The following is a 144,179-nucleotide window of genomic DNA, read 5'->3' on the forward strand; positions in this document are numbered from 1 at the left end:
TCAGCACAGCTCATAAACCCGTCACCTCCTTGCTGATGACTTCCCGGAGCCATACAGAGTTAGTCACTTCTGTGTTCTCACAGCCTTTTGCTCTTTCCTTTGGCAGTGATCATCTTTCATGCTTTTGGGGGCCTAGACTGTCTTATGTGCTATGGGGTGTGCTATGTTTGGCAAGTTTTTAGCCACATGAATTCCATCTCCCTGAAGTAAAACCCAGAAAACTTAGATTTCCCTTGCAGCTAGGAAGCTGTTAAACGACCCAGGCTCCCCCAATCAGATGTGCCTTCATAAAGCTCTTTTTTTAGAAGGGAGCAGTACGTGTGTAAGTGGGATGAGGTGGGGGGCTGATCGTTGGTCAAGAGTAATTAGAACAGGCCTTTGATTCTTGGGGTGACAGTAGCAGCACTGCCTATGTGTAGCCCCTAGTGCTGAGAGGTGAGATGGTATTGCTAGACCAGCTCTCTGGGGTGGTTGGGCATGTTTGGGTTTCAGAGTCTGGCTCTCTGGCTCTGTGGGATATTCTATGAACCATCTAAACGCTGTGGTAAATTAATTTATTGCTCAAACAAGCCTAAGTAGATTTGTTTTTGCAGTGACTGAAAACTAGCAAAACACCTTGGTTTGAACACTTATTGAGTTTTATTGGACAAGTCGTGAATTATTTAATCAAGCTGTATTGTATTTGGGTGCCTGTTTCCCTCATTAGAGTCATCACAAGTGATGTATGTTATGCTTCTATGCATAGCTCTGATTTCTTGTATAACTCATCTAAAAATATATATTGAGAGCCTACTCTGTGCCATGAGTTGTGCTAGTCATTGAGGATATAATAGTGAAAAAGACACATGTGATCTTTGCAGTGACAAAGTGTGCAGTCTAAAAGATCTATGCCTGAAACATTCTAGGCATTCAATTTAGTATATCAGTTTATTTGATTAATTATTTCAATTAATGAACATTTATGTCCTGAAAATATAAAAATAAATGAGAAATGTCCTTAAGTTTCTCTTGGGCTAATATGGGACACAGATATGTAAATAAGTAACATCCATGCAATGTGAACAGTGTGATAACTGAAATATGTCCCAGATTCACTGGTGGCTCAAAGAGGGGGTGGCATGAGGAATTCGGCTTGGAGGAGTCAAAATCAAAGAATGAGTTTCTGAACTTGTAAATATTTGAGTAGATATGCATAAAGCTTCCTCTTTTTTCCTCTTACCTTTCCCCCCTTTGCTTCTCTTCTCCTTTCCTCCTCTTCCCTTCTCTTCCCCATTCCTTGTTATTCCACTTGCCCTTTAAGGGTCAACTCAAGGGCCATTTTTATAATAAATCTTTACCAACTGTTCCTCTTCTTCCTTCCCAAACTCCCAGGCTGGGATAGTCATGTTTCCAAACTCCCATAATGCTCTGCACATTCCTCTACTAATTCTCTTCCCTTCTGATGTATATCATCAACGTATCTGTCAGTCAAGCCCAACCCCTACCAAGTCAGGGCTGGGCACATAATCAGCATACAATAAATTCAAAAAATATTTCTTGAGGAAAATATAAGTTAAAGTTGCAATAAAAAAATAAAATTGCAATGAGATACCACTACATACATCCTCATCAGAATGGCCAAAATAAAAAGGATCGATAATATCAAGTGTTGGTGAAGATGTAGAAAAATTGGAGATTTTAAACATAGCTGACACAAACATTTTGCGAAATTACTTGGCAAAATTTACTAAAGCTGAACATACGCATATTACCCAGAGATTGAAGTCTTGGGTATATATCTAAAAGAAATAAATTATTTCTAAGAAAGTTCATATCAGCTTGATTCATAATAGTCCCAAACTGGAAGCAACCTAAATACCCAACCACAGATTGGATAAATTAATTGTGGTATATTCATATCACAGAATAGTGCACAATATTTTTTATTCAAAACAAAAACTGCTACATGCAACAAGATGGATGATTCTTATAGACTAATACTGAACAAAAGAAACTGGACACAAGAAAAGTTCTTACTGTGATTCCACTTATATGAACTTCCAGAAGAGGCAAATTTAATCTCTGGTGATAAAGGTCAGAATAATGGCTATCTTTAACGGAAGGGAGGGTAAGGCACTAGAAGGGGACAGAAGAGAGACTTCTGAAGTTTGGGAAATACTCTATATTTTTATAATGGTATATTTAAAAGCCACACACGGAAGGATTTTCTGGGACTATGTTAACTGCCCTTCATTAAAACCATTTTACACCCCCAAACGCATAAATGTTTAAATATGTAAACATTTGAGTTATATACCTATGATCTGTGCTTTTGATTTACTGTATGTGGGTTATACCTGATAACAATATAAATATTTTAAAATTAAATAAAACCAAAAGTTCCTCGAATGAATGAGTGAATGAATAAGTGAGTTGGGTCTTTAAAGAGAAAAGAAGGTGTTACAGTGTAAGAGGGACTTGTACTGCATTTAATTTTTAAGCAGCAGTGGTTGGCTCTTGCGCTCTTTATACTCTAGTAATGCCCCAAATAATTGCTCATGTACTTCCTTTGCTTAAATATTAGTTGCCTTTGCTATTTAATCACAATTTTGAGGTTAAGGCAAGAAAGTCATTAACAGTAAAGCAGATAATGAGAACCTCGTGGGACTGGCATTTAACTCACGGTGAGGGATCTATTAAGCCCTTTGGGAACTGGGGAATATGCCTGATTCCCTTCTGTTTTTTATCCTTATGCACTTAATGAGATGCAAATACACATTAATTATTTAGACTCCTGAAGGGAGAAGAACGGAGTTGGCACGCGTGTTTACAAAAAGGAACGGAAGCCACCCAGCGAATTACATTGCCCAAGCCACCCAAAGCCCAGAGTGGAATAATCCTAATTGCCGGGTGGCCCCGCCATGGGATGAGCCTCTCCCATCCTTCTTCAGGCGGGGCTCCTGGGTAAGTCACTCATCCTGCCAGCCTGACACAGGCCAACAAGTGGCCAACAACTCCTCAGGCAACGGATGGCACCTTCACCTGCGGCGCTGTGGAAATCCGCCCCAGCTCTGGCTCCCAGCCCAGTGTCAAGAGACGCAGTTCCGAGGGCGTCCAGAAGGTGTCGCTGCCCCGCGGCCGCCGCACGTCCCGGGGCCAGGGACCGGGGGCGTGTCGGCTCTACATGTGGCTCCCCGCGCGCGCGCCTCACCTGGGCTCGCACCAGGTGCCGCCCTAGCCGCGTGGAGGCGCTGCGCGGCGGCCAGGCACTCACCTGCGCCCGGAGGGCTCGGGCTGCTGTGCTGCTCGCGCTCCGCTCTGTCCTCGTCCTCTAACCCTCTGCCGTCCCCCGCACCGGCGACGAGGGGGCGGGGTCCGACGGCGCGCTGGGAAAGGCGGGCGAGCTGGCGCCCAGGTATGTTCTTCCACAAGGGCCGGGCGGCGGAGGAGGAGGCGGACAAGAAGATGCCACTGTCGCCGCCACCTCAGGGCGACCACGCGGAGTCCAGTCCGTCCAGGACCCCCAAGAAGCACACCCCTTTCCATATCTGGCGCTCCAAGAAGAAGCAGCAGCCTCTGCCGTCGGACTGTGGGGTGTTCGTTCCACACCCACCCCCGGAGCCCCTCTCCGAGGCCAGGTAAGCTCCCCGCCCGAGCCCTCGAGTCTCACCTCCTCTCTCTTCATCTCCTCCCAGTTCTGCTGACCCTGAGTCCTCTCCACCGTCCGCCGCGCTCGACCTCACTCGGAGGAGGGGAAGGGCCCAGGGTCCGTTTCTCCAGCAAGGAGTGTTAACAGGGTCCAGAGGGCACAGACGTGGTCTCTGAGCGTTCCTCGTGGCCATAGGTTCCTTGTGGCGTCTGGCTCAGGCCAGGCACCAGCGAGAGGAACGTGTGCCCACCCGTGTGGCTTTTACTTTGACTGGCAGACTTTATGCAAGAGTTCTATCTACACTAACCTGCTAAGGAGAGCAGGAGGGTAGTGAAGGATTATTGCCATAATGAATGATAGGGGCTCTACCTTGGAAATTATACAATAATTTTGACAATGGTGCCTTTATTGTGAAGATCTCCACCCTTACAGATCTCCATTGACCTCACAGGATCCGAAAGGAGGAGGAAGTGGCAGGGATGGTTACCCCCATTTTATGGGTGGAGAACCTGAAACCAAAAGGTGAATGGCTTGTCCCCATTGGAATCAGTGTGAGAACTAGGCAGTACTAGGCAGCCCCTAGTTATGCAAAATGTCATTGCCATTGTGCTTTTTATAATTTTTATCAAAACTTCGTATTATTCAATTATATTATCCAAATAAACACATACATTGAACAACAATCAATTTGAAGCACCAATATATTTATGTGGTTTGGAGGTATAAAATATTTTTAATGAAGGGCAATTGGCAATATCCAGTAAATCCTGCCACGTGTATTTTTTAAATACACCCTTATGAACTACGAGGGCCAGAATGAAATAGTGCAAAATTCACATTTTAGATATATTTTCCTTTTATTTCTAGAAGAGTCTTAATTCTGCAGTATATTCTCATTCACTTAGTAAAAATTTTTTGGGCACCTTCACTAGGTGCTGGGATATAAAAAACAAGCGTGGTCCCTGTAATCAAAGAATTCTTAGTTTCTTGTGGAGACCACCAAGAGTGGGATGAATCCTATGATAGATGTTAGCACAGAGGAGGGAATCCAGGGAGGCTTCCTGGAGGACGAAGGCTGAAGTAGCTTAGTCAGAAAAGGGGAGGAGCAATGTCTTCCAGATTGAGATTGCACTATGAGCTGCACCAACACTGGGAAGAGCAGGGCACTTCCTGAGAAGCACAAGTGGTTCAGGATGATCGGAGTATGTTTGAGGGGATGGGAGAGAGTGCTACGAAAGAAGGCATTTTATTTTTTTCTCATATTTTTATCATCCATGGTAATCATTTGTTGTAATAGGACATACTTTTATCTATTCAAAGACTTACTGTGATTAACCACCAATTGAAATTTCTTTTTTAAAAAGATGTATCCATTTATTTTAGAGAGAGAGAGAGGGAGAGAGAGAGCATGAGCAGGGGAAGGGGGAGAGGGAGAGGGAGAGAAACAGAGTCCCCACTTAGTGCAGAAGCTGCCCTCACGGGGCTCCATTCCCACCACCCCGAGATCATGACCTGAGCGAAAATCTAGTCCAATGCTTAACTGACTGAGCCACCCAGGTGTCCCCAGTTGAAATTCCTTTTAAGAAATGTTACTTAATAATGATGTACTCATCATTGAAGTATTTTTCCTATTACCTCCGTAAATATTTTAAACACTTCCTTGACGTTTTTTTATCCGACATACCCCCATCATTTCCTGTCTATCAAATTGTAATCATAGATGGTTATAGACAATGTATGCAAATCCAAGTACATTTTAGACTAAAATTTAATATAGGAGTTATACTTCTCAAGTGTCTTGTATTGTTGTTCAGTCTTGAAGCACTCTATTCTTTCCTTCAGAACTGTGATGAACTTTGTACCAACAAATGTTCTGAAAACTGAACATACTGGTCTGTCTTTGGGATGTTTTCCTAGTTAGATCATCTTCCTAAATATTTTGTTTACTTCTGAGAGAGTGTACCTGTTTCTGTTCTAAAGAGAGTGGCTAAAACACACTTACGTTTCTGGTCCATCTTGAGCAGTGTGGCTCTCTGGGGCTGTCTGACTGTGTCCATTCACTTCTGTCCAGGACCCGAGGTGGTGGAAGGAGGCACAGTGTGCAGCACTCCCTGTGGCCTTTGTCTCTGGGTGAGGAGCAGACAGTCAGGTGGCCGCATGTTTCTGCTGGGCATATACCATTAGTATTATGGGCTTTTGGAGCAAAAAAAAAAAAGTTTCCATCCTGGCTATGGAACCTTGGGCACATTACTTCACCTTTCTGAGTCTCCGTTTCTTCATTTCAAAAATGGGGGAAACAGCAATACTGGCTCTGTAGACCTGTTGCGAGTATCCAATGATAGTTTATGCTTTAAATGTAAAATTTTTATCTGACTTTTGGGCACAAAATAGAGACTCAAATGTAAAATCATCATTGTTATCATCATCGTCATTGTAAATGCAAAGATATAATGGAAGAAATAGAAAGAAATAGGGTTGGGTGGGAGAAAAAGTGCTTCTCTTCCTAGAAGAGCTTACCACTCCAATGATGGTTTAAAGTTTATTGAGGTCAGATTTCTGTATTCTGCAAATATTTGCAGTTTTTAGTGTAGATATTCTAAAAATCAATGATGGTCATTTTCTTTCTTTATGTAAACTAATTTGAACACTGGCTGCCTCTCTTCCTAAAATTCACCCTTACGGTTTTTTTTTTTTAGCTTGGTCTTGGTAAATGTGTTACTATGTTGTTTTTCATAGAAATAGAGCTGTTGCCCACCCCGGCAGCCAGTCTCCTGTCTAGTCCATTATTCTTTTGCCATCAGGGGGCCCAGGGGAGAGGACACGGTTTGGGCATTGGGAGCTGTGGCCTGACTTTCCTTCGTAGCCCTTAGTGGCGCTCATTTATGACGTTTTGAATTATACTCCATTTTTAAACAGTTTTTCAAATGAGGAGGGATTCTCTACCTGGATTTAAATCCCTGTTCATCTCCTTACTGTGACAGCCATGTCATCCTGGGCAAGTTATTAACCTTTTCATGCCTCAGTTTTCTCATCTGTAGAAGGGGCATAATAAGAGTGGTTATAAAAATAAACAAGTTAATGCACATTGAGTGCTCAGAACAGTGACTGGTACATTGTCAGCGCTAGTAAGTGGGAGGTTTCCCTTTTTTCTCACTAGTATCTTGCCTACACCTCCTTTTTAGTAGTAATTTTATGTGCTTATTTTCTGCTATACGATGGAGATGGTGCTTCCTTTTATATATTCCCTTATATAGCTCTTAGCGAAAGGTCAGTGCAGTGAAGTGAAAATGATTACCCTCAAACTAAACTGAACCTGGAACCTAGAAAGCAGCATTAGTGTTCTCTGCCAGAGAGCCAAACTCAAGTGGTGGGGAGCCTTGTAATCCTCGGGAAATCTGCAGACCTCATTTCCGATGGAGGAAAAATGCAGCCAGTGCCGGAGGGCAGAGCATCCTCGCTGGATGGGCAGAGACCTACCGTCAGGTCAGGGTTTGCAGGCTCAAGTCTCTGCCCTGCACACAGTCCCGTTGTTCTGTACTGCAGTGGACCTTTCCCTTCTCAGGAGGGCAAACAACTTACTCCCTGTTTATAGCACTAGAATGTTGTGACGATACACTACTGTTTTATTCCTTCAGAAAAAGAACATTTAAACTGTTACTTGAAAGCGTTCTGGATCTGTAGAGTGTTAGTCTTTATGATTTAAAATTGGTTCTAGTTTTCAGTTTTTTGTGGCAGGTTTAGTGTTTCGGACTCTAAACAGGTTGAATTATTTTCTAACATAAAGGACGTAGCTAGATAAGTTTGGTTTTATCTAACGTTACATCTAAACCGGTTAACGCTGGGTTATTTTTCTCATTTAGCTTATGCCAAAGGCAAGAGTTTGAAATTTTAAGTTTCACCACTGATCACCCAGGAATGTAAACTCAAGCCCTGCCATTTACTAGCTGTGAGCTCCTTGGGAAGTTACTTCAGTTTAAGGATCTGAGCACCCCTAAGCATTGTTTTTTGAGACTTATAAATATGTATTTGAAATGACTAACACCGTGCCTGGAAGAGAACAGATGCCCAATAAATAGGAGCTCTGACGTCAGGCTGCACTGAAAAAGTCACAGGCAGTGGCGTTGCACACACTCCGTTTCAAATCTGCCTCTGCCGTTTGGATCCACGTTTCCTGAGTCTTCGGCTTCCTCACCTGTAGAATGGAGATGCCGGCACTTCCCTCACAAAGCTCTAAGAGGGTTGATAGCGCACACCTAAAACACCTGTGGCAGAGCCGCGCCCAAAGCAGGTGCTGGGTAGATGAGAGGGGAGGGAAGCAGGAGTGACGGGGGCCATGAGAGCTGTGGTTCTTGTCTTCCTAGCGGCAGTGGCAGCTTTAATAGCTGTGCTTTTCCATGGTAAGTGCAGTCAAGCACCTTCAGGAGCCCAGAAGTTGGAAGCAGGTCTGTCAAGCCCTGAAATACCTTTGAGTATCTGGATGTGCCTGTTCGTCTATAAAAGGGTGGCCCTTTATGCATGCGGTGACTTAAAAGTCTTAATACGTGGGACTGAGGAAGTGGAAGGTAAACTTTGTACTTGAAGTTAGAGGAGTTTCTCCTGCAGTGATTTTGGAGTCTGAGGTCAGTGTAAATTCTTTGCTGCTTCTCTCTGTCATTGTATCACACTATTCACCCCCTCTTCCTACGCTTTTGGTGAGGACCCTCTGAGTCCATATACAAGTATGTACATGCACTCGCAGGCCTTTAGGACTCCTGGGTTGGGTTCACTTCTTTTTTCTTCTTCTTTTAAAAAAAGATTTATTTATTTACTTGAGAAAGAGAGAGAGAGTGCGTGCGCAGGACCTCAGGGGGAAGGGGCAGAGGGAGAGGGAGAGAGAGTCCCTAGCAGACTCTGCACAGAGCCCACCGCAGGGCTCAATTTCATAACCCTGAGATCACAACCTGAGCCAAAACCAAGAGTTGACTCTCAACGGACTGCACCATCCAGGTGCCCCTTCTTTTTTCTTCTTTAGCTTTTAACTATAAATCTTCTTTGTAAGGATGAGACAGTAAATCACTGCTTTACTATTCGCCCATGACTAAAGCAATGCAGCAAACATATTAGATATTGAAATTCACTTTCTCACTCCCAAAATTCATTCAAAATGCCCATCTTACTATGAATATGAAAAACAACTGTCTTGAAGTTTGAGTTCACCTAATGGGTCAGTTGTGTTTCAGGACTGTCCGTACAGAAAAAAAGTGACTTATTTGTTTTTAAAAAATTGTTTCTGGTATGACCATTTGAATCTTGAATTGTGTATTCTTGTTTACCTTGAAAATTTTATCAATTTTTTTCCATTTTTATCAATCAATAATTGCTTAATCTACGTTTCATGTTGTACTTACTGTACTGACGACTTTAGAGATCTTGTTCATGAAAAGCAATGCAATCTGACCTATGGAATCGTTTTTCTAGGATTAATGATAGATTATTCTATGGCACGAATTCCTTTCTGGATCTTCTTATTGAAATGTTTATCAGTCCCATTTTAGAGAAGTTTCTTACGATCAACAAACGCAGAGCACTTGTTCTGTGCTAGGCCCTGGGAAATAGAGCAATGATATCAGAGATGATCCCTGCTCCTAAGGAACTTGCACACTAGTGGAGTATGGAGCACACAGCTGAAAATGAGGAAAGTAGCATATGATGCCTGACATGCAGAAATAGAAGATGAATCAAATGTATGGAGGTCAGAAGAAGGATTATCTTGAACAAGCAGAAGTTTTTTTCTCTGATGAAGAAGTGTTACTCATATTGAATAATTAATGAGAAATTTTGTTCTCTGATAAGAAGATCATCAAAGGCTCCAAAACTTGTTGAGGTTATAATCATCTTAAACTATATCCAGTGCTCATGGAAACCTTTATCTTCGCAGTAACATTTAAGTCACAGAGAATCATGTATTTGGGATTATGCCTAAATAATTTTCTGCAGTTCCTTAAAATGTCTAGAGCCTGAGACCATATTATTTCAGCTCTTCTGTCATATTTTGACATCTAGGAAGAAAGATTGGGCTTTATATGTGGCATACTCATTTGAAAACCTTGACTGAAATTATAAGTAAATATGATGTTGACATTCTAAAATTATAGGCTGGAAATAAGTGGTTCTTAACATTCTTTAAACAGATTTACAAATCCAAAGAGCTAACTTGATGTCACTCAATCTTTGTCAAAAGATTCAGGAGTTTCTTTCACGGAGAGTCCAGCATTGCCTAGCTTCTCAAAGCAGGGTGTTCTTCCTTAAAAACAACTTATCTTTATTTTCATACCAAATTGCTGGGCACATCCCACAGGTCTCTGTCCATACATTCACTTCAGAAAAATGAATTCTCAGCTTTCACCCAAGATAGAAGTGAAATGTGAATTCACTCCCTTGTCCCAAAGCAAGTTTTCAAGATAAAGTATGTATGAATGTCTGACACTTGTGAGGTTTGGTAAGAAAAGCAAGTCAGTTGAGTTTCATTAGCTCATTTGTAGCTCCCTTAAAATACAGCAGCATCAGGCTCACTCAAACGCCTCATCAAAATCCCTCGAAGGATTCAGATTTATGAGAAGTCTTCATTCTAGAGAATGAGCCCTTGCTTAGTGCTATCTTTACAGCACTGAACGTCTCCCGGATGGGCCTGTTCAATGGCAGTGAAGCAATGACAGAGACGCTTCATCACAAGGGAGCACTTTGACAAAGTACCAGGAGACCCCAAGGACATACAAGTGACTCAGAGAATCCGAAGTCCATTGTGGTGTCCCCAGCTTCTCTCATCAACAAGTTATAGAAGATGAGTGCAGGCTGAACCTGTAGCTAACTGAGAAAAATGAAACACAGAATTAACAAATGCCTTTTGTTTTTTACCTTCCCATGATGGCAGTTAAACAAGTAAAAGTAAGTCGCTGTTAAGCTTGGCAAAATATCCTGTGGCGAAGAAAGTTGGCTATTGTCCTTATTTATTATTGTTATGTGCCATTTCAAGCCAGCAATCCTAACTGAGTCCCATTTATTAGAAATTAGGGTTATGGCATCCTGAAGTTAATATCAACAGCTTGTGTAAAGATTTGGCCAATAGGTACATAGAGACACTGCATGTAATACACCTTCTAATTTTTTTCAAATCAGTAAATAAGGAGTGGTTCTTTGGGTTCTCTAGTTGGATAGTTCTTCACCTTGTGGTTGGGGTCAAGAGACAAAATAACATATGTTTAATAAGATAAGAAATGAGTGGAAGCATTTGGTTTATAGTAACAACTTCAGACTGTGTCTGTGAAAACGTTATCTTCCATTAAGATCTGAAGGAAAGATGCAGTTTAGTTAATATACATGGTATGTATCAGACACTGTTCTAAGCACTTTACACATATTAACTCACTGCAATTAATTCATAACATCCCGTGGAGGTAGGTACTATTATTATCTCCATTTTGAGAAAAAATGAGGCACACTGGGGTATGGTAATTTAGCCAATGTCACAGAGCTCATAAGGTCTGGGGCTGCGATTCTCTACCTTGTGGTCTTGAGTCCTGCGGTTAATCACTGCAAATTGAAATCCCTGTGGTTAATGCTGCCTTCTTTATATTCCCACAATGAGTATATTTAGGTCTTCAGTTTCACAATGAGAAATTATAACATATATAGGAAAGCAAGTTAATTTTTGGCACTAGACAATTTTTGTGTTAAGTAGTGGAGAGAAAAATATGTAAATTCATAGAAATATAAGTATGTTAAAATTTTAGAAGAAAAAACTATTTTAAAGAGAAATTCTAAAGTGTGTGTAATGCAAAAGTAATGTGTCTAGATCCTGTGTTTGGGGCTTCTGCCCAACCTTTGTCAGGAAACAACCAAGATGGGGGCCTAGTTTGTATACCCTCCTTCCTCTCCCAAAGTCTTGGCATGGGCAGTAAAATGGAGGACAGGTGGGCCTCAAGCTTTGCAGTTGCTGCCCAGGCTCAGTGGGGATATCAGAATTCCTCAAGCAGAGCTGCTAGGAGCAGTTCTAACTTTAGGTCTCCAGAAGTCTTGCTGCTTGAATCATTTGGTTTTACTTCCTGATTTATCATTGAGGAGTCCCTGCCATTGCATACACGTTTTACCTTAAGTTGGCTTTACACTTCAAGGATTATAAACCATTGCTGATATTTTATACCACTTGAGGCTCATAATGGCTCAGTGCAGTAAGCCCATGCCCTCATTTTACAGGTGAGGAGACTGAAGTTCAAAGAGTGCAGTGCAGATGAAGGAAGTGGGACTAAAACAGGTTTTTTGATTTCAGGGCAGCTGTTCTTTTTGGTTCTCTTGGCCTGTAGACTGTGCCTCCCTGCTCCTGGCCTAGACCCACCTTTGCAGGAGCCCAGCTGATTAATCTAACTTCTTGGTGACTATTCTCCTGGAAATCTTCCCCCTGTTTCATAAGCCAACAACTATGAAATTGATCACAAGATTGAGCTCCCAGCTATTTCGCCGCTGTATACACTGTAGTCTGGTTACTGACATATTGAATACTTCCAGAGTTTCTGCTATAATTAGTATTTTACCTACTACCAAAAAAAAACCCAAAAATAAAACAAAACACCCCATTAAAAATAACTGAATTCGCGTTTTCAAAAACATTTTAAATTTAATTTTATTTAAATTCAATTAATTAACATATAGTGTATTATTAGTTTCAGAGGTCAAAAAGTTGTTAAACTTGCACAGCCATATTTTATAACAACAAAATGTCAATTTGAAATTATAGGGTCTACCCATATCGTACTCATGCAAGAACTCCCTTTACAGTGCTTGAAGTAATGCTGCTGCTATGACATGTAATGTACTTTACTTATAATGTCATTTAAATGTTTTGGTAATACTGATGGATTCATAAATATACTATGAAAGCACAGCTTGATTATTTTTGCATCTGCTGTTTGGGAAAAGATATGACAGTCTACGGCCATACCACCCCGAACACGCCTGATCTCGTCTGAGAAAGATATGACAGTCAAAGCAAACTATTGACATTCGTGTGGAATTACAGTGCCTCCTTTATCATGAGTGCCATGTGCAAACCTAAGAACTGGCCTGGCGCTTTTCAAGCCTGTGCAGTGGAGGCTCCCCCAGGCATTGCCAGTCATTCTTGGCTCTACTGCCTTGAAAATGTTGGCTTGCTCCTCCGCTGTGTGGCTCCCACGAACTAAGAGGTTGTTATTGTCTGCAAAACAAGACAATGTAGTTGTTTCGAAGGTGGGATTACAAAACTATTCTCTTTTAGTATTAACTACCCAAAACCATTTTGTCTGAAAGAGAGTCAATTCTTGATCAGGAGTCCTTCATTGGAACATAGCTTGGATTGAGACTAGAGCATTTGTATTCCTGTACGTGTCAGTAAACATGTTTAAACAAGCTAGTCTAAAACTAGATTTTGGATTTTTTTCAAGATAAAGGTAAAGTATGACTGAATGTCTGGCATTTGTTCAATTTTTGACTTTTACCAATTTGCATTTTGTGATTGTCCTAATTTCACCGTATGAGAAGTTTCAAGTACTTTGACCAGGAAATCTTCATAGCTGATACATTGTTGGCAGTTAATTGTACCCTTCCTTGTTATTTCACTTTTATTAAAAGTTAAAAGCTTTTTTTATACCCATAAGGGGACAACCAGCCCCAGATCTAGGTGATAACTGCTGAAGATACATTGAGGCTTTGGGTCCTTCATCATCATGTGGTTTCTTCCTACAGAGAAGCCCCTCAGGAATTTATGTGTCAACCTCCCTGCTCATGACAGGTTTCCTGGTTGCTTTTCTCTGTGTGAAATCAGACAATGCTTATAAACCCACAAATTTACAAAGCTTGATGTTAAAGAGGAGTACCAATTTTTACCTTAATGTCACTCAGTAAATGATCAACAAACAGCAAAAATGACAGCCAGTTGGGTTTGGGCATTTTTTTTTTCAGAGGCAAGGAGGGGGGCATGTTTTCTGAGGAAAGTGGGTGTGGCATGAGGGAATCGGCAGGGAGAATTCTGTCCAGCCTCCTAATTCCCCACCTCTCCTGTCAGTTGAGTAAACACAAGAAAACTTTTGTCAAGAATAAATAGGACAAAGACACTAATGAACTGAGTACCTATTATGTGACAGTTGCTTTCATATTCAGTGCATCTCATTTAATTTTCATAATAGCTCTGCTAGGTAGGTAATTTTACTCCTATGTTTATAACTGAGAAAACCGAGTCTGATAGTGTTAGTAAATAATAGAACAGTATTTGAACCCAGGTCTTTCCAACTCCAAAACTAGTAATATTTTCACCAAACCATGAAAAAACTAAAGGTTACCAAATGAGTAGTTGATAGAGGGTGTGTGTGTGTGTGTGTGTGTGTGTGTGTGTGTGTGTTAGGTAGTTAGCTAAAGAATGGAAGTATCCAATACAAATGTAGTTATCCACTTGCTCTCAGAGCTATCATCCTTTCAAAAACCAGGAAAGAGGGGCACCTGGGTGGCTCAGTTGGTTAAAGGTCTGACTCTTGATTTCAGCTCAGGTCATGATCTGACAGTTGTGAGATGGAGCCCTGCATCACATGCCGCTGAGCATTGAGTCTGCTTGGGATTCTCTCTCTTCCTCTCCCTCTGTCCCTCCCCTACCCCACTCTCTCTCTCTCCTGTGCATACACACACTCTCTCTCTCTCAAAACAAAAACAAAAAAATAGGTAAAAAGCATTCTCCTTGAAATGCTTGTCCCATTGTAGAGAAGGGGAATATCCAAGAATGAAGAATTCATATATGTTGGGAAATCAGTGGGGGCACCCTTGTTTTTCCTGGGAACTCTTGACTTGAGATGATTCTGCCAAGAATCAGTGACTCAGTCCCTGAAGTGTTAACTAAACTTGTTGCTCCTGATTTCCAATCTACTCTACAAGCCAGAGTTTTACTACCTGTTGCTGGCATGATTCACAGAGTATGTGAAGAAATCTAAGGTGAAATGTTGAGGATTTTTTCACTCGTCATAGAAGTTGATCAGAGCCCTAAAAGAGGGAAGAAATTGCTCGTTACCCAAACTCCAAATTCATAGGAAATACTGTTGGCTTGAAAGATATAGATCTAGAGAGTTTGAAGTAAAAGAATTTAAATACCCTTTGTCTTTATAGAACATAGCAAGTGTGTCGTTAGTGCCCATTTCTCTGAACACTGAATATTATTTTAACTTTTATGTATTTGAGGGATCTTAAAAATTGTATTTAAGAAATCTCATTAATTTCTATGAGTATTATTAAATGCACAGAACTAACTCACAGTTGGTCATAAAAGAGAGTAAATTTCTTTCCCCATTATGCTAGACTAAAAACATACTCTGGCATAAATTAAGATAGTCATGAGTACTGTCCAATTTCTAGAGTACGACTGAAAACTTACTACTTTATCTTAAGCCACAGTTCTGCTTATTGTAGGCTGTCTCTAATTGTAAAAACAATTATTCAGTGATAATGGCAATTGAAGCATCAGGTTTGCTTCTTTCATTTGTGACTCAAGTAACTTAGCAGATGTCCCCTCTCTCAAAAGCAGTCTTGATGTATGTCTTTAGCGACTGTGTTTTTCACACTCAGGAAGGTAAGTAAATGTGAGTGTGAAAACGCACCAGTGTAATTCATTTATTAAACAAACACTGTGGACACCTGCTGTGTGGGAGGCCGTGTGGTGTGGGCTGGCAAACCAGTTCAGGCTCTCTTCTTGGGAACTGAGTCTCACTTTCCTGGCTTTTAGAGAAGCTGCAATATTGACCATTAAAATAATAAAAAGTTTCCATACTTACTGTTATAATAAGAAAGAAGAGAAAATATTCAAAGAGGTACAAAGAAGAGGCTGAGAGATACAGGAGGTTCCACCTCACAGGGGTTGGAGAATTTATAATCCTTCACAGTTCTCAACACCATCACTGACACACTGGCTAGGGTATATAAAATCTCTAAATTGATGGTTGTATTTATATTTGTACACATACACATTCCAACACTAAAGTACTTTATTTATGCAGAAGGCCCCCAATTCACAATGAACGGTTCACTTATGATTTTCCGACTTATCATTTTTCAATTTTACAATGGTGTGAAAGTGATGTGCTTTCAGTAGGAACCGTATTTCAGATTTTGAATTTGGATCTTTTCTGGGCTAGCAGTATGCGGTGTGATAGCGGCATCTCTCATGATGCTGTATCCCCAGTCAGCACATGCCCACAACCCGCACACATACAACCGTTCCAGACCCGTACAGCCGTTCTGTTCTTCACCTTCAGTACAGTATTCCATAAATCACACAACACATTCAACACTTGATTACAAAATGGGCTTTCTATCGTAAGATGAAAAAAAAAAATGTCCCGCCCAGTTCTATAGAAGTGCTCAGACCAGTGAACATTCCGAGGCACTGTTCTTTTATAATTGAGATTCCCATTTTATTGATTGTTGTAGTAGTCCACAGTTGCCTTAGCTTTTTGACGGCTATACCATGTAGTTATAATAATCCATAATCTCACCATCTGTGAATAACATTATTAACATTCTGTTCTTTTTCTGTGCATATTTTCATAAGAATTAGCCCTAAAGATGATATCGCAAAGGCAACAATTTAGATGCCTTTTGTCTCCTGCTTTAGTTTTCACTTAGCATTATCATTAACATTTTCTTACCTCATTAAAGTATGTGTAAAATGCCCCTCTTAATGGACATTTAGGTTCTTCCTAATTTTTCACTGTTATAAATATTACTTCAGTGAACAGCCCTGTGGGCAGCCTCAACCTCTGCATATTCTCTGCCTGCCCCTCCAGATCCACTCTTCACCCTCCTCTGTGCTCCTTAGAACTATATTTAGAAACTGCATGGACCAAGCTCTCTTGCCATCTTGTTTCTAGTTTGGTTCAGGCAATAGGAGGCTTTAGAGGAGAGGATAGGAGCAGGAGTTTATGTGGGAGTGTGGTGGAGGTTTCCTTCTGCCATTGAAGGCTACAGCCTCTGATGGGTGGACCTCTTCTACAGCTCAGATTTTGCCAGTTCCAGCCCTTCGTCCCTCCCTCACCTCTACATTCACGGGTGGTAAGCTGCCTGGACTGCTCCACTACTCCTACTGATATCCCCTTGCCTGCCCACAGTTTGTAAACTGTCAGTTCTTTAAAAACTTCTCAATCATCTCTTTGGCATGTGCCATCCATTCCCTGCTGGGATGCTGACTGACTGACATCATCTAAATCTAAGTGGCATGCTCTTTGTATTTTATTTCGTGTTTGAGTTCTTATGCTGTAGGAGTTTACAGTAAAAGAACATTCAGAATTGGGTAGGGGAGTTAAGTTAGGTCAGGTCTGAGCTGGGATTAGTGAATAATGGCCATAGATTGAGTTGAAGTGCTCTCATAGAGATATACACAAATTGCCGTAGGGAACAGAGAGAAGGGAGCAATAAACTCACCGTGCAGCTGCACTGGACACCTGTACTTTCAAGATAAGGAGGATACCTTAGCTGCCAAACGTTTCCAGTTTGGTTTCATTTGGATATTATTGGTTCAATTGTTTCATTGCTCTTGTCATTGTGGCTAACCCCTTGTCCTGTTCTTGGCAGTTGCATATTCATATGTACAGTCTTCTATATCCCCTTATGTATATCCCTCCATTTACACGTTTGCTGAGAACCTCTTCCTTAGAGAAAGCACAATCAGGATTTTGTGAGCTGGATGGATACTACCATGTTTTGGGCATTCCTCCATACGTGAGTGATAACTTTCTCTTAGTCCTTAAATGAAAAATAAAAAGCACATAGCAAACAGTTAACTTCATTCACTTCTGCTTCAGTTCTAGATATCAAAGTCTATAATTTTCCAGAATAAATAAATGCCAAAGCAGTCAAAGCAACTAGGGGTTGTTAACACTTCACAGGTCATTTAAATCGAATGATAATGTTTTCTATGTTTACTGGATCATCACTGACAGGATCTCTGACTGGTAGAGTATCGAGGCTTATCCAAGGACTCAATGGATTGCTCAAAAGGCCTAGCCCATGTTTTGTTTTTAAATACATTTCATCTATCTTAGGAAATGTTTTTGTTGATCTGATATTCAGATTATATTTCATGCTCTTAAAAATGTGAATTAGTATGAGTATATTCTACTGCAGGTATAAAATGAGGATAATTCACTTAAAATTCAACATATAAAATTCTCGCCATTTACCAATTACCAGTGATAGCAGAAAAGAAAAAACAAAAACAAAAACCTATTGGTAATAGAAATGAAAGAGCTTGGGTTTTAATTCTGGATTTCTCAGTTACAAATTAGGTGACTGTGGGCAAATCATCAAGCTTTTTGTGTCTCAGGGTACTGATCAACAAAATGGGAATGATACCAACCTGCCTGGCCCCCCACCAAGCTGTTGAGAGGCTCCTTTGAAACAGTGTGAAAGAGCAGTGAGAATGTGAGTCCATAGGTAGTGTGAACTCCATCACCCCTTGACTCATCTCTGGCTCTCACTGATTCTTTTCTGAAAGCCTAGTACATACTTTTCTCTCTTCTGGTGGTCTTTTCAGAAGTGAGTAGCTACATGACAATATTTGCTTTTCCCCATCTTTTCTCCACCTTAATCTCCTCTCTGTGCATTCCTCCTTATCTCCTGAGTTCTGGTCTGAAGCTGGTCTGGGGCCCCCTCATCCATGTCCCTGCACAAAGCAATGGGTTGAAAGAGGGGAACTCTGTGGGTCTTGTTGCTGCTGCTCTGCATCACCCCCTCTTTCTTGGTCTTCTCCCCCACCTGCCTGAATCCTCTGTGATGTTAAATGCCTGTGGGAATTGTTTAGCTGGATAGACACGCCCATATTTCCTCCCAGCCCCTGCCACCAGGTTCCCTTCCTCTTACAGATGTAACTTCTTTCCCAGAAGAAGCTCATGTGGGCTTCCCAGAGAATTCAGGGAAGAGTTAGGTTTGATTGTCTCCATTTTGCAGATAAAGCAATTGAGGCATTAAGTTGTTTAATGAGAGGACGATATCCGAGGATTCCCAAATTTTAGCCAATACTCTTTCCATTATAATGCCACAATACAGAATAGATAGAAATAAAAAATGTTTTGTAGCTTTCCTGGTTTATTGCAATGTCCTTTCTTCTTCTTCCCTTTTTAAACTTTAACACAGGTAATGTTAATGACATAAAATGACATTGAAGTAGAAGAAGAAATTGAGAAAATTTTTTTGATTAGTAGAGTAAGATACTGATACATTCTAGTTAAAGACCACACTGCTGTGAAGATTAAAATTTGAATGTAACATTTCTAAAAAATTCTATATGTAGAAAATAGTGGATTTTTGCTAGTGACAAATGGCCAGCTATTGAATTCTCAAATTTGACTCTTACCTACTTTATGCTTTCTTGAAAGACAATTGTCTCTAGGGCATTTCAGTGTTTGGAGTTCGATAACCAAAGACACTGTCCTGACTTGTACGACTTTGGTGGAGCAAAACCCCAGCATTTGTTACCCCACCAGACACTTTTCCCATCAGAGCTACTCATGCTCAGGTCCTAACATGCACGTACCTTTCAGTTCTATTTCTGAGGTGGAAATTTGAGTAGCATTGAGCACAACGTATTTAGGACATTTAAATATTGAATAATTTAAAAATATCTCTAGAGTAATTTCCTTTCGGAATGTGTGATTTGAAAAGGTCTCTGATTAAATTCTCAAGAGATTCTGGTGCCCCAAGCCAAGGCTTGGGCATGGGGCAGGAAACCAGAGTAGCTGCAATCTAAGCTCTGTGAGGCATCAAAGCTTGATGATGGATCAGAGGGCTGAGGGAGTAGCCACCTGTCTCGGTGGTTTATTAGCACAGAGAGAAGAGTGTGAGCAGGTGACATAGCTGCTTCTATCGTGGCCCCATAAACTTTGGGATTTTTGTACCAACAATGTAGATGACTTCAGAAAAGAATGTTGATAATAATCATTTGGGAAAAGAACTAAACCAGAAATCTGAAGACTTAAATCTCTACTTATTAGCTGTGTTAACTCAGTAAAATCACTCGATCTCCCTGGGGCTTAAATTCCTCATTTACAGTAGGAGGGGCGAATTTGGACTTTGATCATAAGATCTGTTCTTATTGAATTCCTCCGAATCACAAATTGAGTTTATAAATTTTCTAGCAAAGTCAGTCAAGATGTAAGTACAATAAACAGTAATGTCTAATGCATATGGAAACTGTATTTGTTCTAATGCGCAGTAGTGCTTTCCGCCCTTTTCAATGGGAATGTCTATTGGTGAAAAGTAGAAAGCCATCAAAGTCATGAGGTAAGTTGGCAAAGTTAGAGTTTTTAAACCCCCCTGAGTGAAATCTTGTACCACTTGGACAATTGCAAAAGAGAAAAGAAGAAAACTGTAAGAGTCATTTAGTTTAGACATGTAACATGAAGGCAAAGACATATAAATGCTATTTTGAGGAATCTCTTAAGATATATACATCTGTGTCTTTATGTTTGATCATCATTTTACTAATTCAGCATAGGGTCCTAAAATTTAAACTGAGATATGTGCAGACACTCCTATTTTACTGTCTAGAAGGCCTTACTAATGAGGAAAATTTAGGGGGAAAAAAGATGTAGAGAAAGCTGTCTGCCTCCTATGTAGTCATAATGTAGCTTTGATTTAATAAAATAGTATAGTGGTTTCTTTACAGGTTTGAAGCATAGTGTCTTCAGCCCTGAGCTTGTGGCCAAAATATCTAAATTCTGCTCCCGGTTCAGCCATTTTCAGATTGTGTTATCTTAGGTGAATCATTTCACCTCTTTGGAACTCAGTTCCCCTCAAATATGAAAAATGAACCAATGGAAGGGTGAAATGATATTTACAAATCTCTTTCCGGATTTTACATTCTATTTGACTAGAGATCCTAACTTGCTACTGGGGAGGTTGAAGGACATTAACAAATGTTATAGCCAATGGTTACACACCAGCCAATCCTAAATGTTAAAAATCACATCCAGTGTGGGGTGCCGGGCTGCCTCAGTCAATAGAACATGCAACTCTTGATCTCAGGAATGTGAGTTCAAGCCCCATGTTGCGGGTAAAGTTTACTTTAACAAAAAAAGCACATCCAGTGAAAGATTGTTTTGGGAGATGACACCGCATGAGACGGTGTCTTAGGTGGGTTGTCCCGGAAGCAGACTCTATGACAAGGATTCAAGTACAGATGGAATTCAGGAACTACTTATAGGGAGTGAGGAAGGGAGCAGGGAAGGAAAGCCAGCTGGTAAATGGGCTAATTATCATGCCCCTTAAAGGGAGATTAGTCCCCATGGGAAATTCTGAACATCACTGTAGGAGTCAGAGCTATGCCATCCCTTGGGGAGAGGAATAGGGGTAGTATTAGAACTCTTAGTTCTGTCAGTCATGGGTTGGGGGCTGCTCCTGTAGGCCACTGTTTCCCTGGCATTTTCTGCCTCAATGATGTGGGTTCCTGCTGGCCAGAAAGCCCCGATATGGTTGGAAGTTCAGCAGTCCCAGCCTACAGTGTCCTGAGCGGGGGTGGGCACTGTAGGGCTTGTATAATCTGCCTACAGCAGCACAACCGGGGCAGTGCATCCAACTACCGCACCGTGGTGCGCCGACTAAATGTACATATGCATTCATTTTTGGAAGGCAACACCACTAAGGGCCCCTGAAGCAGTGCCCCAGGAAGCAAGGAGCCGTCCTCAGCTGCAGCAACTTGCTGTCTATATCTAAACACAGTGGCATATAGCAGCCAGGGAGGGGCGGGCTCCAGAGTGCCTATTGGCCTTAGCTCTGGGAAGCAGGCCATGGACATTGCAAAAAGGCATGTTGAGAGTCCACGTGCAGTCCGTGTAGTCAAAACTGCAGGCTTAATTGCCGGCCGCATCTAGGGCATAGCACTTTAAAGGGAGTAGCATCTGTGAGGACTTAGTGTTTGTGATGCAAAAGGTGACACTCTCAGAGGCGTATGATTGCATTTTGTAGAAACTCTTATTTTTATAGAGAAAACAAATTCTCTGATGTGTTATAAAAACATGTGAGCAGATGCAGAATTTTCTACCGGTGTCTCTGTAGAATTAGACCAGCTGTCAGCAACATCCTTGATGGATTTTGAAATGTCTGAGATTTGAAATAGAATGTTTGGTGTGAGCACTGAAGTTTTGTTCCTTCGGGATCAACTAAGGTTTTGTGCAGACGCTATTGTTTCTAGGTGAAGTTGGCTTCTAAAAGTCAATCTTTCCAGGTATTGCTATTTATAGAGTGGAAAATATGTATTAGAAATATAACGATAGTTCTGTTAGATATATAACTTTATGTTTAATATTTATAACAATTTCGACTTTATTTTTAATATTTATGCCACAATTAAAAGCTTAGTGTTCAGAAATGTTGTCGTACTGCTGGTATGCAGAAGCTAGCAGAAGAGTTTTGATAATCTGTACACTCGTGATGATTATTAAAAGGCATTATTAACAATAATATGACCTGGTGAATCATTGTTCTTGAGTTGGCCATATTGCAAAAGACAATTATAGTTAAGGCACCATGACTATATTGCTATTAAGTAATCCACTTACTACAAAATTATGGATATCCAGGAAGGCCAGAGGGAAATCCTGCAATCATTTTCTTTTGTCTCCATGTCCATGAAAGGCAGATGGACTCTTTTTGGGGAAAGGAAGTTGAAAATTCAATTTGACCTCATCATGGAACAAAAATTTTATGGACCTTTAAAAGAAGAGGTCTAGTGTTTCTCAAAATGTATTGCTTAGATATCCAAATCAAAATCACCTGGAGAAAAAAACAGATTCCTGTCCCCACTTCCAGAAATAGAAATTCGGTAGGTTTTGAGTAGGGCCTAGGAGTCTGCATATTAACCAACCTCATTAAAATCATTAATTGAGAACTATAGGCCAAGTCCAGTGGGGATTAGGATTCAGAAATCTCAAGAGGGTTTTCCCAAAGGCATCCAGCTGCCTGGCGGCTGAGCTGGGGTGAATCTCAGATCTCTTGAGTTTAAAGTTCATTTCTTTACGTTATGTTTATAATTTTTGTAAATATTTGAACTCATATCCCAAACGTATCCTTTGCATAAGTAATGATAAGTAATCATTTACTGCAGAACCAAATACAGCAGATGTGTGAAGTCTTGAAGCTTTTATTTACGTAACTATGTAAATGAAATTTGTGCAGATTAGAATAGTAAGAATAGGTTTGGAAGGCTGAGCATCATGTCCTAAAAGAGCACATGCAACACAACAGATGAAAAGTCCTGGTATGAAAGGACTTCTAACAAGTCTCTGATATAAATGTACCTTACAGTTTGTCACACGTATTTTTCCTCTGATCACTTCTTCATTTCCACATCTATTGCTCATATTGGCAAGTTCGCCACAGACAGCTTCCTCCTGCAGTTCTTAATATTCAGACACCTACGTGCTCCAACCAGTGCAGCCACTGCTTAGAGCCAGGTAGTTTGCTGACTGTCTGAGCTGGTGAGTTTGCGTGATTAGTACTGGGGACCAGTAAAGTCATAATTGTGGTTCTCCTTTCTGCTTGCGGCTGGTGAGCTTTGCACAAAGAAAAAAAAAAAGGCACTTCCTTGTTCATCAACAACACGTCTAACAAGGCAGGTGTTCCTGAGGACGTGGTGCTGGCCATGCAGGAGCCAGGCGAGAGCCAGTGGGCAGCTCAGCTCAGCACACACCTCAGCTCTAGGAGGAGGGTGGTTAGCGTCCCCTTTGTCTAAGAAGGGAAACAGCAGTTTAAACTCTGACCTGAAACAAGTCTGCAGAGACTCCTCTGTGACCCGCTGGCCCTTCAGGAGCTGCCACAGGGCACTGGGACCCTCCTTAGAGAAGACAGTGAGAACAGGGTTGATTTTGACTGCGATTAAAGTAAAAATAGAATTTGGAAACAGTAATTCTATTTTTGTCTCCTCTCTTCCCTTTCCTTCTGATTCTTGTAACTATATCTTAATCCAGCAAGACTTCAGGAGGCTTACCAGGGAACATAAAATATGCCAGAGTAGTGCGATACGGAAATATAGTAAAGCACCAAGAAAAAACAAAGTTGGAACCCGAGAAATGAGATATAAGGCTAAACCTGCCAATCATAATGATCTATCCATTAGTATGACTGCATCTCAAATCTAGCACTAACTTTTCTAATGCTCTCAGTAAAATAAGAAATGGTCTAAGTTACTCAGTTCGGTCTTTAAGATAATCAGAGACCCATCAGGAGGGTTACAACGTTTCTTTGTTCTCAGATCAGAATTTTCTCTGGGGCACCTTTATAAAGAGAACTCTATGATATAAGGAACAATGTTTGATAATTTCTTAAAACAAACTAAACAACAAATTTCTTAGGGGTGTTTTTTATAGCTCCTAATATTGACCTGGGATATAATTTAGTTAAGGCTATTCTGCAGGGGGCCAATACGATGCAATCTAGAAATTGAATGCTAGTTAATAAAATGGCAATATGAAGTTGTAGGGATTTAAAGAACTTGTTAACTGTCAAAATTTCCACAGTGAGATTATCACTGGAATTGCAAAATGCTTTGAACTGTAAATGGAAAAAAATGTCTTGATGTAAATACCAGGGAAAAGCGAGGAAGGAAAAAAGGCCGAGGAAGGCAAACTCATAACCTGCTCCTCAAGGGCAAGAGAGATGGAAGAGGTTCCCCTTCCTTCATGGGGCCTGGACATGAGCTGACTGCACCATCCCCTATCCCAGCAGCTGCCCCCTACAGGCGCCCTCCCTCCTCTCCTGCCTGGCACTCATTACTAGCAACCCCTTTTACTCTGAAAAGATCCTTGTTTGGATGATATGTTCTAAGGTCCCCCCACCATAAACCTGACTGTTCACTATGAATGCTTTTCCCAAGTTTAAACTCAACCTCTTGCTGCCATGTTGATAGAGTGGTAAATTACATGCACATCTTGCCTGTGTATATTGAAAAACTTCCCTAGAAGTCTGAAAATCACTTTGTGGATATTCTTGCTATCTCCATCTTTGCACCTCCAAATGTTTCTGGGTCCCAAACTATCTTGGGGCTAATGCAAGAGCATTGTGAGTTCCTGCCCTGCACTTAAATGTGAAGAAGGGAGGGGAGACTGAGGCCTTTTTCCACCTGCCCTTTCCATCCAGTCCAGCCCAGGACCTAAGTATTCTTCATGAATTTTTGGCGCTTGTTTAATTGAATTACTTCACTCCAGGTCTGTTATTACCAACTCAGGAGCAACGGATTTTATGGTTTAAAACTGTGTTGAATATGTAATTTATATGTATTAAAAAGTTTCATTTTAAGCAGTAGCGTCTTTAAAAGGGAGAATATACTTCAGTTCTATAGTAGAATAGTCATTTCTGGTGTCAACCATCAGTGTGTGGAGAAAAGTACCATCTGATATATGGCCTTGTGAATTATGCTTTTCACTTTATAGTTCAGACTGGCAAGTTTATTTCTCAGGTAATTTCTTTTTATGTATTCTCCTGACAATCAGAATAAGATGTCACCATATAAGAAACAGTATTTGGACTATAGCCATCTTGTAAAAATACTAGCTTTATACCATAGACGTGGCTAGTTAAGAGAAAAATCAGTACTCTTGACATGACAGTTTTATCCATTTTTAAAAACATGCAATTCTTTATTATGATAGCTAGGAATATTTAGTACTACAAACTTCTAAGAAAGAAAATACCTGAGCAGAAAAGTAAACACTGGCATAACATTGGTACCAATTTCATCAATTTCTAAATTGCCAGAATTTAGTTTGTGTTTCTGCTTACCTATTTATCCTGGCTTAGTACTGAAGTTGCACTTGGAAATGAAATTCCTTTCCCCAAGTCTTCCTTCATAGTTTCATCTGTAGCTTTTATAATTTTAAATATCTTTTCCATTTTTTAGTTAAAATTTGCTTTTCGCTGTAAGAGTCATATGTGTTTGATTACTGTGGAAGAAGAAATAGCCTTATATGCTTATTGGCTGCATATTTGTGTTTCTTCTTTTGTGGAATGTCCTTTGTCCATTTTAATATTGGTGTGCTTGTGTTTTCTTATTGATTTGTTAGAGCTCTGGAATAAAATTAACGTGGGCAGAGGGTGTTAATTGGCAATATGCTTTTTCTTAAGAAGATAAATTGCTCAAAATTCAAAGCATTCTGGTAAAACAGAAATCTCATTTTTTTTAGTTTGTCTTCTGAGGTCGTATTTCAGAAAATAGTACTTATTTACCTCTGTTTCAGAAGTATGAGTTTTCTTTCTTCTTCTTCTTCTTCTTTTTTTTTTTTTTTAAGATTGATTTATTTACTTAAGAGAGCTAGCATGTGGGGAGGGGCAGAGGGAGAGGAAGAGAAGCAGGCTTCCCACTGAACGTGGAGCCAGATTCGGGGCTCAGTCTCACCAACCTGAGACCCCGACCTGAACCAAAATCAAGAGCCCAGCACTTAACTCACTGAGCCACCCAGGCGCCCCAGAAGTGAGTTTTCTTTCTTGAGCAGGAGTTTGAAGTAAGTTTATGCAACATATGTTAGCTGGATATTTTTGTGTGTGAAAGAGATGGTGGAGACTTTTCTGACGTTTACTTTTTGAATATATATATAACATAAAAGCATCTTTTATCACTTTTATATTTTTGCATAAGTTTCTAGTCTAATTGACTCCTATAATGAGAGGTCAGTCTCTGTTGTATTGTGATATTTTGGCTTTTTTCAGCTGCTATCACTTGTCATTAATGTTCATATTGACTCTATTTTATCATAGCTATGAAAATAATTTAGGCCCTCATTCTTTTGGCAGAAGATACATTTTTTGAGTAAACCTTTGAGCAAATTGTTATTTTATGTCTGCAATTGATTTTAATTGAAATTAATCCCTGGGTCTAGGTAAATAGTTTAATTAATTTTATCCATGAAGCCGGTTATTGTTCAAGGACAAATGGCACTAAGACGAATCACCTGTAGGATCGACCTGTAAAGAAAACTGTTCTCCTCACACCCACCAAAGAACAAATGTTCTACTGCCTGGAAATGCTGGGTTTTGGGGACTTGGTCACAAAGCAGAAAATATTATTATTATTAAAGAACTTATCATAGGTTCTTTGGTGCCTCCTTATTAAATGACAGCCTGATCTTCTCTCCTTACCCCCACCCTCCCCTTGTCTCCCCTCCTTCATCTTCCTCTCTTCTTCCCTCCTTTCATTTCTAATTGTGGTATAGCTTACAGAGAGCAAAGTATAAAAGTATTAAGTGCACGGCTCAATTAATTTTTGTATATGTATACATGCATGTGACCATAACCCAGATAATACAGAGTACTACCAGCCCAGGGAGCTTCCTTGTGCGCTGTCCTTACCACCTCCCCATCATACCAATAACTACTATTCTGACCTACATTTCATTATGGGCTAATTTTATTGTTTATATCTTCGTATCATTGGAATCATAGGGTATATATCTGGCTTCTTTCACACAATATGATGTCTATGAGAGTCATCCATATTTTGCAAAGCAGTGGTTTATTGTTGTGTATGTAATATTCTATTATGCAACTGTGTCATAGTTTATCTTATACATTCTGTTGTCACCAGACCTTCGGATTGTTTCCAGTATTTCACTATTACGAATAAAGTTTCAGTGAATATCCTTGTATGTGTCTTTTGGTGAACATAAGTATGTACTCATTTCTGTTGGGTATGCACAGAATTTGAGTTGCTGGGACATATGGCAAACATATGCTTCACTGAATGGACACTTCCAAATTATTTTCCGAAGTGACCGTACCCATTTACACACCCATCAGCAGTGTTAGAGGTCCAGTTGTTCATCAGTCCTTCTAATTTCGCCATTCTTGTGTGCCCTGGCAGTTAATAGTGTATCTCATTGTGGTTTGAATTTCTCTCTCCCTCATAACTAATGATGTTGAACACATTTTTATAAACTTACTGGCTATTTGGTATCCTTTTTTGGTGAAGTGACTATTTAAATACTTTACCCATTTTAGAAAATGGATTTTCTTCCTTACAAATAATTGATTTATCCACATTCTTATATATATAACTATATTCTTTTATAATATAAAGATATATAAAGAATGCGTATATACAGATACGACATAAATATATATGTGATTTCTCAGTTTGTAGCTTCTCTATTCTCTTGATAGTGTCTTTTATTTTTTTAATTTTTAAAAAGATTTATTTATTGATTTGAGAGAAAGAATGTGCGGGGTGGGGTGCGGAGAGGGGCAGTGGAAGAGAATCTCAGGCAGACTCCCTGCGGAGCATGGAGCCCTCCACAGGGCTCAATCTCATGACTCAAGAGATCATGACCTTAGCCAAAATCGTGAGTCGGACGCTTAACTGCTTAACCAATTGAGCCACTCAGGTGCTCCTTGATAGTGTCTTTTAAACTACAGAATTTCTCAATTTTAATAGGGTCTAATAATTTATCAACCTTTTCTTCTATAGTTCTTTTATGTTGCTCTTTTGGAAATCTTTGCCGACAATGTAATAGTTAATAAGTAAATGTGTATATTTTTAGAGAGAGAGAGCATGTGTGGGGGGTGGAGGAGCAGAGGGAGAGGGAGGGAGATAAAAGCATGCTTCATGACCAGCGTGGAGCCTGATGTGGGGCTGGATCCCACGACTGAGATCATGACCTGAGCTGAAATCAAGAGTCAGACGCTTAACCAACTGAGCCACCCAGGCGCCCCAGACATTTAATAAATATTTAATAGATGAATGAGCTATGGGAACGAGTTGTCCACACTTTACAATAGTATTTCACAGTGCCATTTAGTTCTGTCTGTAGTGCTGTAGCTATGTTATGTATATTTTCTCTCAGTCTTCCTTCGTGGAAGGAAACTAGGTTCTGTAATGTACTGATTGCCATTTCCCTCCAACTCCATGCCACTGCTGCGTGGGAATGTCTCTTGCCTGTGTCAGAAGGTTGGAAACCTGGCAAGTCTGGGTAAAGAGCTATGTGCTAATGTGCAGCTGAGAAAGAGCCAGTGTTTCCTTCTGCAATAGTGATGAGTCACCGGTGTCTACCTGGCTCCTGACTGGGTAAGCACTGTAAGCACTCCATACTTGGGTGACTGCTGAAAACATCATCTTTCTTCTCTTTTTTTATCCAGTCTTTCCAGAAACACCTTTACTAGGAACTTCATCCAATCTCTGCCGAAATGTTAGGGATAAGAGAGATTTCCCACACTTGATTGCCGAGGAATCAAAATAAAGGAGTCCATGGTCAGATGAGCTAGGACTAACAATATCCCAGCTCTGTGGTCCAGGAGAACCAACAAGATGAAATAATGAGATGTGGTTGTAAGCTGCAATGAGAAAGGATCCTGTTTTATTCATTGCTCAGTCCCCAGTGCTGAGGGCGACAAGATCACCTAAGCCAGCCCAGTTTTGAGAGTGAGGAGCTGTTTGTACAATTTTGTCGGTACAACAGGCATAAACTGTATTCGCAGGCAAAGGGGACTGTGTGGTCAACTGACCGGTCCCCAGTCTGTCAGAGGAGCTCAGTGAGGAGTTCCAAGAGGAGGAAGGGAGGAAGAGAATACAGATGAGCAGAGGACATTTGTCCAAAGTCACCCTCTCATTTGTTTGAAACTTCATGTTTACTTTTGAATTTCTGCTCACATCTGCTGCTCTTGACGTTTTCACTAGTCTCCCCAACATTTCTTTAAGATAGAAAAGCTTCATGCCCTGATCTTGCTTCTTTTTCCACTTAAAAAATACAGACCTTTATCTATTGTTTTCATCCTTCCAATTTCACTTACATTTCCCCCTGGCCTGATTGATAATTAACAAATCTAAAAAGAGGGACACCTGGGTGGCTCAGTCTGCCTTCAGCTTGGGTCATGATCCCAGTGCTCAGCGGGAAGCCTGCTTCTCCCTCTCCCCCTACCCTTCTTGCGTTCCCTCTCTAGCTGCCTCTCTCTCTGTCAAATAAGTAGATTAAAAAATCTTAAAAGAAAAAAGAAATCTAAAAAGAGATCTTCCAGTCGCGTGTGATAGTGTAAAGGAAAGCAAGAGAACTATAAACACAAAATTCAGTACCTTTGGGGTTGGAGGGAGAGAGGGGGACACGATTGGGGATGGGACACAAGGCAGCTTCAAATATTTGGGTAACATTCTATTAAGCTGAGGTGGTGAGAAGACAGGTGTTGGTTTTACTATGACATAAAGAGCACGTGGACATAACGAGGCCTATTGCAAGTATGATATGCTTCATAATATTAAAAAGTAAGCAAACATTTAAAAAATACTTTTGCATGGGTGACTGCCGAGGCTGACTTAGATTCAGAAGCTGGGTCTCTGTTCAGATGCTGTGGCTTTGGGCAAATGACTGAGCTTGCGTGTGCTGACGCGTCCTCATGTGTGAAATGAGGATGGAAGCGAAGACTGCACAAGGCGTACAGGTCTCCATTGCAGCCCCTCTGCAGGGAGGGGGTTGTCCCAAACAGCTCTTTTCTTTCCTCATCACTTTCTCTGCTGTCCAGTCACCACTCACTCTCTTTTCTCTATCTTCAGATACAAAATATTCTTTTCTGGAGGTTCCATTTTCTCTCCCATTGCCCTCTGTTTCTAGTTGAAGATAAACTTTGGAGAATGGGGTGGAAATTGGAGGTTTTGTCCCCAATTTAAAAAATTATAAAGACATTCCCCCAATAAAAGACCCTGTTATTTTCACCTCTGTCTCTAGCTTCTTCAACAATCTTTTTCTATCACCCTTCTCAGAAACAAAACACAACGAACACCGTTATATTTCATGCAATGAACAAGCAACAGAGTTTTTACTGGGTGAGGGGAAGACTTCCCCAGAAAACCCAGGCCCCCCCAAAGAAAAATGTTTAGAATATGAATTTTGCATGTTTGTGCCCAATTATTCTGGAGGATAACCATTTATATTTATGAATCATCAGAGCTTGGGAGAATTGGCAAAAAATCAGCATGGCAAAAATCTCTGTTAGGCTATAATTGATATGAAAATAACAAAATGATGCAGCACGGTGAAGATAGATCTGGAATGTATTCCTCAAATGAAAATGGAAGACAGAGTTGTCCCAAACTCCTTTCTACTCAGAGCACGGTCTGCGGGTCAGCAGCATAAACATCTGTTTGAAAAGGCAGGATCTTAGGCTTCACACAGCCTTGCTACTCAGAACCATACACCAAGTAATTTCTATTGGCACATATTTTCATGGCACAATTGGTAGAATTGCTAGTTACTATTATAGCAGAGGAGGGAGGTCCCTTGGCACTTTCTCCCTCCCAGTAGTTTAGGTCCACTTCCCAATGAATCTGCTTTTCACAGAAGTTTTCCCAAGTGCTGATTAGCTCACCTACTAGTTGATATTCCCCAAGCTTGACTGTGATTTTAGTGACAGTGGGAAGGAGGAAGGGGAGGAGCAGGTGAGCCTCTGTGCACTGCCATCCACAGGCAGCATGCCAGCCACCTCCAGTCCGGAGAGGGGACATGGTTCTCTTCACTCCCGCTTTGGAAAAATCCAAGGAGGAAGTGAAGGACAGTTTTCCCCTCTTCCCTATGGGGCCAAAAAGGGAGGGAGGGCTGGCTCATTTTAAAATCAAATTTTATTCTGAAGTCAGTTGAATGTGTACACAAAAATGTGTACGCGTTCATAGCAGCGCTATTTATAACTGTAAAAAAGTGGAAAACCCCCCAATGTCCGTCCACTGATGCGTGGGTGAATAAAGGTGGCGTATCCACACAGTGGAGTATCACTCGGTTGTAAGAAGGAATGAAGCCCTGGTACATGCCACCACAAGAGGGACCTTGAAAATATCACGCTCAGTGAAAGAAAACAGTCAAAGAAAACCATGTCGTTTATCATTCCATCGCTGTGGAATGTCCAGACGAGGCAAATCTGTAGAGAGGGAAAGTGGATTAGTGGTTGCTTAGGGCTGAGGGGAAAGGGGAAGGGAGTAACTGCTAATGGGTATGGAGTTTCTTTGCAGGTACTGAAAATGTTCTGAAACTGACTGTGGTGATTGTTGTACAACTCGGTGAATATACTCAACCCACTAAATTATAACCCTTTAAAAAGGCGAATTGTACAATATGGGAATTACCTCTCATGAGGTAATTACCTCTCATGACTGTGGTGATTGTTGAACCACAGTTGTATGAACGCGTACAACTCGGTGAATATACTCAACCCACTAAATTATAACCCTTTAAAAAGGCGAATTGTACAATATGGGAATTACCTCTCATGAGAACTATTAGAAAAGATCAGTTTAAAGAATTTCACTTTTGAATTCCATGTCGTGATCATCAGAAGTGACTGCCGTTTTGGCCACGTGAAGTGAGGGGAGAGTGAGGAGACACAAATACACAACGGCTTTGGTGCCTGATATAAACTATGCCGATGCCAACAGACAGAACCCCCTGGGTCCTGCCAGGATGCTGCCCTGCTTCATTCTTTCACGCCCAATTCCCAGCTTTAGCGGCAGTCCCACTGACTAGACCATAAAAGTGGTTTCCAGAAACTCACTGTTAAAATGTTGTGTCTGTGTTTCCTGAGAAGAGAATGAAAGCAAAGGAGCTAAGCTTTTGGGAAAGCCTGAGCTGCTGTGAGTGTTCAGACCGATTCATCACACTAGCTGATCACCAGCCTAGAAAGCACAAGGAGGAGTCCTGATGGAACGGGATTTCGTCCAGGCACATTCATGTGGCCTTGGGAGCTATGATGGGGAATGGGAATGCCTCAGGGACTGGAACACGCCTGGGTCCTCACCTGTTTGTTTCGTGTATCATTCTATCCTTTACTCCTCAAGCCTGCTATTCCCCCTCCACGTACATGAAATAGTAAAAGAGGAAAACTATCTCCTTCTGAAAAAGGCAATGCCATGAAAATGGGAATCTACTGTTCCTTGATGTAATATTTTTCATTGTCTAACCGCTCTCATCTCAGGAGAACACAAGGCAAAGAATCAGAAATACAGGGGGGAAGTGTGTGGGACATAAGGAAGAAAGGACCTAGGGAGACCAGATGGAAGGAATAGTATCTTGAAATTTTGAAAATTAGATCACGCACAATGCACTGAGGTACGATTACTTTTTCCCCTGTAAGGTAGAATAGGAGGATGAGGGTAAAGAGATAATGGCCGTGAGAGCTTCCACAGAGAAGTCACCATCGTGCGAAAGGGCAGCTCTGCTAGGTCCCTTCAGGATTGTTAGTAACTTGAAAGAGAAATTAAGTGCAGTTTGTTTTTGTTTTGTTTTGTTGTTGCTCACCAGGAATGTGTCCTTGTCTTTTAGCATACAGGCATTACTTGAATGATATCCTAATGTCCTATCCTAATAAAGACGGTTTCGTCCTTTTTCATTATATTAAGTGAATTATTGTACCTCACATTCATAATGATTATCCTGAATTAATTTCTTTAAGTTTTTATTTATTCATTTAAGTAATCTCTACACCCAACATGGGGCTCGAACTCATGACCCCAAGAACAAGAGTCGCATGTTCTTCTGACTGAGCTCGCCAGGTGCCCCTGGTTATCCTGAGTTATTGAGAAAAGGCTCAATTGTCCTTTTTGAGAAGGCAATAGAAGTTTATAGAACACTTTCTTTTAAAATATTTACAGTATAGGGGTGTCTGGGTGGCTCACTTGGTTAAGCGTCCGACTCTTGGTTTTGGCTCAGGTCACGATCTCATGGATCATGAGAGGGAGCCCCTCGCTGGGCCTCACGCTCAGCAGGGAGTCTGCTTGAGATTCTCGCCCTTGCCCTCTCCCCTCCCCCTCCCCCCACTCGAGTGCATTTATTTATTTAAAAATAAATAAATCTTTAAAAAAATATTTACAGTATAAAATAAAATATTGAGAGTATAAAATATTTTAGTACTTAGAACTAAAAATCTGTTTGTTTTTTAAGTTTTTATTCAAATTCCAGTTGGTTAACATACAGTGTAAGATTAGTTTCAGGTGTGCAATATAGATTCAGCACTTCTGTATGACACCCAGTGCTTATCACAAGTGCACTCCGGAATCCACATCACCTGTCTCACCCACCCCCTGCCACCTCCATCTAGTAACCATCAGTTTGTTCTCAATAGTTAAGTGTCTGTTTTTTGGTTGCCTCTCTCTTTTTTCTTTTGCTTTTATGTTTCATTTCTTAAATTCCACATATGAGTGAAATCATATGGTATTTGTCTTTCTCTGACAGATTTATTTCACTTAGCGTAATACTCTCCAGGTCCATCCATGTTGTTGCAAACGGCAAGATTTCATTCTTTTTTATGACTGAATCATATTTTATTTTTTATATGTACCACATCTTCCTTATCCATTCATCAATTGATGAACACTTGTGCTGTTTCCATAATTTGGGTATTGTAGATAACGCTGCTGTAAACATAGGGGTGTACGTATCCCCTTGAATTGGGATTTTTGTATCCTTTGGGTAAATACCTAGTAGTGCAATTGCTGGCTCATAGGGTAGTTGTATTTTTAACTTTTTGAGGAAACTCCATACTGTTTTCTAGAGTGGTTGTACCAGTTTGCATTCCCACCAATGGTGCAAGAGTGTTCCCCTTCCTCCACAACCTTGCCAACACCTGTTGTTTCTTGTGTTGTTGATGTTAGCGATTCTGACAGGTTAATAACCTGTTTCTTAAAAATTGTTTTAAAACAGCTATGCAGAATAATTTTAGCCCCGAAAACTCTGAGTAGCTGAAGTTTCTATAGTATTTATGAAAACTGAGTATTATAATTGACATTCTTTTATATGCTGAACACTAGTGGACAGTAGGTACCCCACCCCTCTGTTTTTTAATCGTTGACTAGCTTGCTTATGTTTACTGCTAGGACATCTATCATGCTATATAATTAAGTGACTGAGTTTTTTGTTTAAACCACATCTACAATTTTTAGGTTTCAGAGCAGCAAAGTCTCATACTAGAATCTTGTTCGTTCACAGGTATTGTTTTAGTTCTAGAATATACTGATAGTTTTTAAATTGTAGATGTTGGACCAGCTCCTCAGAGTTCTGAGAGGGAGCCTAGCAGAGCTGTGGTCCTTTGTCGAGAAGGCATGGCCTGGTGACATGGAATAATGGTGCCTGGGGAGTACAGGAAAAATGGCTCAAGTGCCCTCTAAAGCCCTTTAAATCAGGGCAGGCAGCACCCATCTGTGGGCATCTGTGTAGCCTCACCCTTCAGATATTGTAGCACTAACACACCGGTGAGTAAGCAGATGCTGTGCAGAGCCCTCTGGGTGTTCCTCCTGTACCCCACTCTCTTGATCTTCCCTGAACTGGCATAGCAGGGAGGAGCCCCAGCGCCTGAGCCCTGCAAGGATTGGCAGGGACTGCATGGTGCGCAGTCCTTACCTGGGCTAAATGTTTTTTTTTTTTTTTAAAGATTTTATTTATTTATTCAACAGAGATAGATACAGCCAGCGAGAGAGGGAACACAAGCAGGGGGAGTGGGAGAGGAAGAAGCAGGCTTCCAGAAGAGCCTGATGTGGGGCTCGATCCCATAACACCGGGATCACACCCTGAGCCGAAGGCAGACGCCCAACTGCCGTGCCACCCAGGCGCCCCTGGGCTAAATGTTTTGATTGTTACCATTGCTCTCAGACCTAAAGATGTATCTTTATTTGCTGACTACCTACTTAGTCCATTTGTGTATAATAAGGCTGTCTCTCTTTACATTGCTCCTCTTTTTCCTCTTCTTTTTTGTCTTTTCTTGCCGGAAGGATATTTGATTACTGATCTATAGCATTTTATCAAAAATTGAATAGAAGGGTAGCTGGTCAATATTGGGTTTTAGAACTGCCTGGAATAGTCTCTAATCCATACAAATAAAATTCATCCAGGCCACAAAGCCTTAGGTACACTCGATTCAGCTTCCCTGACACCGTATTTTGTTGGCATATCTGAGCAGCTTGTTAATAAGTATCTCTAACATCGTTTAACCTTCTCTTTGTCCTCTTTACTGTCATGTTTTCCACAGCCTCTGAAGGAATGTTTCCCATTTTTTTTCTACCTTTCCTATGCATACAAAACAGCATCTTACCCTCATGAGGTTTTGTTACCCATTAAGTGTTTACTAAATATCTATGTTTTCTGTGTCATGTCCATGTCCATTTATCACAGATAATTGAAAACATTTTTCTTTCAAACCTCCAAACTTCCCTTATGTTCTTTTAAGATTATCTTACAGTTGTTATTAAGGGATTTTTTTAGAGGCTAAATTCTAGGAAAACTGGATATCAGAGCACCTTGATTTTCATTCCTGGCATTGTTAAGCCCTCTATCTGGCAAAAAGAAATAGTGATTTCAAGTTGTTTCCAAAATATAAGCTTGTTTTTGAAAGCAAAGCAGTTTCTAAACAAGTTGAGTTTGTTTCATAATAGTGCATTCAAGTTAAATGAACCATGTAATTTCTTTTATGGATGTTAAGTTTAAAAGCAAACACTGTTTCAAAAAAAAAACTTGACAGGCCTTATCTTTCAAAGAAGAAAAAACACAAAGAGTATCTCTTAATTGAAAGTATAATGCCTAGAGAGTTGATAGCAATAGTGTGTTATAAACACACAGCAAGTAGTGATACCAATCACATTTTGAATTGTTCTTTCTGAAAATATTTGCACTTCAAAGAAACAGTGCAAAAGCACTTGAGATCTGACTACAACCTTAAATATAGCTCAGTGTATACCTGATGATTTATAAAGAGCAATTTAGGGAGAAAGGAATTACCTATATCAACTTCTGAAAGGTAAACCTAAAAAATTTCTTTCCTTGAATTATTAAAAAAATTATTACTTATTATATTATATCATAGTTTTAAGAGAGCTTTAAATATGGGATTTACTTTGAAATTATGGGTATGTTGTGAAGTTCCAAAGAGTGCTAATACACATCCATGTCTTTCTTTAAAACTGTTTACTTTTAACTTATTCAATACACATTTTACACACAAAAGATAGTTTATTTACTATTTGCCATATCTGTCTCCTTTTCTTTTTTTAAAGAAAAAAATTAATACAGATATGTTGTGGGGGGTTGTGTTTTGTTTTGTTTTGTTTTGTTTGAGGGGGGAGGGGCAGAGAAAGAGGGAGAGAGCCCAACAAGGAGCCAAGGATCCTGACGCAGGGCTTGATCTCATGACCCTGAGATCATGACCTGAGCCAAAATCAAGAGTCCGATGCTTAACCAACTGAGCCACCAAGGCACCCCTATATGTTTTAAGACTGCCCCTATCCAGTCCATTTCCTTTCCTCTTTTTCTGGCTGTTACTATTAAACTGAAATCAGTGTGTATCCTTTCCACTCATGTTTTAATGCTTTTACTGCATGTGTATGTGCCCATAAGTGGTATATATTATTGTTCTAAATTTTTTAAGTCTACATAAATAGTATCATATTGCTTTTACCTATCCTTTTACAGCCTGCTTTTTAAAATACTCAATATTATAGTTTTTGAGATTTATCTCTGATGATATAAGCAGAACTAGTCTATTTAACTATGATAGAGATTTTCATTTTATGCAATACCGTACTTTATTTATCCAATCCTGTATTGATGGACATTTCGTTTTTTCAGTTTTTGTAATTTTTCACCATGTGAAGATACCACCCTGTTTGGGTGTGAATACTGAATGAGCTCATAAATTCAGTGGGAAGTAAAGACCACATCACAAACCTTCCACATTTAAACTTCAAATAATTACAATATTATCATCTGTGTTTGACTTAACCAACTCCTAGCAAAGGAGAAATCTACAACTTTGCCAGAATATGTAATTTCAGTTCCAGCATTTCAAGAAAGACCCGTTTATCCTCTTTGACAACTTTAACACCAAAGTCAGAAAAACCAGCACCTAAAATCTCTGGCATGCCACTCCTTAGCATGGGTCAGTGGAAAGGGCAAGTTTAAGAGGTTGCCTCTTGGGGTGCCTGGGTGGCACAGCGGTTGAGCGTCTGCCTTCGGCTCAGGGCGTGATCCTGGCGTTCTGGGATCGAGCCCCACATCAGACTTCTCCGCTATGAGCCTGCTTCTTCCTCTCCCACTCCCCCTGCTTGTGTTCCCTCTCTCTCTGACTGTCTCTATCTCTGTCAAATAAATAAATAAAATCTTTAAAAAAAAAAAAAGAAGTTGCCTCTTGACCAAATGTACAAACAATGTGGTAGTGAGCACCCTTGTCTAGACTTACTAGGTAATAGAGTTTTTAACCTTACTAGGAAGTAGGAAATTCTTCTCCAATGTAGATTTGTCAAAAGGTATGAGTTCCCACCTTTTACATCCTCACCATTTGCTAGTATCCAACTCTCAAATTTTCACCAATCTGATGGATGCAACATGTTATCAGAATGTAGTTGTTGGGTTTTTTATTTAAATTTTTTTACTTGGGGATATTTTCAAACTTATGGAAAAGTTGGAAAAATAGTGCAAAGAACTTCCAGATACCCTTTACCCAGATTCACCAATTGTTATTATTTTGCCTCATCTTATTTATCTTTCTCTATGTACATATTTTTTTCTGAATCACTTCAGATTAAGCTGTGTGCAGTATGTGCCCTTATACCTAAATATTTCAATGCCTATGTTCTAAGAATAAGAACATCTCTTATATTATCCAAGTACAATGATCCACTTTAGGAAAATTAACTGGATACACAATACTTTTTTCTAATGTACCACCCATAACTTTTTCCACTGACTAATCACGTCCTTTATTTCATTTATCCGCCCTGTCCGGGATCCATTCCAGGACCATGTGTACCATGTGGTGGTCACATCTTTAGTCTCCTTTACTGTTGATCAATTCCTCAGCCTTGCTTTATTTTAAAGGATACAGTCCTCATGTTTTAATAGAATGTTCTTCATTTTTGAGTTTTAACTTAGTTTAATCTACATATTCCTGATTAGTAGTAATGCTGAGATCTTTTACTATGTATATTGGTTATATAAACTTCCTCTCCCGTGAATTAATTATTTTTTGCCCATTTTTCCTGTGAGTTCTTTCCATATTCTGAATTCTAATCCTTTACTTGTTATAGGTACTATACATAGCTCCTCTCCAACTGTGCCATTTTTGTTGTTATTGCTTAACTTCTTTGATTTTTTAAATTAACTTTTTAGTGATTCTTTGTGTAATGTAGAAATTTACAATTTTCTGTTAAAGTATAATTAACATACAGTGTTATATTAATTTCTGGTGTACAACATAATGATTCAACAATTCTATAACACAACTCAGTATTCACTGAAGTTTACATATTTTTAAGGATTTATTTGTTTTAGAGAGAGGGAGTGAGTGGGAGGAGGGGCAGAGGGAGAAAGAGAGGGAAAGAATCTCAAGAAGACTTCCTGCTNNGCCCGGAGCCCATTGCAGGGCTCCATCCCAGGACCCTGAGATCATGACCTGAGCCAAAATCAAGAGTTGGACACTTAACTAACTGAGCCATCCAGGCACCCCTGAAATTTACATTTTTAAATATAGTAACATTTATCAATATCTCCCCATGAGGTTTCTTTTTAGTCTTCCCCAAAATTGCCTGGGCTATTTTTGGCCTTTTTCTCTTCCATTATAAATTTAGGATCAGCCCTGTGAGTTTGTTGAAAAGATCTCATTAGAAAAGTAGTGGATTTATGGGGCACCTGGGTGGCTCAGTCGATTAGGCATCTGCCTTTGGCTCAGGTCATGATCCCAGGGTCCTGGGATAGTGCCCTGCGACGGGCTCCCTGCTCAGTGGGGAGCCTGGTCCTCCCTCTCCCTCTACCTGTTACTTCCCCTACTTATGCTCTCTCTTTCTCTGTCAAATAAATAAGGTCTTAAAAAAAAAGAAAAAAGAAAAGTACTGGATTTATAGACTAATTGGGAGGAAAATTGACCTCTTTATGATGTGAATTATTCTCATCCATAATTGTATCTCTTCATAATCTTAGGTCTTGACTGTCCTTTAGGAAAGAATATAATTTTATTCTTGAAGAACTTGACCATCTGTTCTTTGGATACCACGGTACCTTTAGTTTTTATTGTTGTGAAAAAGATTTAGTTTTTTTTACATTTTCTAATTATAATTTTTGGTATATAGAAACACTACTGATTGTTATACATTGATCTTCAATGTAGCAGCCTTGATAAACTCTCTTATTCTAATAGTTTGTAGATTGCCTTGGATTTTCTTAGATAATGATCTAATCTATACATAATGACAATTTTGTTTCTTTCCTTTTAGTGTTTATACTACTTTTCTTGTTCTTATCTTTTGCACTGGCTAGAAGCTCCAGTTCATTGATAAATAGGTACAGTGATAGAAGGTATGATTGTCTTTTTCTTAGCTTTGAAGAGACTGTTTCTAACATTTCACTCTTATTTAATGCTCCCTGTATGCTTTTCAGAGATACTCTTTTTCAGGGAAGAACTCCAACCGCATCGAGAATTACAAAAATTACTAAGACTGCAAAAGAGACACATGCCAGCCCATTGTCTTGCCATAATTCTATGGATGCCAGAAGTAGATAATGAGACTCAACGGATCAGAGCAAGACAGTTTATTATTCTCAGCAGAGCAAACAGCACGAGCATATGGTAACACCAGCTCTCCCATGGTGTGTGATATGGTGGCCCAGTGTGCCACAACTAGGGAATCCAAGGCTAGGGCTCAGCACCTTTTATATCAAGCAATAAGCAAGGCAATCCTCCTCCCCTGCAGAATAAGTGGTTACACTGTAGTTGTGTTATGATTGCCTTGACATATTTGTCTATATAGCTAGCTATAGAAATGGATCAAGGGCAAGCTGGTTAAAGACTTCAGGGTTGATATACTCAGAAAGGACATGTAAAGATGTTTGGAACCCATGGCAGACTGCCTCTCCCAACAAGAATTTCTTTATTTGGTTTGCTAGAGGATTTTGACATGAATGGCTATTGAATTTTATCAAGAGATTTTTCTGTGTATATTGAGGAAACCATGTAGTTTTTCTCCTTTAATATGTTACCCTCCTATGTTATGTTAATAGTAACATTAATTGTCTAATGTTAAAGCAGGTTGGAATTCCTGAGATAACTTCTTCTTGGTGAAGATATATATTGTATTTTTCACACATTGAACAATTCGTTTTGCCAATATTTTATTTAGCATTTTTATAACTATGCCTTTAGTTGAGATTGGCCCATGGTTTTCCTTTACTTTATAACCCTTTTCTGCTCTGGATATCAAGGATATATGACAATCATAAAGTTAATTGGTGAGCTTTCCTTCTTTCTCCATTCACTGGACCAGTTTATATAAGAGGGGTTATATGATGAAGGCTACCTGAAACTTTAGTAAAGTTTCCTTGATGTAAAAATATGAGGGCCTAGTAACTTCTGAGTAATCTTTGGAGTACTGTTTACATTTCCTTAACTTAGTAGCACTTTAATCAGTGTGTCTGTTTCATCTTGAGTCAATTTTGGTAATTTATATATTTTTAGAACATTTTCCACTCTCTTGAAATTTCCAAATGTATTGGTGTAATATTTTCATGGTTTAAAAACCCATTTCTGTTTGTGTAGATAGGTTTTGTCTTTATTCGTAATGTTTTTAGTTTTCTTTTTCCTCTCAACTATTTCTTTGTTTTCTATTTCATTAATATCTGACTTATATTTATAGTCATTTTCTTCCCATTTGTTTAAGTTTATGCTATTCTTTTTCTAGCTTCCTGGGTGAATGTTTAGTTAATTAATTTTTGGTCTTTCTTTTTTTTTCTAATATATATATTTAAAGCTATAAAGTAGCTTTATACCTTTAATTTGTTATATAGTATTTTCATTGTTGTTCAGTTGTGTTTTACAATTTCAGTTGTGATCTCTTCTGGAGCCCATGGGTAATATAGAGGTGAGATTATAAATTTTCAAAGATACAGCATCTTTTTGTTTGGTTTCTTTAACTAGTGGTTTTGCTTTTCCTCTCCCTACAGGAGTCTTATCTATTCAAGACTAATTTTTTTTTAAAGATTTTTTATTTATTTATTCGACAGAGATAGAGACAGCCAGTGAGAGAGGGAACACAAGCAGGGGGAGTGGGAGAGGAAGAAGCAGGCTCCCAGCGGAGGAGCCTGATGTGGGGCTCGATCCCATAACGCCGGGATCACGCCCTGAGCCGAAGGCAGACACTTAACCGCTGTGCCACCCAGGCGCCCCTATTCAAGACTAATTTTTATATTAATTCCTTAGCTGGTGATTATTGCATTATAAAGGTACTGTAATTTCAGACCCCATATCTGTACAGATCACAGGCTTTGGTATTTTGTTCTTCATGAGGGGCTTTTGTCCCTATCCTGAGCCCTGATACTTGGCAAGCTTCTTTGTTACTTCCCTGGCTCATTGGAGACTGTTACTGCTTCCATTTTCATGGAGGAGGTATCCTATCCAGGAATCCAGCTTTATGACAGGGTCTCATTTCCAGCTCTCTGCCATGCATGGTCCCACGGCTATGTCTCTTGTCTCCTCAGAGTCATTAAAGCCCTAGTCTCTAGATATTACAGCTTATTTCCGGATCTGCTATCTACTAGGAGGCCAGGGTGCCAGCATGGACATTTACTGCTTTTGGTTTGAATTCTTTCTTTATTTCTCATCTCAAGGCACTTCTTTTTCTTTTTCTTTCTTTTGTGCTTTTTTGAATTTTAATCTATCAAATTTTATCTCATATTTCTGTGAGTTTGTAGTGAAAAGGTGTCAATCTTTGATTAGTGCCCCCAGCATCCTCTCCAAACAGAATTTTGACCCCTCTTTCAGTGCAACATTGAATGAACTCCTAAATATAGTGGAAAGCAAAGAGCACATCACAATTCTTCCATATTTAAATATAAAGTTAGCTACAGTATTATCATCTATGTGTATGACTGCACCACCTCTAGGAAAGGAGGATTCTACAACTTCTGTGTGAATATATAATTTCATTTCTAGCATATCTACCAGAACCTTTATCCTCTTTGACAACTTTAGAACCAGAGTCAGAAAAACCAGCACCTAAAATCTCTGACATACTACTCTTAGTATGGGTGAGTGGAAAGGTCAGGTTTAATGGTATTACCTCTTGACCAAATGTGCAGATTGCGGACTTACTAATATCCTGTTCTGCCAGAAAAACAAGACCTCAGACAAATACCCACTATTTGAACACAGACATTTTTTGACTGATTGCATCATGGTATACAAAGGTAACCACACTAAAGTTGCTGTGGTATTGCATGAAGTCAAAGCACTTAAAAGCTATGTTTTTCCAAATGACTTTATCTTGGTTCATTTAAATATGCATTTGACTATAGATTCAAAAAAGATTGGAATCATTGGTTCAGAAATTGCCTCAAATAAGACAAACATCAAGTTAGAGTTTAGGTGCTGTAGGTGTTTGGGTACTTGAAACGAGCTCAATTCGATTATCCAACGTAATCCTTTTCTAAGGTTCAGCTTTGAGTCCCTCATCTCCGATAAAGGAGAGGGTGTGACCAAGGAACACAGAGTTCAGGAGTCAGGGCATTATGCCCAGACCCAGATGGTTTGGGGTCAGTGGAAGGCTACAGCCAAACCTGCCTCTATGAAATCAGTGGAGTGTATCACCACTAACTCCTTGACCACCACTAATCTCTGTAACTGGAACATTTCTAACAGAGAGTTAACTAGAGATAAATTGTAATAGTCACCTACTGTCTGTATAATTCCGGGAAATCTTATGTTTTTAACCCTTTTCTGTCATAAACATGAGAATTTGAGCCACTGTGTCTCTGTGTCAATCTCTGAAGCCTATAGGTATATAGGTATCTATCAAATGTGTATGACCCCACATTCCCTAACATTTAGCGTCGTTATGAGAGGTACTGATCTGGCAGTTTAACAGCACGTGCAAAAATTGTAAGTCTCATTGAATTATCATACACAATTGTTTTTCATCTTCTTTTCCAGGAAGTTTTGAAGTACAGTATGTAGATCGAACCTTACCCATCTTCCCTACTTTAAAAAGTTGTCAGGCATGTAAAACTAAGAGAACAGTGTAACAGCAACAACAATCCAACAAACCAATAACCAACGGATTCAGAAGCCATTTCAGCAACTGATGGCAAAAATCTATCTCCTATAAAATATGCAGGAAGTACGTTGTTTTGGACACTGAAATGTCTCTAAACATTCAAAAACTCTGTTGGGGGACTTTTTTTCTGGCCTCTAAGCTGTCCTGAACTCTTACTCATTTTCCTATCCTACCTCTCAATTGCTGGAATATTATGTCAGAATGATACCTCTTCTATGAAATCTTCCCAGTTTTTCTCCAGGCCAAATTGACCCCTTCCTTCTTGTTTCTTATTTTCTGAATCCCTCTGTCACAAATCCTATCAGGCTTTTTTGCATTTGTCTGTTTACACACCTGGTTGTCTCTGGCAGAGTATGAGCTCTTTGAAGACTAGTACCGGCCATATCCCCTAGAGCCTAGCATGGTATGTGGCACATTGGACATATCCCATAAAGAGTCACTGAATGAATAAATGAAGAGTAGGAGATCATCTTAGGGTTTTTTTTTCTTTTAACCTGGGTTCTATTATGAACTGTGGTTCACCTTTCATTAACCCTTCTCAGTGAGGACGTTTGCCTACAGAAGCAGCTGATTTTGCATAATAGTAGCATCCAAGTACAGATGCATACATAAAAACACCCAATATCATTCCAAGCGGAGTTTCTGCATTTAAAAAAAATAACCAAAGAAGCCTGATGAGTCACCTTACCACTTCCTGTGAAAATCTCTTCACCTCAGAAAAACCATTTGGTCAGCACTTTGACAATTTTGTGTGTAGAAAATCCTGACATGAGTCAATAGATCAAATTTTCACAATCTGCTTAAAAGGAATTTCAGTTTTTCGCCCTTTGTCTAAGTTGCCATTTGTCACATGCTTTAGTTTGCCCTTCTAATTTTCTAGGCCAAAAAATAACTCATCACTATCTTACAACCTGTTTGGTGCCCTTGTTGCAGATCAATCATTAAATATCAAATACTTAAAAAGTCAAGTTCACATCTTTGTTAGAAAGTTTTGAACTTGCTGAGAACCCCCATTTGAATAAATTTTTGGATGTAAAATATAGACATGGTAAAAATTTTAAAGACCATCTGGGCCCAAGGAAGTAAGCTTTAAGTATTCTCTTATGGTTTAGAAGGAATTTTCTGTGTGATAAATTCAGCTTGGGTTTTCCAGATCTGTCCTTTAAGATGCAATATTAATTAAATATAACCTACAAATTATAACAACAGATGTTACCAGATCTTACTTGAGGCGATGCCCTTTTTCTTTCATTTTTTGTTTTAGTGTAATTGTGCTTGTGTTTTCTCCATCTCTTACTTTCTTTATTGGGAACTAGCAATGGATGGGAAAAATATTCCAGAATAGGAATAGAAACAGGTGCAGCAGGAGAAGCTTGATCACGAGTGAGGGCAGAATATTTTTAGGTAGTCATGGAAAGATTCTTCTTAGTGTTGGAAAAAACTGAATGACTTAGCAGAGCCCTTTAAAAGTAGTCTCTATACATATGCAATAAATATAGGACACAGAACAAGCCCTGGTAAGTGCCAGGCACTGTGAGAAGAACCAGAAGTGGGAATAGAAGAATGAATATGCTACAGTTCCCGCCTTCGTGGATCTCCTAATCTAGCGGGATAGAGCACCTAGCTGCAGTGCCACGTGACAATCACAATACCTGTAGTGTTTATGAGGACACAGGGGGACATGATCAGTTTTTTGAGGGAAAGTCAAAGGTTTCGCAAAGGAGACATGTACGCTTAATCTCAAAGGAAAGCTGCTTATACCGGGTAGAGAAGGGTGAGGAGAAGAGCATCTGAAGCAAAGGAAACAATGTGACCAGAGTAAACGCATGGTGCTCTAGGAGCTACCTTTCTTGCTAGCTAGTTGAGATATGGGTCCGTGGCTCTGCTCTGACCACCAGCCACTGCCTTTCCTCCTCCACGCTCCTAGGTCATCTAATGACCCTCTGGTCATAATTAGGTTTCAGATAAAAAGGGGTGTGAAGGATAATTTTTTCTTTATGTTAAATAAAATTGTAAGGATCCTCTAACCTCTTTTCCACCCGCAGAGCTAATAATAGAGTTGGATTCATTTTTTTTATAATAATATTTTTTATTATATTATGTTAGTCACCCTACAGTGCATCCCTGCTTTCTGATGTAAAGTTCCATGATTCATTACTTGCGTATAACACCCAGTGCACCATGCAATACGTGCCCTCCTTACTACCCATCACCAGTCTATCCCATTCCCCACCCCCCTCCCCTCTGAAGCCCTCAGTTTGTTTCTCAGAGTCCATAGTCTCTCATGCTTCATTCCCCCTTCTGATTACCCCCTTTCTTTATCCCTTTCTTCTCCTACCGATCTTCCTACTTCTTATGTTCCATAGATGAGAGAAACCATATGATAATTGTCTTTCTCTGCTTGACTAATTTCACTTAGCATTATCTCCTCCAGTGCCGTGCATGTTGCAGCAAATGTTGAGGTTCATTTGTAACAAGTGACTCTTAAGTAAGGGAATGAACTAGGGAATGCTTTGGCCTTGACTTGTATTTTATATGTGTTATCTACTATGAAGAGAGTTTAGCCTCCAGTTTGCTTCCCCTTAATAGGAAATTAGATTCTGAGAATGTTTCAGTCATATTTTCTATCACTAATGCTATCATTATTCTCTTGTCTTCTGAATTAATCTTTGAAACTCAGTCAGGATCTTTATAGCAAATGGCGAGGACATGTTAGGAAGGGTGACTCTGACACCCTTGATCTAGGGCCTGAGGAAGAAGTGATCTTTAGCTCAACAGCATGTAGGATGGGGGTGGGGGGATGGGGGAAGATTGTGAGCAGTGTGATGACCACGCCCACGGCAGCAAGGAGCAGGCTGCTTTCAAGTCCTGGCCTGTAAGCTCTGTGAGGGCGGGAAACTGTTCTGTGCGATCTCATGCGCCTGGAACATTGTCTGACATGTGACAGGTTCTGAACCGAAAAATGTTGAAAGAGGAGTTGAAAAGATCCCATTGTTGCTGGGGCATGGGGAGCGAGGGATCGCATGGAACAAAGTGATTCTGAGCACTATTAGGACCTGTAGCTCACATTGGAGATAGTGGGCTTTGTCCCTGGTGGTGGGACACCATGAAAGGATTTTAAGCTTGTTGAATCACTACGTCGTACACCTAATCTAACATCGTATGTCAACTATACTTCAATAATAAAACTTAAAAAAACCCAGCTAACAAAAGGATTTTATTTTATTTGTTTTAGAGATTTATTTGAGAGAGCAAGAGTGAACAAACAGAGGGAGTGGCAGAGGGAGAGGGGAAGCACGCTCCTCGCGGAGCAGGGAGCCCAACATGGGGCCCGATCCCAGGACTCTGGGATCATGACCTGAGCCAAAGGCAGACACCCAACGACTGAGCCACCCAGGCGCCCCCCCAAAAAAGGACTTTAAGCAAGGGGAAGACATGACGGGATTTGCTCTATTGTGTGGAGCAGTGCTTTCCAACTCTCTGGTCATGACCGACAGTGAGAAACACATTCTGCGTTGTAGCCTGATCCTACACACGCACATAAATAATTTTCTGTGAACAATGCTTAACTTTATCAAGCGTAATGTGTTACATTATTTTTGTTCTATTGTTAAAAAGTAGTGGTCAAAAGTCAGTATAACTCATGGATCATAAGTACAGTCTGAAAAACACTCCTATGGGAAATGGGCACTCTGAGGATGGAGGCTGTGTGCATAAAATTAAAGAAACAAAAAACAACTTCAGGTGATCTAAGAAAGGTCACACATGTTAGCTTAAAAACAACATGCAAAACGGAAATCCGGAGAGAGGCTAGGTCCAGGGGAAGTCATACAAAGTGTCAAATGTGGGAGGGAGGTTAGGAGTTACAGAATCGTAGATGAAAAGCATCAAAGGCTAGTCAACTTGCTTCAGGGCACGCGAGGTGCTGTCGGAGGACAAGGCCCGGGATTTCTCCTCCATCTGTGATCTTTCCATGATCCCCTTCATCCGCCCCATCAGGACTCTTCACAACCAGTGTGAGGCACTGTGATGTCACCACCAGGTTAGAAGTTTGGGAGCCGAAGCCTGAGGAGGTTCTGTGACTTGCGGTGAGGTGAGATGCCTGTGGGGAGGACAGGGCAGGGCCAACTGCAGGCCTCCTTACGTCTGGTCTGGCGAACTTTCCATCACACCAGTGCTCCATGCATACGCAGGAAGCAGGAGGCCGGCTTACACAGAGGCAGGCAGCATTTTCACAGGCTTACGTCTCCGCGCCGGACTGTGAGAGTCTGCGGCAATACTATCTCATCAGTCTGCATTAAAATTTTATTTTATTTTTTTTGGGAGAGGAAGAAGCAGGCTCATAGTGGAGGAGCCTGACATGGGTCTCAATCCTGTAACGCCGGGATCACGCCCTGAGCCTAAGGCAGACGCTTAACCGCTGTGCCACCCAGGCGCCCCTGCATTAAAATTTTAAATTGAGGTGTATGAACGGCTTCCTCGGAACTGTAGGAGCATCAAAGTTCATCTGTTTCAGAAAAAGAATGATTACATCTGAACATCCAAATCTTAGTCGCATATCTTCATTGATATCTTGGCTCAAAGAGTGGGAAAGCAAATCAGGAAATGCATTCATCATAAAAATGCTTATTGTAGAAAACCCCTGGGAGATTGATTTTAATCTTAAGAACCAGGAAGATGAAAGATAAAATGTGGTTAATAAGTAATATATGTAAATTAGAAAGCATTTGTGTGTATGGATGGGAAATAATAAAATCAGTTTGAAATACATTTTCTACCAAAGCTGCTATGTTTCTAGGGAAAATTGGTTTTTTGAACTGTCACAGGGCACTTTGGGCCATAACAAAATGTTGCACTATTATTGACCTACTTTGGGGAATTGTTTCTGAAATGAGCTTGTCTGGAGCAGAGGTTGATTTCTCTGGGAGTCCTATGTGTGCCGGGCCGTGGAAGTGAACCCAAGGGGCAGTGTAGCATTTGCCTACAGATTTCATTAGGACTTGACAATTTTGATGTTAGTGTATTTCTTCACGCAGAGCTCCTGCCACCACATGTCTGTATCTACACAGGCTTAGGGTCTTCATGTATGAATTGGTTTTGAATGATTTTTTTCACCCTAAGTTTTCTTCACATCTGTCTCCAGGTAGTCCTTGTTCACAGATAACCAGTTTTCAGCACTTGTACAGTGTGGGCTCAGTTAACCTTGCTCAGTGTGAGGACAGGGGCCTTCATACCCTTCCTGGTGCTGGCATTAGAGACTCAGTTGTAAGGAGAGTATTTTGGCCCTAATACTCCCCCATCCCCTACACCAGGCAGCTTCATACTGCTTAGGCTGATGGTTTGAGTTTCCTCTTCCTTTTTGATACCTTAAAATTCTCTATTTTTTCAGTATAACTAGGTATGTTAAATAATTTATTATAATTTATCCAGACTATGTATTTGGAATAGGAGGAAAGTAGCTTCTTAATCATCTCAACTAAAGTCCTATTACTTTAAAATTTGATTTTGTTAGAAAAAGAAAGGATGATACTAGATTCTTGTTTTATCCCACATGTGTATGGATTGCTGTGGACTGTTACCAAAGGGTGTGGTGGTTCTTTTTCCTAGGCTGTAGTGTCTAGAATAGTTTGCTACTGGTAGGAACTGAGGAACATACATGCTGTTCTTATGATTAGGGATATCTGTCTTTGTTTACGTAGACCTAACATAAGTTGGGAAATGTTAGAGAAAAGAAAATAAGACAAACATTATTATCCCCTATTTTCACCTTCAACTCTGAACCTGATGAGGCTCCAACTTTTAGTGCTTCTTGTGTGTGGCAAAGTTCTTAGCCGTGGACACATGAAACCAGCAAAGCTGAAGAAGTGCCTTATATCTGTCCATCTAAGAATATATTGGACCTTTTGTGTCACTCGTGACTTTTTCAGTTGTTGAGTACAGTAATCCAGCTCAAATTCTTTAAAAAAAAAAAATGCAAACAAACAGACAAAACAAAAACCAAAAAAGAACTTTATTGATTGACACCCTTGAAAAGCCCTAGGTTGCTCTGGCCATAGGAATGGCTGGATCCAGAGGCTGAAGTCATACCACCCTCACCTGGCTCCATTTTCCCCCATTAGGGAACATTCACAGCTAACCCTGCTCCCACTTCCTGCCATGAAGTGGCCCCCCTTGGCCTTGGGCTTACATCATCTCCTAGCAAAAAGAGAACCCCTCTTGTCCACTTGTTTCAACCAGAGATGTGGGCTTGTGTCTCATTGGCCTGGTTTGGGTTATGCAGCCATGCTTGTGAAGTCTGTATGCTGCATCCTCCTGGCCACAGTGGTCATGCCGATGCCCAGGGCTGGGCCTTGGGTCAGTCCCAGCAGAGCCACACAGTCCGAGTGCGGTAGGGGTGATTCCTCCAAGAGTAATCAATGTGCTGTAACTGGGGGAAAAAAAAAAGAAACATGAAATTCTGAGCCAGCAAAAATAAGCAGCTGCCCACTATAGACGGAGCAGATCTTCTTTATGGGAAGAACGTGAATTGTTAAAGGATTCAACTTGATCAAAACTTGGCTTCACTCCATCACAAGAGCCCTGTCTTTAAGCATTATGAAAGTTTATACGGCACTGGGGGGTAAGAGAAGCCACACTCAATCAGAAAGACTGCGGTGACGCTATGCGGTCGTAAGATTTACAGGCTGGTTTGAGGTTTGTTGCAGAGGAAGAAAACTATACCGGAGTCTCTGTCATATTATATTAACTCCAGAATTGCTGGTATTTCTTATAACTTTTAAAATCAGATTTGGGAGAAATTGGCAATGATCTCATTTCCTTTAGCACCCAACTGAATGAAATTGTCGCTATCTCTTAGTACAAGCAGCTCCTGGTTTTCCCCCATCCTGCATGTACTCTTTCACCTGATAAAAATCTGTTTTGTGCGCCCCTTTTGAATACTTCAAAGACTTACATTGTTTTTGAAATAGGGACACGTGACTTTTCTATATGACACTTCAAATGGAGGTGAATCTTGACCTCCTGTGCTCCAATGGAACTCCTTCAAGGCTTAGCACCATACCTAGTTTTTGCTCCTTTATTGAGGAAGAAGCTCTGCAAACCGTGATGGCTCCCTGGTATCTACTCTGGCATGGATTGCCACCACAGGCCTGGCCAAAGACAGGCTTGCTACCACTATTTACTCTTCCAGAGCCAGGCCCAGAATGGCCTCCTCTTTGAGAAGTTTTTCCAAGAACTGAAAGCAGAATATCAAGTCTTTCTCTACTACAGAGGGCCACTGGCTCTGGAAGCCAAGTTTGAAGTGCTTAATTGACTTTCTTCAAAGTTTCACTTTCTTTTGAGAGAAAGATAAGGAAAGTCCACTCTCAGAGCAAGTAGACTGGGAGCAGTAAATGTCTGGCTTGGTTTAACTTGATGTGTATCAATCATGAGAACCTTGTTACTCAGAACCCTGCAGCCAATGTTAAGGATGCTGCTGTGGAGCAGAGAGAAATATGGTGAGGTTAGCTTCCAGTTCCAAGCTGCCTCTCTGGAAGAAGAAACTGGAGGCGCGCAACTATATGTACTTTCCAGGACCAGACATGGAGTTGAAGCAGGCTTTCACTTTCTCTGCAGGCAAAGATTACCTTGAAACACGACTGAATTCTTGAAGTGTACTTTTCAACCCACGTGATTTAAACATTGAAAGTGGATTTATAATCTCTTCCTTTATAACAGAAGGAACATCAGTGACACAGACCTGGCCAACGATGACCTCATCAACTTGAAGACGAAGGGAAGAATGCATATCCATTCAACTGGCTGAATTTTGAAGAAATCCTGATCTTTTTCCACATAAATTTGCCTTTAATCTGGCAAATAGAGAGATGAGGGCTCTGATTCTACCTCTCCCTCCAACCTGTATGAGTCTGGGTTTTCTGCTGCAGTTACCATTAATATGCAAAGCCAAAACTGATAGAATGTCAAAGACCATCTTATGATTTCAAGTTAAATAACATCAAGCTTCTCATTAAGATGTTTGTTTATACATTTTATATGTATTTAATTGCTTCCAGGAAATAGCCATTACTTTTTTGCATAAAAAGCAGATAACATCATTTTGTATAAAAAGAATCTTTAAAAACCTGTTTATATATGAGTAATCTCCAGGGCTCTTTCTCCAGGTCTGCCCTCAAGGTTGAGTTGGGGGGGGGGGTAGTGTTGAAGGAAGAGGGGCAAAAATCTTTCTATTTAGGTTTCTATTTGTCCTCTCTGAGCCTTTGTATATGGCAGACATTCGGATGCTGGCTGTTTCTCTCTTAGGGTGCTTTGTGGATTCCTTGGGGACCCCAACAGGTGTTTTGACTCTGCATCGTTCCCTAATGTAGACAATGATGTGGTTCCTCTCTTAAGATCCCTTCTCTGAACTCTGCTCAGAGTTTACCCCACAGCCTTTTATTGCCAAGTTCCCCTTGCCAGAACAGGCAGGCCTCCCACGCTGCCTTCCTCACTGTTAGAGGGACTCCAGTGCCTCAGTTTTCAGAGTTCTTTCCACAAGAAGCCAGCGGTGTCCTCTGGGTCCGTGTACATCCCCAAACTCCAGGGCATACTGGCCAGACCCTCCCAAGAATGCTTCTCCCATAGACCCACGGAGCTCCAGGGCCCACATTCCATAGCACAATAAACATTTATCAGAGGAGGAAGTACTGTTTTTCCTTCTTGCAAGGCCCTCCTAATTTCTGTTTTTGGTTTTCTTGGGGCTTCGCTCACTTGGTTTGCTGCAGTAGGGGGAGAAGCCCTCTCTCCCCCGCCTCCATGAAGGACTGGAAGGACACCCAAGCAAAAGCTTTACTTTGATGGTATTCTTCAGTCTCCACTCAGATTTCTAGTCTTGTTTTACATAAGCCTGAGGTAAAAGACGGGGGTTGATAGTTGTTAGACTGGTTCTGCTGTGTTTTAGTAAGTCTGGCTCAGGTTTTTCTGATACCTTTCTTCAGGATGTGTTGCCCATTGTTCTCAAATGTGGGACTTCAGCTGGAATTTTGAGAAAAGGAGAAAATCATAAATATTTGAATAAATGAATATTTATCTCAGAATGATTTAGAAAAGCAAAAAGCTTGAACCATCAAGTAGGTCCTTCAATCAAGGGTTTATGAAACAAATTATGGTATTCATTAAACACATGTGTTAACAGACAAAAAAGATACTCACGATGCACTTAAGTAAATTAAAAAGAACTATATGTATAGTCTAATCTCAATTTGGTTGAAAAACATGTTTGACTGTGTGTGTGTATGTGTGTATGTGCGTGCGCTGAAAAATCTTTGTAACGGTTATCTCTCAGTGTGGCATTTTGGGGACTCTCATTTCCAACTTATTTCTGTGTTTCTTTTTCTTTCAGCTTGGTTGCTATAATTGACATTCAGCACTGTATAAGTTTAAGGTCTACAGCGTAATGACTTACAACATTGTGAAATGATTTCCCCAATAAATCTAGTTAACATCCATCATCTCATATAGATACAAAAGGGAAAAAAAAGTGTTTTTTCCTTGCGATGAGAACTTTCAGGGTCTACTCTCTTCAACTTGCAAACATGCCTTAGGGGAGCAGTGTTAGCTACCGCCGTCATTTGTAGGTTACATCTCCAGGACTTATTTATCTCATAACTGGAAGTTTGTACCTTTTGACCACCTGCCTCCAAGTCCCCCTCCCCCCTTCCCCACCCCCTTGCCTCTCGTAACCACAAATCTGATCTCTTTTTCTATGAGTTTGGTTTTTTCTGTTTTTAGATTCCATATATAGTGTTTCTTGAATTGTTTTATGTTAGGCATGCTTTACCTTAACAGAGAAAACAGGCAATAATGAAATTTACATTTTTAAAAACATGATTAAAAAAATTGTTTTAGGGGCGCCTGGGTGGCACAACGGTTAAGCGTCTGCCTTCGGCTCAGGGCGTGATCCTGGCGTTATGGGATCGAGCCCCACATCAGGCTCCTCCGCTAGGAGCCTGCTTCTTCCTCTCCCACTCCCCCTGCTTGTGTTCCCTCTCTCGCTGGCTGTCTCTATCTCTGTCGAATAAATAAATAAAATCTTTAAAAAAAAAACAAAAAAAAATTTTTTTTTAACATAAAAAAATATTTTAAGAAAAGGGCCACAAGCTGGCCACTGAGACGTTAAAGTGTGAGGAAGAGACTGCAGCACAGAGCGGGGACTAGGGCGAGTCAGGAGAGGTGTCTGGGTCTAAAACCTTCCACTCGCTCTCAGGGTCATGTGAGTGGCCTCCGAGCGGCTGCCTCCTCTGTCTGCACACAGATGACTCTCTTGCCTCACCCTGGTTCTAGCCCTGGGCGTTGGAAAGAAATCTCAAAGAGCAAAATGTGGGAGGTATTACTCTATCCCTCAAACCAGCACATGGGACATGTATGTCTCCCGAGGTCTCATTTCTGTAAAGATAATCAAAGGCTCTTAGTCTCTCTCTGCTGTTTTATCTTCCATCACTGGTGGAGGATGAAGTGGATGTCTTATCAGTTCTTTACCATTAACAACTCAAATTCAATTCTAAATTCCTTTCCCAAAGCCACTTTTGTTCATTCTGCACAGCCTCGCTTCCAGAAGACAGCTCTTTTTCCAACCTGTTAACTGCCATAGGGACAAGATTTTGGCAATGGCCTGGATCCTTGATGATAGCTTCAGTGGGCATTTATTACATGTACACAGTATGCAGAGTACTATGAGGGAGACAAAGAACTACGAGAACTAGTATTAGCTCTTCCAAAGTCTAAAGTGACAAGATGGTCACACTGGAAATTTCAGCACAGAAATGTTATTCAGCTAGCTCAAAAGATGGCTTTTAGCAAGTGCAACTTTCATTTATTATCAGCAATCCCAAGGCAGGGAGAAAAAAATTCTCTGAGCAGCAAATATAGCTGTTTTGAAGTCTCTTGTCCTTTTTTCTGTACATGACGCTAAAGCCATCCTTAAGGACAGACCGTATCAGTTTAGCATTGTGTCTCCAAAGGTGCTGATCGAAAACACTGCTTTCTGATTTGCCCAGCAGTTCTTTCTAAGTCTAACAGATCAGAAACCTTTAACATCAGCTCATAATAAGAGATGAGACCATACAGAAATTTTCCCAGCCAGCTCAGACTGTATAGTGTAATAATTCTGTACATTTCAATAGGATTCCGAACACTAAAGGAAAAGGTGAATTACATTCAGCGTACATACTCTGAGGGCAAAGAAGCACCTGCTTCATCTGACAAAAATTGGTGTCAAAAATGGTTATGTTTTTTGATAAGCATCCATTTTCTAGTACTTTCGCTTATGAGGAAAGGCTCCTTTGCTGATAATGCCAAGTACCAGAGGGGTTAGGGTGAGAGTAAGATGTGCCAGCAGAACAGCGAGGAGACGTAGAGGCACAGCTAGGTGCAGAAAGGGGAGATCTCTGAGGAGGCTTCCTGGAGTTGTGGGAAGGCTTCAGAAGTGGAGAGGGTCCACACACCCAGGAAAGCAGGAGTAAAGTGGTCTGGAGGCCAGGGAAGGTGAGCAGGAGAGATGATTGTCACTATTCAGGCCTCGGCGTGTAAGATCTCCGTTATGGGAAGCAACAATGCCCTGGAAACTGAGAGTCATATATCAGCATGCCACTGGAGGGAGCATCCTTACAAGTTAGCAGTTGATTGGATATGGGTAATGGGAGCGTAGAGGGGTAGAAAATGATTTCAGGGTTTCAAGTTTGAGCAATGAAATTCCCCTTGCCATGTCCTTAATGGAACCTGATGTAAAATCATTTTTGGCAGGGGGAGATGGGGTGGTGGAAGCCGTGCTTTGTGATCCGTGATGAGTTCGAGACGTAGACGCCCGGATCTGTGGCTGTGCTGTTCCGCACTAGGCTGGTCCCTGATTGCGGTTAGGACCCCGGAGCTAAGGCGGAGGGGGTCGGGCCGCTGCCTTCATGACAGGCCCTCCACAGCAGAGGACTACCGACAGGATGTCATCTGGACTCTACCTCAGATGTGATTCAATGTCTTGTCCTATTCGCCTGTGGACTTGGCTCTCAAAATTCCCTTGGTTTGGGGTCCTGCTTTTGCCTTGACACCCTCGATTCGGCTTTCTTCAGTATTCTGGGCCTCGATGTCAGTTTATGTTTTTTTCTGATATCTCCTCAACAGAACTCGTGACTCCCTCCTGTACTCCCCTGCAGCCTATACTTACAGACTTTCGCCAGGGCCCCACAGCCCTTCCTGCATTCAGTCCCTCACCTTTTGATGGCACACTCTTGAGGACAAGAGCCATGGCTCTGAAGCCCTAGTGTCTAGTCTACTTCCTGGCGGCAGAGGGTTTCAGGAAATGCTTGTCGCATGACACAATGGCTGAATGGCATCTGACTTAAGTGCATACCCTGCTCCCGTGTTCGCTGTTCATCTCTCCACACCCGCGGCTCAGAGGGATCCTGCAGGGCGACACAGCACAGAGAGCGGGCGAAACACATCAGTGAGTGGAAAATGAAGAAGAGGAAGCCAGAGAGCCTTGAGGAACTCATTTTGGAGATGGGAAGTAGAAGTGGGACGAGAACCTGAAAATCAGAGTTTATCAGCAGAAGAGGCCCAGGAGGTGGACCCACAGGAAAGAATTTTGAGAATGAAGTCAAAAAGTGCAGTGAGTTCAGGAAGAATAAAGACTGAGCAAAGACATTGAATTTAATGATTAAGAGATCACTGGAAACACTTGAGAGTTAGAATTCTGTAGAGTGAAAGGGCCAGAAGCTGACTAGTAAGAGGCTGAAGTGTGAATCAGCCTGAGAAAACGAGGCAGAAAGTATAAATGATGCATTCACAAGTTTGGCGATGAGAGGAAGACAAGGAGGACTTTGAAGTGTAATAGTCAGGTTCTTCTGGTTTTGGTAGAGAAGGAAAAAACAACCCGAGAAGCCTGGTGACTGAGATATTTTTATTTCCCCTCTTTTTAATTAAATTTCTTCCTTTTAAAAATAACATGTTCTTGGGGGCACCTGGGTGGCTCAGTTGGTTAAGTGTCCGACTCTTGATTTCAGCTCAGATCATGATCTCAGTGTCGTGAGATCGAGCCCCACGTTGGACTCTGCACTGGGCTTGGAGCCTGCTCAAAATCTCTCCCTCCCTCTCCCTCTGCCCCTCCCATCCCCTCTCTATAAATTAATTAATTAATTAAAATAAAATAAAATAAAATAAAACATATTTGTCAAATTGTATAAATGCAGGAAGGTGAAAAGAAAAAAAAAACATTCTTCAGGGATAATCATTGAATCATTTTCAGCATTTTGGTAGGTTTTATTTTTCATCTTGTCTCCCCAATGCATATTGTGTCTTATATTTTTGAAAAAATATTAGAATGATTCTGTATGTATATGTGTGCATATATGTTTTTGTATATATGTATAAAGTACAATGCTCTTCATTTTTCACTTAAAATATCTCATGAAAATTTTCCACATGATTATCTCTCAAACAAAAAGTTGACAGCTGCAAATTATTTCATTTTGTGCAGAACTGACATATGGCAGTTGCTTGGCGATAAAATATACTGGTCAACTTCCGTTTGAATTGATTGGCTATATGTTTTAATTAGTTGGCATCTCACTGGTTGTTAAATAATTTTAATATTATCCCTGACTATACGAGTAGATTATGTCTACTTCTATTCCATGAAGTATAATAGTTTAACCAAATCCAAATTAAAAAAAAAAATCATAGGACTTTTCTTATTTCAGTATGACACCCATTTCTCTTATTTATAACTGTGATATGACTTGTGAAAATTCATATCTCATGTTTCATATTTTTAAGAAGTTAGGTAGATTTTGTATAAATATCTTCATGGTTTGGCCCTTCACTAGCTGTCCTATCAACATTATTTTTATTAGTGTTTCAAACAGTATGTTTCTGAATTCAAAAATTTAGTAGCCTTTTAAAAATAATTCTCCTGTTTCCAGATATCATGCCCCTTGGGTTGCTTGGGTGGCTCAGTCGGTTAAGTGTCCAACTCTTGATTTGGGCTCAGGTCATGATCTCCAGGCGGTGAGATCGAGCCCTGTATCCGAGCCCACTCTCTCCCTCTGTCCCCCCACCCCCCGCCCTAGCTTCCATGCTCCTCTGTCTCTAAAAAAAAAAAAGAGAGAGAATCATGTTCCTTCCTTCTTGCTATTCTGACCTATTCCATTGCTTTCCTACCCTGCTCTCCTTTTTTAAATAATGTAGAAGTTAGGAATTCCCTTAGAATCACCAATTCGTTAATAAAAGGGTATGTTAACTATTATTTGGGAAACATCAGCAAATAAAATTCTTCGGATGGTAAGAATTGAGTAGCTAGATTTCTGCTTTGTTTTGTTTCAGTCCTCCTTCTAGCCCTGTAACTTGGGACAATTCATGCATGTTTTCATTTACTGTCTATTCCATAATGTTGATCACATAAACTTCTTCAGATGATAAAAGATGGCCTCAAGCAGTTCTTTTCAAGTAATTGGACCGAATCAACAGCTAGATAAGGAAGCACAGGAATTAGGTGCCTTAAACTAATGCCACTGACAATATTCCCCTTTTCGGGAGCTTCCTTTCAGAAAAGGATGTCTCAGTGGTAAGGGAGGTGAAGAGCAGGTGTTTTTGAAAGGCCTTCAGAAGTGGATGGTGGCTAGTATACTCTAGAACAAGTTGTTTCTGTCGCTAAGCTCAACAAACTCTGGGAGGCTACCAGCCCCCACCTGGTAATTTGCTGCCCTGATGCAGTTCTTGGTGTGTGAAAGAATGCTCCGAACTGCCCCAAGACCTTCCCCTGTATCCTCTGCAACTTGGGTGCATCATCAGGAAAATGCCCCCAAACTCTCTCTGGGGTGCTCCTCAGAGCAAATCCTGCATTTCCCCTGAGGACATTACTTTTCCTTCCTGCCTCTCGGGTATTGGGTGTCTATTCTCTCTCAGGTCTGCCTCTCACTGGGGAAGGAGGTGTTGTCCTGCTCTCTTTGCTCTTTCCACACCATCATTCTGCCTGCTTCCGCAGCCCCCTGGAGGCACACGCCCCCCCTTGCCAGTTGTCCTGCTCACCCCTACACATCCAGTGCAGAGCCGAACACCTAGGTCATCTTCTCCTTCACTGTCACTGTTCCCGGCATGCTCTGGGCGACTTCAGTATCCAAGTGGAGGCCCATCCTTGCCCCGTTGCCTCTCAGTTTGCTGTCCTTGTCACCTCTACCATTCCCACTGTCACTCCCTGTTATTAGGCCTTGTTATTACCAGCAATTTCACCACCTCCAGAACCTCAGTTTATCCCACACCCTGGCCTTCAGCTTCAGCCACCTTCTAGCATCCCACCTCACTCCCTCCAGTGTAGAATTTGGGTCTATTATAATCACTCCTTTGCCTACGACCACAGACACCTTGCACTCAGCCCATTATATTCACCTGTGAACCCCAATACTGACAAAATACAGTTCCCTAACAAAATTTTCTAACTAAAAGCGACTGGAGAAAAATTCACAGCTGTACTGACTGCTTTCAGTTCATGACGACATATGCTGCCTAGGCCCTGGTGCTGACCCAGCAAGCCTGTTCCTTCCATCCTTCATTCTCTTATATCATCGCGGCTCCCCAGATCTTCAAACCCCACTCCCCCTCAGCTGGTAACCTTGCTTCTCATTTGAAGAAAGTAGAACCACTCACGTAGAGATCTCACACCCTCCTACCACCAATTTATCTTCATTTGTACCCGTATCCTCAACTTTTCTGCTATTACTATGGCTGTCATACTCCTATCTAAAGCCAAGCCTTCCACCTGGGCTCTTGATCCCATCCCTTCTTACCTACTCAAGGATTTTTGCTCCATGGCTGACCTCTTTCCCTCCCCTCTCTCTATCATATCATACCTATCTCCATGCAAACATACTGTCATACATTCTAAAAAACACATACACTTTTATATATCCCCTCTCATTTCTCTGATTCCCTTCAACAGAAAAACCCTACAAAAGAGTTTATACTTGCTGTCCCCACTTCCTTTTCTCCCACTTTCTTTCCCTTGAAGCCCACTCCAGTCAGGCTCTTCTGAAACACTGTGAGGCTCTTGGTCTCCAAGAGGTACCTGATTAATTCCACTCGATTTTCTTGCCTGGATTCTGTACAGATTAGCAGATCTCAGGCCTCCCCACCTGAGCAGAGGGCCTCCCCTGCAGAAGCAGAGAATACTTGCTCCCTGTACGCAGCCAGCTCCCAAGAGGAGGAGGGATGAACCAAGCGTGCCCAGTTAATTCTGCCTCAGTTGGAGAGGTCACTCTCTCCACAGAGGTGGAGTGAGGAAAAGAGTGCAGAGGCACCAGGAGTCCGACTAACTCAATTCCTTCCACATGGGGGGAAACCAATTTAGGGGCTACCATGCTGCCAAGTTCAACAATCAAATTGTAGAGCTCCTTTGACTCAAATTATCAGCATCATTTTGCATACCTCCAAGCTTCCTTCCTATTTTCACTGGACTCCTGGGACACTAAACTCTCCTCATTTTTCTCCATTCTTCATAGAATCTCTTCGCGTCTGTAGCTGGTTACTCCTCCTCTTCCCAACGTTGGAGCTTACTCTTCCTCTTCTAAATGTTGGAGGGACCGAAGGCTCAACCCTTGGATCCCTTTTCCCTCCCTGCATTTACCTTCTAGGTGTGCTATCTGGTCCCACAGCTTCAAAGCATGTGTGTGCTGATGACTCCCACATTTAGGTCTCTAACGCCACCTCCCTTCTGCCTCCCAGGCTTGTATGCCCAATAGCCTCAGCATCTCCACGTGAACGTCTCATGTGCCGTTCTAGCACAGCAGGTACAAACCTACCTCTTGATTAGCTACCCACCCCACAAACCTGCTCTTTCCCTNGTGTGCCCCTGATAACCCCGGAATTCTTCGGCTCACTTTGGATTTAATTTGTTCTTCTTTTTCTAGTTCCTAAAGGTGTGAAGTTGTTTATTTGTGATTTCTTTTTCTTAACGTAAGCATTTATGGCTGTAAACTTACATCTTAGAACTGTTTTTGCTGTGTCCCCTAAGTTTTGGTATGTTTTGTTTCCATTTTTGTTGGTCTCAAGATACTGTTTGATTTCCCTTTTGATTTCTTCTTTGAGCCATTGATTATTTAGGAGTGTGTTGTTTAATTCACACTTGTGAATTTTTCTGTTTTCCTCCTGTTATTGATTTCTAGTTTCATACCATTGTGGACAGAGAAGATACTTGGTATTATTTCAACCTTCTCATATTTGCTAAGGCTTGCTTTGTGACCTAAAATGTTCTATCCTAGAGGATGTTCTGTGCATGTTTAAAAAGAATGTGTCCTCTGAGAAAGACAAATATCATTATGATTTCACGCATATGTGGAATTTAAGAAACAAGACAGATGAACATAGGGGAAAGGGAGGAAAAATAAAGTAAAATGAAAACAGCGAGAGAGAGACAAACCATAAGAGACTCTAGGAAACAAACTGAGGGTTGCTGGAGGGGAAGTGGGTGGAGGGATGGGGTAACTGGGTGATGGGCATTAAGGAGGGCACTTGATGTGATGAGCAGTGGGTGTTATATGCAACTGATGAATCACTAAGTTCTACCTCTGAAACTAATACAGTATATGTTAGCTAAATTGAATTTAAATTTTAAAAATTTTTTTAAAAGGATGTGTATTCTGCTACTATTGGGTGGAATGTTCTACATCTGTCTGTTAGGTCCATTTGGTCTAAGATCTAGTTCAAGTCCAATGTTTCCTTATTGGTTTTCTGTCTGGATAATCTATCCTACTGTTGAGAGTGGGATATTAAGTGTCTGAGTATTACTGTATTGTTGTGTATTTCTCCCTCATTCTAAATTCTTGTGCAATTTGGCAAAGTTGAGAGGCTATGAAGATTCTTTGTGGAAAGAACAGATCAGGTGTCTTGAGGTATTGTGGCTTCTCCAACTTTTTATCAGATTAACAAGAGTGTCCCTGTCCTTGATCTTTTGTAAAAGGAAGCTGCTTACTGAGGCTCTCGAAACAACCCAACCTAGCCATTCACTTGGTTTTAGAACAACTCTTTTTGGGGATTTTTACAGTGTTTTAGACTTTGAAGTAGAAAACCGTTCTGCAGAGCTGGCAGAGTTGATAACCTGGAAAAATAACATTTTGACAAAATTATGTTCCTTTCCTTTTCTTCCATTTTATGGCTCTGTGTGCAATACATCACCATCTACAGCCTTGCTAATCGAGGGTATTCAGTATGTGCCCTCTCTGAATGATAAAAGGGTGGCCTGTATTCAAATGGGGGAGTGTGTGTGTTTGAAAGAAGGGAAAAACAGGTGGGGATGGGCAGGGCCAGCTAAATGAGAGAGAAATCAAATGCCAGAGTTAAGGGGAGGGCTCGCCAGGATAAATCATCCGAATCAGAGAATTGTGCCTCAGTTCTCCCTTTTATATAACAATCTTGTAGGAAATATAAGATAACCTAACGAAAGGACGGATATCCATACTGTATATGAGAAATTTTCCTATATCCTCCCAGCATTATATAGCACGAGTCTGACCAAATCCCATAGTTGTGATGCAAAAGGATGCTAAACTGCATGCATAATACTTTGAGTTACTTATTTAAGACCAAAATATGGTTTATTTTTAGCTGTTACTACTGCGGGACACATTCCTCTTGGAACATAAAAGTATCCAAATAATGAAAGTATTTTAAGGTTAAAGTGGAGGCTATTGAGTACATTAAGTAGTTAAATAACTTTCGAGTCTAGCTGGCTGGGTCCAGAGCCCAGCCCCACAACTTCCCAGCTGTGTAACTTATGGCAAATGGCTTAATGTCTTTGAGACTCGGTTTCCTCATCTATATAAAATGCAGTAATAACACCTTTCCCTCATGTTTGTTGTAAGGACTAAGTGAGAAAATAGATGTAAAGCACTTAGCACAGTGCTTGGGATGTAGCAATCACCCAATAAAAAATAGTTACTGCTATTAAACTACAATTATTTTAAGTGCTTACTACTGCTGGGTTGATTCTCTGTCTTTTCCTGCTGCTCTATTCATTTAAAATAAGATAAAAATTACTATATATATATGTAATAAATGTATATAATATATATATTCTATAACATATATATTACTGTTTAAAAAAAAACCCGCCCTAAATCTTTCTATCCTTTCTAAAGTGTATCTTCAAATTTCAGTCTCCACCTAATAAATTCTTAGAACAACTGAGTTTTCTGTGGATGATTTCTGTAAGAAATGACAAACCATACCCTTTTTTTAAAAAACAGATTTTAGCAGAATGCTACATGACTTTAGCCTGTTTCAGTTATCGATTGTTGCGTAACAGCTATCCTGGCCTGAACTCACAATCGTGCTCTTGCTCCTGATGATTGCAATTCGGACAGGAATGTAGGCTTAGCTTGTCTCTGCTCTATGGGATGTCTACTGAAGCTGGACCTTCTCAGGTGGTTTCTTCAGTCACATGCCCGACAGCTCAGAGAAAACAGCGGGGCGCTGGCAGGAACAGTTCTCCTGGGGCCTATGTCCAGGGCCTCAGTTCTGGTTGGTCAGGTTCCAAGCTTGTCCCCACATCCCCTCCCCAGGTGGCCTCTCCCCCAGGGTAGCTGTCCCTCTCATGAAGCAGCTCAAAAGGAGAAAAGACTCCACCCCTGGATGTGAGGAGCTGCATGTGATACCATGAGACGAGAAATCGCTGGGGCCGCCTTAGGAGACAAGTTCCCACAGCCTCCTAAGAATGCGTCCATCCAGCCCGCGGCCAGTTAGTCTCCTGATTTCTGCTTTGGAATAAACCTCCCCCTGAATAGTCTACAGTCTTCTGCAGTGACATATAAACGCAGTCCTAGGTGAACACCCATCTTTCATTCAATCCAGATACTTTCTCCACACAATCTTTCTAAACTGAAAATACAGATTCCAAACCATCTTGGAAATTCTGTCTGAGGCAGACTCTAAAAGGAGGAGATTATAAACCCAGATGGGCAAACAAATTGCCCATTTTGGTTAAACAAATACACCAACCTGAAGAAGTTCTATCTTATGGACCTATCTTCCCACCTGGAGGTGGGCAGATTACACTGAGAGGTGTAAGATACGTGCAGCAGCAGCCACATCGCTTTGTGGTTTGTTGTATTTTCGGTTTTGAGCACATGACGTATTTTGTCATGGGGCTTGTCCCGTGAAGGTGCCCAGACTTACTTGGAATGTTTCTATAGCCTGCAGCACCCACTGTACTGAGGCTGGGCTGGTTCCCTGGCCATTCCATCAGGGCCGAGAGCTGCTGGGGGTCCAGTCTGGACTCACAGAACCAGATGCTTTCAGTGGGCACACATGACATGATGAATTTGCTGCCCACAAGGTTTTGCTGACGTGAAAGAGTTCTTTACGTTGTTCGCTGAGGCCTCGATTGCTTCGCAAGTGCCCTGGTTTTTGGCAACATTGTTAAAATTCTGATTACGTTCTTAAGAGACCAGAATATTAATTTCAGCATGGCAAAATCATTGCTGTCTTCTCGATGCCTCTTGTCTCTGGAAGCACTTTGAGAGTGAAATATTCAAATAAACATAGTCTCCTAATTGTACCTCATCACACAGAGGGCTTAGGAGATGAGGCCCTGCTAATTCAGAAGGAGCTCTTCTCCCCTGCTTTGTACTTCCATTAATGTTTTCTGCCAGATTTCGTGCCCTTCTATTAGAATAGAGGGAGGTCCATCAAGAGAAATTACACAACTTTGTTTAAAATACTTTGTAATACCAGGGCACCTGGTGGCTCAGTTGGTTGAGCGTCTGACTCTGGTTTTGGCTCAGGTAATGATTTTAGGGTCATAGGATCAAGCCCCGCATCAGGCTTCGTGCTCAGCATGAAGTCTGCTTGAGATTCTCTTCCTCTCCCTCTCCCTCTGCACCACCCTGCCCCCGTGTGCTCTCTCTCTCTCTCTCTCAAAAAAATAAACCTTTAAAAACATAAAATAATTTGTAATACAATAGGTTTTGTAGGTTGAGGAAAGGCATATTGTACTTTAAGCCCCTTCTTTACTCCCTTCCTTTTTTCCTCCCTCCTTCTCTTTCCCCCAGGATAATTGAGTGCCTTCCATGTGAATTCAGTATACTACAAGCTGTTGGGGTACAAAGATGAAGGATACCCAGCACCTACTCTCCAGGGAGTTAAGTTCTCAGGGTAATCAGTGGATCACTGGAGGGCTTGACCAATTGAGGGTCAAGGGTGTGATACTCTAATCCCAATACAGAAGTTATTCTTGCGAGCGTACCCTGGATTCCGAACCAGTGGGGGGGGGGAATGGAGTTCTCTGGGAGACTTCTGGTAATGGGTCCCACCAGGTACCCCTCAGCCTGTCCCCACTTGGCCCTTGATTTGGCCTTTGAGGTCCCTCCGCTGAACTTCTGGGCTCTGCACATTCTCTGCAGAACAACCTAATACTTCACAGGTGGAATTAGATGCTGCTTTCTATTCTTATGCTAGTATTCTCCCTCCTCGTTACAGAAAATAAGATGACTCTTATTTTAAACTTACAAGTCAAGATTGCTGTGAGGATTAAAGATACACATCAGAAGTACTGCTTTTCAAATGACGAAGCACCACACAAATGTAAAGATTGTTGACACCATTCACCTGTCTGGTGGAAGTAGCAGGGAGACTCAAAGCTGTCTGAGAAGCTTGAGCTCTGGTTCCCCGGCACTTCGGGACTTTGGCTGTTGACAAGTTCTGGTGGGTTTTCGGTCCTTCTGGCATAAAGGTTGCGTTGTTTCCAGGTACCCACACATGATCTCAGTCACTTCAGCCTTTGACTCATGTCACTATGGCCACAGAGTGGAATTGCTCAAGAGCTGCTTTCCGGGCTGACAGTTTTTATAGTACAGAGAAAAGTCTCTGATTTGTTTGATATTTATATTGCGTCCTGACCTAGATCCAATTCACGGTCCGTTTCGAGAGCAGATGGCTTTTAAAAACTAGAAGCCACAATATGGGAGTGGTGGCAGAGGTAAGCATATTCGTTTTCTATTGCTGTGTAATAAAAGACCCCAAACTCAGGGGCTTCACACAACAAACATTTATCGTTTCTCAGCTCGAGCCGGTCAGGAATTCACAGGCAGCTTAGCTGGGGGGCTCCAGCTCAGGCTCTCTGTTAGGTGGCAATCAAGCTGTCGACCAGGGCTGCAGTCAGACAAAGGACTGACTGGGGCTGGAAGAGCCATTTCCAAACTTACTCTTGTGGCTGTTGTTGGGAGGCCTCGGGTCCTCCCTGGTGACTGGTAGAATTTCCTTGCCATGTGGACCTCTCTACAGGATGAGAGCAAAGAAGGCCTCCCCCAGAGCAAGTGATGAGAGAGAGACAGAAAAAGAGAAGCCACAGAGTTATGACCTAGTCTTGGAAGTGAGATATCATCATTTGTGTGAGAGGAAACTATACAAAGGCGTAAATACCAGGAGGAGAGGGTAGTGGGAAACGTCCTGGAGGACGTTCTCTTTATCCTCACCTACTGCTTTATTCCTTTAAAATAAGATAAAAAGGGGTGCCTGGGTGGCTCAGTCGGTTAAGCATCTGCCTTCGGCTCAGGTCATGATCCCAGGGCCCTGGGATCGAGTCCCACATCGGGCTCCCTGCTCAACGGGAAGCCTGCTTCTCCCTTTGTCTCTGTCCTTTCCCCCCTGCTTGTGCTGGCTCTCTCTCTCTCTCTTTCAAATAAATAAATAAATCCTTTAAAAAAATAAATAAGATAAATATAAAAATATATATATTTTAGTAGTCAAGAAAATTAAATAAATTGAAGAATTATTCAGATTTAGACCTATATATAAGGTTGTAGGTGAATTTTTCTGTCTTTGAATTTATCCAGACTTGGGTAAACCTGAGCTTCTGTTATAATTATCTCATAATATCTATTAGAGCTTTGCAGTGCTTATTCTTCTTCGATGATAGTTGCAAAGTTAAAAAAGAAGACACCCTGCCAGGGGCGCCTGGCTGACTCATTCAGTTAAACGTCTGCCTTCGGCTCAGGCCATGATCCCCTGGGTCCTGGGATTGAGCCCTGCATCAGGCTCCCTGCTCAATGGGGAGTCTGCTTCTCCCACTCCCTCTCTCTCTGCCTCTCCCCTCTGCTCATGCTTTCTCTCTCTCTCAAATGAATAAATAAAATCTTAAAAAGAAGAAGAAGAAGAAGCAGAAGGAGAAGAAGAAGAAGAAGAAGAAGACGACGACGACACCCTGCCAAGCAAGCTTGTAGGAATTTATAATCCAAAATAGAGGTCAGCAAATTTTGTCTGTAAAGGGCAGATAGTAAGTATTTTAGGCACTGCCAACCATCCAGTCTCTGTTGCAGCTGTTTAATTCGGCCATTGTAGCACTAAAGCAGCCATAGAGACTTCTGTATTACAGTTACCATGTGGTTGTTCCAATAAAACTTTATTTATAAAAACAAGTTCTGGGCCAGATTTGGCTTAGAGGCCATAACTTGCTAACCCCTGATCTAAAAAGAAAACTATAGAATACTAAGTCAGAAGCTTCCATCTAGAATCAGTGTAAAAGATAAAAGACTCACTTTTCTCTACCAGTTTCTCTATCAGTTTCATTTTATGGGTTTACTGATTTGTTCTATAAAATGTGTGTAGGTAATAAAAAGGAGCTACAGGAGGTAGAAAAAGACACTGAACACTGAATAATGAAACAGTGAATGGAATCAGGCTACCCTTTAGTTATTTGCATCCTATTCCCTTGTTGAAGTGGAATAAATGATTTTTGAAATCATGCACAGTAGGCAACAAGACAAAATCATTCCCTTGTCAACTTCTGTGCTCTCCTGTCCCCTGCCCCAATCTAGCTGCCACTCCTGCAGAATTACCTTTCAATGATTGCTTTTTATTTTATTTTATTTTATTTTTTTAAAAGATTTTTATTTATTCATTTGACAGAGATAGAGACAGCCAATGAGAGAGGGAACACAAACAGGGGGAGTGGGAGAGGAAGAAGCAGGCTTCCAGCAGAGGAGCCTGATGTGGGGCTCAATCCCAGAACGCCGGGATCACACCCTGAGCCGAAGGCAGACACTTAACGACTGAGCCACCCAGGCGCCCCTCAGTGATTGCTTTTTAATTCTCTGACAGACGTCAAAACAGATGTTGAGTGCCTTAAACAGAGTGAAGTTCCCTGCAAGTATTTTTTTTTCCTTCCAAATTTTTAAAACAAGTGGTGTCTTGGAAAATATCCAAGAAAAAAAATGTGAATCTCATGAGATAATTGACAATAAAGTGGGGTGTTCTAAAATCTAGGTTGGGAATTATTGGCCTAGGGAATTGGGAAAAAGGAATTGAGACTGGCAGGTAAAAATCTGTGCATTAATATTTTATTAGATTATGTTAAAAGTTCTGTTTCATCATCTGGGTTTTACCTTCTGCTACTGCCACTCAAAAATCCTTATTATTTAGACTTCCCTGAGGAGCCTATTAAGAGTTTTACAACTTTTTTTTTTTTGTTAATTTTTTCATTATAAGAAAATGTATAACAGTTGTGGAAAATACAGAAAAGAATATAAATTATTCATAATCCAACTAGCTAGAAATGACCCCTATTAAGATTTTAGTCTACTTCCTTTCCATATGTTCTTGGATATGTAACATAGTTGATATACAATTTTTTATCCACTTTTCTTTACTTTTTTATTTAAGATTTTACTTATTTGAGAGAGAGTAAGGGAGAGAGAGAGAGAGCATGAGCTGGGGGGAGAGACAGATGTAGAGAGAGAAGCAGACTCCCCGCTGAGCAGGGAGACTGACATGGGGCTCGATCCCAAGACCCTGAGATCATGACCTGAGCCAAAGGCAGACGCTTAACCAACTGAGCCACCCAGGCGCCCTTATCCTACTTTTCAACCTGCCATTGTATCATAGGCTTTACTCAATGATCCAGAGGATAAATGGCACTCTACAAAGCGGACGTTCCATATCTTAGTAAATTATTACCCAAATTAGTTGAGTTGCTTGAAAATTTGTTGTCATAACATTGCCATAAACATCTTGTAAATAACTCTTTGAAGATGTCTTTGATTATTTCCTTATAAACATTTTGTAGGAGTAGAATCATAGGTGTAGGTATATTAACATTTTTGTCTCTTGATGAGTACTAATAAATCGCTTGCTAAAAGGCTATAGCAATTAATATATCCCCCAGGAGAATGTAAAAGCATTGAGCATTATTAATTTTAAAATTATATCTATTGTTACTTTAATTTGCATATTTTTGTTACTAATGAGGTTGGGAAAATACATTCATTAACCTTTGCTTTCTTCCTTTAAAAATTATTCATTTTCCTCACCCATTTTACTGGGTTTGCTAATATTTTTCTTATATATTTCTATGGTTTCTTTATCCAGTATGGCTCTTAAGCAATTGCTGGATGTTTTTGTCAAAAATATTTTCTTGGCTTGTCATTGCCTTTTATTTAAAACAAAGTATGAAAAATTAAAAATTTTGCCTAGTAAAATTACCAGTATTTTTCTTTTTTATTTCTTCCATTGCTTTTAATCTTAAGAAATCGTTTCCCATCCTATATTATCTTCGACCATGCCTTACTAGGCCTTCTAACTTCTTAGTGGTTGGATGTTTTTCCCTTTAATTCTTTCAGCCACCTGGAGTTAATTTTGACATAACTTTGCCAGGACCTAAAGGAATGCATGGTATAGACGCATACAGTCCTCTTTAACTCGCAGGCCCCTCCTTAGGTCTCCCACTGTTCTTGGCTTTACTTCAGGGTTTCTTATTACCTGAGGCAGCATTTTTCATCTTAGGACTTTTGGTGTCTTTGGAGTGCCCTGGGTGGCAAAGTGCCTGCATTCTTTTCATTTCTCTTTCTTCCCTCCACAAGGCTTAGTAATACTAGCAACTCCACTCAGACTAGCCTGGGCCCATCCCTCCTTGGAGGAGGCTGGCACATTCTGGGTTTCATTTAAAAGATACTCAGAAGGCTCACTTCCCTGAAGATGTCTTCTCTGAGTTTTTGTTGATGCCAGATATTCCTGCTATTTCTTCTCTTTGCATTAAACACTGCCCTCTCCCAGAGGACTTTCTGAAACATGCACATTCACTCAGCAGATACCAGAGTGTGTTAGTCTCCTGTGGTTGCCGTACCAAAGTACCACCATGTTGTGTCTGGAAACAACAGAAATGTATTCTCTCACCGTTCTGGAGGCTTGGCGTCCATCCTCCCTCTGATGGCTCCAGGGAAGATCCTTCCCTGCCTCTTCCCAGCTCCTGGCTGCTGCCAGCAATCCTTTTGTTTGTTGGCTGGCAGCTGTGTCCCTCCAGTCCCTGGCTCCACCGTCCCACAGCCTTCTTCCCTCTGTATCGGCGTGTATCTGAGTCTTTGTGTCCAGATTTCCCTCTTCTTATAAGGACACCAGTCATTGGATTAAGGCCCACCTGAATCCAGTATAACTTCATCTGAATTTAACTGCAGTTACACCTGCAAAGACCCTATTTCAAATAAGGATACATTCTGAGGTTGTAGGGAACGTGAATGTTGGGGGGATGTTATTGATCCCAGTACACATAGTAAGTGAATAGTTCTCTCCCATTATTTAGTTTTATTAGATCACGTCTCTGTTTAACAGTTGATATGCAACCACAAGAAAATCCTGGGATTCTCTGTGAGGAGGCAAAGGGAGAAAACACGGAGAGTCAGGGTGCGGGAGGCGTATGGAAACAACGTCAGATCCCACACCTGTGCCTATCGCTGGTCCTATAACCAGATACATAGTAAATCCATATGTGTTTTGCTTTCTCAGGAACTTGTTTGCATTTGAAGTGGAGAATCCAAGTGTTTAGTTAGGTTGATCAGTATCTTCCTTTTCTATTAGTAACACATATAAACTAGTTGATGGTTAAGTGAAAGGATAAAATGAGTAATCCAGGGACGCCTGGATGGCTCAGTCAGTTAAGCTTCTGACTTTGGCTCAGGTCGTGATCTCAGGGTCCTGGGATCCAGCCCCGCATCAGGCTCCCTGCTCAGCTGGGAGTCTGCTTCTCCCTCTGCCCCTCCCTCTGCTTGTGCCTGCACTCACTCTCTCTCTCATAAATAAATAAAATCATTGAAAAAATGAGTAACCCATTGGAATGATTCAGGTGATGGTTCAACATCAAATCTTTTTGGTTTTCAGAAAATACATTATATAAATTAATGGTAATTGCAATTATATGATTTTCTCATATTTGAAATCCAGTGACATGAGTTGTAACTGCTAAATTTGGGAGAGAGAGAAAATATTTCACTTTGACTATTTCCTAAATAGAGGGAAACCCTAAGATTCTATTATTTTAAAGGGAAGAAAAGATGACAGATTGGGGAGTTAATTTTGCTAATAACATTTTGATTCTTTTTAGTAAAAAGTGAGTGTAGAAGGTGAAAAAATGCCCGTAGCCTTTTTCTTCCATTATAATATGGCAAATAAAAAAATCTTAATGAAATTTATATATCTATTGATTAATTTTATGAATTACTCATTTTTGAGAAATGTGTGGTATGTCCCACTATCTGGTTTATAAAACACAAGTTTATTTCCTTTTTGAAATATTGGCAATATTTAAAAACTTTTTATTAAAAGCAGTATGAAAATATTTTTAAATGAAGAAAAAGAATATAGTTGTTCTTTCTTCTGTTAGCTTGTGCCTGATATCCACAAGTATTGTGAGAGTGCCTACGTTGATCCCCAGTGCAGAAGTAAAGGTCTCCTAGGTGCACACAGCTTGTTGAAACACATATCCTCATTCTACCTGTGAGATGACACTCCCTGCTTTAAAATTCTATTAAACAAAATAAATACTTTCTTGGAGTAGAAGGCTTTGTGGTTTAGTGATTCAACTCTTTCTCAGTGCTAGAAGCCTGGGTCCTCGATCAGTCAGTGCCACAAGCAAAAACTTGTTTTATGTCATCCCCGATCAAAAAAAAAAAAAAGGTGTGTGTGGGGGGGGTGCCTGGCTGGCACACTCAGTTGAGTGTCCAACTCTTGGTTTTGACTCAGGTGGTGATCTCAGGGTCATGGGATCGAGCCCCAAGTCGGGCTCTGCACTGGGTGCAGAGCCTGCTTGAGATTCTCTCTCTCCCCCTCCCACTGCCCCTCCCACTTGTACGCTCGCTCTCTCTCTCTAAAATACATAAATAAATCTTTTTTTAAAAGAGGCATTTATTTTATACCCACTGAGTAACTGAGTACAGGTTATAGGTCTAGAAGACAATGTGGTCTAAAAAGCTCCTAAAAAGCCCATAACTGAAATGAAGAAATAATGCATATTCACAGAAAGCCCGATACGAACACTTAACAAATAATGCTAGGTTGGACCTTATTTGACTGGTTTTGACCTATAAAAATGTTACTTCACAGCATTCAGCCTAAAAGTTCACAACCAGTTACTGTCACACACCTGAACTTTGCACGTCCTTTCCGTGCGGCGCTGCTGTGCCCGGAGGCCCGTCCTGAGCCTAGCAAGCGCGGCCCGCGGCGTTTCCCTTGGAGCACTGCACGTTTGCGCACGCGCAGGGCCGCCTCTTTGCTTCTGCCTGCCCCCCCCCCCCCCCCCTTGGCGACATTACTTCCGTGTGTGGGGGTTTTCTTTCCTCCTAAGCGTATCCTCACTTTATTTGGAATACTTTCCTCTTCCTCTCTGCTCTTGGCCAAAGGAAAATCTCTCCCTTCTCCCTCACTTCCCGTCCTTCCTTTTTTCTTTGTATTCTTTCTGTCTCTTTCATTCTACTGTGAATCATGGTCGCGTAGCTGATGGCTGTAAGGCCCAAGAGCAAAGTTAGTGATATATTCATATGAGGAAAAGAGAAAACTATAAATTTTGTTGTGAAACAGTAATAGTCTAGATCTGGTAACAATAAAAAAGCCCTATAAAGTCACTTTATAATCTCTGAAAAGTTCTCTAACCATTAACTCTATTTAGTTGAATGTGCTTTTTCTCAATAATCCCTATCCCAAAAAGAAAATAATCTGTACTTGAGAGAAAGAAATACTGTTTCTTTTTTTTTTTTGTAAGAGTTTATTTATTTGAGAGAGAGCGCGCGTGCGTGCGTGCGCAGAGCAGGGAGGGAGGGGCAGAGGGAGAAGCAAAGGGAGAAGCAAACTCCCCAGGGAGACCGATGTGGGACTCAATCGCTGCACCCTGGGATCATGACCTGAGCCGAAGGCAGACGCTTAACCGACTGAGCCACCCAGGCACCCCAAGAAATACTATTTCTAAGGCTGTTTTTTTGCTTTCTTGTTTTTTTAAACCAATATCAATAATTCTATAATTCATATTAGCAATTTCTTTCTTTCTTTCTTTCTTTCTTTCTTTCTTTCTTTCTTTCTTTCTTTCTTTCTTTCTGCTCTGGTGTACTATTTTAGCTACATGAAATCGACTTGTCATGTAGCTTATCTGGGAATTAAACTACCATTTATAATATTGTATTTATAAGATAGTAAGTCAGTTACCTTTAAAAAAGTTTTGGAATACAACCGTTCGGTCAGTTGGGATTTCCTTTAGTACAAACTGGATACCTACGGGGGAAAGAAACACAAGATTCATTATAATGTAGTGTACTGGAGGAAATGAGTTTTGAAATTAGACTTAATAGAATTCGATAGCCAGAGACTGCCAAGAGGAGAAGGGAAAGAATTAATAGGAAACCTGAGCAAAAAATAAATAATGAAACCAGTTGTGCATAAGGGAAGAGCAAACAAATCTCTCTGACCACAACTGAGGGAAGAACGGTTGGAGATGCAGTGGGTTACTCCTAAGAGGGGAATTCGGAGCTTGTTACTAGCATCTCTGTAAAGACAAATTTATTAAGCTAGATAGAGAGCAGTGACAACTTCTTACACCACAGACGAATTCAATTCATGGGAGCCAAGAGTATAAATATCAGTCTATTCTCAGATTCAGCTTCTCATTGTCGTCAGTAAGCAAATCTGTATTCCTGATGTGTCCGTAATATGTTTTGCATTATTACTTCTTGTTAGAAATGATTTTTAATTAGAGTTTTCTTTTATAACATTAGCACCAGTTAAAGATACTAATTGAATTGATCGTTAAGTAAATGATGACAGTTCTAGTCACTACCAGAGGCCGTATCTAGGAGACCCTTAAGCAACTCCGGTCTCTTACCAAGTTAGCCTGTCTGGTGCAGGTGGATGGGGGAAGTCAAGGATTAATTCAGGCAATTATGTACTAATTACTGATCATTTTATATTAATCATTGAACACCTGCCAGGTATTTGGAAACTGAGGAAGTCAAACATGATGAGATTGACAGATGAAATTGGAAACTAATGTAAAAACTAACATCCATAAGAATTATCTTGAAAAGGTAAAAAAAAAAAAAAAGACTCATTCTTATATTTTAAAACAATTTCTTTAGTTTCCTACTATCGTCAAAGGGCATTTACTATAAGTGCTACATTGTGTGTGAAAATGTTTTATATGTCTTACAAGTAACATTTAAAGACTCAATCCTCACTTCTAGGTTTATATGATTTATAGACCACTGTATAGTAAGAATATATTGAGTAGAGCCTTTAAATCTCTGAATTATAGCTCTGAGAATACGGAGAGTACCTAATTTGTTGGAAAGTAGATATCTGTGAGTTCAGGAAATATAGTAAATGCTGAACATTTTTGATACAAGGAACAATTACACAATTTTTTTGCACAATTACAAATTTATCTTGAAACTTTTTGCTTCTCACGTCGTTATAAAGTAATAATGCTTGCAGCAATGCAATTATTATCAAAGCTCAAGTTTGGTGAAGATAATTCTTCGAGTGCCTGGAAGGGCTAACTTAGGCACACAAGTTTGGTGCAGGTTCTTTAGGGACCCTAGAGTTTCATGAATTCTTACTAATTGTGGTCGGCACAGAGTCATTTTGGATTACTGAGCCAAGGTGTGGCAAAGGTAAACAAAGGAAGCAGGTGATACACACTAAAGGTGCTGTAAAGTCAACTTCGAAGGGTGTGACATCACCGTAGACTTCTGGAAAATAACAACAGATGGACCAGCCTAGCTGCAACTATCATGGGTAGGAAGAGGTGCTTTTGAACCAAAGCTTTATACTGACGTTGTTTGAAATAGTCATCAACAGCACTGGCTCCGCAACCAGCTGCTGTCCTCATGAGTCAAACCATCTTTGCGGAAAGGGCTTTGTATTCCCTCACCCAGTAAACCCTGACTGAACATCTGTGATGTGACAGATGTGGTTACATGCCATGGCAAAAACAGAGAGAATCATACACACGAGCTCCCTAAGGAGCTTGCTCTCTGAGATAAAAGAACTTACTCTGTGAGAGCAAGAGCCATCAATGATTATAACGAGAGCCAGTATAGCAAAATTGCCTGTAATGTAGGTGTTTAAGGGAGCTTTGTTTGAAAAGGTAGACTGGGTCCAGAAGATGGAAGAGCTTCCATGCTGGACTATTTATTCTATACCCAGTGCCCAACCATCTAATGGCTTTCAAATAAGAGAATACACTAGAAAGATCAATCTGTTTGTGATGTTAGAGCGGGTTGGAGGATGCAGAAGAGAGGAGGTAGCAGAGGATAGCTGGAAAACTCTCGAAACTGAAAAGATAATGAAGTTTGGGAATAGGATAATGGTCAATTGAATGGACGAGGGTTTCATGTATTTCTACCCCATCACTTCTTCCTCCAAAGGATTTACAGTTTATATCCAATTAACAATGTAAAGGTGAAGATTAGAAAACTAAAATATATAATGTGGTATAAAATAATAGTGTGATAAGACCAGAAAGACAATTACTTAACAGAATTATGCATTCACAAAGTTCTGTATCATTACTAAAATTGATTCACGATCGGATACACAGTCCTCATTGTCTGAAAGACAGCAAGTGAGGAAAAGAGAAGCTTTTTTTGGCACTTAAGAAGAAGAGGAATTTCTCTTTTCTGGCCCCATAGAGACTATTAAGTAAGATGGTGGCTAACACCCTTCTCAGCTTCCCTGCAATGTGTCTGACAAAGAGTTCTTATGTGGCTGAGGCTTTAGTGTCTCTCAAAGCAAGCTCAGGTGTGGTAACAAAGGAGCACTTGACCAGTGACCAGAGGTGGGGTGATGGGAGCAGGAGAGCCCAGGGATGACTCCCCAGGGTTGTCCATGGTGATTTAGGGTCGGTTTTCTACACTCATACCTATAATCATTTTCTTCTTGCTTCTTGCCTGCCCCACGGTAATATAATCACCGCTAGCTTTGTTTTGTGTTGCAAAGGATAGCAATTTTAAAAACTCTCTCTTGCATTATTAATTTGTTATTTATGAGCTTGGGAAGGTCGTTAGACAGTCTTTCTTTGGGGATTAGATATGCCATCAATAGAAAAGCTACATTTGCTCTTCTCTGCCATTAGGTTATAGGAACTTGAGTAGCCTCAAAAGGAAAATACCAACAATCAAGAAAATTTCTTTTATATTTTAACAATGAAATTGTCCAGCTTGAATGTTTTGAAGAGAAATTGAAAAAATGCCATCATCTTTGGTTCCTCCAAGTGAGTGAATGTCCAATCATGCATGAAACGTGAGTCTCCTACTGAACGTGAGCCCCTCCTTGAGACACAGACCTCGGTTTGTCAGTTCTCCTGGCTCTTGGGACAGTTATTCCCCAGGTTGTTTTGGTCCCTCATCCTCTTTGCTCTTGCCCAGAATGAGATCCTTCCTTCCTCTGAGAACACCAATAATGAAGCCAAATTTTGTTGAGCCCAGCCTGGCTCTGGGTTGGCTTCATAGTTTCTTGATCATGGAGAGTGATCCCAGATGACCAAAATTTGCATATTATTGGTTCTGAGATAGCTTGATTCAATTTCACACACTCTGTAGTACCCAGAGCCTAGACTTCACACAATGGAATGATCATGGCAAAGGTCCCCAGGCTTTGTCGGAGAGAAGATGATCTGCATTCCAGGGGTCAGATATGAGGGGAACTTGGACATTCCGCCCCGCACAGCACATTGGGAGATGGCCCCCAGCCTTCAAGCTGCCATTTAAAACATTGAGGGTCCCAGGAGGATGAAGGCTGACTGGACCAGAGAGTGTTACTTTTTATAGAAACATTAAAAAAAAAACAAAAAAAATGATGAGTAGACGGATGATCTTTGCAACCAGTAGATGGCAGAGTTTGTGCGTTAAAGCTATTACCATTTGCCGGTGCTCAATGCTTCTATTAATGTCAGAGTAATCTTTACGTAGCTAAAACTCCGAGGATGTTTTGGATTTTTAAAACTTGAATGAATATAGAAAGTTAGATTTCTATCTCCAGCCAACTGTGGTCATGAAACTCATCTGCAGAGAATTTGAAATTAGTCTCTGAACTGGGAGTCAGGTGGGTTCTGTACTCCCATCTCTGCCATTCTTGTTTCTATATCATTTCACATTGAACCTGATAAATACGCCAGCTCAAAGTAACATCTATGTGACGCCTAGTAAGCTGTTATTCAGGAAACGTTAACTGACATTCGCATGCAGAATTAAAATAACTCGTACTTACTGAGCACCTACTGTGTGCTAGTACTAAGCTAATGAGCATTAGCTAATTTCAATGAGCATCAGCTAATTCAATTCTCACGACAGTCTGGTTATGATCCCTATTTTGCAGATGAGGGAGCTGAGGCTCAGAGAAGTTGTGTAACTCGCCAAGGTGACATGCTAATGGCGGGGTTGGTATGACCTGAAATCTGTGTGTATCACAGCTCTATTTCATCTCCTATTCAGCTGAGAAAAATAGAAGTCTGACTACGACATTGCTTCCGAAAGAAACACCCATTCTGTAAAGCTAAAACCCTTGGTTTCCAAGGTAAATAAATGTGGTATTTTGTTTGTTTGTTTTCTGGAGTTAGGACAGATTTACGTGGCCTTACGGTGACACCGTCATTATTTGCCTCTTGGCGAGCCTTGGCATAGAAGTCAGACTTCGGTTCCATGTACCTGGGGCATCAGCAGGCCCCCAGTTCTGTCAGCCTCATGGTTTCTCAGAGCCGTTGTCTCTTCAAATCTGCAGTGAGGGGACTGCGCCAGGTAATCTCGAGGACCTTTCCAAGTCTAGAATGTTCTGATGGTGTGTGTCCACAATCTGAGTTGCTCAGGAAATGGTAGCTCTCTACCATTTAGAGGTCGCAGCAGAAAAATACTACATATACTGTTAGCTTGTTAGCGAATTAAAAGTTTTCTTCTTTCTTCATGGCCAGAAAACTTACGTAGCTGTACAGCCACTGCCTTGATTCAGAAGAGTGGTTCTAATACCTGGTGTTTTAAGCTCTCATGAGGAAGTAATTCAATGCACGGGAAGCCCCTTCAGGAACTTCGAAATCCCAGTTCCAAGGCACATGAGAACACATGAAGAGTTCTTTGAGTAGACAATAGATGGCGGTACAGCACCAGTTTGTACCCTGCCCTTAGACCTACACCTTTTGTGTCACGTTTTTATTATTTTACCCGTACATTATCTCTGAAGCAAGAATTACTAGATAAAGAGGGGCGCCTGGCTGGCTCTGTCTCTAGAGCATAGACTCTTCATCTCGGGGTCGTGAGTTCAAGCTCCACGTTGGGTGTAGAGCCTACTTTTAAAAAAGAAGAAAAAGAATTGTCAGATAAAGAAACTCATTTAACTTGCTTTATATTGGGCTACAGGTATTAAAATGTTTGAGGGGCAACTTGATGAAATAGACCAAACCTGAAGCAGATTCACAGGAAGCAAATGAGGCTTATGCTTCAAGGGCCACTCCCAAGGCTTTAGGAGAGGTCCTAATGTTATAAAGGTTGAAAAAGATATCTTGTTTTCTTTTTCTTAAAGAGCCCTCCCCCCCAATTATATAAGCTTCAAGCACACAAAGCTTGGATTTGTCTGGAAATAGCACTGTGGCTTTTAACTCAAGAAAGGGTAGACAATCTTGCCATTCTTAATGTTCTACCAGCTTCATCTCCAGGGAAAAGGGCAATCTGGTTTTTAAAACCAAGCCAAATAAAAAGGAAACAGAGTAATTGGATAAGCTGGCCAATGTTCCACTTACTAATGAGTCTGAGTTAAGTGAAGGAGTTAACACTGAAACTCTTTCATTTCTGGCAACAGAGTTGTGCTAAAATGAGGGAAGCACAGATTATAATTAGCAAATTAATACATTATCCCGTGCTAAAACTCCAGATCAGTATGATAGTGTTTAGGGGATTTTATTTTATCTTTTTTTTTTTTTTAACTGAAGAGATCGTGTCCTTCATAAGAGACCAGTAGTGACTATTCACAAAGAAAACTGTACTTCCATTTACAAATCTTCCCTTTCTCACCAGAGAGCCAAGCTCAGCCTTTCTTAGGACTACCTGTGGCCTTCCTGGGAGTTAAACTAAAATTTACCTTTGGAAAAGAAAAATTAACCAACTTTCCTATTGGCCTTTCCCTTTACAAACATCACTTACTAAGGTTGGCTTGTAGGCCAGGGAGATTTATCTCGTCTCGCTCCGTGTATAACTATTATTCAGAATAATAGTGCCCCCTTAAGAGCCCTTATGTCCACTAGGCCTTAATATGCTTGAGGGCAGAGGGTGGGTTTGTCCATCTGTGTACCTCAACATACGACACACAGAGAGATGTAAAAATGCTTGCTGAAAGAATGAAGCTAAGTGTTGTTAAAAAATTAACCACATGGCCTAGGGACCCTCCAGCATGATTCTGGGTCTATTATATCCGTGTAATATACTGTGAAGATTGGTTTCAGCAGACAAACTTGTATAATAAGTTTGCTGTGTGTACAAGTTCCGCGTCTGACACTCTAGAGAGGAACTGGAAATGCTCGTGGGGTGGCCTGAGCATCTGGGGTTGGGTGAGAAGTTGTCCTGAAGTTGAGCTCTGCTTATGAAGCCCTCCCAGCCCACACATCGCGTGGCCTTCTTTATCTCCCCAACTGAGACCTGGGGCCAAGTTTGAAATAATGGCACCTGTGACCAGGTGCACAGACATGCTGCCTGTATCTGGGTCAGGAGGAGAGAGAAGTCAGCCAACACGTCATCTGCCTCCTCCTCTCAAAGGCAGGTGAGAGGTTATTTGCCATACCACAAACACCCAGAATTTCCTGTTTCAGAATTATGGGCAAAGCAAGCACCATTCCTGGACTATCTATAGTAGTCCCCCCCTGCTTCCTCTGGCCATTGAGAAACTAAACCTACCTTCTGTTTCTTCTGTGAATTATTAGAGCCTTGGATTTTTAGTTCTCTTCCCACTTCATTAGCATTCTTCACTCAAAGACCTTCTCCTGCTCCAGTACTTTATTCCAGCCTTAAGTATACAGTTAAGAAATGTATCAACAATTCTATCTCTTAGGATGCTCAACTGCAGGCAACAGAGAACAGCCAACTCAAAATGGCTCAAAGAATAGAGCATTTATTATGCACCGTAACAAGAACTCTAGAGCTAGGGTAGGTCTAGGATTGGTTAATCCAATTGCTCAACAATATATTCGAAGATTCAAGCTCTCATATTTCTGTCCACTTTCTGCTCCATCTGTTCTCCTTTGGCTAATGCCACTCATGGTTCCAAGATGGCTGTCACATTCATCATATGCAGGTATGACACTGGCCTACAAGGAAGAACTTGTTTTTTCTGTAAACCTTCTTTTAAGAGAAAGATCTTCCACTGATTCCTTCAGCAGACTCCCTCACATCTCATTGACCAGACTTGCACCAGATAACTCAGGCAAAGTACAAACCATTTAGAGGGTCAGAGAGACATAAATCAATGGGATAATGTCAGCAAGAGAGATATGTGGGCATAAGCCTAAATCAGTTACTGGCGAGGGGAACAGGACACCAGGGATAGACCAATCACAATGGACTACCAAGCCAGAAGTGGCTTCCTCTGAGGCACACGGAGGATGGATATCTGAACAAAATCAGGGTTATTAATGAAGAAAAGTATGTTTGTGTGGGAGGGATGAGGTGTCTGGGAGTTTGGATAAAGGAAATGATTTGGGGTAGGAATCCACCAAGGTTGGCTAGAACACTCTGCCTTCATTGGTTTCCATTTCTTTTAACTCTAATAAATATTACTAATCCTGGGAATGATTCCTTTTCCCTGGCATAGCCTAGATCCTTCTCCTAATGGATTTGGTACTTACTTCATTTCCAATGTTCAGAAAATTTACAAATATCTCTTCTTAAGAGCAATGACAGTAGAGCAACCAAGAAATCATAAAATGAAATTGGATTGCCCAAACCTATCTATAAATGTTATTTATCCACCTATCTAGCTCTGATTTGTTTTCTGCATAGGGTTTAAAAGAATTCTGTTGGCCACATGGCAAAGTCCTCATGGTTTATTCCTAAATGCGTATGAGAGTACCAAATGTAGGTTTTGAAGAATGATTCCTTATCTTGGCTACTTGGAAATATACAAACAGAAATGCGCCTTTGGGTTTCTTGAGTTTTCAGAGTTCTTGATAGGTGATTGACATAACTATGTTTCCATTCTTTACAGAGCTTTGGAGGTAGGGGATGGAGGCCATGTGGCTCCAGACTGCCAGAGATTTGCATTGCATCGTGGGGAATCCCAGCTCCTTCACACCACCGCTGATGTGCCTGGCCCTTTGCCTATGGAACCTGGAATGTTTAAAAAGGTAATGCTTCATTTCCAGTATTTGGCTCCCAGGAATAAACACTTTGGTGAACTAAAACATGGTAAAATAACCCTTGTCTGATTGAAAAGCACATACTTACAACGAATGTAAGTTGTAAAAAGGGTATTGTATATCAAAGCACCAGGATAATAAATAATGAGTCTCAAGGCGTGAGCGTGAATCTTTGCTCTACGCTGCCTTCAGATGTTCTTCCTCATTGTCAGGAGTGCCTTTTGCCTGCCTTTTTTCTTTCTGTACAGACTGTGTTTTAACTCAAAGGCATATAAAGTAAATAGGACATCAATATTTGGAATTCCCATAAAAACATTTATACTACTTCCTACTGCAAGGATTTTAGAGTTGTTATTATATCAGCAGCTGCTTCTTAATATCTAGAGGTTTGCATAGAAAGTTCTGACTCAATTGTATTGCCTTAAAAAAAAAAAGGAGCTTTCCCCAATGTGGGAGATAGAGAAGTGTATGCATGTTAACCACATTCATTCACTCATAAAAGGATATTACTCACATACTTGTCTGCGGCAGGAAAGCACAATGGTGTCTTTAGTCATAGTGCGAGAGCTGGTGGAGCTGCCGGGCTTTGAAGGTTGTACAATACATTTCTTGTTACAACCTACTGCTGTAAAATCAGTGACTGTTAGTAGTGAAAGATATTTTGTCATGAAAGAAATCCTCCCCCCACCAACAAGAAATTTGCTTTAGTAATGCTATATACTAGAAGTTAATTATTAGTGCAAGATGAGAAGTTTTGGAGATGGGATGCACAACAGTGTGAATAGACTTCATGCTACTGAACCGTATACTTACAATGATTAAGATGGTAAATTTTATCTTATGTGTATTTTACCACAATTTAGAATAAAAATTTTTTTTAAATTACTTAGTGATGGAAGCAGTAAAAAGAAAAAGACATGATGAGATTGTTAGTTCATATTTTATATTTTATTGGAACATGATAAAAGTAGGGAGGGAGAGGCTTCTGGGTGGCTCAGTGGGTCAAGTGTCTGCTTTTGGCTCAGGTCTTGACCCCAGGGTCCTGGGTCGAGCCCCGAGCCTGGCAGGCTTCCCTCTCAGCGGGGAGTCTGCTTCTCCCTCTCCCTCTGCCCCTCCCCAGGCTCATGCTCTCTCTCTCTCTCTCTCAAATAAATGAAATATTTAAAACAAAAAAGGTAGGTAGGGAAATTCAATAGAGAAACTTTGTAACTCAAAGCAGCATTATATTAATCAAAGTATCTGACATATAAAATTAACTTTTATAAAATGTTAAAATAAAAAATCAAATTTAAATTTTAAAAATTAGAAAACCTGGCTTCCTGTATGTTATACTTATATTCAAACTGTTTTCACATTTTGTCCTTCTTTCTTTATAAGAAATAGTTTATAACTGTAAGCAAAACCTCATAAATCTAGTCACTGGTCCTAGCTAGCATTTCAAGTTGTTTCTTACTTGTGTCCTTTAATAACTTAAAATAGAAATAATTGTGTAAGTATCATGCCATTAACTGTCCTGTGATGTTTCCTCAAGTCCAGGAAACAATAGGCAGCAGCATTCAGAGCTGGGGCACGAAACAAACCCCCTGAGAGGGATGGCGAGAAGGGTGTGTGGGGAGGGCCCTTCTCCTGTGGTTCACGGCCCAAAGACAGTCCTGTCTTCTTCACAGTGCTGATATGCCATCTGGGTATGGTCTCTCAACCCTTCCTTGCTCTCCTGGACTATGGTCAGGGAGCCCTGGGCATGGGGCAGCCCTCAGGGAGAGGCCCCAAGGCCAACCCAGAGCGTTCAGGACTGTGAGAGTGGGCAGAGACAAGGAGGCTTGCAACCAGAGACAGGGGAACTGGGAACCCAGTGTAGCAGGGAGCCAGAGCGGGTAGAGAAGGGCAAGAAGGTGAAGAAGGAAACAGAAGCAGTCTGTCATTCTGGCTACACCATCTCCGAGTGTCACCTGAGATGGGATCAGCCAGGCAGTGCCTGAAGCTCTCTACTCGTATCACACCTTCCCCCTGAGAGATGGCCAAACACCCACAACAGGAGGGACTGGCTCTAAGGTCCACCTCTGGGTCTGCCTGTTGTCTCTTTCGGCCCTCTCCCTCCATCTCCCTGCCCTCTCTACCCCTCCATCATCCCTCTTACTCCTGCTCTCTCTGGGCTCCAGCTCTCTAGATCTTTCTCATCTGCATAGTCTACCAGGCCTGGAAGAAAAAGACAAGCAGTGGAACAGACTTTCTCTGCCCTGCTGATGTGTTCTCAACTTCATCTCTCGAGATCATGGTGGAGAGGAGTCAGTGGATCATTCTCCAAAGGGCAAGCCATCCCCCAACACTGGCCTGGCCAGTGTCCTTAGGAAACAAAGGTTAACTCCGCTTAGATTCTGGGTGGTTCGTACCTACTGTGAGTGCCTGTGTGCCAGGCACGCCCCACACTTTCCGAAGCACCCTTCTCTTAGTCTGCTCTGCAATGAGCCTGCTCACTTCCTTGGAGAATCAGTGCATTTATTAGGCCGGTTCATCAGGACCACCCTTGGCATCTTTCCCAGGCAAAAGGCCATAAATTCTTCTTAAGATTCCTGAGTTGATCCAGCCCTCTTGGTTATATGTATTTATTCAAATGAGTGTTTAAATTTTTATTTGCATTAAAGTTAAGCAATTTGCCTTTCCCCAAACAACCAGAATTTATTCATTCTATTTGTTCTGTACATTTTGTTACTGCATTTGTTTATTTAACATGCTGTTAAAATTCCTTAGACATTCCTTAAAGATGACAATACTATATTGAATCCTTCAATTAAAATAAGAAGACATTTACTACACCTGCTTGTGTAAACGGAAATATGGATTTATAATTACAAAGGTAGTACTGCTTCTCAAACACATACATACATCAAGTAGGGGAAAAAAGCATAACAAAAATCAAAAGAGATTATTACTAGAATTCAAATCTTAGATGGGAAAAATCACCAGGGATTTTATATTTATTTGTACAAAACAATCTTTCCTTTAAATGGCCACATAAAATCTTTAGTCCATTTTACAGCAGAAGATATGTTTATGTAAAATGTTTATTTCTAACAGACCACTTTTTCATATTAGAGAAAAGCATAAGGAAGTGGTATCACTAAATGAAAACATATATTCTGTATGTAAGTGACAATCATGCTGAGTAATTCTTTCTTTGCAGGTAAGAGAGGATTAATATTGTAGATTAGTATGTGTTTTGTTATATTTATGTACTTATATTTATTATGTTATATTTTCTGCTTAATTTATTTCATAAGTAAAAATATCTTAATTCCACTACAGGGAGGTATTTCTGGGACATGAAGGAACACTCTTTATTAATTAAAGCATTTCTTTAAAAAAGAATAGAACAAGATGCTGAGAAGTGTATTGTTAATTAACATCAGCGTCTTCCAAGAAGGCAATTACCTTAATGAGAATTTCTATGATTTCTAGTACAAAAATCATTTAATCCCTTTTCAATTACAATCACTTATTTTGATCTGGAAAATTGCATGTGACTATAGTGATTATAAGTAAAAGTTTAATCATTCTGTAGCCAAGTTCAAACAAGTAAAGTGGAATAAACAGGAACAGCAGTTATTTGATTAATTCAAGCAAAAAACTATTTTGCTTTAACCGTTTGGATTCTTTCATTCTTGATGACCTGGATAAAACCTCTATTTCCCATTATCCACAAGTGTGTGTGCATATGTACTTTTTAAAAGATAAAATAAGCCCCTGCCCCCCTCAAAAAAAAAAAGGGTAACTATAATCTATAGAGGAGAAGAAGTCTTGCAAATCAGTGTTGTTCCTTCAGAAGTCACTTGTATGGATTTTGATTCTTGTCCATGTTCCCGCCCCATCATTCAGAGAACATCCGGAAATCTCTAATCTCACTCTTCGAGATTGAGATGCTCCCAAACCATTGAAACAGACAGGCAGCCGCCTTAGTCTCAGCTGGCTCAGAGATGGCTCTACCACAATCCCTTTCGACAGCTTTTTACGGCCTAATTCATCTTACAATTGTTAAGGTGGGGCATCTTCCCGTTTCCAGCCTGGTTATTCTAGTTGAGTCAAGAAGTATAACAATCCAATTTAACAAGCACCGGTTGAGGTAGAAAAGAAGAAAAAACTATTTTCTAACACTTTCATTTTCTGTGGTGGTTGACCACTTTGAGAGGGGATGTCCCATTTCCCTGCCATCCCAAATTTCTCTCTCTCTCTCTCTCCCTCTAGCTGCTCCACATGGGTCCACTGATTTTGCTCTGAATGCTCAATCCCCAGCCTTACTTCATGTCTTAGGCCAGATGACTTCAAAATATGAAGGACTTGAGAGACCTCAGACTTGTTCACTCCACCCCCACCCGGCCTCATCCCACAGAACATCAGATGGTGTCTCGTCCACTGTTGCCTTGGCGTAGAACACAGTCCATGAACATTTTGTCTCAAGGCACCCAGGCTGCTAATCTCACCAAGGACGGTTCTAAAATCATCATGCAAAGAGTAGGACCTTCCAAATCCTGAAGTCTAACCTCCAACTCTCATCCCGAGACTGAGGCATTTACTGAGGTTAGGCTATCCCAATAGTGACTTACTTAAAGGACTGATGAGTATCATCCATCCATTCCAATGCTACATTTCACCTTCCTTTACCTCAAATTACCTGTGCCATCTGGTGTTGTGAAGAGAGACTGCTGAGCCCTTGGGCCTTCCTTGTCCCAAATGTCTGCTTTCATCACCAGCCAGATCTCACTATCATTCCACCTCACCTTACCCTGGGACCTGTCCTATCCATGCAGGTAGGTCTACTGCCCAACTTCAATCTCTCACCCTTATCAGACCAACTGCGTGGCAACAGTCTGTGTTCTATCGGTACTGATCTAAAAGTCTAGATATACTGTTAGAAAACAAAATTAAAGATAGAGAACAATGTGTACGGCGTGTCACATTTTGTGCAAAAGTTAGGGGATCAGAATAAATGTTTTTGTTTATAGGTTAATTAAGAAAATATAGAAGGATATGGGACACCTGGGTGGCTCAGTCAGTTGAGCGTTTGTCTTCAGCTCAGATCACGATTTCAGGATCCTGGGATCGAGCCCCACGTTGGGCTCCCTGCTCAGCAGTGAGCCTACTTCTCCCTCTCCCTCTGTTCTGCCTCCCCCTCCCCCAACTTGTGCTCTCTCTCGCTCTCTTTCTCAAATAAATAAATTAAAAACCTTTAAAGAAATATAGAAGGGTACGTGCAAAACTAATTACCTGTGATGGGGTGGGGGAAATGGCAGGTAGGGGACATGGTCGGGAGAGACTTTTTGCTGTATACTTTCTCATATTTTGAATTTTGAGCTATGTGAAGGTATTGCATATTGAAAAAAATTTTAAGATAGAGGAATGAATAGGTATGATTTAAATTATATTGTGATTAAAGTTAAGTTAAAATGATTTAGGTATGCATGTGAAATTTTTATGATTCTCTGATTTGCTGTAATCTAGACCAGTCCTGGTTGCATTGTCTGAGAGACTACTGCTCCCATGTCCTTAGTGGGCCATTCCACTGACTTTGCAAATATTTCTTCCCGTGCCTACAGAGTCTTTCCTCATTTTGTCTACTCATCCTTTAGGGTCTTGCTCAAACAGCTCTTCCTTTGTGATGTCTGCCTCAGAAAAGTTGTTAATTTTCCTCTTTGTGCTGCCATTCACTTTGGACGTACCCCAAACTCAGCACTTACCGTACTAATTTACAAGTCTCCTTCCTTACTGGACTAGGAGGCCCCAAGGGTCAGACTGCATTTATGTGGCTGGAACATTAGCTATACAGTTTGCATAAAGGAAATGCAGTATATTCACCCTAAAAGAATAAAAGAAACAATGCTATTGCCAACGTGCAGCATTTCGGTTCCAGTACAAATTTCATTTTTACTTAGGCTTTCAAAAGTAGAGCAGGAAAGCTCACCAAATACATGTGTACACATGTATTAAGCCATGTGTGGGCAGCAGAAAGAGAATGTGGCCATTTCAGAGTGTGCCTCCACCTTCTCCTCTTGCACCGGTGCTGTGGAGTTACAGAGATCAAGGTACAGCACGTCTTTGCCCCTGTAAAAGCCTGGTATTATGGAGCACAGCTAGAGCCGCCTTTCCTACAGAGGTTTCACAGCTTGGGCATTCTATAGGCTGGAGAATGTTGCCTCAATATCCTAAGTACGGCATTACGAACAGCAGGATATGGTATACCAGCTGTTTTTCTCATCAAAGCTAAATGGCCATGTAAGAAAAAGATTGCCTACGCATAGCTGGCTTTGGAAAAATCAGGCTATCTCTATCAACCTGTGATACCATGCATTTGAAGGTATCATGGTCACCAGGATGCAACAGGAAATCAGTGAGTGGTTTGTTTTTCTTTCACTCCAAATACATGTGTTGCCTTCCTTTGAGGTCATGACTGTGGGTGCTGTTTATTTACATATATAAAAATAAACATATAAATATATATTAGCCAGTGCATTTCCTCTATTAATCCAAACTAGAAGGCTTTGACTGTGGGAGGGTTTTCAGGGTATTTTTTTAAGTGTGATAATATATTTATTATTTTTCTTCTAAATATTATATCTGCTCGTTGCAAAGACTTTCCAATATTCTGAAACATACAAAATAAAGACTTACATTGTCTCATCACCTTTAAAGTTAACTAGTTTGGTGTGTATCCTTTCAGAATTTTTTCTTATGCATTTATGTAAACAGAGGTAGTCCATTTGTGCATTTCCTACCGAAAGGGATAATACACTGCATACAATTCTCTAACTTGTTTTTTTACTTATCAATCTTTAGAATCATCTTTCCAAGTTAATATCTATAAATATGCCTGTTTTGAATTACTACAGAGTATTTCCTATACATAATATAATAGTTGTTCTGTTTTGTAGTTTCCCAATCTTTATTTATGGACATTTAAGTTATTGCCACTTTTTTTTTTTTTAAGTAAACTCTACCCCCAGTGTGGGGCTCAAACTCATGACCCTGAGATCAAGAGTTGCCTGTTCTTTTTTTTTTTTTTAATGATTTTTTATTATATTATGTTAGTCACCATACAGTACATCCCCAGTTTCCGATGTAAGGCTCGATGATTCATTAGTTGCGTATAACACCCAGTGCACCATGCAATACGTGCCCTCCTTACTACCCATCACCGGTCTATCCCATTCCCCCACCCCCCTCCCCTCTGAGTCCCTCAGTTTGTTTCTCATAGTCCATAGTCTCTCATGCTTCATTCCTGTTCTACTGAGTAAGTCAGCCAGGCACTTTCTTTCTTCTGTCACCAATACTGTCTCTATGGGATTTTTTGGTCAGTATTTCTGTGGGCTAAATTCCCTAGAAACAGAATTATTGAATTGAAAGCACACTTATTTTTAAATGTTACAGATGCTATCAAATTGCCCATAAAGAACTTGTATCAACCTAATCTCCCAACCAAAGTGGATGAATGTGCGTATTTTTCTACCACTTTATAACTGTTGTTTATAATCAGTCTTTTTTTTTGCGAATCTGTTGGTATCTCATTGTTTAAATTCGCAGTTCTTCAATTAAAAAAGAGGTTGAACTCTTTTTTTGCTTATTGGCCATTTATATTCCTTTGGTGAATTATCTTTTCATGTTCTTTGCTCATTTTTGAATCGGATTGTTTATCTTGCTGAAGATATTGTGATAAAGTAATAATCACTGGTATTCAGAATTGATAAAAATTGTGTTCTTGTAGGGGACATTTTAATCTTCGTGTATCTTTCTTCTTCTTTTTAAATAAGATAGTGTTCTGTTATCCAATTAGGGTTTGAATTTGTTGTGTTTGTGGGGATGGGGGTTTTGTGTGGGAGGAGCTATTAAGTAGTGAAAAGCTGAAAGGCTTTTCTGCCCTTACTGGAGAGGGGGTATCAGGAGTGGGACTTGTGAAATATTTTCTGGTCACTCATGCAATGGAGTTAAATAAAGGTCTCAGAAGAGACCTTTCCTCCCATTCATTCCAGTTCTGCTTCTGCCTGTCTTTCTGTCCCTTTGTTCAAATAAATTTCTTGCACTTGCTATTAAAATGTTTACAACAGTCTTAGACTCCAAACATCAAGGACTGAAAACACTTCAAGTCTTTGGGATTCTGTTTTCAGCTCTAGTCAAGACAGATCCATTTGCTTCCAGAACACTGGGTGGTGATACCCTGACCAGCATGCCCAGCTTGCTGTAAGGAATCGTTGATGATTGTAAAGCCTGGGGCATATACAAAGCTCTGTATAAGTAGTAATTACTGTTATTGGTCTCTGACATCCTCAAATTGTAAGCTGAATTCCTAGCAGCTAATGCAGTAGAGGGGGAAATTAAAGCTCTTGTGACATCATCCCCATAATAAAGAGGAGTCGCGAGCCAGTGATGCTTATTTGTTTTCGTGAGGACATCGAGAGAGGATCATATCATCATTTTGGCTGGAGAGATGCAAAACTGGGGGTTTGTGTTCTTTTGAATTGATGAAGAGTTTTTTCCTAATCATAGTAAGTCAGAAATCCCTCACTGGGGAGCCCTTCTTTTACTAAGAACAGAGGCCTCTGGCTGCACTCGGAGAGCATTTGGGCCAGCTGGAACCCCATGTGGCTGCTTCCGTAGCTCTGGACTCCACTTCCCCACTCCACTTCTTCTGCAGTACTTATTATTCTCTCCTGAGGAAAATCTGAAGACCGGTCCCACGCAGAACCTCGATGGGGGGTCGGACCTGCTGTGGCTGTGGCTGTGGCAGGTGCCAAGCATGCGCCAGTAATCGGAGGAGTGTTGAGTATCGGAATAGGTATCCCGACTCCCGGAATAGATGTGAAAACTCCAGAAACAGGGTCTATGACCGGGATCTTGAGGTAAGGCCTAGTCAAGGGAATCCTTCTGAGTCACTGATTTGTCCAGTGTCAATTTTATAATGCTTGAGTGTGAGGTTTGTGATCGTGAATCAGTATCTATTGCTGTTATGCAGGGCTAATGCCATTCTGGTCTTGTATACTTGCAAGTATCCTGGGCACTATCTATTAATATATTCACTGATACTTTTTATTTTTCTGAGTGTTGAACAGCCATTGGTTAGAACGTAACCAGCGAAGTAAATGACTGTGAAGGTAGCTCCCGCCGGGTACTGTTCTCGGAGACTTAGTCCTCTCTACTCTAGCCTTTTCAGAATTTCAGTGCTGGAAGAGAACCAGGCTACCTTGTCTTCTCTTAAAAGCTGCTTTCCTTTGGGTTGGGCTCATTTACAGTATGCCACGTTCTTATTTGAATCAGATATTAATAAATCACATAAAGGTGCTTTAAGAAATGGAATGATTAGCTTAAGATTCCAGATCAACAGCTCTGAATTGCTTTTTATGTACCTGATTTGACAGGAGATGTTGTCTTAAGATTGAACGGCGAATCAAGGTCAACCCTGATCTTACTCATTATCCCCAGTTCCTGTTTATAAAAGCCAGTGTGTTGTTTTAGTATTAAATCTTTTGTACTGCTTTGTATGGCCAACCTCACCAACCTGAGCTCTCTCTGATGCTTGTTCAGCCCTCTCTTCTTCACCTCTAATATTATATATTTGCTTTGTTCTCACATGATAGCTTTGAAGGTTTTAGAATGGAATGTGCAGAATGCGTAGGTCAGACTAGCTTTTGTGATGTGCTCTAGGAAAAGCATGCCCTGTATACTTCTGATCAATTGTTTTCCTTCAGGGTACTGATTACAGTATAACCCATAATTTAATGAAATAGGTAATAGATTTAAATATATATATGTGTGTGCGTTTGTATGATATATATATACATATATATGTGTGTTTGTATGTTACATATACTTTTGAAGAACATCTAATGCTGAAGTGACAGTTGAAAGTAGAGTAAAACATTTGAAGTTGTCGGTTCACTGACCGCATCGGTCAGATGGACCCTTGTAGCTATTTCTTATTTCAAGATGAGAGGTGACAGACTAGTATATTAATTATTCTGTGTTTATTCCCATGACTATTGATTTTACTGTCATTTCTTCTTAGCAAAGCTTTGATTTCTCTCTACCATTGCACCTGACGACTTTCTCTGTTAGAAGCGTCAGTCAAATACCATCTACAGAGAGATAAAAAATTCACTATGCATAAATTTGTGTCCTTCGCTAATTACTGATTCATTATCAGGTCCCAGGGGATATTTTTAATGACTTCTAACCAGCAACATTGAAGAAAATGTTCAGAGGAACAGGGAGAAAGACAGAGATGTGTGACTGGCAGACAGACAGACAACACGAATTTAAATACTTAGAGCATTTGGATAGCATGTCCTTTTGAGAGATCTCTGTGATTATGACAAATACGGCCTAAAAAAAAAAATGAATCTCTTCAAGGCAACCCACATCATCTCAGTAAATATTGGACCATCTAACCCAATTCCCTGCTGACTCTGAATGAATATCTTAGAAACCTGAACATGATATTCACCAAGATGGTCCAAATAAGAACCCTAAATAATAAGGAATGTTTCACCCATCTGATTTTGTTTTATTAGAATCTTAAAACGAAGAATGACTAACTGAGAAAATGAGGGAAGTAGGGACTTTTTTTGGCATGGACGCTAAAACTCCTCATTTTAAGCATCTCCCTATTTGTGATGATATCATTCAAACCAGCACAGAGGACTTTGCCCTTGGATTCCCTCATAACGTTTGCCTAAAATAGCTAGGCAGAATATCAAAATACTTCTAGGAAGTATTCACTTCTATGGGTTTAGCAATTAAGTGAAGCTCCACCGAAAGGTATATGTTAATTCAAAATACTGATTTTTTCCAGGTATTTTATAAAATGACAGTATGTATTATAATAATGACAAATGCCCTTTAAAACCCCCTCTTTGATTTTCTATTTTAAACCTGTAATCATCCAAACTGGCTATAATAATTTATTTGTGAATGCAAAAAATTATGGCTGATCAACATCTATCCATCTCGAAAACTGATTAAATTGCATCTCATTTGTGAAGTTTCCCTCCATTCTCAGATGATATTATCTGACATCTCGCATGTTCTCATGGAATTCTGTACCATCCCAAGTGATTTCTCCATATTATTATTCAGAAGCCTATCTCTTCATTACTAGCATTCTCTAGGGCAGGATATTCCCATCTCATTGCACCTCATGCGATGCCTAGCATATAGAAGGCACTCAATATGTGGAAATACAATGACCGGAAAAGTGAACTAGACAGCACTGAGCGTAGCCGGAAGAGCAGAGCTCCGACTTCAGCCATTCTTTAGACCGGCTGCTTTAGCTTGGGTAGGTTATTTATCCTTCCCAGGCACCAGCCTTTATATTTGTAAAGTAGGAGGTGGGAGCTGGTTTAGCTAGTGCTCTGTGGAACCCTGGAGATCCTCTCAGGTGCCTTGGAGGCTGCAACAGGCAGAAAAGGATGGATGGAAAGGTGGATGGGAGAGGAACTCAGGCTTGCAAGCTTCATGCCCTGTCCTCACTCAGGGAAGCTCACGTCTATCTGTTTTCTACATATAGCTGAATCCCTGTTACAGTTTCTTTTGCATAAAATGTTTTACTGCTGAAAAAATCATGATAACAACTTGACTAGATTACATATAATGTTCTTCCATGTCTAGTATCTGTCATTTTATGTAACAATTTTATTAGCTCATCTCATTATCATATTGCCTTTTAAAAGAAATTTTACACCACATTGCTCTCATTAACTCCGTATTTATATGCACCCCCCCACCCTGAACAGGTCTTTTCTGCTCTGTATTTTACCCAGCCTACTTGTCTGTTACATCTTGTAGTTATGTTTTAAACCTGAAATAAGCTGATCGTCCCTACTGAATTTTCTTTAGTCTGTAGAATCACTCTCAAATTTAATGAATTGATTTGAATTTTATTCCAATCCAGACAAACAAAACAGCAACTGTGAATATCTAGTTTCTTCTATAAATCAGATGAAGACATTCTTAATTTAATTCCTTCTGGTCATTTAAAAAGTCATTGAGTAAAATGATATCCAAGCTGGAATGGGGGGGGGCAAGAGTTGAATAAATTCATAGTTTGACCTTCCTGTGCTGTTAGCGGATCTTGCAATGAGTTAGTTGTCTTCCCTGCCTTCATTTTTTAAAGTAAGCTCTATGCCCAATGTAAGGCTTGAACTCACGACCCTGAGATCAAGAGTTGCATGCTCTACCAACTGAGCCAGGCAGGCACCCTTCTACTTAATTTTAAAAATTTTTTGAAATAGCAAATATTTTCATGTTTGTGAATAAATATTCATTGATAGTCATCCAAAGTACTAAATGGAGCATCACATATTTTCACAGCATAAATAATAATGAAGGAATTAATAGGTAGATTACAGGAGAAAAGGAAAGAAGCACTAGAAGGTCAAAGTATAGAGAATAAGGAAAGAGATTCAATACCCATGTACTCAGCATTTATTCAAAGCTCACTAAAAGTCTCTAGTGCTTCTGCAATTTTAATGCTAACATTCTGCCAGTGGCTTAAGCGTTGTTCCTTATGTTTGGTACATGTGCTGTTTATTTATTCATTTCGTGCTTGTTAATGAGGTACCTGGGAGTTTCTCCTTTCAGTGAAAATAGAAGAGAATGAAAAGGGAATTGTTGGGAGTACCCTGACTAACTCAGTCACACAAACTGCCAACAGCTTACCCTAAAACAAGCATAAAAGGAATGACAAACAAATTTTATTTAAGACTAAAAAATACAAAGCAGTATGTCAGTTACATTTGATACTGCATTGTTCCATTTTACAATTAAATGCATCAGAATCAGGGTGGTAGTTGGACTCGTGAAAAGTAAGTCAAAATACCGTGTGTTTGGTTAGAGAGAATGGTACAGAGAGGAAACTTAGGAAGTCGAACTTTCTTCAGGAATAAATGTGGGGTGCAGCCCAATCTTTAAATACAGACAGAGAAAGTGTTGTAAGTTCTTGAGCAAAGAAGCATTCATGATGAATGAAGTATTTCAGAGGAGGTGTCATGGATATTCTTGGTGTGATGGAAAGGTGGGGTTTAGGGAAATAAAAAACTGTGATCAAAGATGGAGACTAGAATTTCAGAAACTGTCCAAGAGGCTGTTAAAACAGTATGGGCTTGTATTAAAGTAGAGGCTGTTGAATGGGCTGAGGTCAAGAAATTCGATGATAGATTATATGTAGAGCAAGAGTGGATGGAATAAAAAGATTCTAAAGTTTTTAGTTTAGGAGGCTTTAAAACAATGATGTTTCTGGCTGCCGGTGAAATTCTTCAGAAAGGAAGACTGCTTGCAAGAAAAATCAATTTGTTCTTTCTAGAAAATGTTGACTTTGAAGTAGTAACTTGAAAACTAGGTGGAAAATTTTAGAGTAACAGAAATAACAGTACCGAGAAATAGACCTGAGATACCATCAGAACACATTAGAAGCTGAAAACTTTCCAAGTTTTCTCTTTCTTTTCCTTCCTTCCTTCCTTCCTTCCTTCCTTCCTTCCTTCCTTCCTTCCTTCCTTTTTCCCTTCCTCCCTTCTTTTCTTTTATAAATTGACATCAAAACTCATTTGGCAGCAAAATCTGACCTGAACTCTTATGAGGCAATTTATTGTCTTTAAGTATCCCGCTTAGCATGAATTGTCATACATATCTGCTGCAGATATTAATACATTATGATATTTTTGAATATTATCTTTCCAAAATCTGAAGATTTTTGCTTTTAAAATACTTCCAGCCCCAGTAGGCTTTGCATAAGGGACTGTGGACCTGTAGTAAGTTTAGAGAAAGAATGCCAGTGAGGGACTTTACAGAATCCTACATAACTGAGAGTCATCTGTGTTGAACAAATAATGAGAGATTTAATGAATGTTTAAACTTAAAAAGAGAAACATAAAGTTCACACGAGGAGCACGTAAAGGAGGGAAGTCAAGAAATAGGTAGGTTGAAGCAGATAAACGATTTGGCAAAAAGAAGGGTATGGTTGAATCCGTGCAGTTCTTGAAGGTTACGAGAGTAGAGGGATCTGGGCCCTGGGAACTGGAGAGGGAGGCTGAGGTTCATTTACAGGTTGAAGGAGAGGCACAGACCTAAGGGGGAATGTTAGAGGCTGCCCAAGGGGTGGCAGCACAGAGGGCAGGGCTGACCTTCAGATCAGACGAACTAGGCCCAGTTTTAGAAGCAGAGAAGAGGACAAAGAAGAGAGAATACTAAAAATGCTTCAGAACAAGGGAATCATTTTGGAGGAGCAAATGGGTTAAGACATAGATCTTCAGACATGGCAGGGAGAAGCTTCGGAGGGGAGCAGAGGTCCCTCTTCCCAAACTAAGGAAATATCCGCATGTGAATTGACACAAAAAAAGAATTCACATTGAAGAGTTTTACTTTTCTTTATAGAGAAAGAAATAAGGCCACTACCCCAAAAATGGGCCTGGGGAAGAACTGATGATTGAGAGGAGGGTGGTTTTGGGGTGTGGAGAAGAGTTAGGAGCACCACTGACAAAAGTATGGCAGGAAGTCAACGGGGAACCCATGGCTGTGGAAAGGGCCAGAGTGAGGTAAACACCATAACTCTACAAAGAACTGTAGCACATGCGCAAAGAACTGTCGGGCCATGGATGTCTTGTTGTGCAGTGCGGTCTGAAATTTCCCAAGCCACAAAAATGGGGTATCTTTTAACTCTCGCAGTAGACATGTAGGTGCACGCAACGTGATCCTTTGTCATCAGCTTTCCCAAATAAGGAGCAAGGAGTAACCGCGAGATGGAGACGGTAACTCCGGCAGTCTCCTCCCCAGCTCCCCTGGCTCTGTCTCTTGAACTCTGACCCCTACACATCTCTGCACAGAAAAGCAGCGTCGTCTTTTAAAGGCATGAATCAGATCCCACTACTTCTTTGCTTCTTCGCAACTCACCGATGGCTTCTCACCACACTTAGAAAAGAGATCTCCAGTTTCCATGCGGGCTTACAGGCCTTCCGTGAGCTGCGTCCTGCCCCCACCTAACTCAAACCCCCCTCCTTGCTGTGCCCCTGCCACCCTGGAGAAGTTTCTGGTGCAGGACTCTTTCTTGCCTTGAGAGTTTGACTCTGCCTGTTTGTTTGGCCTGGAACGCACCTCTGCCAGTCCTCAAGGGACGGATTCCTTCTTGTCCTTTACATCTTAGCTTAAATGTTACCTCTGCAGAGAGACCGTGCAGTTAGGATCACCCCAACCTACAGGAATTCTCTGCAGAGGGCATATTACTATGTACTTTCCCACTCATTTCTTTGCTTGTTGATTGTCTTTCTTCCTCATAATGTAAACTCTGTGAAGCAAAGATTTTTGTCTCTTGTTCACCACTGTATCCCCGTTCCTAGCACAGTGGCTGGTGTAGACTAGATGCTCAACCGATGAGGAATGAGTGAATACATTTTTCTCTGTACCTTTTCCAACTTAATTTCCTTGGTTATTTTATTTCTCAATGTCTGCTTAATACTTAGGAGGTATTCTGCAGTCCAATTTTCTTAATTTGATTTGCTTTCTTAATTTCGGTTTGACGCAGTAAGTAGAGCACATTGTCTGTCTTTTCTACGGTTCTGTAACTGCTGGGATTTTCATGCCTGTGATGTTGCCTACACAGCCAAGTCTGAAACCTGTTTTGTTCCTTTGTGATACAACCTTCTCATCTACTGCCCCCATTAATGGCATTAAAAGGAAGAAGATCTTTCTTTGTAGCTGTTTCATTACAGAAAGTCAGTATTTTTTGTCAGGAGCCAGTTTGGTAACAAAGAGCTTTGGCAACTCTGCCTCAAGGCCCCCCGAGTCTACCCACACAAGGACAGTAAGCCCTAGCCTGTGCTGGGAGAGGGGAGGTGGGTGAGCCCCTCTGCTGAGCACTCAGGCTGCCAGGCCAATCCTGGGCTTCTCCTCAGTGACAGGGAGCTTCCCTTCGGTCCCTGAGATGTTGGGGTAGCGTATCCTCTCCAGTCCGTCCAGCAACAGCCTGGTAAACACGACGCTCTGTAACATACCCAGAGAAATGGAACTGACTGCTAGCTGGCTATGGGTAAGGAGTGAAATAAGAAATACAAATAAGATAATTCTGCATTATTACAAAGATGAATCCAGGAGCAGAAAACCAAAAAGCAAATATATCATCATAAAAATGGAATAGGGTGGATCTACGTAGACTGCCTTTCTCAAAGCGATTGATGCAACTTTCTTGGGCTCTCGCACAGTATAATTAATATGTGTCACTCCTTAAGGGACATATTACCTGCCCGTGCCATGAAGCCTCTTTATATTTAGCACTGTACAATCATTAATTAGCTCATGCACGAGTCCCTGAGTTGGTGTCATTATCTTTGCTTTGCAAACAAGGAAAAGCAAGGGTGTTGGTGCCTAGACTCCAAACAGTGTATTGCTGGGCTCAATAAAGAATATTGGAGGAGTGCCTGCGTGGCTCAGTTGGTCAAGCGTCTGACTTCGGCTCAGGTATCTCGGGACCCTGGGATCCTGGGATCGAGCCCCACTTCAGGCTCCACGCTCAGCAGGGAGTCTGCTTGACCCTTTCCCTCTCCCTCCCCCAACTTATGCTCTCTCTCTCAAATACATAAATTAAGTCTTTTTTTTTAATGATTTTTTATTATATCATGTTAGTCACCATACAGTACATCCCCGGTTTCCGATGTAAGGCTCGATGATTCATTAGTTGCGTATAACACCCAGTGCACATGCAATATGTGCCCTCCTTACTACCCACCACCGGTCTATCCCATTCCCCCACCCCCCTCCCCTCTGAGGCCCTCAGTTTGTTTCTCATAGTCCATAGTCTCTCATGTTTCACTCCCCCTTCTGATTACCCCCCCTTTCTTTATCCCTTTTTTCTCCTACCGATCTTCCTAGTTCTTATGTTGCATAGATGAGAGAAATCATATGATAGTTGTCTTTCTCTGCTACATAAATTAAGTCTTAAAAAAAAATAAGAATCTTGGCATTTCTCATTCTCAAACTGAACTTGGGTTTCCTGCACTGTGGCATCAACATGCTATATTACTGAAGACAGCCGAACAGAAATGCCCCAAATGCATGTTGTTCTTGCAGCATTTTGGCTCCATCCTTGTGGTTTTCCACATGAAAGGACACTGCTCTCTGCTTGGCATCATTGGAAGCTGGATGGGAGGGACTAGCAGGAAAGGGGGAGTATAGCGTGGCGACGTGGAAGGGAAACGTATCGCGTGATTTCTGGTCCTTAGAGAGAAGTTACCTGAACTAAGCTTCTTGGGGATGTCCACGAAGTCTGAAAGATATGTTGGTCATCAGGGAGCAGGGTTAATCTAATGCAACTTGGCCTCCCCTTCCAGAATGTTTCTGGTAAATCCTATAAGCAAAGAGCAGACAAATCTTATCCTTAAAGGAAGTATCCCAGCAGCAGAAGGACAGAACATCAATGTACAGAACATCAATGTGTGGGTCTTCCCTGCAGGCGTTTCATAGGTGCCTGCCTAGTCTGCTGATGGGTAATGCTAGCCTGGTTTCTGCTTTCATACTTCTACAGGATCGTAGCGATTTCAGTCTTCTCTATAGATTATTCAAAGGAGCCCAGCAGCTTTTCTGCACCAGATCAGGAAAGAAGTACCTAAGGGTTAATTTCCGGAACATCACACACCAACAAGCTTCCTCTTGGGGGAGTGCAGGGCACAATCTCTTGAATGCAAGTTACTCTTCCAAGAAGTGGACAGTGCTAACAGCCTGGTGACACGAGCTTTGTGTCGGGTGTGGCTCAGCTGGAAGTGAGGAGGCAGCCCCTGGGCTGTTTCAGTTCTCCAAGCCTCCCCCTCCCAAAGCATGTTTTATCCCTATTGTGCCCTGCTGGTGCCAGGCGCTCAAAAAGAAAAAGAGTCCTGTTTATTTGCAGGCCATAGACAAAAAGGATAGAAACGAAAATAGATAATAGATATTAAGATAGATTTAAAAAGATAGAATCTTTCACCCCCTATTTCTGATCTTTGGTCTGATTTAGGGAAAGTTAATAGTAAGTATCAAAACATTTTTTTTTAATTAAGCTTTATGCCCAACGTGAGGCTTGAACTCATGACCCCAAGATCAAGAGTCCCATACTTCCCAACTGAGCCAACCAGGTGCCCCAAAACATTTCTTTCAACAGAATGGACTGCCCGATAAAAAGCTCATTGATTTAGGATATTTTAAACCAAACACGTTTACCATGAACAGTACGCATGATCAATATGGCTTTAGCTTCTCTTTTGTAGGGAGAGAAAATAACATAGTATTCCATGAAAATTTTTGTGAACATAAGCTGATACCTGCTTTACATTTTTAATCAGAAATGGAGTTTGAAAAAGAAAAATCTCTCAGGTAATAATTTTCCTTCACAGAATTATTAGGGTAAGAATAGATTTTGTTGAATTTTTGTTTCTTTTTAAGTTAAATCTGACACTCTCATGAACATTAAATGTATGTTTTTGTGGAAATATAAAGTACTTAAATATTTGGGGGAACTGGATGTTTAGAGCTGAGTTCCAGTACTTGGCTATCTGGAACCTTGGAGAATGAGTTTCTCTAGGCAGCTGACTTTTATGAATGACTTAGTGTCTGTCTTTGTAGGTTAGAAACTTAAAAATTTTTACTGATTTGGATAAAAACTATCTAAAGATACATTTACTTATTTTTGTTTTTTTCTTAAACAAAATATGCTAAACATTAAATAATGCTTTTTCTTGATAAAGCATGATTATTATGGATAACAGCTTTTTTTATGGAAATACAGTAATGTTCTCAGAGCTTACTGAAGTGTGTGTTCTATCTGCGATTGCAGTAATTATCATTTCTGTGTTACATAGTTTTTTCTAGAAGCTCCCTTCTTGTTACCTGTAATTTCTTACTTTTGTCGCTGTGTAATTTAAAAAAGTGTTTTAAAATGTTTAAGTATTTCAATTAGTTCTGTGTTTGGAAATTAGCTAGCAATGCTCATTAAAATGTGTAAAGGAAGAATAAATGGGCTTGGAGTGAAGCCAAAAGTGCCTTCTCCAACTTGACTATTCTTATTAACAAAGAATATGTTATGCAAATTTAAAAACATACTCAAAAGTAGAGAGAATAGTATAATGGATCATCCCACCATCCCACTTCCATTTACACATCATCCAGTTTCAACAATTACTATCATCTGGGCAGTCTTGTTCCCTCTATACCTCCCCTACTATCCATCCCCACAGCTGGATTAAAAGCCAATCCCAACATTAGTATGAATCCCAACATCATGTTTAGCTTAATATGGATACAGATGGTTACATATAGAAATATTTAGATGTATTTGTATATATGCCAGTTAGTATACATCTTTATTTCCTGGCTTTGTCCGCTCAGAGGCCCTAGAATCAATGATACCCCAGTAGCCACAAACATACCTAGAAGCCAGATCTTGGTTTCTAATACCATTCTCCAATAAAATGTACCAGGACTCATTAGAAAAATGGCTGATTGTAGGACCGGAGCCCAAAACATACAAGATGAGCCTGGAGTATCTTGTAGTACCAGAATGTCAAAAGTGCCACACACACACACACACACACACACACACACACACACACACAGATAGAGATATGTCAAAAGGACAAAGGAGCCAGCTGAAAGAGCTCCCAGTAGCCAAAGCTAGAACAATTAAAGCAACAAAATAAATAAATATTGCATTAGAACTCAAAGTATAGAATAAATATCTTTGAGTCCACATTCAAGGATATTAAATAGAAATAAATGATTGGGGTTGCCTGGATGGCTCAGTCTGCCTTTGACTCAGGTCATGATCCCTGGGTCCTGGGATCAAGTCCCGCATCACTCCTTGGGCAGCGGGGAGCCTGCTTCTCCCTCTCCCGCTCCCCCACTTGTGCTCTATCTCTCTCTGTCAAATAAATAAATAAAATCTTAAAAAAAAAAAAAGGAAAGAAATGATTGAATAAATAAATAGATGAGAGAGAAGAGATGAATCTCCCATGCAGAAGATTGGTTTTATCCTCATGGTGTCACTTAACACTTTTCCCCACTACTTACCAGTAAATAATAAAGCAATACTTAGAACTGGCTTGGATTAATTTTGCAGGAATATTTCACAGGTGCTGCTTTATACATACTGCTGAGCTGTATCACAAACGTTCTCTCTTTTTCCGTGATGTAGACATTGACATCATCCTGATTCACCCTTTGCAAAGCCTTTTGTAAAACAGTCTTAGCAGCCATTGAAGACTATTGCCTAGATCCATTAACTCATTTCTTTTTTTTTTTTTAAGATATTATTTATTTATTCGACAGAGATAGAGACAGCCAGTGAGAGAGGGAACACAAGCAGAGGGAGTGGGAGAGGAAGAAGCAGGCTCCTAGCGGAGGAGCCTGATGTGGGGCTCGATCCCACAACGCCGGGACCACGCCCTGAGCCGAAGGCAGACGCTTAACCGCTGTGCCACCCAGGCGCCCCTCCATTAACTCATTTCATCCACATTTATTGGCTGGGATCTTTCTAAAACAACTTTCCCACATCCACTATTTTCTTATTCTGAAAAACAGTTCCTAAAAAAGGTAGGATAAATGTTTGATTTTTTCCTCCTTTATTTACAGATAATGATTTTCAGATAATGATTTGTTGCTTTTTAGAAACTTCCAAATGTAGCCAGTTAGTTGTATGTTGTCTGTGCTGTGACTGCAACTATGTAGGGAAAATAAAAAGTGAAGGACACTGACTTATTAGGCCTAAAAAACACTGGTGGACGTTTTATCTTTATAAGTGTATATTTGTAATGTTGTTTAGCAAGTCAATTCCAGAAGAAAGAAGTAGCAGGAAGAGAATTCCATTTCCAGCAAGGGTGATTGTCACTGGCAGATTTAAGGCATAAGCAAGAGAGAAGAAAGAAAGAAAAAACCAGGTGATATATACAGTGGAAGTGAATAAAAAAGAAGATGGGGAAACAGAAAGGGGGAGGGGATGAACCCTGGAGAGAATGTCATTAACAAATATCTGTCCGGTAATGTTTAATTGCTGACCTAAACGACCTCTGTTTTACCATCTCTTTCTTGAATTCCTTACGTAATCTGAAGGCTAACTCTAAATGAGCAGAAGAAAATCGAATCCTCTTTCTTGACTTTCTTCTTTTATTTGTATGGTACATGAGGTGATCTTCTAGACTTGTAATTTCAAAACATGTGTTGGTCTGTTGTAATCTTGTGCACCAACCATGAAATGGATTTGTCCTACATAAACTGAGATAAACATGTATTTGCTTATTCACTGAGAAATCCAATTCATGAGGAGTTTACATATGATTATATCTTTATAAGAAGAGATTAGAAAAGATAGAGAATATGATTACATTTGCCAAACTACACCATGACTCAGAAGCTAATTTGGAGGATTGGAAAAAGCAGAAGGAACTGTCTTGTTGTTCATTAAGTAATATACCTCTAGTCATTTTTTAAAAAATGATATGTTGGTATATTATCAATTGTGACTGTTTCACCTTTACCAATGAATTTTTAAAAATATTGTATTTATTTATTTGAGAGAGCATGCACACAAGTGGCAGGGGGGGGGTGGCAGGCAGAGGGAGAGGGAGAAGTAGACTCCCTGCTGAGCAGAAAGCCTGACCAGGGACTCTGATCCCAGGACCCTAAGATCATGACCTGAACCGAAGGCAGAAGTTTAACCGACTGAGCCACACAAGCACCTGAACTCCTCTGTTCTTATGGTCTTAATTCTCTTAACCTATTAATAAATGCTCTAATAGCTCATCCTTGAAATGGTCCATGAATTATAGGTAAAAGGCTCTACCTAAAGATATATTCCATAGCTTTTAGGTTTTTAGATAAGTATATAAAACGCCCCAAATGTTTTTTGGAAGAAGGAAGAAAATGGAAAGGCAATTGACTGAAATCAGCTATGGATACTTAGTTCTTTATGTGTTTAAGGCATAGAGGAAGTATTTTTAGCCTAAAAACTGTTCCCTGCTCGAAAGGAGCTTATAAACTGGATGGGAAGGCAAGAGTGAAGTGTGCATGGAAAAATTAAAATGAAACAGAACAGCAAATATGAAATCAGTGTTACCAGTAATAAATGCTTTCAGAGAAGGATTTCAGGAAGCTTGGGTGGACAGGGAGGCCTCCAGGCTAGGCCTTGCCTTGTGACTCAGAATCGGATCTGCACAGGCAGATGAGGTGATATCCTGGGAGAGAAAAGCCACGTGGGCAAAGGTACAGACAGGTAGGCACCACGTATGTTTGGGAAGCTGGGGGCATACTAACTGGGTCAGAGCGGTCGGTTTGTGGAGGTGCGCGAAGGCAGGTGGCTTTGACAGATACAGAGGGCTGTCTGTTTAGAGCTCTGGAAGTTGGGGCTTTACCCTCAAGACTGTAGAGAGTCGCTGAAGGTTTTTGAGATACAAGTAATAGGATGAAATCTGTCATTTGGGAAGAATCAGATGGACTGGCAGAGAGGAGATGAGAGGCAGGCAGACCACGGAGGTCCTGGGCTCGTGGACCAGAGAGGAGGCCAAGATCTGGCTTTTTGTAAAGAGACATGTTTTCTTTCACAGAACTTAAGACATTTTCTGATGGTTTTCAGAGATATTGCCAACAATTTCCCCTGGGAACAAATGACTGGTGACGGGATATAATGGAATAGTACAAAATGAGTACCCATGTACGTAGGATACTCACCACACTCATATTTCATGTTCTTCCCATGTTTTCTTATATTTACCCATCTGCTTCTCTAAATGAAGAAAGGGCAAGCACCACCTACCTTGTGTTCGAAGTAGATCAAGAATAGTCCCAAAATTCGACAAGTGGAATATAATTATGTAACCTTGTTTGCACAGAGCATAGGAAAGTGTCTTTAATCCCAAGTAATAAGAACATGTTATTTTTTTTAATGTAAAAATGTCACATGGCGCCCTGGTGGTTGTTGGTTAGGCTCAGATCATGACCTCAGGGTAATGGGATGGAGCCCCAAGGTGGGCTCAGTGGGGAGTCTGCTTGGGATTCTCTCTCCCTCTCCCCTCCCCCTGCTCTCTCTCTCTTTCTCTCAAATAAATAAATAAAATCTTTAAAAAATAAAAAAAAATGTTTAAATGTCAGACGGGGTGGAGCAAACAGCATGGTACAGTGGAGAAGGATATTGGACCCTGGGAAGTCTGTGAGCTTGTTTTCATGATGTTGCTTCCACCCAATGGCTATAGGCCCTGGGGCAATTCATTTATCTTTGGTGGACAGCCTCACTTAAGGAGATTAAATTCTACAAATTCCAAGGCCCTTTTCAACTCTAATGTTCTATAATTATGTAAGTTAGATCTAACACCAAAGAAACATTTCATAAAATGGATTTCTAATGCACTTTGAGTTGGACTCTCTGGTTGAGTTTCCTGGTCGCTATGACACCAACGAATGACTCAGCTATAGATTTATCTATGATTAATTTGTGGGAAACTTGAGGTGGAGATTTTTTTAAATGCTGATTGTGTATCAAGGTTATTAGATTGTTCAGTATGTGAAAGTATATTCCCACCCCCACTGAATCACTATTAAAAATGGTTTAGCTTATAGGTGTAATTAAATGGATAATATTCCTTGTGTGAACTTTTTGGGACTGCCCATGCAGGACAAGAAGTGAGGACAGTTCCCTATGTCCTCAAGCACCTTTATAAAAGCTGAGAGACAGTGCAGTGAATTGATTAAAAGCATACATTCTGGGGGCACCCGGGTGGCTTGGTCGGTTAAGCATCCAACTCTTGATTTTGCCTCAAGTCATGATTTCAAGGCGGGGACTCTGCTTGAGATTCTCTCTCTCCTTCTCCCTGTGCTCCTTCCCCTGTCCCACCCTGCTCTCTCCCTCTCTCTAAAATAAATAAATAAATCTTAAAAAAAAAAAAAAAAGCACACACTCTGGTGTCAGTTCAACTTGGGTTCAAATCCAAGCTCTACCATGTCATACCTGTACCTTAGACTAGTTATTAAATAGCTTTGTGCTTCAATTTACCCATCTGTCTCATTGGGTTATGGGGATGAAGGGAGGTTGTTGCATGTAAAATATTTAAATTCTACCAACCACAAGTAAATTTGGTGAAGTAGTATTATTATGCTTGGTAGAGTATTATTATTAGACAAGGCAATATTTTATTTTATTTATTTATTTTTTAAGATTTTATTTACTGCAGAGAGAGAAAGAGTGCATGAGCTGGGGGGAGGGGATGAGGCAGAGGGAGAAGCAAGACTCCCTGATGAGCAGGGAGCCCAACATGGGGCTCGATGCAGGGCTCAATCCCAGGGCCCAGGATCATGACCTGAGCCACCCAGTGCCCCAATATTTTATTTTTATTTTTTTCTAATCAAAAACCTCTATTTTTTTTTTATCTTGATAAGTATACTCTTTAATCCTCATCATCCTTTTCAGCCATCCCCCTCACCACCTCCCCTGTGGTAACCATCAGTTTGTTCTCTGTAGTTAAGAGTCTGTTTCTTGGTTTCTTTATCTCTCTTTTTCCTCTTTGCTTGTTTGTTTTGTTTCTTAAATTCCACATATGGGTGAGATCATATGCTATTTGTCTTTCCCTGACTGACCTATTTCATTTAGCATTATACTCTCTAGCTCCATCCATGTTGTTGCAAACGGCAAGATTTCATTCTTTTTTGTGGCTGAGTAATATTCTATTGTATATATATACCACATCTTCTTTATCCATTCATCTATCAATGGACACTTGGGCTGTTTCCATAATTTGACTATTGTTGATAACACTGCTATAAACATCAGGGTGCATATATCCTTCTGACTTAGTGTTTTGTATTCTTTGGTTAAATACCCAGTAGTACAATTACTGGATTGAAGGGTAGTTCTATTTTTAATTTTTTGAAGAACCTCCACACTGACTTCCATAGCGGCTGCACCAGCTTGCGTTCCCACCAACAGTGTAAGAGGGTTCCCTTTTCTCCACATCCTCACCAACACTTATTGTTTCTTAAGTTTTTGATTTTAGCTATTCTGACAGGTGTGAGGTGCTATCTCATTGTCATTTTGATTTGCATGTCCCTGATGATGACTGATGTTGAGCATTGTTTCATGTGTCTGTTGGCCTCCTGTATGTCTTCTTTGGAGAAATGTCTGTTCATGTCTTCTGCCCAATTTTTAATTGGATTATTTGTTTTATGGGTGTTGAGTTGTATCAGTTCTTTATATATTTTGAATGCTAATTCTTTATCAGATATGTTGTTTGCAAATTTTCTCCCATTCAGTAGGTTGCCTTTTAGTTTTGTCGATTGTTTACTTTGCTGTGTAGAAACTTTTTATTTTGATGTAGTCCCAATAGCTTATTTTTACTTTAGTTTCCCTCACCTCAGGAGACATTTCTAGAAAATGTTGCTACAGCTGAGATCAGAGAAATTACTGCCTGTGCTCTCTTCAAGGATTTTTATGGTTTCAGTTCTCACATATAGGTCTTTAATCCATTTTAAGTTCATTTATGTGTATGGTGAAAGAAAGTGGTCCAGATTCATTCTTTTTTGCATATAGCTGTCCAGTTTTCCCAAGACCATTTGTTGAAGACTGTCTTTTCCCCATTGGGTATCTCTTCTTCCTTTTTCTGAAGATTAATTCACCATATAATTGTGAGTTTATTTCTGGGTTTTCTATTCTATTGATCTATGTGTCTATTCTTATGACAGTACATACTGTTTTAATTAATACAGTTTTGTAATATAACTTGAAAACTTGAATTGTGATACCTCCAGTTTTGTTTTTCTTTTTCAAGATTGCTTTGGCTATTTGAGGTTTTTTGTGGTTCCATACAAATTTTAGGATTGTTTGTTCTAGTTCTGTGAAAACTACTATTGGTATTTTGATAAGGATTGCATTAAATCTGTAGATTGCTTTGGGTAGTATGGACATTTTAACATCATTTGTTCTTCCAACCCATGAGCATGGAATGTCGTTCCGTTTCTTTGCATTGTCTTGAATTTCTTTCATCAGTGTTTCATAGTTTTCAGAGTACAAGTTTTTCCTCCACCACCTCTTTGGTTAAATTTATCTTCAGATGTTTTATTGTTTTTGATGCAGTTGTAAATGAGATTGTTTTCTTAATTTTACTTTCTGCTGCTTCATTATTAGTGTATAGGAATACCACAAATTTCTGTATATTCATTTTGTATCCTGTGACTTCACTGAATTCATTTATCAGTTTTAGTAGTTTTTTGGTGGAATCTTTTGGGTTTTCTTTCTTTCTTTTTTTTTTTGAAGATTTTATTCATTTATTTGACAGAGAGAGAGACAGCCAGCGAGAGAGGGAACACAAGCAGGGGGAGTGGGAGAGGAAGAAGCAGGCTCTCAGCAGAGGAGCCTGATGTGGGGCTCGATCCCAGGACCCTGGGATCACACCCTGAGCTGAAGGCAGACGCTTAATGACTGAGCCACCCAGGTGCCCCTCTTTTGGGTTTTCTATATATCATATCATTTTATCTGCAAATAGAGTTTTACTTCTTCATTACCAATTTGGGTGCCTTTTATTTCTTTTTGTTGGCTGATTGCTGTGATAGGACTTTCAGTACTCTGTTGAAGTAAGTGGTGAGACCGGGCATCCTTGTCTTGTTCCTGACCTTAGGGGAAAAGGTCTCAGTTTTTTACCACTGAGGATGATGCTGACTGTGGGTTTTTCATATAAGCTCTTTACTATGTTGAGGTATGTTCCCTCTAGACCTACTTTGCGGAGGGTTTTTATCATGAATGGATGTTGTACTTTGTCAAATTCTCTTTCTGCATCTATTGAAATGATCATATGGTTTTTATTATTTCTCTTATCGATGTGATGTATCACATTGTTTTGCGAATACTGAACCACCCTTGCACCCCAGGAATAAATCCCACTTGATTGTAGTGTGTGATTTTTTTAATGTATTGTTGGACTTGGTTTGCTAATATTTTTTGACAAGGCAATATTTCCGAAGGTATTTATTTAGGTAGACACCCTGGCGTGTACAGCTGTAGGCATGACTGTGTGGATCTATATATCTTCTTCAAGATCAGTTCAGCCACTTTGATGATTCTTTTTAGTCTTAGTCCTATTGTAATTCCAGAGCCACAAAAATGACATTGTTCTGATCATTGTTTCATCCTATTTGCATTTTACCAATGATGAATCTATCTCGTCTGTATGGGATACACGCTTACTTTCAAAGAGGAATGTTTCATGGTACAGAAAGAGAAGGTTTAGAGGCCAGAGTGAAAGACAGAAGTGAATTTCATATTCGCTTTATGCTTTCAGTAGGTGGTGAATATTCATTTAAAATGCATTTACTCAGGGCGCCTGAGTGGCTCAGATGGTTAAGCATCTGCTTTTGGCTCAGGTCATGATCCCAAGGTCCTGGGATTGAGTCCTGGCTCCTTGCTCGGTGGGGAGTCTCCTTCTCCCTCTGCCTCTGCCTGCTGCTCCCCCTGCTTGTGCTCTCTCTCTCTGTCAAAAAAATTTTTTTTAAATCTTGAAAAAATAAAATAAATAGGGGCACCTGGGTGGCTCAGTCGTTAAGTGTCTGCCTTCAGCCCAGGATGTGATCCCAGGGTCCTGGGATCAAACCCCACGTCGGACTCCCTGCTGGGCAGGAAGCCTGCTTCTCCCTCTCCCACTCCCCTTGCTTATGTTCCCTCTCTCGCTGTCTCTCTCTGTCAAATAAATAAATAAAATCTTTTAAAAAAATGTGTTTACTTGGAAAAAACATAATAAATAACATGTGTTTACTGGGGGAAAGTTCTGTTATTCAAGGAACTAAAATTCCAAATTCAGCTGAAGCAATGAGTCAGGGTTTCAAAGACTAGTCCTAGTTAGCCTACTTCATTTTAGATAACCAAATGAGGTGGTCTTCAACTCATAGTGAGTTATGTCAGGTTATCTCAAATTAAACTTCATTTATTTGAGTTTTAGAAAATTCTTGGCAAAGGATCTGACTCTTCATCACCTCTGTTGATCTGAGCTGCAACCAAATAATCAGAAAAGAAAAGAAGAAGGAGGGATGTAGACAATGGGTCTTTTGTGGCCCCATCCTTGCCTCTGACTCTTGCTCTGTTGGTGAATGGTTTTCTGCCCAAGTTTTCTGGAAGTTTCTCTCTGTTCCTCAGCTGAGAAGGAACCATTTTTTATGGGGCTCATCAGAAATGGGTGTGAAGGTTTGTTGTTGTTGGTTTGTTTTGTTTTTTTTTTCTATCTGAAGGATCTCAAGCCATGAAAAGATCTTTTCATTCTCCCTTCAGTTGATTCAGAGCAGGCACTAGACCGTTTGGAAGGGGTGTGCCAAGGCACCAGTTCCTTCCCCTTAGGGCAAGAGAAACTCCACAGAGTTCCTGTCCCAGCACAAAGGAGGAGAGCACAGCAATTTTCCCTGGCAGGGAGCCCGAGAGCAGCACAAGGGCTAGGCCGGTGCCCCCAAGCCGGGATGCGGCTGTCCACTGTGTGAGGCAAGCTGTTGAGGGACATAGATGGTTTCCTCTCCTGCTCGCACAGGTTTAGCAGATTCCGGATAACCCTTTATATGCTCCCCTCCTGGGTCAGATCTGCACACCACGAAAGAGTGCCTCAGCAACGAGGGTGCACCAAAATGAAAAAGGAAATAAGCGTGTATGTGCTCTCCTTCATGTGAAGATTAGATCTATCTTATCTTGCCTTCTAAGCCTAAATTCCAATTATGTTTGAAACCAAATAAAGCGAGTTAAACTATGGTTTGGGCTGAGGCTGATGACAGCTACAGTCTCGAGAGTGAATTGTAAAATCTTGTGCTAACGTCATTGCCCTGGGAGACGATGCCTGAAGGTCAGGGTAGTGCCTCTCTGGGGTCCGTGGAGGACAGTTCAGCATTTGGCCGAGCACAAATCAATGGCCACATCAAATGTATTTTCTACCCCAGACCTACCATTTTTATAGGACTCGTGTAACCTCCGCATACCTTCTGCTTTGAATGCTGATCACAGCTTTGCTTCAGCACCGCCTGTGGCTGACGAGAGCGTGTCTGCCAGCTTGCCGTTAAGAGAGCCTTTTTCTAATCAGTATGCGTCTCCAGTTAGACATCAGCCATTGAGAAACCTTGCCTGGTAATGCCTGATGCTCAAGAAGTGTTTGAATGACTGAATGGACACAGTTCTCATGGGCTTTAACGTCAAGAGCATATACTCGAATTGAAAATCATTTCCACCCATTAAACGTGTGTATCCTTCGTGGGGTTTACGCGTATTCTGTGAGTGCACATTCACTCTCTTCTACCCATTTTCAAAAAGCAAGAAGGCAGCATAGCAGTTGCTGTGACACGTTGTACAGATTTTACTTTGTTCTGTGTGGATCTCATGCCTTCTCCCCTTATAATCTAGAACGTGTTTCTTTCATCATTGGCGCGTTTCTCATGTCCAGATCACCCCTCCCGTCGGACCCCCAACACAGCGCAGTTTCCCATATTCTGACGAGGGCTGCTTACCCGAGTGACATTTGGGGGGAGCTCAGTATATGGAAGTGGAAAACAGTCTTATTATTTGTCACCACTGTCCCTTCAAACACATTCCATGGTATTTTTTTTCACCCCCTAGATGTATCACTCACTTTTGAAAATTAAAAAAAAAAACAACCTTCATTTCACTGATTAAAATGTGTAGCCCAAGGTAGTAAGTAAAACTCTAAATTGCGTTCAAGTGAACATTTTCCCTCTTGCCCAACACTAGGGTGGGTTTTAGGGGGGCAGCCTGCGGGGAGGGGGGAGAGGCACAGTCATTTCTGTTCTCTTCCTCCCCCTCCCTGGTGTTGCTCTTTTCCTCTTTAATCCCAGCTCACACTACTCACTCTTTGTGGGTGAGGCCCGGGAGGAGTGGGGACTTGGGGAAAAGGGCACTTATGTTGAAGGTGTTCTTTGGATTAAGTATATTTATAGCTGCTTCTTTCTCACCAGCTTTTGTGGTTTTCTCTGGGGCTCTTCTGTTGGACAGATATCTTCCTGTGATTCCCAGGATGGCCAATGCCTTGGCCTGACTTTTCATAAATTGACCCTCAGCCCTCAGGCATTGAGTCTACCCCACAGCGACCCTGTTGGAGTCCACTGTCCCTCATCCATAACCTCCTCCCGCTTGGGCAGTCTCTCTTAAAACTGCCTGGACGGCTTTCTCCAGCAGGGCCCACATCTGTTCCATGGAAAATTCTCTCAATTCTTTGGCCCTCATCATCAGATCACCAGAGTATCGATGTCCCCCTCTTTCTCTTTGCCTCAGGCCAATGCTCTTAGCCCCTTGCCTTTAGACTTCTCGAGCATGAGTCAGACATTTGTCCTCTGTGTCCCCCAACCTCCAAGGGACACACACAAAACTGCATTTGTCCCCCTGAAGTTCTCTCACAAGGCTTGAGGGAAGGGGAAGCACCTGTCGTCTCTTTTCCATGGGAGGGAGGGAGTGAGAGTGGGGAAGAAAAATCAGCTTTCTTCAAGTATAATCTCTTTTACTGCTTCTTTGACTTCCAAGGCTTTTATACTGGCTTGGAGGCGTCATGCTCTGCAAGTCCTGGCCGAGGCGGTCTAGTGCCTCCCTCTGGAAGATGCAGGTCCTTGGCATCAATGGGTTTGTTCTCAGATTTGCAGGCTTAGCTGAAACTGAGCAGAAAGCATTCCAGTTTAACATCCTGTTACATATGTATAGTTAGATATTTTTACAACCCTTGCTCATTATCTTCTACTGTTTTGATTTGGAGAAACTGAATAAAACAGTGACAGCAAATTCTGACATAGCATAGCATGGAATACATGCCAGGCACTGCTCTAATCCAGGCATTGTTTAGTCTTTTTTTCCCCCTCCCATCTTTTTAGCAGTATTCACATCTTTATTGAGAAGTATAAAATATATTGGTCACTGTTGTTATTTTCATTGGCAGGAGAGTTCGGAAGTATGCAGACTTGTATTTGACTTTTTTTTTTTTTCCCCAAGATAATCTACCATCAAATTACTCATATCCAGGCCTCTGTGTGTCTCGGATTTTCTTCCCACTGGATAGGAGTGGTGGGAATCCCAGTTGATGAAAACATACTTATTTTCAGAAAAAATCAGCACAGTCAAGTTTCTTAAGGATTTCTGGATTTTGGATTCTGTTATTGAGGAGGTCAGGATCTTCCTGAGGCTTGGGTCCTCAAATATTGTCCTGCTTAGGGGCGCCTGGTTGGCTCAGTGGGTTAAGCATCTGACTCTTGATCTCAGCTCAGGTCTTGATCTCAGGGTATTGAGTTCAAGTCCTGCACTGGGGCTTGAAGTGAACACCCAGCATGGAGCCTACTTAAAAAAAGAAATGCTTCTAGCCATCAAAAGTGGAGTCCTTTATTTTCTCATATTCTTATTCCAACAACAGTTTATTCATTTTCAGGTATTTTTTTTTCCAATTTAGGATTCATTAGATTACCAGTTTCTTCTGAAGGCTTGTAACTCGGGAAGCACCATATGGAAGCACTGCACAGAGCAAGGTCTGGGGAAAGAGCACAGAGCTCCCATGCCCTCCCCAAGCATGCCATTGTCCCAGTCCCCCACGTGTTCACCAACCCAGAAGCTCTCTTTAATCTTTATAACAACTCTCTGAGGTAGACACAATTATTACTTCTATTTTTCTGGATGAGAACACTGAAAAATAGAGGTCTCTTAACTGGCTCAAGGTCACTCACTAGCAAGTGTCAGAGCTGAGATTTGAACCCATGGAGCAAAGCTACACATGCGCCCCTGACCACAGTTCTGCAACCTCACATGTTACAGTGATGGCAGGGACATCATCTCTGGAGTCAGGCCGGCCTGCTTTGAATTTCAGCCAGCTCTACCTGCCCTGAGGCTTTATCTCTAGTGTATCTGTTTTTCGTATCTCTAGTTTCTTCCTCTGATAATAAGGGTGATGCATTTGGCCTTTCGCATTCATGTGCTTTGCACCCCGTGGGATTCAGCCCTTTCTATTCCTTCTCTACTCTCATTTTTCCATGATGTTAGCTGAAGACGGAATCTCTTCTCCCCAGGTGTTCCAAATCCTGTAAGATCCGTCCAACTTGAAGATATTAAGCCCTGTTCTAACCTAGCCAGCAACCTGAAGTGGCACTTCTGCTTTATTTAATGTGTGGTCCTCTCTTTCAGGAATCAGAGAAGGTCCTGCAAAGATATTTATATATTTCTGGTCAAATGCAGGTCTTGATTTAAGTTTCTCAATGGTATCTCCTTCTTCAAAGTAGTTCTGCAGCATTCGTACAAGCATGAGAGCTTTGGGGCAGCAGGATACGTAGTTCTGCCAGTAGCCTGGCTGTAAGCAAGATTGTACACAGGGGCACCGTGTGGTACTGGGACCTTGGCATAGGGGGTACTGTGGTGCAGTTAGGCGGAGAAAAATCTACATTTTCACCTTTCATCTTCTTTAGCATGTAAAAGTGGCACTGGGAGTTTTGGTATCAAATAGACCTGGATTCCAACTCCATTTACATCACTTAATAATTTTGCAAGAATGGCCAATTAATTGAGCCTTGCTGAGCCTCAGTTTTCTCACCTATAAAATGGGACAATAATATTTACCCCCTTAGGGTGGTTGTGGGCATTAAATATGATCAGGGCTCCAGAGAAATTTAAGAGATGCCTAGATCATTTCCATTTTAGAAACTCCTAATACATTAAAGCAACAACAATAATAAAAATGAACAAATATCAAAAATAGGTATTAAAAATAATATGTTGTAAATGTTTACTTTTAACAAATTAATATTCTTAGCACACCACAAATATGATTATATAATTTACAAGATAAGGAGCTGTGCTAAAAAGTGTCAGTCTATATTTCACAAGATGTAGTTTTTGTATTTTTTTTTAAGATGTGGTTTTATAAAAGACAAAAATTCCTGCCATTGTCTCAATGTAGCTGAGTCTTTAACATCACTTAGAAATATAGTACAAGTTACTGGGGCACCTGGGTGGCACAGCGGTTAAGCGTCTGCCTTCAGCTCAGGGCGTGATCCCGGCATTATGGGATCGAGCCCCACATCAGGCTCCTCCGCTATGAGCCTGCTTCTTCCTCTCCCACTCCCCCTGCTTGTGTTCCCTCTCTCTCTGGCTGTCTCTATCTCTGTCAAAAAAATAAATAAAATCTTAAAAAAAAAAAAAAAGATAGTACAAGTTACTATCTTGAAGCCCCTCAGGAATGAGAGGCCTGGGCTGCATGCTGTCCCCCGGCCCCTGGTGGGAGGCCTTGGGCTTTGCTATAGAACTCCTGGTTCATGGGAGGCACCCATAGACCTTAATTCCCATCCTCCCCTCTTTCCATTTCCCTTTCTACAACTGCCAAGAGAATAATAGTGAAAAGGACTCCCATGGGACTTTCATTGATTTGGCCCTAGCATTGTTCCAGAGTCCCATAACATTTCTTCTTGCAACTTCAGATTTTTATTCTCTTTATTAAGATTCCTTGGGATGATGCAATAAGGAGACTAGAAATAGTCTCACTTCATAATTGCTCATCGTCATTTAAAAAAATTGAGAAATAATCCACATACTATAAAATTTATACTTTTAAAGTATACCATGGTTCTGTGGTTTTCAGCATATTTCCAAGGTTGTACAACCACAGCCACTAATTCCAGAACATTTTCATCACTGCAAAAAGAAACTCCATAGCCACTCCCCATATCCTCTTTCCCCCAGTCCCTGGCAACCATTAATCTACTTTCTGTCCTCTGTGGATTTGCCCATTCTGGACATATGATATAAATGGAATCATATGCTATATGTCTGGCTTCTTGCACTTTGCATAATGTTCTCAAGTTTCTCCCATGTTGTGGCGTGTATCAATACATCATTCCCTTTTGTTGTCAAATAACATTCTCTGATACGGATGTGCCATGTTTTATTTATCCATTTATCAGTCGATGTATATTTGATTTGTTTCTACTTTCGGGCTATTATGAATAGTGCTGCTTTGAACACTGGTGTGCAAGTTTTTGTGTGGATGTGTGTTTTTGATTCTCTTAGGTACATACCTAAGACTGAAAATGCTGGGTCCTATGCTTAGCATTTTGAAAAACTACCAAACTGCTTTCCAGAGTGGCTGCAATTTTACAATCCCGCAGACAATGTACTAGGGTTCTAATTTATCCATATCTTCACCAATGCTTATTGCCCATCATTTTTATTATGACCATCGTAGTGGTGTGAAGTGACATCTTGTGGTTTTGATTTGCATTTCCCTAAGGACTAACAATGTTCAGCATCTTTTCATGTGCTTATTGGCTATTGGCATATCTTCTTCGGATATACAAATGTCTATTCAAGTGCTTTGCTCATTTTTTAATTGGGTTATTTGTATTTTAAAGTTCTGGATACTAGACCCCTGTCAGCTATATGATTTGCAAATAGTTTCTCCCATTCTGTGGGAGTTATCTTTTCACTTTCTTGATAGTCTTCTTAGAAGTACAAACATTTTTTATGAAGTCCATTTTTAAGCATTTTTTAAAAATGTTTTGGTTGCTTGGGCTTTACACATTATGAGAAACCATTGCCAAATTCAAAGTTACGAAGATTTATACCTATGATTTCTCCTAAGATTTCTGTAGTCTTTGTTTTTACATTTACATTTAGTCAGTTGTACTTTGTGTATGGAGTGAGGTAGGAGTCATCACCCTTCTTTTTTTCTTTTTTTCCTTGAAATACAGCCTGTTTTCCCAGTAGCATGATGCCAAAGAAGACATAATTGCAGAACTGATGACCAGGACTTAAGGGAAGTATAAAGCTCATAAGGCCTGAGGTCCACTGGTTCTGATTAGGTGCAATGTGGCAGGGGAATGTGGTGCAGGCCATAGGAGGGCTTGGCTAACCCTGCGACCAACCTAGGATTGCTCACTGCAGCCCAAAGTTATCAAGACAACTTGGGTATCAGAAGAAAAGTGGCAGCTACTGTGGGAGTGAAAGCTCAGCTTAGAAGAACTCTGTTACCCTAACAAACTAACTTTATGAAGAGAATAATTAGCAAAGCTTACCAGCTGGTAATTCCACTCATACCAGCCAGTAGAATTAAATCTGTCTACAACACACTAGCCTGGTGTCCATGGTGATGAGGCTTCCAACACTTCCTTTCTCTAATCTCATCTGCATCTCCTTAGGAAACAGCAAGAGGCAGAGGCACAACTTACTCTTGCCCCTGTAGACTCCTTTGCCTTCCCCACTGGAGACCCTCCATTTGTCCCCCCAGGTCACTCTCCATTCCTCACTACCCTGTTCTGTGTCTAGCTTTGGCCTTCTGGCTTCCCGTTGGGTTCAATCAAAGGGAGTCCAGACCACATTCTTATACCATACACAAAAACAAATTCAAAATGGATGAAAGACCTAACTGGAAATAGGAAACCATTAAAATCCTAGAGGGGAACACAAGCAGTAACCTCTTTTACATCAGCCATAACAACTTCTTACTAGATACATCACCTGGTATCTGCTTCCTCCTTGCCCTTCAGGCCTGTTACTAGCCCTGGAGGGGGACAATACTGTTGGGGGCTCTCTTCACTGAGTGCATACCTTTGTGCTTTTATTAAACTCATCAAATTATCCCACTTTTCTTACACTTTCCTTCTTGCAGACCTGACTCATACCCCTTCTCTCCCAGTCAGCCATTTATGGGTTGAACAGGCCAGACTTTAAGCCTTTCGCTTTAGAACAAATCTGTGAAGTGTGTTTATTCACTCAGCAAATGTCTTTGAAGTACCTATTATGTATGTGAGATGCCTATTATGAGCCAGCTCTTTAGACACTGGGGGTGAATGAGATAATAAAATCCGTGCTCTTGAGGAGCTTACATTCTGACAGGGAGACAGACAGTAATCAACTAGATATGCATTATATCGATAGCTAGTGATAGGTGCTGGAAGAAAATAACACAGGCGATGGGAGTAGAAATGATGGTAGGGGGTGCTATTTTAGCTGGTATGCGGCGTCACAGAAAGCCTCTCTGAAAAGACTTGAATTAATGAGGAATGCCTGTGTGGCTATCTGGGAGAAGGGCGTTCCAGAAGAACAGCATGCACAAAGATCCTTTGTGCAGGATTCTGTAGTGGTAAAGAGACCACAGGGCTGGAGGGAAGTGAATGAGGCAGAGACTAGGCAGAGGCAGGCAGAGGCCAGATCTTGCAGGGGCTTGGGAGTCATTGTAAAAGCAGGGAATTTCTTTCTCAACGTAATGGAAGCCATTGGAGGATTTTAAGGTGGGGGGGGCGGGTAATGACATGATATAACTTTTATTTGAAAGAATCACCATTCAGTGTGATGGGGAGAAAGGGTCCCTAGATAGCATTGTCAGATGACGAAAATAATACAATTTAATAACAAGTTTGATGTCCTTTATTCAAGAGAAAACAATCCATGGATTGGGGGAGTACAGTGCCTCACAAGCACTAGAGTATTCTTCCCAAAGGATTTTGAGCAAAACCAAGTTGTATGGAGTGAGTTATATAGAGAGGCAACACAGAAACAGGGCATGATTGGACAAGAAGGTGGGATTTCCCTATAAGGCCAGTAGGTCCTATTTTTCCTGGGTAAGGTTAGTTAGCTAAAGATTAATTGGAGGTTTGTGATTGGTGCATGTTAGCTTTCCTTGACAGGTGTTTCCTATAAATGCAGGCAGTCTTAGGTTTATACTTGTGATATGGGTTGTCTCTATTTTGTGGGTCCCCATATACAAATAACCTTTATCAGCAACTAGCCTTGCCTCTTCCTGTGTGGACTCATCCCCTAATATGTTCCAGGAGGCTGAGAATCTGATCTATACAATGAATATGACATGGTGTTTATGGCATGGGAACGTACCAAGAGAAAAGGTGGCTGGATACCCCCTAAGAGATATTACATTGTGAGTACAGGTGGAGATTTAAAAAAGGAAGTTGATAAAAGAAAGATAAGCAATAAGGGTGTGAGAGAAGACAAGAGGGAACCCAGAGAAACAGAGTGGTTCAGGGTAGAGTGATGTGGTGGAAGCTGATGTAAAGAGAGGTGATTAAGATCATGTGATTCGGATCCAGCAGCCCTGGATTTGAAACCGGGCACTGTTGATTCATTCCATGCCCTTGGACAAGTTATCTACCCTCTCTGAACTTGTTTCCTCATTGGAAAACGGGGACAGTAACAAGTATTTCTTCAGATTCAATGAGATTATGTATATAAAGTGCTTAACAAATTGTAGGGGGCATAGTTTACCTTATGGTCAAAGCTAAAAAATATAACACAAATATCTGCTATCTAGTGTCTCTCAAGATTTCCAGCCATAGGAGGGTACCTGTTCTTTAACATTCAAATAAAAGGGTGGAAGCCCTACTCCACATGCTAGGCAAAGCCTACATCTTCCCTGCCCTTCCCCATCATTCTGGTCCTGATCCTTCTCTGGGTAACCACTCTCTCTTTCATCTCTTCTTCCATGGTTCTTTGTGCAACAAGTCAACCTATTCATGGAACTCAGGCCCCCTCTTGATCTCCCCAAGTGCCATGATCTCATGCAGTTACCTACAGCAAACTTTCACTAAGGGCTTTGCATAGTACGGCAAACAATTAAAAATCACAGAAGGATCACTGCTATTGATAAAATTTCCTCAGCCATTCCACATACAGGGAATGTTTCATTGCACTTTTTTCTTTAAGTCCCAGCCTTTCAGTATTTCTAGAGGCCAGTCTTAAGTCCCCAAAATTCCCATTTTTTTTCCATGAAGATCTGTGCTTCCTACTCTGAGCCTATTTTTTGATATATAAATATTTTTAAATTTCTCTGCTAAACCAAGGATTATCTTATTTTAGATACCTAGGCACTAAAATGCACATATTTTGAAATTATTATCTTCTTTTTTGCATAATCCAGTTTTTAGGTAGAAGTATCTTAGATGAAGGAGAGCATTACAGATGTACGGATTGTGCTTCTGCCTAACACCCCTCCACTCCTGGCAGAAATGGATACAGTTAGTGTTTTGATGCAAAGAGTGGAAATTTTCTATTAGCAAACAGATCACCTGGAATGTTATAAGGGAAAACAGCCCTAGTGTTTACCGAATAGAAGAAGCAGGCAGCAGGGAGATAACAGTATCAACATCTGGAAAGAGGGGGTGGAGGAGGAAGAAAAGAGTCTATACTGAGAGAGTAGTCCACTTTTCAATCCAGAAGGAGAGCCCAACACTTGTTACCTTTGTTAACATACAAATGTGCTTCTCTTGATCCCTTTGTCAGGGAGGAAGAAATTTTCCTCTGTCCAGAGTTCTTCCAGCTGGACAAAGAATGAAACTTACAGTAGATAGATTAAAAGGAGAAAATCAAATTTAGTTTCGTATGTACAAGGAATCTACACAGACATGAAATTCCAAAGATAGTCAGGCAAAATGAGGTATGTATGTCATTTTGAACCAAGAGAAAGGGTAGGGGTTCAAAGGGAAGGAATGCAATTCACGGGAAGATGAAAAAGAGTAAATAGTTTTTTAAAAAGATTTATTTATTGTTTGTTTGTTTGTTTATTTATTTATTTATTTGAGAGAGAGAGTGTGTGTGTATGTGTGTGAATGGGGGGAGAGGCAAAGGGAGAGGGAGAGAGAGAATCTCAAGCAGACTCCCCACTGAGCATGGAACCCCAAGTGGGTCTTGATATCATGACCCTGAGCCAAAATCAAGAGTCAGACACCTAACCGACTGAGCCATCCAGGTGCCCCAAGAGTAAATGTTTAATAAACAAATGTGTACTGGGCTACACAGAAACAATGGGACATCGAGAGGAATTTTAACAAACAGACTTTGCCCCCACTCCCCCAGTCCATATTAAAATGTAGTTATCTATGTGATTTCTCTCTTCCTGGATCAGGTCCTCTATTTAAATTCTTTTTACATGGTTCAGGGGAGGTCAAAGTTTCTTCCTGAGGCTTTTGGGCCTTGATTGTTTTCAGCTCAAAATAATCTACATGCCATGTGGCCTGTCTTGGGAAGCCCTGCCTTTGGCTTTCACACTTTCATTGACTACCTATCGACCACCAAATTAAGTCCCAGGCAACCCCTCTGGGAACCCTGTGTCTCAGCCAGAGAGGTCCACTGGCACTTCCCAAAATAGACATTGCACTTTTCCATTTCTGTTTTGCTCATGCTCTTCCTTTTGCCTGGGATGTTGTTCCACCCCATTTCTACCTAACAAAACTATTCAAACCCTAACTTGTGCAACCACTTTCACAAAGCCTTCCCTGATTGCTCTCTCCCTCCCCATTGCTAACTCTTCCTTGCTACGACTAATACAAATATATGCTACTTTATTTGTCCTCACTTAAGTGCCTATGTTATGGTCCCCAGTGGATTAAAATTCCTCAAATGAATGAATTCCTACACTTTTTTTCAAATCCATAACAAACTGTACATCTGTGCTTAGTGCATGAAAAGTGACCAACAAATATTTATTGGATATTGAATTAATTTTCTATTGCTGCATAAGAAATTATTATAAATTTTGCAGCTGAAAGCAATATACATTTTGCTATCTCAGTTTCCAGGGGCCAGTAGTCTGGACAAGGCTTAGCTGAGTTCTTGGCTCAGAGTCTGACAACCTACAATCAAGGTGCCACATGGGGCTGCACGTTCGTCCGGATTCTGTTGGGAGAATCCATTTCCTTGCAGATGTGGAACTCATAGGCAACTTGCTTTTTTAAGGCCATTAGGAAAGAGTCTTTGATGCTTCAATTTTCTGACCTCTAAATGTTCTTTTAAAGGGCTCACCTGATTGGGTCAACTAAAGCAACTCATTAGAGAGCTTAATTACATCTGCAAAATCTCTTTACCTTTACTTCATAATATAGGTGTCATGCTATCTGATGGAGTGACATCCGTCATATTCACAGGTCCTGCTCACTCTCAGAGGGAGGGGATTACACAGGGAGCATACACCAGGGGTAGGAACTTGGGGAATCATCTTAGATTCGTCCTACCACAAATATTTTGAAGGCAATGGTTTTATTTTTTTTTATTTTTTTGTAATAATGATTTTTTATTATATTATGTTAGTCACCATACAGTACATCCCCGGTTTTCGATGTAAGGCTCGATGATTCATTAGTTGTGTATAACACCCAGTGCACCATGCAATATGTGCCCTCCTTACTACCCATCACCGGTCTATCCCACTCCCCCACCCCCCTCCCCTCTGTAGCCCTCAGTTTGTTTCTCATAGTCCATAGTCTCTCATGTTTCATTCCCCCTTCTGATTACCCCCCCTTTCTTTATCTCTTTCTTCCCCTACTGATCATTCTAGTTCTTATGTTCCATAGATGAGAGAAATCATATGATAGTTGTCTTTCTCTGCTTGACTTATTTCACTAAGCATTATCTCCTCCAGTGCCGTCCATGTTGTAGCAAATGTTGAGAACTCATTCTTTCTGATTGCTGAGTAATATTCCATCGTATATATGGACCACAACTTCTTAATCCAGTCATCTGTTGCAGGGCATCTTGGCTTGAAGGCAATGGTTTTAATAGAGTATTTTTTATTTGTTTGTGTCACAAGACATCAAATTTCTTCAAAAGAGTAGGAAGAACTTTAATTACTATTTAAGACTTACAGGTCTTTAAGTAATGTTTATGATAGAACACAATTCCCCCATCATTTTTGGGGGATACATTGTAAATGGAAACAATAATTATTTTGAGTCATTGTAGTTTGGTTGTAGTTTGTGTTGTTCAGATTTGGTTTTAGTTCATGTTGTTCAATCTGGAAACAAGAACACAAAATTACTCTACATAAGTGACAGAGCTGGATTTCTTAATAGCTGGGCACACAGACTAAAAGTCTGCCTAAAAAATACACAGATTGAGGAACATGCAAAGAACTATGGGAAGCTTCTGTTAGCTGTGGAGAGACTAACTGCTCCAGCAGGGCACAAAAAGCCAAATGCAGGTGAGTCCTTAGTCTAATGAGTTCACATTATAGTGTCATTTTCCTCCCAGAACCCTACACAGCTTTCAAGTCCAAATATATCCACAAAGTTGCATTTCTTAGTACAGCCAGGAGAATCCCTAGTTGGTCCTGGTGTGAGTGGAGGAAAGTAGCTATTTCCCCATGAGGGTGCAAGTTTGTGGGGAGGGGGCAACAACTGTGACATGACCATCTTTAAATCAGATTTGTGCCTGGCCTGAGGTTTGCTAAAGAATAAGGACATAAAAATCTATAGTTCAGTTCAGAGAAGAACATCTCATCAGCGGAATTATGAAAGAGGAACTAGTCAAAATTGAATGCAATGGATTGGGTAGGTTAAAAAAAAGAGGATGGCAATTTAAAGATGTGTCGGGGAGGAAGATCTTCCTCTGCCTTGGTCCTTCTAGCTGGAATTAGAATCAACTTGACGTGAGACAGAGACAGATTAATAGGAGAAAACCAAATTTAATAGCATACATACGAGGAATCCACAGACACGAAATCCAAAGATAAAGAGGCAAGGATGTGCTTATATGAGCTAAGGAGAGGGGCAGGGTCTGGGTATTACAAAGGGGAGAAAGACCATTAGCAGGAAGGTGAACGGAGATGTTTGAAAAACAAAGGTTGCCCTACTATGCAGATAAGTTTCTTAGGTAAAGGGGACTCTCTCTTAATAGCTCTTTTTCTGGTACAGGCTCTCCTTTCCAATATAAATTTAGGCAATTAAGAACCAAGAAGAGAGCTTTTCCTGAATCTTCTGGGTTTTGATTACTTTTAACTCAAAATAATGTTCATGCCAAAGTGGCTTATCTTGCCCTTAACCCCACAGATGATTTTTTTTTGGAAAAATTTTGAAGTCAAAATATTGAATTGTTTGCACTGGGAACTTTTGTTGGGCCCTGTGAACATATGTTGTATATTTATTCATATGCGCATTGTCTGTGACTAGTAGCTGAAATATGTTTATATGAATTTTTTCCAATGTGATATGGAAGGGCAGGGCCATTATGTGGGAGGGAAAGCAGGCATTGGCAATTTTGCTTTCTTTTGCACTGGGCCCCAGTGCTCTGCAGAGACCCAGTCATAGTGTCAGGCACAGGAATTTTTTACCCTCTTCCAGCCTTTGTGCTCTAGAATACAGATTCCCATGGGCAGGAAAAGAATGAGCATGTGGGGAAAGTCCCCAAAGCTGTAATGACCCCTGGGGAATTTGGCAGAGGGAAGAGGAGGGAGAAGGTGTGCCAAATTCTCATGCCTTTCCCTACACCCTCTGAAAAGTCCTGTTGCTAGTGCTGAGCCCTGGGCCAATTTTCAATTCGTACTTTAAAGAAGTGTGTACTAATGTGGGGCACCTGGATGGCTCGGTCAGTTGAGCATCCAGCCCTTGATTTAAGCTCAAGTCATGATCTCAGGGTCGTGGGATCAAACCCTGAGTGAGGCTCTGTGCTCAGCGGGGAGTCTGCTTTAGGGTTCTCTCTCTCCCCCTACCCCCCATTCACCCTTTCCTGCCCCCCCCTCCGCTCACTCTCTCTCTCTCTGAAATAAATAATAAAGTCTTTAAAACTGTGCACTAATGAAATAGTACACTACCTGGAGTGAAACCAGGAAGTAAATAAAACTGGCAGCTCTTCCTCTCATCTCTGTGCGGTGTTCATTTAATGACACCTCTTCCAAGACGATTTCATTGGTTTGTTTAAAAACAAAACTACAGCCTTGCTATTTTTATTTCATTCATTATGATAATCACAAAGCATAACCTTTTTTCAAACAAAATGACGAAATATCCACAAGTCACGGCAGAGCAGTTATTACTTATGCTTATTAACAAACTTCTCACTACAAAGGTGGCTCAGCGTGAGCCACTGCGGAGAGGCTGCGTGCAGGGCGCCGACTCCCCATCAAAAACTATAAAATGCTGATGGCGGCTAAAGACAGATAAATGTGTCTTTTGTCTGTTTTACAGGGAGTAACAGCACTTACGGCCCTGTAAGAGGGCCAATGATGCCAGTCATAAACTGGCACTTATATTTTTCCTACCAATTGTGATCTAATATGTGGTGGATTTAGGGTTCAGGTAGTGTAGCTTTGAGAATGGAAATGGGTTCTTGGTCTACTCTGTGTGGGGGGCGGACACTTCCACTTGGAAATGTTAATTAACCTCCAGCCCTAGCCCTCCGACGGAGCTCTCCAGTGGTTTCCTAGGCCTCGAGACTGCATCATGGAGTCCTTTGGCCTCATCTCTCACTTTCAGGGGCTACTTTCCTTCTGTCCTTTCTTTTCTTTCCTCTCTTTCCACAGTTGGTCACTTCAGCCCCCCAGCACATAGCACTGCGGACTCCATCCAGTTGGACCCACCAAAAGCTGCCCTACTCATCTTCCTCCAACGCTGCTTTCGATCGTGTCAGGTCCCTGCTCAGAAACCTGTGGAGATCTCCTATTTCCCACAACATCGCACCCACCCTTCCTGACTTGCCTTTCAAAGCCCTCCTCAAACTAGATTAATCTGACTTACTTAACTTTCCGCTTACTTAGTCCACTGACTGTCAATCATACTGAGCCCCCAGGGCCCATTGCCACCTCACTGCCTTTCTTCAGGCTGTTCCCCTTACCTAGAATGCCATTCCTCGATCCTTGCCTCCTTCAACTATGTCGTTCCTGCACTTTTCTGGTACACCTCCCTGATGTCTTCCTCTTTGAACTCTTAAAGCATTACAAACGTCTCTTCTATGCGTTGTAACATTTAATTAATGCCTGTCTTCGCATTGGTGGTTGTTTTATAGACAAGTCTATAAGCTTCTAGAAGTCAAAATAAGCCTTATATTCCCTATCCTTCACCTAGTTGAGTACATGGTAGGTACTATATTGAAGATCTTGTTTCACAGTATTTCTGCCCAGGTTGAATCAAGTAGAATAATTCTTATTTTCAGCCTATGTTGTGAAGTATATGTATAGCCATAGTACCAGATTAATGTTTTTAATATAAATGATTGCTACAGAGTTGATTGTTAGCTTATAAGGTTTTTATCTGCTCCCAGTCATAATTCTTCTTTAGAAAGACAGAAAGGGTCCGTGCACCTGGGTGGCTCAGTCAGTTAAGTGTTGGACTCCTGATTTCAGCTCCAGTCATGATCTCAAGGTTGTGAGATGGAGCCACACATCAGGCGTGGAGTCTGGTTAAGATTTTCTCTCTCCCTCTGCCCCCTCCCCATTCACGTGTGCGTGCTCTCACTCTCTCTCTCAAAAAAATAGAGAGAGAGAGACAGACAGAAAGGAAGAAAGGAAAAGAGCTGGGATATACAACGTTTAAATATTATTCAGTAAAATACTACTTCCTCTACACATTCATATGGTAGCTCTTATCATATGCCCACTGCATCCTATATGTTCCTCTAAACGATATTGCCTTGCACTCTCTTCCTTCCTTCCCTTTTCCTCAAACTGTGAGTTCCTCGGTGGCAGAGACTATGTCTTTTAAATCCTGAATCTGCTGAAAGTGACACAGAGCTGGTAGTCAATAAGCGCTTGTTGAATGAATGAATGAATTATAAGAGCCCTCACATGACCATGAGTGTGACATTGTTTAAATACAGTTATGGTTACCAAATGATTTATGATTTATAAACATATAAATGCTTATTTATGAAAAGACTCAATGGGTCATTTGGTAACCATAACTATATTTAAACAGTGTCACCCTCATGATTATACATATATTTTAAGTTTCAATTTATTTATTCATTTTAAGTAATCTCTACACCTAATGTGGGGCTCAAACCCCAAGATCAAGAGTTGCATGCTCTTCTGACTGAGCCAGCCAGGTACCCCAAACACTTTTATATTTTTAAGTGATAAGTGAGGGGCGCCTGGGTGGCTCAGTCGTTAAGCGTCTGCCTTCGGCTCTGGGCGTGATCCCGGTGTTCTGGGATCGAGCCCCGCATCGGGCTCCTCTGCTGGAAGCCTGCTTCTTTCTCTCCCACTCCCCCTGCTTGTGTTCCCTCTCTCGCTGGCTGTCTCTATCTCTGTCAAATGAATAAATAAAATCTTCTAAAAAAAAAAGTGATAATTGAGATAAAAAATTTTTAATTCTTGGGAGAATTTAACTCTCAATCTATTCAAAAGTTATCTTTTTACATCGACAATTAAACAGGAAATGGATAGCTGAGGTTAGACTAAGAGAAAGAATTGTTCTTGCCAAGCCTAGAGACATTTGTAATATATATTTAAAATAGGTGTAGCTATCCACTTCTAACAACTTTTCTTAAGAGTAGCACTCTTACTCAGAAGCAAAAAAACCCAAATCATCTGATTTTAAAAATGGGCAGAGGACTTGAATAGACATTTCTCCAGAGAAGAGGTTAGACATGGCCAAGAAGCACCGGAAAAGATGCTAAGTAGCACTTGTCATTAGAGAAATGCAAGCCAAAACCACAAAGAGAGACCGCCTCACCCACGTAAGGATGGCCCCTACCCAAAAAGCCAAAAAATAACAAGTGTTAGTAAAGAGGTGGACTTCTGCACTGTTGGTGTAAAATGGTGCAGCTGCTGTAGAACCCAGAGGTTCCTTTAAAAATTAAAAATTGTAAATTAAAAAAATTAGATTATATGAAATTCAAAATATGATCCAGAAATCCCGCTTCTGGACATATATATCCAAGAGAACTGAAGGCGGGATCTTGAAGACAGATCGGCACACTCATGTTCATTCCCGCGTTATTCACAATAGCCAAGAGGTGGAAGGAATGCACGTGTTCGTGAATAGATGAGTGGATAAAGAAAATGTGGTACATACAACTAATGGACTAGTATTCAACTTTAAAAAGAAGGAAATCATGTCGTAGGCTACAACATGGGCAAACCTTGAGGACATTGTGAGCCAAGTGAGATAAGCCAGTCACAACAAGACAAATACTTTAAGTTTCCACTGATACGAGGTATCTACAGTAGTCTAACTCATAGAGACAGAAAGGAGAATAGGGGGAGGGACTAGGGGGAGGGGAACCGGGGAGCTGTTCAACAGGAATAGAGTTTCAATTTTGCAAGATGGAAAATGTTCGAGAGATCTGTGGCACGACGGTGTGAATATACTTAACACTACTGAGCTGTATGCTTAAAAAATGGTTAAGAAGGTAATTTTTATGTTAAGTGCTCTTAACCATAATTTAAAATAAGATTTAAAATATTAAAAAGACTAGCGCCTCATACGTGTACACGCTGTCATCAGTCCACGCTGGCACGTTGACCTAAGCCGGTAGATGCTTAATAAATGTTTCCAGTACTGGTGGTCATTATGAAAAACATAGGAGATCATTTTCTTTTTCTGATTTATAGCACCTAATAATAAAGACTTTAGAGGTCTAATAGTGCCACTACTGTTCTGTTGAAGGATGGAACTTGTTACCAAATACTGAAAACTTCTGATAAGACTCACACAAAGTAGAAACCATTGGAGCAAAGTTATGGTAACTTCTAAGTATTAAATTATATGTATTGATGAATATAGGTGTCATTATTTGGGTTTTAATAAAATGGACATAATTGTGGCCCTTTCTATTATGTTACATGCTTACATTTTTTTGTAATGTTACATGGGATGTGGCTTATTGGATATAATTTATATCTTTTTTAAAAAGCGTAAATAAATAAAAGCTGGAATTAACACAAGACATAACAAAAACCCAGCATTAGAGAAAATGGACCTTGTTCACCAGAGAAAGAAAACCAAAACTGAGGTATCCTTCTTGCTCTCTCTGCTTCCTAGCTCCTGCAGTCGGGTTTTCCACACAACTTAATGCACGCAGGGTTACTTTCTCCAAACTACCTACTACTTCTTCTGTTGTCTTTTCCGCAGTGTGGGTTCCGTGTCACACCCAAAAAAGGGCGCACCTCTTTAACCCTTTCAACTCTTGAATCAAACACACCCTTATTAAATATGCTTTTCGCGTAAACAGTCAGCATCTGTCATTCAGCTCTGGCTCTGGGAGAGAGTGCCAGTGCCCGAAGGTGAGCTGGTGAGACCTACCCAGGATAGACTAGGAGGAGAAGGACTAGACCAAGCTCTCCTGAGGAGGAAGAAGATTGACATTGGTAATGCCCGCACAACGACATTTCACTTCCCGTCGTATGCTCTTGGTGGTTCCATAGAAAGCAAAAAAGCAGCAACATCATGGTAAGAAACTAACTGAAGTTTTGTTATCTCTTCATGGACTCTTTGTTTTTAATTTGTGCAGCATTATTATTAACGACATCAATTAACTTCACAATGTGTTTATTGTCTAGAGCTGGCAAATTCTCTGGGTTCAAAAATCCTAAGTCATTGTGAGTAGAAGGGATATAGTGGGAGGCTGAGTATGTCAGAGGCTTTGGCTTGAAGTTGAAATGAAAATGCCTCGTATGTGATCTGCTGAGTCTGCCTTTTCCTAGGTTCTTGAAAATATCGCAGGTCACCATCGACAAGCTACTCTTGTTAAATATATTTGAGTTAGTTCCATCAGCCAATTTTATAGAGCTGTTGTTAACTCAGTTAATCTGTTCTTTCCCCTGAGTTCAACTCATCCTTCTTCCCCCGCCCCTTTCCCAAATTTCAAAGGGAAACATGTCCAGCCCTTCCGAAGAAACTGGTTGGGAAACATTACACTGAGAGTAAGGATTTATTTTTATTTTTCTGCATGGCAGAAGATGGTAGAACTCTATTACACAGTCTTTTAAAATGTAGGTTAACTTTCAAATGCGTTCTTCAGTGGGCGTCGGCTGCTGCTCTTACTGGCCTGTCCCCATAACAACCTATTATGTATTGCACATACTTTCCCCAAATGAGATTTTATTAGGACACGGAAATTTATGGGACAGACTTGGCTTCTTACAACCCTGTCACTCGAGAAATACTATGGCTTTAAATAAGTTATGAGAAAAAAGCAATCTTGTAAACTTTTAAGAAAAAGAAGTTTATGTAATGTCTATTAGACTTTGCTTCACTAGTTTGATCATGGAGGCATAAATATTAAGCCCCGAGTAAGTGTTGGACATTATTGCCGTTTTCTTTGTTAATATGTCACACTGGCCCCTATCTTTGATAGGCTAGACACAATGGCTTCATAACTACACTGACAAATGTCTTTACACTAAGATATGAGCTCCTAATCTTCCTCTTGAAATCTTAACAGAATAAATACCCGTGTTTTATAAGAAATGCTTTTCAAAAATGATTCGCCTGATTTAAAAAAAATTAAACTTCTTGGCTTAAGAGCAATATGACTATAAATCTTCCAGATGCATTTTAAGTTGAGTAAGTAAAATTTCTGATATTTCGGTCAACCATCTTATTAAGATAATTGTAAATATCTAAAAGTGTGCTAAGCAGATGAATTTAAGCGTCGCCTACATGCCTTGGTAAGGACGCCTTGGGCAGGGTGGGGGAGCACTGGGAGAGGAGGGATATTGGCCAGGCTGACAATCCTAAAGGTTGTTTCTCCCTTGGGTTTCTCTGATATGAGATCAAGGTGCACGGGAGACACTGCAGGTCCTTATGGTGTCCTGGCTAGTGAGATCACATTTTAATTTGAATTCAAATGTTGAAATGGGCAGGAACCTGCCGTCTGTGTCTCCAGGCATAATCAGGACTAGGGCAGTGCTCAACCTAGGTGCACAGACTTGTCCTCCTCAAGCCCGTACAGGAGTAGTGTTTGCAAAACGCAATCCAAACGTGCAAGCCAAGGCAGAGAGAAGGCATCCGAGGCTCACGCTGCCTGCCAGGAGCAGAGTGGTGAGAGGTGATGAAATGCTTTACTTTTCAAACTGAAAGAGCAGCACCTTTCTCACGGACTTCCCATCGGCAGCATGCACGCAGTCCCAATCCCCCAAGACCTGGTCTAGTGGAAGGAGCGAGGAACAAGAGCAAATTCTGTGGGAGCAGAAATCAGGGGGCTCTTTCTGAGGGTAGAAAAGGAGTGGAAGGACCAGAAGATCCAGAGAATGGAAAAACATAGTAGACACTGAATGAAAACCCATCATTTGCTAGGCCCCGGCGAGTTAAAATATGAACTCCCCCCCAATTTGGTAGTTCTGATGCTGTTTTCTGGGCTCCCCTGGGGCTGCCCCACCCAGCCCCTGCTCCTAGGTCTTCACTCCACTTCCGGTCCTTCACCTGCTCCTCCTCCCCACCACCCTTAGCAGCACACTCTGCTTCTCAGCTCTTTCTCTGTCTAAAGTGACCTTCCTGGTTTCTCCCAGACCTTGTTCAGGGGTGTGTGTGTGTGTGTGTGTGTGTGTAAGAGAGAGAGAGAGTCAAATGCAGCCAAAAGGAACAGAGTAGAAAATGGAAGGAGAGAAATGGCACAAACATTATTAGGCATCTTCTGGTCCCACAAGCTACGTGTGACCTTGAACAAATCACTTTCCACACCACAGTTTTCGTAAATGGAAGATGAGGATGACCGTTACCACCTCCCTAGACTGTTACGAGGTAACTGGCACATGGTAGGTTCTTAAGAAATGTTAGCTGAAATACATCACAAAGAAAGAACAAGAGAAGAATAAGTATACAAGACATGTTCAGTGTCATTAGAAAGCACAGAAATGCATGTTTACCTAGTTATTGTAAAGTAGAGCACACATCAGAAAAATGTATAAAATATGAATGTAGAGTATAATGAATAATCATGAAACAAGCACCCGTACCACTAGGTGCAGGGCAGGAAGTAGCACATCGCTGCCGCGTCTTCAGCCTCCTGTGGGCCTCTCTGGTCTTCCCTCCTTCCCCTCCCTCACCACCAGGGCCAGTACAAGAGGGAGGGGAGTGGGACACTTGCCTCAGGAGCAAAGTTTAAGGGGTGCCAAAAAACTCAGCAGTGAAGGGGTACCTGGGTGTTGCAGTCAGTTAAATGTCTGACTCTTGGTTTCAGCTCAGGTTATGACTGAAAGGTCATGGGATCGAGCCCCACATCAGGTTCCGTGCTCAGTGTAGAGTCTGCTTGGGATTCTCTCTTCCTCTCCCTCCACCCCTCCCCTGCCTGGCTCTTTCTCTCTCTCTCTCTCTCTCTCTCTCAAATAAAAATAAATCTTTAAAAAAAACCTCAATGGTCAAATAATATTTTAATGTAATCTTTTATTACAATATTTTGAAAACTAAGTTAATACCAAAAAATCCATGATGAATAAAATATCAAAATTTTACATATAGTATCTCTACCGTAAGCAGTAACCATTAATTTAACTGTTACAAGCATCACATCTCTGTTTTTCTGTATACTTTACCATCTATGAATATATCCCAAGACAACGCAAATCAGTCTTCCTATTCTTGACTTTCATATAAATGGAATTATATCCTGTGTTCTCATTTGTGTCTGGATTCTTATGATCAACTTATATTTATCAGATTCATCCACTGGTTGTGCAACTGCGTTCGCTCATTTACTTTGCTGCAGAGTATTCTGTTTATTGTGTGGACGCACCACAATCAACATTCATTTTACTCTCGATGGGGTCTGGGTCTTGTTTCTTGTTGGGGGCTGTTACGAGCAATGCTGCTGTGAACATTCTTGTTCTGAGCAATGTTCGTGAGCTTCTGGATAACAGCAGTTCTCAAAGTGAGGTCAGGGGATCTTGGGGGTTCCCGAGATTTTCTGAGGGAGACTGTAATATCAAAACTATTTTCATAACAATGTTGAGGTATCATTTGCCCATCACTGTCATGCTCTCAGGAGTGAGATCCAGAAGCAACATGATGTGTAAGGATGTCTTGTTCTGCTGGCATCCTGAGTATTGTTGGGCTTTCTGACTCAGCTTTAATTTCTGGCCTGATACGTGTTGATAGATATAACCTACGTAAACAAAGGCTCTTGGGGTCTTTAAGTTTTAGGAGGGTCGAGGAGTTCTGAAGCCAGGATTCTGAGAACCGCTGCTCTAGGGAGTGTACTGAAGAGACGAATTGCTTGCTCATAGGCATACCTATCTTCAAATCGATCAGAAAATGCCACAGTGTTTTCCAAATAGTAGCACCAATTTACAGTCGGCACACGGGTGTGGAAGTGCTCCTATCGCTCCACAGCCTCTCTTACGTTTGGAACTATCATTCTTTGTAATTATTTTCCAATCTGTTGAGTGTGTAAAACTATCTCATTGTGGTTTTTCTTCTTCGTTCCCTTGATTACTAATTAGGAACGTATCCTACAGAAATAATTAAGAATATGTGTAGAGATAAGCAACAGATATGCGTTCTGCAGACTGCAGTGCATTGAAAAGAACATAAATGAGCGACTAGGAATTGTAGTACGTTAACAGGATGGAATTCCATGGAACCAGTGAAAACATTACTTTAGAAGTGTATTTTCTGGCATGAATGAACAATATACCAAAAAGTTTATATCAAATGGTATCATAAAGTGCCCTGAAAAAAAGCCAGAAAGAAAAATAATAATAATAGTGGTATCTTGGGACGGAAAAATTAAGGCCACTTTCTATTTTCTTCATTGTACTTGTTTGTATAGTCTGACTTTCAAATATGAATATGTATTTATTTTTATTTTTTTAATTTTTCCTTTTTCATCCATTTCTTCCCCCGAGACTGTGCTAGGTGTTTTACAGACATTTCAGTTGATCCTCAAAAAATCCAGGGGATGAGTAGTTCAGAAACTGGGTCTGGGAAGGAATCATTTGAGAAGGGGACTGAGGCTAGAGACAGGCCTTTGCTCTTGTCTGATGATGGTTCACTGAGGACTTAAGGAACAATTCATGGCCCCCAAACTACTTACCATTCTACTATGTACTGTTCTCTGGCTCTTGCTTGTTGATAGATGGATAAGGGATTTCTGGAAAATATGGTTGATGTGTTCATTTGACAAATATTTAAGTGCCTTGAGGGTACCATGCATTGAGGGGCGCCTGGGTGGCACAGCGGTTAAGCGTCTGCCTTCGGCTCAGGGCATGATCCCAGCGTTCTGGGATCGAGCCCCACATCGGGCTCCTCTGCTGTGAGCCTGCTTCTTCCTCTCCCACTCCCCCTGCTTGTGTTCCCTCTCTCGCTGGCTGTCTCTATCTCTGTCGAATAAATAGATAAAATCTTTTAAAAAAAAAAAAAGGGTACCATGCATTGAGAAAGGGTTAGGGACACAGTGGTAAGCGAAATTACATTCTTGTACTCATGCAGCTTATGTTCCATAAGGAAAGACAGATGACAAAGCAGACGAATCAGCACGAAGCACAGCTCAAGTAAGATGAGTGCTACGAAGGAGAAGGAGGAAGGATAAGGTTATAGAAAGTGAGGCTTCGACACAGCACGACCGACGGTGTCCACTCTACCGAGCTGCATGTACATTATGATCTGGGGGAGAAGCTTAAAAAGAGAAAGGGTAGACTTCTGTTTGTTTTCTTTATTCTGGTCCTGACCCATCAAAGGTGAGCGCTCATTAGCAATGAATGACCTGCCAAGTTCTGCAGACACGCTCACTCTTACAGAAACTGCATCGGATACCGATACGGCCGGTCTCACCTCCATCTCGGCAACTGAGGATCATAACGTAATCTTACTATTTACTTAGTTTCTATCATTTACACTCGGGCCATGAGAGGTCAGCAAAGTATCAGACCATCAGTTATGCCAGCCGCCACTGTCTTAGGGCACTTTGCGCTTTCCACAGCGTGTTCGTGTATACCATTCATGTGAATTTCCCAATAATCCTGTATGACAGATGAGGAATTTTTTGAGAGGATAAATGATTTGATCCCTATATAGTAATATTCCTGAGTTCTTTTCACAAAAGCATGCACTCTGCTTCTTAGTTTGGAATGTATTGCCAGGAAGTCAATAATTCTCACTAGAAGTTATGGAAAACTGAGAAACTTTGGGGAAAATAGGTATTAATTGGAAAGATAAAGATTGTTCCATTTTCTGGAAATAACTCCATTATTTTCTGCCATACTTTTCAATGTGGTTAAACTAACCTAAGTCTCAAGGTCACTAGAAGTCTCAGATACAGCCTAGAGTCCATAGTGCCGTATCGGAGAAGCTTCATTATTGATAGAACTGCCACCTCTAGGTTCCTTCTCTCTTCCTGGTCTCCCTTGCTTTCAGTGGACTTGATCACTAGCTGTGCCTGGCTTGGCGGGGGGCGGGGGGGGGGAAGGCATGATGCCGCAGACCTCTCCAGGGCTCCTTCCCCCTTCTTCCCAATTCATTCCCTATCTCCCTCATCATGTCATTTATACATGGGTGACCTAATTGGAGGTTATTCCTTGGGATTTGAGAACTTGGATTCTGAGACTCAATGATTGTTTTCTAAGGTTTAAAGGACTTATTTTTTTTTAATTGAGGTAAAATTGGTGTATATTGTATAAGTTTCAGGTGTACGTTGTAATTCGCTATTTGTATACACTCTTTGTATACGCTCTTTGTATACGCTACAATTCGCTCTACCGCCACTCCGGTCCCTGCGCCCTACAGCTGTGACCTTCCACTCAGCTCACCGTCACCCTTCTCCTCTGGTAACCACCAACCTGTTCTCTGTACTGAAGTCCTCCTTCTTGATCTTTGACGTGAGCAGTTGTGCAAGTCATTCTTTTAAATTGCATAAAGAACATGTTTTTTGGGTTCTGGGTCAATAAAAAAGGAACTCATTTGGCTACTTCACAATGAGCATAATTCCATTTTCCAGTCTGGCTAAGGTTCTTCACTCCGATTGGGAACTAACTAGTTGGTGATTTGGTTATGCTAATCGGGATATACATATAGTCCGGGAGGTAGTAAGAAATACTGTGCTACAAATTTCGAATTCCTCAGTCTCCTCTTAGTTACATACTATGCATAAAGAAAACACTCACCAAGTCAGGGTTCAATATCTCTGCTGTGAAGCAAATTAGTCCAGTGTGATAGTTATCTTCACCTTCGGGAGAAAACGAAAAAGTTGGTGAAACTCTGTTCAATTTACACGTAGAGAAACGTTGTGAGTTACTTGGTGCCCATCACAGGGTGCTCGGTATCAGTGAGGATTCCAGCACAGGGAACCGCACACCCGGGGAAACTGAGGAAAATAATGAGGGACTATTTACAAACTGTGGGAAAGGTGTTAAGGAAACCAAGAGGAGCGAAAGAAGCATAAGCTTCCCAGTTCTTTGCTCACCTGGCCTCTTCAAATTCCTGCCCCTAAATCTGTAATCCAGAATTTGGCGTTCTTTTTCTTAAAGAAATCTCTCAAAATTCGTCCTGCCTCACAAAATCTGGTTCTACCCCAAGCAAAGGATAGAGAATCACTGCCCTGCAGGCACAGTTGAGACCCTTCCTTCCCACAAGCCTGAAGGGGAAAGAGGAGGAAGCAGTTACTGGGGACTGCAGAGAGACAGAGAAGTAGGGCTGCAGGGAAGCCTGCCCGAGGGTAGCCACCACCATCAAACCTGGCCACACCCAACCCAGAGCACAATGGGGGGGGGGGAGCTTAGAAAACCCCTGACCTCACCCCCGTGCCTCCCCTTGATTTCCCATCAGTGCCTTCCACTGGCTGAACCAAACCAAAGCCAAAGGGTAAGGAAGTCAGTTTCTATATTCCATCATGGTCGAAGGCTTGGGCACAGGGAAGGGTGAGGAAGGATGAGCAAACAAAAATACCCACTGTTTACAGAGTTACCTAATTCTAAAGACCGTATTCCATAGTAAGTGAGAACTTACCTGCTGTCCCTCTAACAAGCCCAGGACTGAGCATGTCACACAGCGGTAACCTACTGTCTGTTTGCAGTGAGACATTCGTAAAAGTGGTGTATAAATCATAGTCTAGTAAAGAAAACTTATTTTTCTACGATACGTGATAACCTCAAATGGGAAAAATTACAGAACTAACTTTTAGAAAGCCTGACTTGTGTCTTAGGAAAATTACTTAGACTCTTTGGGTTATGGTTTGCTTCTTTAAGGTAAGGGGGAAATTCTGGTACAAAGCAGACTCTCAATAATGATGAGTGGAACGAATGTATTAAATGATCCTACAATTTAAGCACTACGATTTTGTCTTCCTTTCTGATTGATCAAGTGTCTGTGGCTTTAAACAATTAGGTTTCACTCTGCTTCTGTCAAACAGTGGCTGTCCTAATGTCAATTCTTAACTGGAACTGGGAATCTACTTTTCAAAAGAAACTCTTTACTTCTTCATTAAACCCTTCGGAGGAGCAAAAAATATTTTTAGAATAATGAACATGTAACTATTTCATGAATGATGGCTTTCATATTCTATAATGCCTCTGTTTCAGGCATTTCTGTTACCTGAAAGTTAGAACAAGCCAGGCTGTCACCTCACTGACCCAGTAATATACCCAAGATTTTCATCAACAGGATGTGATCATTGTGCGGCTTGAAGCATTAGAAAACAAACAAACAAACACGGACACCTGGCTGGTTCAGTCTGTTGAGTGTCCGACTCACGATTTTGGCTCAGGTCATGGGTCTCGTCAGTTGGCTTAGGGTCTCGAGATCGAGATCAAGCCCTGAGTCGGGGTCCGTGCTCATCAGGGAGTCTGCTTGAGACTCTCTCTCTCTCTCTCCACCTCACCCCACTTGCATGCGCATTCTCTTTCTCTCTCAAATAAATAAATAAATTTGAAAAAGAAAGAAACCCAAACATGTTGTGGTGGAACATAGAGAAGTACGCATCACCTGAAGTTATGGACAGAGAAGAGATTTAAAAAACAAGGAGAACAAGAATGAGCCGCAGAGATAGGGTGGGCAGGCATTGGGAATGCTGACAAACACCGGAAACAGCGCAGGGCAAGGGAGCATCTCCTGAGAGACAGGGAGCAGTGACAGCGGAGAGGCTCAGAAGGCCTAATAGGACGTATTACTGATTGCACCGGGTGAAGTTGCACGTAGAGCAAAAATGGTCGAATGCAGTAATTTCACATGTCTTTTGGCAAAAGCCCTGCTTGTTACTAACCATGTTACTAACCATGCTACTAACCATGTTACTCTCTGTGGGTCATCTCGTGCAAGCCTTAGTCTTCGCTCCCTGTACCAGCCCTGGAAGAGAGCATTCCAACAGCACAGATGGAGCAGCTGTGGGCCAGAGTTCTGTCTCCAGAGTCCAGCGGTAGTACATTATATTTCCTATACTCTGAGGGAGGGAACTGTATAACATATACAAGAAAAATATTTAAAGAGTTAAAATGAAAAGTCCAAGTGTTCAATTGGTCAAAGTTTATGTGAACGATTCTTCTTTTACATGTTGTATATTTGTGTGTGTGTGTGTGTGTGTGTGTGTGTGCATTCGGGGTGGTCCATATTTATTAGCACAAACAATACCGAGAAGAAAAACACAAAATGGAAAGAGAGAGAGGAGGGTGGGTAATTTGAAATGCCTGCTCCAGGCTAGGTCTGTGCCGTCAGGCATCCATCTCTAGACCCTCCCTTAAATGTACCCCCCTCTGTCCGGCGTCCTGCGGCTGGCACGGTCGGGCTGCCGCACGTATACCGCGGCCAGACGTGATTTTAATTTTCATTCTAAGTCTTTAGCATGAACATCCTGGAAGTTGTAAGAAAAGGGTAATATCTCCTCATGAAAGTCTTTCTTGCTTTTTGTGTGTTTCTCTTTCTTGCATCCCAACTCTCTACATCACATTGTCCCTCCGACTTTGACTGTTTCTCCCTTTTCTCTCCCTCCTCCCCCTCCCCACTCTCCATCTTTATTCTTTCATTGTCACATGTTTTGAAAGTATTTCTTGCTTATCAAATGGAATTTTCTAACCCTTGCTTTTACCTCCTTTGAAGGGTGGGGCACCTGGCTGGCTCGGTGGGTGGAGTGTGCGACTCTTGATCTCGGGTTGTGAGTTCAAGCCTCACATTGGGTGTGGAGCCTACTTTAAAAAAAAGTGGAAGGGTTTTTGAAAGGTGAAGCAGCTGAAATCCCTGTATTTTTTAAGCCACACAACTAAAATTATTTTTTTTTAAACCTATGCAGAAAAAAAGTTCCCCGATGCAAACACATGTACACCTGTGCTGAGAAGCTAAGGTGTTCTCAAAGTAACATGCCTCCCATCATTTCCAGTAACGCGCATTAGACTCGTTCCTCACTGTGGCTGAACTAAGGAGCTACTTTAATGGAAGGCATTTGTGTTAGAAATCTAAATGAGTGTTAGGAAATCACAAGTGTTGCAAAAAAGAGTTACTTTGTACATCAATGACCCGCCTTTGGTAGGAGGCACACGTGAGTACTTGTAAAAAGATCTTGACCTGCTTTCTCGAGCCAGCTTTGGGCTGGTAGCCAGCCGTGACCTTGAAGAAATGGAAGTTTGTGTGCCAGGAGCTACGTTGCCGAGCAGAGTCCCCACACGGGCAGAATCGAGTTGCAAAGTCTTGACCACACTGAGCCTTGCGCAGAAAAGATTTCCATTCTGTTTGGGTTTTGTGTAGACCTAATCGTGTTTCTACTAATCTCCAAGAGTGTTGGTAACTCCCTTTTGGAAGGGAGAAGGGATGTTAGTAACTCCAGTGGCAGCACGTGCTTTATGTCCACCTCTAGCTCTGAGTCCCTGTGCTGAGTGCTGGGAAAGCAGACAGGACATTTTTCCTGTTCTGAAGAGGCTTGTATTCCACGGGGCAACAAAAAGGTGGGAAACACGTAAAAGGCTTATTTTCAAACAGTATGTTAGTTACATTTTCATGTAGTATGCGCAGCATATTTTTCTTCAACCTCCAAATCTGATTTCAGATAAAGTACTTCTAAATTTAAAGCAATGACTCCAATAGGCAATCAGGTGGTTAGGGTGGGCGGGGGGAGGATGGGGGGAGCACTCTCTTTTGCTTGTATGTCCACATATTTTCGTATGTTAACAGTTCGTAGTATATTAACAATTTATCCTGTATTTCCTGGCCTTTTGTTCCCCTCCTAGCTGAGAAGTTTGCGGAGATCTCTGAAATTACATGTAACAGGATAAGGCGACTTTTACTAAGCCGCGGCTGCTGAGAGCAAATGCTGCAGCCGGTGGTTGGGAATGACAGCACAGCCCAGCAGCCAGGGCTGCGGCGCCTCCGCTCACTGCTGGCGTGGGGGCTCGTCCTCAATGCTTACACACGCCCCTAATGAGCCACGTTTCATATTAGCCAACAAGAGCACTCTAAAACGAGTCCTAGCACACAGGCCATCTCTGAGGTAGTCCTGTTGCAGACTGCACTCCTCCCCATCGGGCAGGGCTGGCTGAGGATTCCAAGTGCGGGTTCTCCGCAGTGAGGTGGGCCAGCTGCCTTATGTAAGGCGGGCAGAGAGTACATGGGAAAGAGCTAACTGCAAACAAGGTCTTGGGGTTGCAGGGCTCTGCCGTAGTCTGTGAACACCCAGCCCAAGAGCCCTCAGGACCCTGACCCAGGTGGGAGGCGAGCCTGGGGAAGAGCCTAGGAGAGCAGGAAGAACACTGATTGGCCCTCATAGCTTCTTTGCAAAACACTCCCCTTCATGACAGATTACCGTGGAAGTTGAGCGAGAAGGTGCTGGGTCCCATCCGACCTTTGGCACGCCAGGTGCAAAGACTCCTACTTAAGAAGATCCCTACTCTCTACTCGCAATCCATCTAGTTTTTCATCGCCCATTGCCATGCTCATTCTTCTTCCATGAACACTGGGAAGAAAAATCCCTGGATGAAAAGAAATGTATGCCCTGTTTTAAGAAAGGGTGTTTCTCAAAGACATGACTGTGAACTTTACTTTGGACGAACAAGGGCATCCTGAACTCTGCTCAGAGCACCTTGCATAGAGATAGGCTGGAGATGCCCAGGGACCTGTCTTCTGCTTTCCCCGGTAAATGAGGACCCAGCTCTTACAGTGACTTGAGGCTCCCATTGACTAAGAACTCCAAAATGGGCACCTGAGCCAGATGGATTGTTTCTCATGGGAAAGTTTTTTTTTAAGCAACTTTATTAAATAAGATAAAACTTATATATAAAAAATTGTACCTATTTTAAGTGTAGTTTGATGAGTTTTAAAAGACACGTACATGTGTGTAACTATCACCACAATTAAGATATAGAACATCGCCATTACCCCCCAAGTTCCTTTGTGCCTCTTTCCAGTCACAGTGTACCCCTCCACCCCCTCCCTACCCCACTGATCTACTTTCTATGATTATATATTAGTTTGCATTGTCTAGAATAGTGTATCAATGGAACCATACAGTATATAATATTTTGAGTCTGGCTTCTTCCACTTAGCATAACATTTTTAAGATTTATCTGTGTCATTACATGCTTCAGAAGTTCAGCCCTTTTTATTGAGTAGTATTCCGTTGTATGGATGTAGCACAGTTTGTTTCACCATTCACCACTGATGGGCATTTAAGCTGTTTTTGACAATTATGAATGAAACTGCTGCGAACATTCATGTATAAACAGACAAAACTCTATGATTCTAGGAAGTTCGATACACAAAACAGCAGCCTGGCAGGTGAATAAACTGGCTGCCCTTCTGAGGGGAGGAGTCAAGTAGTTGATGAGGCCAAGTTACAAAGAGCAACCGGTTTTGTAAAAAGCAGCTGTAGCCAAAAATAAAATGCCTGCACGGAGCAGAGAGGACTGCTCATCGGGCATCTCTCAACCCCATGGGAAAAATGGATTGCCACGTGATCGGCAGGACAGAGTAACACATACACTTCATGGTTTTCCTTTGACAGGGACTCAAATTGAGCTAACAAACTCAAACCTTTTTTCCTGGCTACTTCTTTAGAGTATGTTTGAAGGGTTGTCCAGGCAGCGGAGACAAAGTGCTCATCTCCAGAGTTAGAAGATTCTTGGTGGGGGCGCCTGGGTGACTCAGTCGGTTAAGCGTCTGCCTTCAGCTCAGGTCATGATTCTGGGGTCCTGGGATCAAGCCCCGTGTGGGGCTCCCTGCTCAGCAGGGAGTCTGCTTCTTCCTCTCCTTCCCACTCCTGCTTTCTCTCTCTTTCTGTCTCTCTCAAATAAATTTTTTAAAAAATCTTTAAAAAAAAGAAAGACTACTGACTGTGGAACCTTGGATAGGGATAAGTAACCTTGGCAAATGGGCATAAAAAAGTACATACCTCAAGGGCTGTTAGGATGATTAGATGGAATTCTATGTAATCTCTTTGCAAATGTCCAGCACCTAAGAGGGGCTCAGTAAGCATGAACTATGTTTGAAAATCATGTAATACCTTTGACCTAGAGTAAGAATCCAATATATTCCTTAGGTAGTTGGAATGTTTATTTTTCTTCTTAAATTACACAGTGAATTCTCCCTATATTATTTATCTAACCATTGTAGGATTGAATTATTAATCAAAATCTGGTTAGATTTTAGAAGCATATCAATTCAGTCACAAAAGTTCTCAGTGGCAGGCGCCTGGGTGGCTCCGTCAGTTAAGTGTCTGACTTTGGCTCAGGTCATGATTCTAGAGTTTTGGGATCCAGGCCTGCATCAGGTTCCCTGCTCAGCAGGGAGTCTGCTTCTCCCCCTCCTTCCCACTTGGGCTCTCTCTTCTCTCTCAAATAAATAAATAAATAAAATATTTTTTAAAAAAAAGCTCTCAGTGGCTGCAGCAACACGGGTTCATCTCATGCAGCAGCTAGCTAGTTCCAAAGCTCCTGCCAGGTGCTTCTCAAACCAAAAGAATTGCTCAGGGTTTGTTAGTAAATGTGATTCATGAGCACTTTCTCAGGAGCCGATTCTGGGGGTGTATGGCCTGCATGCAATCTCTTCCTCTGGGCTGACTCTGTCTCAGGGGTGCCCTCTGCACCTCCCCGTCCTCTGAAAGGAGTCCCCATGGTAGAGCTGAAGGAACACGGGTTGGAAGCTGAGGACTTGAGTTTGATCCTGACTTCATTGTCCCTACTCCCCCCCCCCCAACTTTGTCTCTTTGCTGTCGGAGCTAGGCTGTCACAGAATTACGTGGTGTTACACTGCCTGCCTCAGCTGTCTCAATAAACACTTGTTGACCGTGTTAATTTCCACGGCTTATCTTACAGTCTTTCCTCTTTCCCATCACTTCCAAAGTCCACTGGCGGCATATAACTCAAAGGAAATGGAGGGGCTTTGAAAAGTGATTCAGGAATCTCTCTGTAAACAGTCAATATTGTAAAAACCGCCCTGAATATTCGCCTTCCAGGAAAGGTGGGGCTCGAGCTAGCTCCTAGGGTTTAAGTGGAGGAGGTAATGCTTGAGTAATTGTAGCCACACGTGTGGTCCCGGTTTCAGTGGGTTCCTGACGCCGAGCACGCCGCCTCGCCTCGGAGTCAAGGCTGGGCTAGCGGCCCAAGCTCCCAGCCTTTCCTAGGACGGCCTCCTCCTCTTCCCGCCCGGCCCCGGCCCCCACCTACCCCCTCCCCGCACCGGGCAAACCCCGGCGCGCCGCGGCGCCCATTGGCAGCTTTGCTTTTACTGGGAAGTTCGGAGCGGCGTCCGCTTCCGGCGCGGGCCCCAGGTGCCGGCCATTTGGCCGCAGGCTATGTAAAAGGCGCACGTTTTTCCCTTTCGCGCACCCCGTGCGGACCGACGCGGGCGGCCCGGACCCCTTCCCGGGGCGGGGGGGGGGTCGGCTGCCCGGGCTCGCGCCTGAAGCCCGGCGGGGCGGTGAGGGTCCGGCCTCCGGCTGCGGTCGGCGTGGGCAGAGCCAGGTGCGCGGCTGTGCTCGGCGCCTCCCGGACCGCGGGGCGGGTACGCGAAGGTGGTCGTCCTCCAACTTCGCCCTCCTACCTCCAGCTACTCCCCGTATTTGCTCTCCTAGGAACTCCCCGCGGGGGAAGGGCCTCTCAGGTGAGCTCCAGAGCGGCCGCATCGCCTTGGGGGGACCAGCGGGCGTTTGAATGCCCGCGTGCTTCTCCCATTGGAGGAGTGCAGGCCCGGCCCGCCGGGAACCACTGGTGTGGCCACCCGCCGGCCCAGGTGCTCGAATCCTGGCTTTCTTAAGAGTTTTCACTTGCAGTGGTGTTGGACCTAGGTGGCTTCTTTCTGCTCTAGAGAAGAGTGCCAGAACTTTTTACTCGTTTTGCTTTCTTCCTACAAAAACAAAGGGTGGTGTTTCAAAACAACAACAAAAACCCTCTCCTTTGACATACTTCAGGGGCTCCTGGGTGGCTCGGTAGGTTGGGGGTCTGACTTCGGCCCAGGTCACGCGAGCTGGGGTCCTGGGATCAGCCCAGCGTGGGGGCTCCCTGCTCAGCCCGGAGACTGCTTGTCCCTCTCCCTCTGCCCCTCTTCCCCGCCCCCCCCCCCGTGCTCATTCGCTCTTTCTCAAATAAATAAAATCTTTAAGATACTTCAGCGTGTTTACTGCTGCCCTGTAGTCACGCATGACTGTTTTGAAATTGCACCTTCCTTGAGAATGTAAAAAACGATAGCTAGAGAGACCTGGGAATTGTTTATTTTGTATGTATGATTATTTGGACCTTCCTAATTTTCCTTTAAAACACAAGAATTAAAGGAAATGTTATTCCAAGTAGCGCCAAGCATAGATGGGGCTTAAGAAAAATTTGAAAATCTGAGTTTATTTTGTTGAAATAAATGTAACAAAAACACAACTCTCTAATTTTCAGTTAGACTTGTCTGTTACCACTTTGGCTTGTAGTTCTGCAGTGTACTTACTACTAAGGAGGGGGAAAATCAGATTCTCATAGTTTCTCTCCCCCAACCCCTTTTGTTTTCCAGTCCAGAGCACAACCACCAGAAGAAAAAAGGAAGCCAGTTTTGGGGAAACTTGGCAATCTGTTCACGGCTGGAAGGAGAAGGACCAGCAGAAACGGGTTAGAGAGTCCCACCAGCTCCAGTGCCAAACCAGTGTCTCCCAAAGATGTAACCTCCTCCAAACTCCCAGAAAGAGACAATAAGAGTAAACCACCGGGCAGCCAACCAAAGCAAAACGACACGTGCGAGGAGGGTTCCCCGCAGGAGCAGCCCCT

The 144,179-nt window shown here is 41.2% G+C and overlaps 1 protein-coding gene across 1 annotated transcript in view; it reads left to right on the forward strand.

Moving 5' to 3' along the window:
• Positions 1-143,872: 143,872 nt before the first annotated feature.
• Positions 143,873-144,179, forward strand: part of CRYBG1 (crystallin beta-gamma domain containing 1) — a 48,279-nt gene continuing 47,972 nt past the window's right edge. Inside the window, exon 1 of the mRNA XM_040627585.1 lies at positions 143,873-144,179. This exon is cut by the window's right edge and continues 1,356 nt beyond it. The gene's annotated coding sequence lies outside the window, so the exon portion shown is untranslated.

Source organism: Ursus maritimus, unplaced genomic scaffold, assembly GCF_017311325.1.
Source record: "Ursus maritimus isolate PB19 unplaced genomic scaffold, ASM1731132v1 scaffold_13, whole genome shotgun sequence".
NCBI classification, from domain to species: Eukaryota; Metazoa; Chordata; class Mammalia; order Carnivora; family Ursidae; genus Ursus; species Ursus maritimus.